This window comes from Ranitomeya variabilis, chromosome 7, assembly GCF_051348905.1.
Source record: "Ranitomeya variabilis isolate aRanVar5 chromosome 7, aRanVar5.hap1, whole genome shotgun sequence".
In the NCBI taxonomy this organism is placed as follows: Eukaryota; Metazoa; Chordata; class Amphibia; order Anura; family Dendrobatidae; genus Ranitomeya; species Ranitomeya variabilis.
This window is the reverse complement of record NC_135238.1, coordinates 73,982,770-74,126,948: the sequence shown is the minus strand read 5'-3', so window position 1 is coordinate 74,126,948 and position 144,179 is coordinate 73,982,770.

The window sequence follows — 144,179 nt, the reverse complement described above, 5'->3', positions numbered from 1 at the left end:
TAGGTGTTTTCCTGTCCTCCACTCACTGCTGACTTTGCTTCCCCATTGACTTGCATTGAGTTTCGTGTTTCAGTCTGATCCCCGACTTTTCGCAATAATCGGCCGATTTCACCCGACCCGACTTTTGACAAAGTCGAGTTTCGCGAAACCCGACTCGATCCTAAAAAAGTATAAGTCGCTCAACTCTACTGAAGATGTTGGAAGCTGTTGATACCAACCATCAAACTACAGACTATACACAAACCATTAGTCAGTAGCAATTTGAGACATTTAAAGAGTAACTTAATTGTTAGGATATATTTTATATGTTTTACGCCCTTTATTCGGAGTAGATTCCGGTCCTGAGACCCTCATCAAATTATCAAAAGTCGTTTTAAAAGTGCGCAGCTGTTGAGACGGGAGTACACAAAAAGCCTCTGATTTTCTGGTCCAGCTGTACTCCACATTGGGTGTGCGCTCCAGTCTCCTTAGCTGCACCCTTCTGAAAGGTCTTTTGAGCGATTGTTGGGGTTCTTAAGTGCTATTGACTGATCTAAATAGGCTGTTTGAGGGCTGCAATTTGCCAGCTACCTTTTAGATGATGTCTCCTCTGACTGGAGTTGTTCTCATCCCTTTCTTATTCATCTGGTCCAGATGCCAAGTTTTCACAGCCACATCTAGTATCTTCAACCTTCACTCTTTTCCAGTCTTCAGCAACACATCTTGCCACAGTGCCCTTAAAAATAACACTGTCATCATAGTGTTAACTGATTAAAAATATTCATACATATTGTGCCCCAAATAAGCCCTTTGCTGTGCCGCAGAATAATAAATTTTTCCTCACAGTGATCCCTGCACAAAAAATGATATCCCTTTTATAGCTTTCCTATTATACTCTCCTATAAAATAGTGCCTCCACACTTTCCCCAATTATGGAGTATTACTGCAACAGCATAAATTAATAACTGCCACAACAGCCCCATTATGTACTCTTCTCGACAATCCATATTTGCTTATGAATTATAATCTACACACCATTCACTTTATGATCTATGGCAGACACACTATCCCTCCATATGAATTATAACAACCATATTGCTACCTTTAGAAATTATGGCTGTCATGCTTTACTCCCTCATTAACAATAACCATCACATTGTCTCCACTTACGAACTATGATCCCTTGGCTGTGCACCCACTTTATGTCTGGATCATGCTGTAGTTTTTCTCTCCAGTGATGTTGCCTTTCCTCTGTCACTCATTTTAGAATTCTGTCAGTTGAATTAATAAAATTACGGAGAGGAAGAGAGCTAGTGCCACCTATTGGAAGTTAGCAATCCTACAAGTCAATGTTGACCCTTTAACAAGCCTTGTCACATGACTTAGGATAATAGCCAAACCAGAATCTCAATTTGAACACACTGTGTTTCGGGGTACTGCCCCTCATTAGTGTAAAGCTGATATCTAGTTTGGCTGTGTGAGAGGCGTCTGACCATTATCTAAGAAGTATCATTTCTCTTGCGGAGATTGACATGGTAAGCATGACAAAATGAGGATACATAAAGCCACAATGCTCCTCTGGGTAATATGTTAACTACTAGATGGTGGCCTGATTCTAACGCATTGGGTATCCTAGAATATGTATAGTAGTATATAACACAGCCCACACAGTATATAACACAGCCCAACGTAGTATATAGCACAGCCCACATAGTATATAGCACAGCCCACGCTGTATATAACACAGCCCACGCAGTATATAACACAGCCCACGTAGTATATAACACAGCCACGTAGTATATAGCCCAGCCATGTAGTATATTGCCCAGCCACATAGTATATAGCATAGAGACGTAGTATATAACACAGGCTGTGCAGTATATAACACAGCTTATGCAGTATATAACACAGCCCATGCAGTATATAACACAGCCCATGAAGTATATAACACAGCCCACGTAGTATATAGCAGCCATGTAGTATATTGCCCAGCCACATAGTATGTTGCACAGCCACGTGGTATATAGCACAGCCCACGTACTATATAGCACAGAGACGTAGTATATAACACAGGCCATGCAGTATATAACACAGCCCATGCAGTATATAACACAGTCCATGCAGTATATAACACAGCCCACGTAGTATATAACACAGCCCACATAGAATATAGCAATGTGGGCACCATATCCCTGTTAAAAAATGAATTTAAAAAAAAAATAGTTATATACTCACCATCCGGCGGCCCCCGGATCCAGCCCAGGTGTTTACCGATGCTCCTCGCGATGCTCCGGTCCCAAGAATGCATTGCGGCAATAACACGTGATGATTTAGCAGTCTCGCGAGACTGCTACGTCATCTCCAGTCATTGCCACAATGCATTCATGGGACTGGATCGGATTAGATTAGATCTTTTTACTTTTGATGCTGCATAGGCAGCATCAATAGTAAAAAGTTGGTCACACAGGGTTAATAGCAGTGTTAATGGACTGTGTTACACCGCGTTATGCCGCTGTGTAATTTAATGGACTGCTAAACCGCTATGGGGGCACTGACTGGAGAGCAGTAGGGAGAGGGCACTGACTGAAGGGGAGTAGGGAGGGGTGAATTCACGGCCGGACTGTGCCCGTCGCTGATTGGTCACGACCAAACAGCGATGCGGAATTTCCAAGATGGACAAACAGACAGAAGTAACCCTTAAACGATTATATAGATAGATGCAAATTGTCTCTTCAGAGAGGAAGAGAGCTAGAACTCTAGTGCCACCTATTGGAAGGTAGCAATCCTACAAATCAATGTTTACCCTTTAACGAGCCTTGTCACATGACTTAGGATAATAGCCAAACCAGAATCTCAAATTGAAGACACTGTGTTTCGGGGTACTGCCCCTCGTCAGTGCAAAGCAGAGATCTGATTTGGCTTTGTGAGAGACTGTTATCCAAGACGTATTGCTTCTCCTTGCGGAGATCGACATGCTAAGCATGCCGAGATGAGGAGACTTAAAGCCGCAATGCTCCTCTGGGTAATGCTCCGAGGGAAAAAAGACAGCAAAAGTTCTCACCTTTGGCTTATCATATAATGAAGTTAAAATTGTAATCAATCCTCTTCTATATGCTTACCCACTCCTTCCCCTAGTTAACTTAGGGGAAGATGAAGGAAAGAAATACAGGATTAGCCAAGGCAGAGTAGTTTGATGATTTAGTAAGAAAGTTGTACGTACAACAGAGAGGCATTGTATTTTTTTTTTAGCCTACATTCTCCAAACCATACCCTCTAAGAATGCCATTGGGAGAGAAAGCAAGATTGTCCACCCAAAGGGAAGCTGCCCTATAGTGATGCGAGTGAAGCAGGAGAAATAAACAACAGGAGTGTAACTCCGCTACATAGGATGCTGAGTAAAAGCCCTGTTTACAGTGCATGAAAATATAGTTACATAGTTTGAAAACAAAACATAGGTCCGTCAAGTTTAACTTTTCTTTACTCATTATACATTATCACTAGAATATTTATGACACCCAATGCTATTTGCTGTGATAAAAGCATCCAGATCTTTTTAAATGCAGTTGTATTGTCTTCCATTATAATCTCTTGTGGCAATGCATTCCACAGTCTGACAACTCTAACTGTATATAACATTTTCCTATGGATGTAATGGAATCACCTTTCTTCCACACATAATTAAATCCCTTCATCTTCTGTAAAATAAATCATGTGCCAGTCCTTTATATTGTTTACACATGAATTTTAACATGTACAGTCATAGCTGAAAGTTTTGGCACCCTTGAAATTGTTTCAGACAATTATTGCAATTACAAATGTTTTGTCATACACATGATTATTTCCTTTGTGTGTATTGAAACAAGACAAAAAAGACAGATAAAAAATCAAATTGGACATAATTACATACAAATCCCCAAAAATGGGCAGGAGAAAATTTTTCGCACCTTCAGCTTAATATTTGGTTGCACACACTTTTGGAATAACTAATTTCAATCAATCTCTTCCTTCTCTCATATTTGAAGAGCTCATTGCTGGCCACTTGAGAACTCTCCACCACTTTGTTTCCATCGATTTCTGGGTGCTTTTTGAAGTATGTTTGGGTCATTGTCTTGCTGTATGACCCATGACCTAGGACTCAAGTACAGCTTTTTGACACTGGGCCTTACATTGCAACCCAAAATCCTTTGGTTATCTACAGATTTCATGATGCTTTGCACACAGTGAAGGCACCCAGTGCTAGTGGCAGCAAAACAACCCCAAAACATCTTTGAGCCTCCACCATATTTGACGACAGATACTGTGTTCTTTTCTTTGTAGGACTCATTTTTTTTTCGGTAAACAGTAGAGCGATGTGATTTACCAAAACATTTTAACTGTCCACAAGATGCTTTCCCAGAAAGATTTTGGGTTACTCACGTACATTTTGGCAAACCAGTGTCTAGCTCTGTTATGTGTCTGTGTCAGCAGTGGGGTCTTCCTAGGTCTTCTGCAATAATGTTTATTTTCATTCAAATGTCGACAGAGAGTTCAAGCTGACACTGAGGCATTCTGAGCCTGCATAACAGCCTGAATTTCTTTGGAACGTTTTTGGGGCTGCTTATCCACCATCCGGACTATCCTGTGTTGCAAGCTTTCATCAGTTTTCTCTGCTATTAAAATTCCAGGGAGATTACCTACAGTGCCATGGGTTGTAAACTTCTAGATTATGTTGCGCACCATGGATAAAAGAACATTAACAACTTTGGAGATGGACTTCTAAACTTGAGATTGTTGACATTTTTCAACAATTTTTGTTCTCAAGTCCGTAGATAGTTCTCTTTTCATCTTTCTTTTCTTAACGCTTAATGTGGCACACACAGGCACACAATGCAAAGATTCTGTCAACTTCTCTTTTTCTCTGGTTTCAGGCGTGATTTTCATATTTCCCACCACTGTTACTTGTCAGAGGTGACTTTGAACAAGCATCACATGCTTAAAACAAAGTTATTTAAGTGCAATTTTGGCAAGGGATGAACGATTTTATCCAGCCCATTCTTGTAGGATTATCTGAAATGTGGTCCAATTTCCTTTTTTTCTCAGTTTTTTGTATTGTTCCAATACACATAAAGGAAATAAGCAAGTGTATATTGAAACGTGTAATTGCAATAATTTTCTGGGAGAAATATTTTAATTTCTGGAATAATTTCAAGGGTGCCAACATTTTCGACCATGATTGTAAGTAAATAAGATCACTTCTAAGTTAAACAGCCCTAATGTTTCTATTCTCTCATTATAGGTGAGACCTTCCACCTGTTTAAAAATCTAGATGTTTGTCTTTGATTTGACCATATTTACAGTATCCATTTTAAGATGTGGATTCCAAAATTGTATTACCATATTCAAGATGTGGCCTTACAAGAGATTCATGGTAGGATAATATTACATGGGTGTAATGGAAATTTATCTCTCTTTTTATATAACCTAAAATTTGATTTGCTTTTGAAACTGCTACTTGGCATTGCTTTTTGCTGCTTAGCTTACTTTTAATGAGAATGCACAATACCTTCTCATGATCTGTAATCCCTAGTTTATTTCAATTTAACATATTTACAGCAATATGATTCCTGTGGCCTACAGTCACATGTAAAAGTTTGGGCACCCCTGGTCAAAATTACTGTTATTGTGAAGAGTTAAGTAATTTGAAGATAAAATGATCTCTGAAAGGCCATTACTCTACATTTATCAACAATGTTCAATTTCTGAGTAGAGATTAGCAGATCAATTTGTAGAATTCCCTAAAATTCATGCTTCCTTGCAAATTCAAACACTTTGGGATTCTATTTTGATTTAGCTATTATTAAGAAAAAAGTCCCTGTGGAGGTAAAAGTTATTTCCAGTGGTCACTTCCCACAGTGCCTAACAGTTGTAACATTTTTAGGATTATCATATGTGGTATACTAGTTGTAGGTCAGCACTCAATGTTCCCAGTTTCAGTGCTCTTTTCCTCAGGCAGGCTCAGTTTGCATCTCCAGATTCCACAAGTACTGTAAATTGAATACATATCTATGACTAGGGTTGAGCGAAACGGATAGTTCATTTTCATAAATTGCAGACTTTTGGCAAAGTCGGGTTTCGTGAAACTCGACCCGATCCCAGTGTGGGGTCGGCCACGCGGTCGGCGATCTTCGCGCCAAAGTCGCGTTTCCTATGACGCTTTCAGCACCTTTTCTCAGCCAATGAAGGTGGACGCAGAGTGTGGGCAGCGTGATGACATAGGTCTCGGTCCCCACCATCTTAGAGAAGGGCATGGCAGTGATTAGCTTGCTCTCTGCGGCGTCACAGGGGCTATAAAGGGGCGTGCACACTGACCGCCATCTTACTGCTGCTGATCTGAGCGAAGGGAGAGGTTACTGCCGCTTTGTCAGAAGCAGGGATAGCGTTAGGCAGGGTACATTAACCCCCAAACCGCTTGTGCTGTAGCGATTTCCACTGTCCAACACCACCTTTTGTTTGCAGGGACAGTGGAGGCTAGATTTTTCTTCATCAGCTCTGTAGCTTATTGGGCTGCCCTAGAAGGCTCCCTGATAGCTGCATTGCTGTTTGTAAGCCGCTGTGCAAACCAACTGCTTTTTTAAAAGCACAAATCCTGTTGCTCCTTCCTTTCTGCACAGCTATCTTGTTTGTTTGTCCACACTTTTTTTGTGCAGCAGTCCTTTTTATTGCTGCCTGCCATACTTTTCAGAGATTTTGGTAGGGATATAGTAATTGTAGTACAGTCCCTTTTTTTTATATATCTTCCAGCCACGTTCTGCCCCTGAAACTGTGTAGTGTAAAACAGTGGGCCTGTATTTTTCTGCACTGTCCCACACCTGAAAAGGGAGATTTATATTGCCAATCACTGCATCTGTGCCAGTCGTGTCTGTGGTATCTCTGTCAGTCATTTTCTGCCACAGAAACTATAATGTCATACAGTGGGCCTGATTTATTCACTAGTCTCCCATATTTTTTAAAAAAGGGAGAATAACATTGCCAAATCTGTGCATCTGTGCCAGTCCTGTCTGTGGTATCTCTGTCAGTAATTTTCTGCCACAGAAATGATACTGTAAAACAGTTGGCCTGATTTATTCACTAGTCTCCCATATTAAAAAAAGGGAGAATAACATTGCCAAATCTGTGCATCTGTGCCAGTCCTGTCTGTGGTATCTCTGTCAGTCATTTTCTGCCACAGAAACTATACTGTAAAACAGTGGGCCTGATTTATTCACTATATTTGAAAAAACTGACCGTCACATCCATACATAGACTAAGTGTGAACAGGTGCTGAACCTAGAGTAACCAACTCCGCCTCTTAGCCACAGGTGTTTTAATTGCAGCAGGTCCAGTACCACCTCCACAGAGATAGAGAATATGAGTCTAGGAAGAGGTTTTTCACAGGTACCCATTCACATGAAGACGTTTATTCTCAGCGAGGAAGGCAAGCGTAGGACCTGATATAAGAGAGATGCCGTAAAGTGGCTATCAGGTACACATAAAATTTACCATTTTTATGCACTAAACGCTCTCATTTTTCATATTTCAAGTGCAGTAATGCAGTTCAGTTTTCATGTTTCATGTTTGCATGTCTTAGCGCTGCAGTCTGCTGCCTTTTTTACTTAATATTACAGTCATGAAGCACCAATATACTTTGTATAGATGAGTGGTAAATACCAACTCTCTCTAGGCACTCCTCCGGTGCCCTTCTGGGACTACTCCAAACCAATACATAAACAAAAACACGGAGAAAAAAAGTCCACTTCAACATATTTAGAAAACAATATACAAAAGGTTTATTAAGTAATCAATCATGTACAAATACAAATATGTAAAATACAAAACATGGGTGTATTGTCAATACCGCCATATAGCAGAAGACACATAAAGGAGAAAATGCGGCAATGACCAAGTCAGGGGGGGAGTTCACATATACACCTTTTGGATGGCAGCGTCAACTCAAAATATAAGAAAAAACGTATGACCAAATACAATCACTGTGTCCAACTCACATGATTAAATAGCCCGAAGTACAAGATCATATCTTCATAAGTACATATAGTTGCTGCTTACCCATTATGGATCAGGTGTGTTCTCCCCACCTCACTCGGTCCCCCCGGACGCGCGTTTCGCGTGGCTTTTTCAACAGGGTGTATCCATAGTGTGTCTCATTGTGTTTAAATATCATAGACCCGGAAATAGAGCCGGTGACGCCGGCGCATGCGCAGTAGCGTCCAGAGTGCATCGTTCAATAGGGCCATCACAGTGGGGAGTGTATGAGAGGCGGAGCTCCACCTTCCAAGCACTAAAAGTGTAGCACTCCCCACTTGTAAGTGATAGGTCCGCAAGAAGATGGCTACGATGGACGACACTGGGCATGCGCACCACCAGCTCCCAATTAAAAGCCCATGGCTATAGCCATTTTCTTAGTGATAAAAACAGAATCGCTCAAAAACAGAAACAGAACGCCGCAGCGTCCCAAAAAAAAAAATTACGTAAACCGGAACGCTAGATAGATTAGAAACGTCCTCAATAGAGTGAAAAAGCGGGACGTTAGAAAGATGCAGAAACTGATAACGCACCTTATGTTTAAAGTGTGTACAATTACATAAAAAAGATAAAAAGAAAAAGAAAAGGAGAGAAACACTATAATTGAAAGACAAATTACAAAGAGAAACAATAACATTCATATAAGTATGTGAACTAAGCATATATCATGCGTGTAAAGCATTTATGTGATTCCGTGTATGTGTTATAAGACAGACCCCACTTCCCAATAGGGAATAGATTATACTATGTGTTAGTAGTCGCTTACAGCCCCAAAATATATTTTTAATATCAAACAGGTCCTCTGAAGGACCTAAAATATAAACCAACAAGGTTAAAATTAATATGTCATCCTGCACATTTTTAAAGACGCAGGAATGTCAAGTGAAACCTGGTGAATAACTAATGACCCCCAACCCCAGAACTAGGCCTAATCATATGGGCATACTAGCAAAAACATTCACTAAGAAATAATGTATACATATAAAGACCACATAAAATTACAAACTCATAAAAAACACGTAGACCACATGTGAAAAAAGTATATGGACAACATATAGACAATATGTAAAGAACACTCCTTCTCTTCAGGTTCCGAAATGTTCAACGGGTTTTGCTGCGGCGTCATCACCAGTGCATAGCCATGGACGACTAATAAAAAAACTAAAGGAAAAACACACAAAAAGACAGTAAATACATAGAAATATTAAAAGCGAGTGGTGAAAGAGTCACCCAAGAGAGGACAGCCAGGTCAAAGGTCACGGACTATTGTCCATATTATATCCATACTATATCGCTGCATATCAGGACAAAGCCGGAAATATACGAAAATATACTTTTGGAACAAAGTAAAGGTGTCAGACACGACAGAGAACCTACAGGACTCTCACAGAAAAGGAGCGAAGCTGAGCTGTTCATTAAGTCCCTTAGGGGCAAGGGTATCAAGGGTGACAATCCACTTACACTCGCACTGTGCGAGTAGCTTGGTCATATTGCCACCCCTGACACCTCCATGTATTTTATCTATCCCTCTCACTTTTAAGCCCCTAGGATCTGATCCGTGAAACAGCCGAAAGTGCCTGGGTATTGTTTTTAAGACCGATGGATCTTCTTCTTCTTTACCAGCCAAAATGTCCCTTACGTGTTCGCGTGTCCGAACCTTGAGTTCCCTAGATGTGAGACCGACATAGATCAGGGAGCAGGGACAGGTCGCATAGTAGACCACAAAAGTAGTGTTACATGAGATGTACTCTCTTATCTTAAATTCCCTGCTCCCGTCAGAACTTTTGAAGGTCCCACATCTGAGGATGTTCGGACACGCGACACACGAGCCACAAGGAAAACATCCCTGTCTGGGACTCCTCCTTGTAAGTTTATTGACTTTTATTTAAAACCTTTGGTGGAGACGCTGCCCTCCTATGTCAGAGACACTACTGACATATTGAGAAGGGTGGACGGACTGTCTCTGGAGGCGGGCATGATTTTAGTTACCATTGATGTGGAGTCATTATACACCTCGATTAGACATGTAGATGGTCTGAGGGCCGCCCGCTTCTTCCTTGAGACTACCAACTGGGATGGCCATTTTTCGGAATTTATTTTGGAATTGCTTGAGTTCATTTTAACCCACAACTATTTTGTTTTCAAAGATAAGTTTTATTTACAGTTGCAGGGCACTGCAATGGGCGCGGCGTGTGCGCCTTCGTATGAAAATTTATTCTTGGGTTACTGGGAAAGGTGTATTTTCCAGGGCGATGGCGCACACGCCGCGGACCCAGTGGTGGGCTGGTTTCGCTACATTGATGACATTCTGATGGTGTGGAGTGGTAGCGAAGCCAGCCTATCCAAATTTATGCAGGCCCTGAATATTAACAATTTTAATTTGAAATTTACGCATACTTGGAATTCTAGGGAAATTAATTTTTTGGATATTACGCTGTGTGTTGCCGAGGATGGCTCTATTGAAACAGATTTGTATCGCAAGGAATCCTCTGTGAACTCCTTGCTTCACGCCTCCTCGGCACACAATTATTCGGTTATTAAAGCCATCCCAGTTGGACAATTCTTGAGGAACAGGCGGGTTTGCTCTACAGATGCCCGCTTTGAGAGACAGTCTGCCATCCTCACGGAACGGTTTAGGGCAAGAGGATATAGCCATCGTAGCATCAGGGCAGGGTATGGACGGGCCAGACATACACGGAGAGAGGACCTGCTTAGGGGGTCGAACAGATCAGGAGCGAATGATGAGATGGCGATTAGATTCATTTCTACCGCAAATTGCCAATGGCATCGCATCCGTGAGGTGTTCAACAAACACTGGTCCGTGCTGCAGACCGATAGTGCTTTGGCCCCATATCTCACAAAATCTCCTCTGATGACACAAAGGAGAGCCAGAAATTTGAAAGATACTCTGGTAAGAAGCCACTATATATCAACAAAAAGTAAAACATTTCTTGGTGCGAGGAGTCCCAGACAGGGATGTTTTCCTTGTGGCTCGTGTGTCGCGTGTCCGAACATCCTCAGATGTGGGACCTTCAAAAGTTCTGACGGGAGCAGGGAATTTAAGATAAGAGAGTACATCTCATGTAACACTACTTTTGTGGTCTACTATGCGACCTGTCCCTGCTCCCTGATCTATGTCGGTCTCACATCTAGGGAACTCAAGGTTCGGACGCGCGAACACGTAAGGGACATTTTGGCTGGTAAAGAAGAAGAAGATCCATCGGTCTTAAAAACAATACCCAGGCACTTTCGGCTGTTTCACGGATCAGATCCTAGGGGCTTAAAAGTGAGAGGGATAGATAAAATACATGGAGGTGTCAGGGGTGGCAATATGACCAAGCTACTCGCACAGTGCGAGTGTAAGTGGATTGTCACCCTTGATACCCTTGCCCCTAAGGGACTTAATGAACAGCTCAGCTTCGCTCCTTTTCTGTGAGAGTCCTGTAGGTTCTCTGTCGTGTCTGACACCTTTACTTTGTTCCAAAAGTATATTTTCGTATATTTCCGGCTTTGTCCTGATATGCAGCGATATAGTATGGATATAATATGGACAATAGTCCGTGACCTTTGACCTGGCTGTCCTCTCTTGGGTGACTCTTTCACCACTCGCTTTTAATATTTCTATGTATTTACTGTCTTTTTGTGTGTTTTTCCTTTAGTTTTTTTATTAGTCGTCCATGGCTATGCACTGGTGATGACGCCGCAGCAAAACCCGTTGAACATTTCGGAACCTGAAGAGAAGGAGTGTTCTTTACATATTGTCTATATGTTGTCCATATACTTTTTTCACATGTGGTCTACGTGTTTTTTATGAGTTTGTAATTTTATGTGGTCTTTATATGTATACATTATTTCTTAGTGAATGTTTTTGCTAGTATGCCCATATGATTAGGCCTAGTTCTGGGGTTGGGGGTCATTAGTTATTCACCAGGTTTCACTTGACATTCCTGCGTCTTTAAAAATGTGCAGGATGACATATTAATTTTAACCTTGTTGGTTTATATTTTAGGTCCTTCAGAGGACCTGTTTGATATTAAAAATATATTTTGGGGCTGTAAGCGACTACTAACACATAGTATAATCTATTCCCTATTGGGAAGTGGGGTCTGTCTTATAACACATACACGGAATCACATAAATGCTTTACACGCATGATATATGCTTAGTTCACATACTTATATGAATGTTATTGTTTCTCTTTGTAATTTGTCTTTCAATTATAGTGTTTCTCTCCTTTTCTTTTTCTTTTTATCTTTTTTATGTAATTGTACACACGTTAAACATAAGGTGCGTTATCAGTTTCTGCATCTTTCTAACGTCCCGCTTTTTCACTCTATTGAGGACGTTTCTAATCTATCTAGCGTTCCGGTTTACGTAATTTTTTTTGGGACGCTGCGGCGTTCTGTTTCTGTTTTTGAGCGATTCTGTTTTTATCACTAAGAAAATGGCTATAGCCATGGGCTTTTAATTGGGAGCTGGTGGTGCGCATGCCCAGTGTCGTCCATCGTAGCCATCTTCTTGCGGACCTATCACTTACAAGTGGGGAGTGCTACACTTTTAGTGCTTGGAAGGTGGAGCTCCGCCTCTCATACACTCCCCACTGTGATGGCCCTATTGAACGATGCACTCTGGACGCTACTGCGCATGCGCCGGCGTCACCGGCTCTATTTCCGGGTCTATGATATTTAAACACAATGAGACACACTATGGATACACCCTGTTGAAAAAGCCACGCGAAACGCGCGTCCGGGGGGACCGAGTGAGGTGGGGAGAACACACCTGATCCATAATGGGTAAGCAGCAACTATATGTACTTATGAAGATATGATCTTGTACTTCGGGCTATTTAATCATGTGAGTTGGACACAGTGATTGTATTTGGTCATACGTTTTTTCTTATATTTTGAGTTGACGCTGCCATCCAAAAGGTGTATATGTGAACTCCCCCCCTGACTTGGTCATTGCCGCATTTTCTCCTTTATGTGTCTTCTGCTATATGGCGGTATTGACAATACACCCATGTTTTGTATTTTACATATTTGTATTTGTACATGATTGATTACTTAATAAACCTTTTGTATATTGTTTTCTAAATATGTTGAAGTGGACTTTTTTTCTCCGTGTTTTTGTTTATGCCTTTTTTACTTGACTGATTTATTCACTAGTCTCCAAAAAAAATAAATATAAAGGGAGATTAATATTGCCAAATCTGTGAATCTGTGCCAGTCCTGTCTGTGGTATCTCTGTTAGTCATTTTCTGCAACAGAAACTATACTGTCATACAAATTTTCATATAAGAAAAAGACCGGCCTATGTATATGACACTTCCATAACTATAGAATAAACCAAAAAAGCAAAAAATAGGAAGCCAAAGTCATAAGTACAAATTTGCTCAAAAAAAACTTTATTAAATAATTTTTGTAAAAACACTCTTTTAAATATATTAAAAAATGGAGACAACACATGTCAGAAAAACTACACAAAGTAAGCCACGGATGACATAATACCGTTACACCATCAAATTGGTTGCTCCAAAGAGCTGCTGACCACCTCTATTGCTTTAAGTATGTGGACTCTAATTTTACCCACTGACTTTAGTCTTATAGTGGACATAACGCAATGTCTATGCTGTATATAAATATAAAGTGCATAGTGCTTCACTAGACATTAAGCAGTGATTAGTCCACAAGTTGTTACCATAAATATAGGTCAAATCCTATTGTGAGCCAAACCATATCACAGTACTACTGGTTAAAGTAAATGAGTACCATATTAAGCAAATACATTGGAGGTTTAAATGTCATACATGACCTGCACGTGTAGTCCTGAGCCCCAACGCACGTTTCGCGTTAGCTTCGTCCGGGGGAATGTGTGCCTAGATGCGGTATAAAGCTCTATTTATAGTGTTTCCTTTCATAGGTGGCAGCGGTATTGTAATGGCGCTCACATTGCTGGCCCCGACCATAGCGCATGCGCAGCTCGGCGTACCACGTCACCGCTCCACTTCCCCGCTCGACGCGTCAGAGCAGGGGGCGGAGACAGAGACGCGTAAGGACGCGTTGCCACGGCAGCGCGGCTGTCCAGGACAACGAGGGAGCGCACCAGCCGCATGGTGGAATGTGTAAGGGCACGAGTGATCTATACAGACAAAGTACAATGGGATATACCTAGGATGCATATATGTGGATAAATAATTGCATTTGGATTATGCGATGTGTATTTTACAGGGAATAAATCCATATACAAATTAGCTTACAAATAAGGGGTGTGAAGGGGCGGGGTCAGGAACGTGACAAGACATGTTGCTGCAGCAACGCAGAACAACAATAAAACATACCTGCTGCAGTGAAGAGGATGTTGCAGATACAGGTAATTAAGGGAGACAAAGTCCTACAGAATGTGTCTAAGATACATACATATAAATAGGTCATTGCAATTTACTATTGCAATATGTATTTTAAAAAGAATATATATATGAACCTAAATAAAAGTGAACCTCCATATAGGAGATAAAATCAAAAGAGCTACAGGCCATAATTAAGTGTGTGGAGGCCAAATTAAAATACATATATATAAATATGTGATAATAATTAAATTGTGCAGTGTGTATATTTTTTAGAGAAATAAAATAAGTCTCCATATACATATGTGAAACTAAATCCAGACGTGCAAGTCCTGTATGACATCCAATATAAATAAATATTGATAAGAGATATACAAATTAACTTATATCCGATATATAACCACTATAATGGTAAACACATACCGGTATCCTAAAAATTAATATACAGTTGTGTAAATTGTGAGTATATTAAATTACGAAAAATATATAAAATAAAAAAGTAAAAGAATACATATTAACAGTACTGCATTGACTATGTTGTTATATTGCATTAGAACTATATCCCAAAGTAAAAATTAAAAATTAGTGTGAAAATGCATGTGATACTACTATATTCACATGTATAAAGTTCCTATCTGTATTATAATCAGGGGTCCCATCTCTGTCCTCTTAAATTGTTCTTTCTCTTCTTCTTTCACAGATGAGGATCCTCCGCAATGCTATAGTACAAAGCCTCCAACCATCAAGACGCCATGCCTTCCTCCCATCAAATCCAAAACCATGCTTCCGCGCAAACCACCATTAGGTAAGTATAAGAGCTAAAACTAAAGAAAATAAGATTAAAATATATGTACAGCATTAAAAACACACAAAGAAAAAGGACAACACATATTTACTAAAGAAAAGGGGCAAAACTCAACTTTTCATTTAACCCTTTAGGTTGGACACAGTCAATCCTTTTTATCCACCTGGTCTCTAACTGCGCTAGAATTTTCTTCCAGTTCCCACCTCGCTGATCAATAAACACTTTGTCAATCCCTGATACCTTTAAAAGTTTGGCATTGCAATTATGCATTTGTTTAAAATGCCTCGGTATAGGCTTTAACGTTGACAAATCAGTTTCCTTCTGGGCATTTGTTATATCCCTATAATGTTCCCTAACCTATTTATATGTATGTATCTTAGACACATTCTGTAGGACTTTGTCTCCCTTAATTACCTGTATCTGCAACATCCTCTTCACTGCAGCAGGTATGTTTTATTGTTGTTCTGCGTTGCTGCAGCAACATGTCTTGTCACGTTCCTGACCCCGCCCCTTCACACCCCTTATTTGTAAGCTAATTTGTATATGGATTTATTCCCTGTAAAATACACATCGCATAATCCAAATGCAATTATTTATCCACATATATGCATCCTAGGTATATCCCATTGTACTTTGTCTGTATAGATCACTCGTGCCCTTACACATTCCACCATGCGGCTGGTGCGCTCCCTCGTTGTCCTGGACTGCCGCGCTGCCGTGGCAACGCGTCCTTACTAGTGTTGAGCATTCCGATACTGCAAGTATCGGGTATCGGCCGATACTTGCTGTATCGGAATTCCGATACCGAGATCCGATATTTTTGTGATATCGGGTATCGGTATCGAAACAACATTAATGTAAAAATGTGTAAAAGAGAGAATTAAAATAAAAAATATTGCTATACTCACCTCTCCGACGCAGCCTGCACCTTACCGAGGGAAGCGGCAGCGTTCTTTGTTTAAAATTCGCGCTTTTCTTTCCTTTACGTGAGTCCCGGCTTGTGATTGGTTGCGTGCCGCCCATGTGACCGGGACGCAACCAATCACAGCAAGCCGTGACGTAATTTCAGGTCCTTCAGGATTTTAAAATTACGTTCCGGCGTTGTGATTGGTTGCGTCGCAGTCACATGGGCGACGCAACCAATCACAGCAAGCCGTGACGTAATTTCAGGTCCTTAAGGATTTTAAAATTACGTCCCGGCTTTGTGATTGGTTGCGTCGCAGTCACATGGGAGACGCAACCAATCACAAGCCGTGACGTCACGGGAGGCTGGACACGCGCGCATTTTAAAATGGGCGCGTGTCCAGCCTCCCGGCTTGTGATTGGTTGATCGCGGCGCAACCAATCACAAGCCGGGACGTCACGGGAGGCTGGACACGCGCCCATTTTAAAATTTTAAAATGCGCGCGTGTCCAGCCTCCCGGCTTGTGATTGGTTGATCGCGGCGCAACCAATCACAAGCCGGGACGTCACGGGAGGCTGGACACGCGCCCATTTTAAAATTTTAAAATGCGCGCGTGTCCAGCCTCCCGGCTTGTGATTGGTTGACCGCGGCGCACAAAATGAGTGAGGATGAACTAAACCAAACAAGGGGAAACTGCCAATGTTGTCAAAACATCAATTATTGCATAATAAGTTTGGTCGAATTTGCAGGATGTGTCTCACATTCCCATGTATCACCTCTCAGCTGATGTATTATACAAGCCTCCCGGCTTGTGATTGGTTGACCGCGGCGCAACGAATCACAAGCCGGGACGTCACGGGAGGCTGGACACGTGCCCATTTTAAAAAGCGCGCGTGTCCAGCCTCCCGTGACGTCACGGCTTGTGATTGGTTAATGGCGGCCATGTTGCCGGGACGCGGACCAATCACAGCAAGCCGTGACGTAATTTCGTCACGGCTTGCTGTGATTGGTCCGCGTCCCGGCAACATGGCACCGTGACCAATCACAAGCCGGGACGTCACGGGAGGCTGGACACGCGCCCATTTTAAAAAGCGCGCGTGTCCAGCCTCCCGTGACGTCACGGCTTGTGATTGGTTAATGGCGGCCATGTTGCCGGGACGCGGACCAATCACAGCAAGCCGTGATGTAATTTCGTCACGGCTTGCTGTGATTGGTCCGCGTCCCGGCAACATGGCCGCCCTGACCAATCACAAGCCGGGACTTCACGTAACCAAGTAAAAGCGCGAATTTTAAACAAACAACGCTGCCGGTTCCCTCGCTGAGGTCCAGGCTGCGTTGGACAGGTGAGTATAGCGATATTTTTTATTTTAATTCTTTCTTTTACACATTTATATGGATCCCAGGGCCTGAAGGAGAGTTTCCTCTCCTTGAGACCCAGGGAACCATCAGGAATACCGTCCGATACTTGAGTCCCCATGACTTGTATTGGTATCGGGTATCGGTATCGGATTGGATCCGATACTTTGCCGGTATCGGCCGATACTTTCCGATACCGATACTTTCAAGTATCGGACGGTATCGCTCAACACTAGTCCTTACGCGTCTCTGTCTCCGCCCCCTGCTCTGACGCGTCGAGCGGGGAAGTGGAGCGGTGACGTGGTACGCCGAGCTGCGCATGCGCTATGGTCGGGGCCAGCAATGTGAGCGCCATTACAACACCGCTGCCACCTATGAAAGGAAACACTATAAATAGAGCTTTATACCGCATCTAGGCACACATTCCCCCGGACGAAGCTAACGCGAAACGTGCGTTGGGGCTCAGGACTACACGTGCAGGTCATGTATGACATTTAAACCTCCAATGTATTTGCTTAATATGGTACTCATTTACTTTAACCAGTAGTACTGTGATATGGTTTGGCTCACAATAGGATTTGACCTATATTTATGGTAACAACTTGTGGACTAATCACTGCTTAATGTCTAGTGAAGCACTATGCACTTTATATTTATATACAGCATAGACATTGCGTTATGTCCACTATAGGACTAAAGTCAGTGGGTAAAATTAGAGTCCACATACTTAAAGCAATAGAGGTGGTCAGCAGCTCTTTGGAGCAACCAATTTGATGGTGTAACGGTATTATGTCATCCGTGGCTTACTTTGTGTAGTTTTTCTGACATGTGTTGTCTCCATTTTTTAATATATTTAAAAGAGTGTTTTTACAAAAATTATTTAATAAAGTTTTTTTTGAGCAAATTTGTACTTATGACTTATACTGTCATACAGTGGGCCTGATTTATTCAGCACTCACCCACACATAAAAAGGGAGATTTATATTCACAAGTTAACATACACCTTCTACCTAGTTTTTCAGTACCATATAATGGCTGTTAGTTTGGTTACATTTTCTCAAGAATGAGGAAGGCTGGTGGAAGAGGTCGTGGCCGTGGGCGGTCATTGCCATCTGGTAATGCTGATGGTGGTGGTGGTGGTGCTGGTGGAGCATCGGGTGGTAGAGGTAAAATCAAAATAGCACCTAAGTCTCGAGTTGTTGAGCCAGCGTCATCGTCCGGCTACACAAGGCCTCAAACGCTACCTTTTCTGGGAGTAGGAAAACCGATGTTAAAGTCGGAGCAGAAGGAAAAAGTTTCGGCTTTCCTTGCCTCTAGCTCTTTCGCCTCCTCTTCGGATAGTTCAAAATTGAAAAGTAGCCAGTTGTCGGTGGATGCTCCCGGTCAGGAACAAGTTGATTCCTTGTGTCCTTCCCCCAAAACAACAGTGAAGGATGCGTCAGGCGACACAACAGGTTACTCCATGGAGCTCTTTACACATACCGTGCCTGGGTTAGAAAGGGAAATTGTTAACAGGCCATGCCCATTACAAGATGAATCGGAAATGGAGTGCACAGATGCACAGCCACAGCTAGATTATTATGCTGTTCCATTGACTCAGATCACAACATTGCTCTCGCAGTATACCAAGCCAGAATCTGACCCTGATGAGACTATGGTGCCCCGTCACGAACGCTATAGCACCAGCTTTCACGGTGACACAGAGCAAGGTGCACAGGACATAGAAGAGGAGGTGATAGATGATCAGATGTTGACCCCGATTGGCAGCCATTGGGGGAACAGGGTTCTGCTGGCAGTAGCTCTGAAGTGGAGGAGGAGTAGCCGCAGCAGGCATCAACATCGCAACAGCTTTCATCTGGCAGGCCCGTATCTGGCCAAAAACATGTGTCAAAACCAAAAACTGTTGTAGGACAGCATGGCCATCCGGTTAAAGTCGCACAGTGTGCAATGCCTGAAAAGGTATTCAATAGCAGGAAGAGTGCAGTTTGGTAATTTTTTAACCAAGATCCGAATGTTCAGTGCAAAGTTATCTGTAAGAAATGCTCAAGGACCTTTAGCAGAGGGCAGAATGTCAAAAGTTTGAATACAACTTGCATGCGTAGACATTTAACCACCATGCACTTGCAAGCCTGGACTAGCTACCAAACGTCCCGTAACGTTGTTGCACCCACTCAGAATTAAGCTAGTCAGCAACGCTACATTGCTTCCCTCACTGTAAGCCCACCGGTTAGGACACCACCAGCAGCAAATGTGGAGGTATCGTCGCAAGGCCAAAGCAGTCAGGGAATCAACAAGTTCTTGGTAGGAAACACTGTATGTAGGCCAACAGCAAGAATAACATCACCAACCCTCTCTCAGTCTGCCATGTCCACCACCACCCCTGCTAGTTCCACCATATGCAGCTTTCCAGTCCAGCTCACCCTACAAGAGACTCTCGTTAGGAAAAGGAAGTACTCATCCTCTCATCCGCATACACAGGGTTTGAACGCCCACATTGCTAGACTTATATCGTTAGAGATGATGCCCTACCGCTTGGTTGAAAGCGAAGCTTTCAAAGCCCTGATGGCCTATGCAGTGCCACGCTATGACCTACCCAGTTGCCACTTCTTTGCGAGAAAAGCCATCCCAGCCCTCCACCAGCATGTCAAAGACCGCATTATCCATGCACTGAGGCAATCAGTCAGTAGAAAGGTGCACCTCACAACAGATGCATGGACCAGTAGGTATGGCCAGGGACGTTACGTGTCCATCACGGCACACTGGGTTAATGTGCTGGATGCAGGGTCCACAGGGGACAGCCATATTGGGACAGTTCTGCCTAGCCCACGGTCTAGGAAACAGTTGGCTGTAGACGTTCGCCACCCCTCCTCCTCCTCCAGCAGAAGCGAGAGCTCGTCCACAGACCACAGTCACACGACCACTCAATCCGCAGCTGCCAGTGTTGCACACGAGGTGTCCCATTATGGAACATCTAGTGGTAAGCGTCAGCAGGCTGTGTTGGAAATGAAGTGTTTGGGTGACAACAGACACATCGTGGAAGTTCTGGCCGAGTTCTTGCAGCAAGAAACTCAGTCATGGCTGGGCAGTGTACATCTTGAGGCAGGCAAGGTAGTCAGTGATAACGGAAGGAATTTTATGGCTGCTATAGCCCTTTCACAACTGAAACACATTCCTTGCCTGGCTCACAACTTGAACCTGGTGGTGTAGTGCTTCCTGAAAAGATATCCGGGGTTACCCACCTTGCTCCTGAAGGTGCGAAGACTTTGCTCACACATCCGCCGTTCGCCAGTACACTCCAGCCATATGCAGAACCATCAGCGATCTTTGAAGCTTCCCCAGCACCGCCCAATAATCGACGTTGCAACAAGGTGGAACTCCACACTGCACATGCTTCAGAGGCTGTGTGAACAGAGGCGTGCTGTAATGTATTTGTGGGAGGATACACATACACGGGCAGGCAGTTGGATGGCAGACATGGAGTTCTCAGGTGTGCAGTGGTCGAAGCTACAAGACCTGTGTCAAGTCCTTCAGTGTTTTGAGGAATGCACACACCTGGTTAGTGCAAACGACGCCATCATAAGCATGAGCATCCCCCTAATGCGTCTGCTGATGCAAAGTTTGACGCACATAAAGGACCAGGCGTCTGCAGCCGAGGATGAGGGAAGCTTGAGCAAATATTGGCTACCAAACAAGCAACTCTTGTAGACCGCTTGGTTCAGGCATTCCCAGTACACAGCAGCGGTGATGGTTCTCACACGAGCTGCAGGGGGCAACATGGCAGAGGTGTTAGAGGTGCACAAATCAGAAGTGGCATTGGACAGAGGGGTTTTATGACCAGGTTGTGGAGTGATTTTGCAATGACCGCAGACACGACAGGTACTGCAGCATCAATTCAAAGTGACAGGAGACAACATTCCAGTATGGTTACTTACTATTTTTCCACCCTTATCGATGTTCTTCCTCACATGTCATTCCCATTTGAATACTGGGCATCCAAAATAGACACCTGGCCTGAATTGGCAGAATATGCTTTACAGGAGCTTGCTTGCCCAGCTGCTAGTGTGCTATCAAAAAGAGTATTCAGTGCTGCTGGTTCAATACTGACCGAAAAAAGGACTCGTCTGACTACCCAAAATGTTGATGATCTAACCTTCATTAAAATGAACCAATCATGGATTTCTAATTATTTTGCCCCACCTTTCCCTGCTGACACCTAGCTTTCCTGTAAAAAGGTCTTGCTTTTGGTCTCGTCTTACTGACTGCTCCAATTTCTCCATTTGCAGCTGCTGAATGTCCACCATATGCCATTTTTACACCTCCCTAAATGGGCTGATTTGCCCCACGGGGCTGTGGTCACCACTTGGCGCAAGCACCCGTGCGAGTGCCGTTTGGCTGAACAGGTGGGTGTGCCCACTTTTGGGCAACGGCACTGGCACAGGGTCCCTCATAGTACAATGAAGTGTCTCTGGCGGTGGTGGTGCCACCTTCGTAACATGAGGGGCCCTTGGCCAGTACCGCCGCCCACGAGAGAGTGTTCCCCCCCCAGCTCAAACAGTGCTCTACCACTTGCAAAATTACCTCTCACTGCTCCACCACTGTTTAGTCTGTACTGTTAAATCCTTCAATGGCACTGCCAATACCAATTTCTTGACATGATTGATGCTATTGAAAATGTTCAGGGGCCCTGTCCTACATTTACGCCAGTTAATACTTTGCGCCAACTACCACTGTCTGCAAGTCAGCAGAGGAGCCCACCCCTGTACCTAGGTATGCCACCTGTTTATTTGTGAATTTTTTTGTGGCAACACATTAACCTCACTTTATAAGTTTGGCCTACTAACTGTGTCAGACACTCCTTACAGTTGTCCTCCACTGAACAAAGCTAGGCCGTCTGCGTACTCCTGTAACCGATTTTAACTGCATTTTGCCTATTACTTTTTTGGCCCTACTAACTGTGTCTGCCCCTCGGTGCAATCGTCCTCCGCTGACCACACCAATGCTGCCTGTGTACCCCTGTAGCCTATTTAAACCTGCATAGAGCCTGCTTTTTTATTTTAGGCCTAGGAAGTCTGTCTGTGGTCCCTCCTTGCAATTGTCCTCCGCTGACCACACCAATGCTGCCTGTGTACCCCTGTAGCCTATTTAAAACTGCATAGAGCCTGCTTTTTTATTTTAGGCCTAGGAAGTCTGTCTGCGGTCCCTCATTGCAATCGTCCTCCGCTGACCACACCAATGCTGCCTGTGTACCCCTGCCACATAATAGAAGCTGCATAGAGCCTATTTTGTTATTTTAGGCCTATTAAGTCTGTCTGCGGTCCCTCCTTCAAATTGTCCTCCACTGAGCACACCAATGCTGCCTGTGTACCCCTGCCACATAATGGAAGCTGCATAGAGCCTATTTTGTTTTTTAGGCCTACTAAGTCTGTCTGCGGTCCCTCCTTCCATTTGTCCTCCACTGAGCACACCAATGCTGCCTGTGTACCCCTGCCACATAATGAAAGCTGCATAGAGCCTATTTTGTTATTTTAGGCCTACTAAGTCTGTCTGCGGTCCCTCCTTCAAATTGTCCTCCACTGAGCACACCAATGCTGCCTGTGTACCCCTTCCACATAATGGAAGCTGCACAGAGCCTATTTTGTTATTTTAGGCCTACTAAGTCTGTCTGCGGTCCCTCCTTCCAATTGTCTTCCACTCAGCACACCAATGCTGCCTGTGTACCCCAGCCACATAATGGAAGCTGCATAGAGCCTATTTTGTTTTTTTAGGCCTACTAAGTCTGTCTGCGGTCCCTCCTTCCAATTGTCCTCCACTGAGCACACCAATGCTGCCTGTGTACCCCTTCCACATAATGGAAGCTGCATAGAGCCTATTTTGTTATTTTATGCCTACTAAGTCTGACTGCGGTCCCTCCTTCCAATTGTCCTCCGCTGAGCACACCAATGCTGCCTGTGTACCCCTGTAGCCTACTTTAAACTGCATAGAGCCTACTTTCTATTGTAGGCCTTCTACCTGTGTCTGTCTCGGCCAGTCTACTCCTTGCAGTTGTCCTCCACTGAACAAAGCTATGCCGCCTGTGTACTCCTGTGACCAATTGTGAACTGCATGTATCCTACTTACTTTTTTGTGCCTAGTAACTGTGTAAGCTTGTCATAACAGTTGTCCTCCACCACAGAACCCAGCTATGCCACTTGTGTAATCCTTTTACCAATTTTGAACTTAATATAGCCTTCATTTTTATTTTAGGCCTACTTCCTGTGTCAGAGCCACTAATTACACCTTCCCTCCTCCGCTGAACCACGCTATGCTGCAAGTGTACTCCACTTACCAATTTTGAACTGCATTTTGCCTAATTACTTATTTAGGCCTACTTATTATGTCTGTCTCCCATTACAGTTGTCCTCCACTGTACAAAGCTGAGCTTCAATCTTCAGGCTCTCATTAAGTAGTTGTTGTTAAGATAACAGTGCAGTTGGCCTACTATTTTGGTTGGGGCCTACTAACGGTGTCTGCCGCTCCAAGGTGTTCTCCAGGTTTACTTGCCTGAGCTTCAATCTTCAGGCTCTCATTAAGTAGTTGTTGTTAATATGTGTGGTTGGGGCCTACTAACGGTGTCTGTCACTCCCTGGTGTTGTACTCCACTGTACAAAGTTGAGCTTCAATCTTCAGGCTCTCATTAAGTAGTTGTTGTTAATATGTGTGGTTGGGGCCTACTAACGGTGTCTGCCTCTCCAAGGTGTTCTCCAGGTTTACTTGCCTAAGCTTCAATCTTCAGTCTCTCATTAAGTAGTTGTTGTTAATATGTGTGGTTAGGGCCTACTAACGGTGTCTGCCGTTTAAAACTGCATAGAGCCAACTTTTTTATTTAACACATACTACCTTTGTCTGTCTGCGCCACTCAATACCGCTGTCCTCCACTGAAAATCTGAGCTTCAATCTTCAGGCTTTCGGCCTGTATTTAGAATTTTAAACTGCATTTGGGCTACTAGTTTGGGTGGGCCTAGTAACGGTGTCTGCCGCACCTTGGTATTGTCCTCCACAGAAAAAAGCTGAGCTTTAATCTTCAGGCTTTCGACCTGTATTTAGAATGTTAAACTGCATTTGGGCTACTAATTTGGGTGGGCCTAGTAACGGTGTCTGCCGCACCTAGGTGTTGTCCTGTGTTGGTTTTCCTGAGCTTCAATCTTCAGGCTTTCGCCCTACATTTTAAATATTAAACTGCATTTGGGCTACTAGTTTGGGTGGGCCTAGTAACGGTGTCTGCCGCACCTTGGTGTTGTCCTGTGTTGGTTTTCCTGAGCTTCAATCTTCAGGCTTTCGACCTACATTTTAAATATTAAACTGCATTTGCCCTACTCGTTTGGTTGGGCCCTAGTAACGGTGTCTGCTGCCCCTTGTTTGTCTCCTCCACTGAATAAAGCTGAGCTTCAATCTTCAGGCTTTCGGCCTAGATCAGATATTAAACTGCATTTGGCCTACTCGCTTGGTTGGGCCCTAGTAACGGTGTCTGCTGCCCCTTGCTTGTTTCCTCCACTGAATAAAGCTGAACTTCAATCTTCAGGCTTTCGGCCTAGATCAGATATTAAACTGCATTTGGCCTACTCGTTTATTTGGGCCCTAGTAACGGTGTCTGCTGCCCCTTGCTTGTCTCCTTCACTGAATAAAGCTGAGCTTCAATCTTCAGGCTTTCGGCCTGTATTTAGAATTTTAAACTGCAATTGGCCTACTAGTTTGGGTGGGCCTAGTAACGGTTTCTGCCGCTCCTGGGTTTTCTCCTGTTTGGTTTTCCTGAGCTTCAATCTTCAGGCTTTCGGCCTGCATTTTAAATATTAAACTGCATTTAGGCTACTAGTTTGGGTGGGCCTAGTAACGGTGTCTGCCGCTCCTGGGTTTTCTCCTGTGTGGTTTTCTTGAGCTTCAATCTTCAGGCTTTCGGCCTGTATTTAGGATTTTAAACTGCATTTGGCCTACTAGTTTGGGTGGGCTCAGTAACGGTGTCTGCCGCTCCTGGGTTTTCTCCTGTTTGGTTTTCCTGAGCTTCAATCTTCAGGCTTTCAGCCTACATTTTAAATATTAAACTACATTTGGGCTACTAGTTTGGGTGGGCCTAGTAACGGTGTCTGCCGCACCTTGGTGTTGTCCTGTGTTGGTTTTCCTGAGCTTCAATCTTCAGGCTTTCGCCCTACATTTTAAATATTAAACTGCATTTGGGCTACTAGTTTGGGTGGGCCTAGTAACGGTGTCTGCCGCTCCTGGGTTTTCTCCTGTTTGGTTTTCCTGAGCTTCAACCTTCAGGCTTTCGACCTACATTTTAAATATTAAACTGCATTTGGCCTACTCGTTTGGTTGGGCCCTAGTAACGGTGTCTGCTGCCCCTTGCTTGTCTCCTCCACTGAATAAAGCTGAGCTTCAATCTTCAGGCTTTCGCCCTAGATCAGATATTAAACTGCATTTGGGCTACTTGTTTGGTTGGGCCTACTAACGGTGTCTGCCACTGCTTGTTGTTCTCCTCCACTGAACAAAGCAGTGCCACCTGTTTACTCCTGTTACCAATTTTGAACTGCATTTGGCCCACTTTATTATTTGGGACTACTAAATGTGTCTGCCACTCATTACAGTTGTCCTACACTGAACAAAGCAATGCCCCCTGTTTAGTCCTGTTAACACATTTGAATTGCATTTAGCCTACTTTATTATTTGGGCCTACTAACTGTGTTTCCTTCTCATCCTGCCCATTGCCCATCCACTGCTAGATGAGTCTCCTGGTACACTGACCCAGACCACTACATTCTCCTTGCACTCTACACAGCCAGAATCTGACCCTGCTGAAAGTCAGGTTCCCCTTCCTGCATCCTATACCACCTTACACGGGGACAAAGAGGAAGGTGCAGATGAAAGTGCAGGTTCCTTCATCAGGTGGGGGGGCATACTCGTTGGCGACGTCACAGGCACAGGGCCCCTCAGAGTATGCAAAAGTGTTGCTGCCGGTGGGAGGCGCCCCCGCCGTGCAAACACACCGCCGTACTTTGAGGGGCCCTGTGCCAGTGCCAATGCGAACGAGTGGGCCCCCCCCTGCTTGATCAGGATCACAGCACTTGCAAAGTTGAAATACTTACCTCTCCCTGCTCCACCGCCGTGATGTAGTCCGCATTTCCTGGGCCCACGAAAAACGTGAGCCAGCCCTACCCCCCCACAACTTTAGCCAAATGACCCCCAATTTTCAATGACTAGCTATTATTATAAGGTAAATTAAGATTGACAAGCTTAAGTGACAAGAATTGATGTTTTTGACATTAAAATGGGGACTGTAGGTGTTTTCCTGTCCTCCACTCACTGCCGACTTTGATTCCCCATTACATTGGGTTTCGTGTTTCAGTCGATCCCCGACTTTGCGCGATAATCGGATGATTTCACTCGACTCGACTTTTGACAAAGTCGGGTTTCGCGAAACCCGACTCGATCCTAAAAAAGCAAAAGTCACTCAACCCTACATATGACTTTCCATGTTTTTTTTGCACCTCTCTTTCTTCACATGTTCTATACTTTTTCCCTGTGGCATTTCTCATTATTACATATAACTTACTTTATGGACATCTATGGTTTAATTTATTTGCCTGTGTGGATTGTGTGTTAATGTTGCTTGGACATTACTTCAGTTTTCAGTCAAGGATAATGAGCTGAAAGTTTTGCAATGCAGTCATAAGAGACCTTGGAGCCATATGTGTTCTCCAAGCAATTGGAGGATTTGCTGTATTACGATTCACAGCAAATCAAATCTAAAAAAAAAATTACGTAGCTGATGAATTCTAATATCAAAAGATTTGATCATCTCTAGTTGTCAGTTGCTCAAAGTAACAAGCACGGTCACTAGTGTTGAGCGATACCTTCCGATATTCGAAAGTATCGGTATTGGATTGGATCGGCCGATACCGGCAAAATATCGGATCTCGCCGATACCGATACCCGATACCAATACAAGTCAATGGGACACAAATATCGGAAGGTATCCTGGATGGTTCCCAGGGTCTGAAGGAGAGGAAACTCTCCTTCAGGCCCTGGGATCCATATTCATGTAAAAAATAAAGAATGGAAATAAAAAGTATGGATATACTCACCCCTCCGGCGGACCCTGGACCTTAGAGATGTAACCGGCAGCCTCCAATCCTAAGAATGCAGTGAGTTTAGGACCTGCGATGATGTCGCGGCTTGTGATTGGTTGCGTGAGCGGTCACATGAGTGGTCACGCGACCAATCACAAGCCGCGACGTCATCGAAGGTCCTTCACTCTGCATTCTTAGGAACGGAGGCTGCCGGTTACATCGCTAAGGTCCAGGGTCCGCCGGAGGGGTGAGTATATCCATATTTTTTATTTTTATTCTTTATTTTTTACATGAATATGGATCCCAGGGCCTGAAGGAGAGTCTCCTCTCCTCCAGACCCTGGGAACCATACACTGGGAACTTCCGATTCCGATTTCCGATATCACAAAAATATCGGAACTCGGTATCGATACAGCAAATATTGTCCGATACCCGATACTTGCGGTATCGGAATGCTCAATACTAACGGTCACCATGCCTAAAAAGTATTCCACTTCCCCAATACCCTTCCCCCAGTGTATCACACCACAATAGATAGACTGAGCATTATGAAATTATTTTTTTTTCAAGCTGGACATCATATGCCATACATCTCAGGATAAGATGTGCCTAAAAAAAGGAAAGGAAGGACATTTCTATTCATATTTCTTTATTCTTTAGTTATCCTTCGTGGTTGGACTAAAGGACATAGGAACCATTACAGCTCTTAATTTTATTAGGTTTATTTAGTGATTCTGAAGATTTTCATGTTTTCTTTAAATATCCTTTCTAATGCACATTAGTAATAATGGTTTAGTCATTAATCATTATGTTGTCTAGTGTCTTGCCTTTGCAGTTGCTTACTTGGTTATATATCTTAATATACATAAAAAGATACAGATAGATTTTCCTGACACACAGATTATTAAAACACTTAAAGCTTAAGGTACGGTAATTAAAGAAAATGTATTATTTTTTTGCTGTTAAAATTCTGCTATGTTCCTAAACTGGCACACATGGTCACGTGAACTCTCGCTTTTTATTTCCTGCTACAGTCCATTCAAAGCACAGCATACAGGGATTTCCTGTCTGTGCTTTGAACCTAGGCAGTCTGTCAGTCAAACACATCCTTGCATGCAAGAGTCAGAAGATGTCAGTGCACTGTGCCTTGAGCAATGATGTCAGGGTGGCCATGATAGTGACTGGGGATGTGTACAGCAGGAGTCATTGAAGCATGATGCACAGATCTATCAAGTATATAACTCACTGCTCTTCTAAACCCTGTGTGGAGTTAATATCAGCAACAGTAACATCATCCTTTTTTGCACAATAAAGGTATAATGCAGTAGACAATAAATATTAAATGAAGTCACAAATTATGATGACCCACTTTCAGTATGATTGTCCCCAATCGCCTGCAGTATCACTTACATTACTCTAAAAAAGTCTTATAGGAATCCTATAGACTAAGAATAAGGGTTAATGTCCTGCTCATTGGTGCCAGTTTCATCTAAAGGATGGTTGAAGATCTATGTTTCTTAGAAATTAGACATGAACTAAATATGTTTTATCCTACCATGGACAGGGGACAGGGTCTATCAGTTTATTGTCTTACAACAGCACAAAAGCACAAATTAAACTGAGAAGAAGAAGGGTGTCATGGCTGAGCCCATAAGACAATTTTTTTAAAGTTTTATCTGCAACATGCAACAAAAGTCAAAAGGGAGGAAATAAGCACAATAATATATATATATATATATATTGTGCAGCAGCGACCAGTGTCACAGGTAGGGGGTCGCTGTTTGTTCCCCCCATTATGCGCACGGAGGCATAGTGAGGCCATGAGGGGGTATTGCAGTCACAGGTGTAGCTGTGATTGCAATGGTGAAGCAATGACCAATATCACAGATAGGGGTCACTGTGTGTTCTCCCCACACGCATGGAGGCATATGAGGGCCACAGCTTGCTAGTTAAAAACCCTCTAGTATAGGATATGGGTGTGTCAGGGTCAGAGTCAGTGTCAGTCTGGTGTGTGCTATTGTGCAGAGCAGTCAGCTTTGCAGAGCTATACCTCTGTGAGGCAACACAGGCCAGTGGAGCCAGAAGCCAGGGCAGCTGAATAGCCTGACACCCACAGCATACACAGCGCTGCAGTCACCCCCAGAAACTAGTCTCGGATGTGGACGGCCTTGTGCCCAGAGGTGAACCGGAGGGAGACTGCCCTATGCCCGAAGGAGGACTAGCGTGTTTACCAGCTGCAAACTAAAGGATATCATGGACTATGTAAAGCTGTAAGTAAGAGACATTAACATGGACATTTAATGCCGTGAAGTAATGCATTAAAGAGTTTTTGTGTTTGTACTTTGTGGGTCACTGCCTCATCACTGCATAAGTGTGCTCCCGCTGTACTACAATTTACTGTATTCATACACCTTTAAATTTTTCAATCTTTGTTTCATTGCAGCCATTTGGTAAATTCAAAAAAGTTCATTTTTTCCCATTAATGTACACTCTGCACCCCATCTTGACTGAAAAAAAACAGAAATGTAGTAATTTTTACAAATTTATTAAATAGCAGAAATATCACATGGCCATAAGTATTTAGACCCTTTGCTTACTTAGTATTGAGTAGAAGCAGCCTTTTGAGCTAGTACAGCCATGAGTTTTCTTGAGAATGATGCAGCAAGTTTTTTCCATCTGGATTTGGGGATCCTCTGCCATTCTTCTTTGCAGATCCTTTCCAGTTCCATCAGGTTGGATGGTGAACATTGGTGGACAGCCATTTTCAAGTCTCTTCAGAGATGCTCAATTGTGTTTAGATCAGGGCTCTGGCTGGGCCAGTCAAGAATGGTCACATAATTGTTATGAAGCCACTCATTTGTTATTTAAGCTGTGTGCTTAGGGTCATTGTCTTGTTGGAAGGTGAACCTTCGGCCAAGTCTGATGTTCAGAGCACTCTGGAAGAGGTTTTCATCCAGGATATCTCTGTCCTTGCCGTATTCATGTTTCCGTCAATGACAACCATTCGTCCGGTTTTTGCAGCTGAAAAACACCCCCATAGCATGAGAGACATTAACATGGACATTTAATGCCATGAAGTAATGCATTAGAGAGTTTTTGTGTTTGTACTTTGTGGGTCACTGCCTCATCACTGCATAAGTGTGCTCCCACTGCACTACAATATCCTGTATTCATACACTTTTAAATTTTTCAATCTTTGTTTCAATGCAGCCATTTGGTAAATTCAAAAAAGTTCATTTTTTTCTCATTCATTACACTCTGCACCCCATCTTGACTGAAAAAACAGAAATGTAGTAATTTTTACAAATTTAGTAAAAAACAGAAATATCACGTGGTCATAAGTATTCAGACCCTTTGCTTAGTATTGAGTAGAAGCAGCCTTTTGAGCTAGTACAGCCATAAGTCTTCTTGGGAATGATGCAACAAGTTTGTTTTTCACATCTGGATTTGGGGATCCTCTGCCATTCTTCTTTGCAGATCCTTTCCAGTTCCATCAGGTTGGATGGTGAACATTGGTGGACAGCCATTTTCAAGTCTCTTCAGAGATGCTCAATTGGGTTTATGTCAGGGCTCTGGCTGGGCCAATCAAGAATGGTCACATAATTGTTATGAAGCCACTCATTTGTTATTTAAGCTGTGTGCTTAGGGTCATTGTCTTGTTGGAAGGTGAACCTTCGGTCAAGTCTGAGGTTCAGAGCACTCTGGAAGATGTTTTCATCCAGGATATCTCTGTCCTTGGCTGTATTCATGTTTTCTTCAATGACAACCAGTCGTCCTGTCCCTGCAGCTGAAAAACACCCCCACAGCATGATGTTGCCACCACCATGTTTCACTATTGGGATTGTATTGGGCAGGTGATGAGCAGTTCATGCTAGACAGCCAAGGAATTTACAGGAACTGGAGTTTTTTTGCCAAGATGAGTGGGCAGCTTTAGCATCTGAGAAAAAAAAGAACTTCATCCGCAACTACCACAAAAGACTTCAAGCTGTCATTGATGTTATAGTGGGCAATATAAGATATTAAGAAATGGAGTTTGTGAACTTTTGATCAGGGTCATTTGGATGTTTTTGGTTATCATTATGATTTAAAAAGTGAAAACACAGTAGACTGACAATAAATGGCTTCACCCAACCACTAACCATGAGTGGAAAAAAGTTTTGGTGTTATCATTCATTGAAAAAAGGCCAAGAAAGCAAAAATTCTGCCGGGGTATGTGTCATGATCTCCATGGCCAGAGAACTAGCATAAGCCTCAATAGGAACAAGCTCTTGGAAGATGTAACTGTACTGACCATGAACTAAACCTACCGCATCATCTAGAAGTAGCCAGGTAGCATGTCCTACTTTTTATCCCTATATGCCCAGCGCCGGCCGGAGAACTAAATAATGCTAGCAGAGGGAAATATAAGACCTGACTCACCTCTAGAGAAATGCCCAAAAAGGAGACAGAAGCCCCCCACATATATTGGCGGTGATATGAGATGAAACAACAAACGCAGCAGGAAAATAGTTTTAGCAAATTTGAGGTCCGCTTTCTAGATAGCAGAAGACAGAAAGCATACTTTCATGGTCAGTAGAAAACCCTAACAAAACCCATCCAGAAATTACTTTAGGACTCTGGCATTAACTCATAATACCAGAGTGGCAATTCCTGATCAACAAGAGCTTTCCAGACACAGTAACGAAACTGCAGCTGTGAACTGGAACCAAAATACAAAAACAAAACATGGACGAATGTCCAACTTATCTAGTAGATGTCTGGGAGCAGGAACAAGCACAGAGAGGCTTCTGATAACATTGTTGACCGGCAAGCATCTAACAGAGAAGCCAGGTTATATAGCGACACCCAGATCTAATCAGAACAGGTGAACAGGGAAGATGATGTCACAAGTTCAATTCCACCAGTAGCCACCGGGGGAGCCCAGAATCCAAATTCACAACAGTACCCCCCCCTCAAGGAGGGGGCACCGAACCCTCACCAGAACCACCAGGGCGATCAGGATGGGCCCTATGAAAGGCACGAACCAGATCAGAGGCATGAACATCAGATGCAGTGACCCAAGAATTATCCTCCTGGCCGTATCCCTTCCACTTGACCAGATACTGGAGTCTCCGTCTGGAAACACGGGAGTCTAGGATTTTTTCCACAACGTACTCCAACTCACCCTCAACCAACACCGGAGCAGGAGGCTCAACGGAAGGCACAACCGGTGCCTCATACCTGCGCAATAACGACCGATGAAAAACGTTATGAATAGAAAAGGATGCAGGGAGGTCCAAACGGAAGGAAACAGGGTTAAGAATCTCCAATATTTTATACGGACCGATGAACCGAGGCTTAAACTTAGGAGATGAGACCCTCATAGGGACAAAACGAGAAGACAACCACACCAAATCTCCAACACAAAGCCGAGGACCAACACGACGGTGATGGTTGGCAAAAAGCTGAGTCTTCTCCTGGGACAACTTTAAATTGTCCATCACCTGCCCCCAGATATGATGCAATCTCTCCACCACCGCATCCACTCCAGGACAATCCGAGGATTCCATCTGACCGGAGGAAAATCGAGGGTGGAACCCCGAATTACAGAAAAACGGGGACACCAAAGTGGCAGAGCTGGCCCGATTATTGAGGGCGAACTCCGCCAATGGCAAAAAAGCAACCCAATCATCCTGGTCAGCAGACACAAAACACCTCAGATATGTCTCCAGGGTCTGATTAGTCCGCTCGGTCTGGCCATTAGTCTGAGGGTGAAAAGCAGACGAAAAAGACAAATCTATGCCCATCCTAGCACAGAATGCCCGCCAAAATCTAGACACAAATTGGGTTCCTCTGTCAGAAACGATATTCTCAGGAATACCATGCAAACGAACAACATTTTGAAAAAACAGGGGCACCAACTCGGAAGAAGAAGGCAATTTGGGCAGGGGAACCAAATGGACCATCTTAGAAAAACGGTCACACACCACCCAGATGACAGACATCTTCTGAGAAACAGGCAGATCTGAAATAAAATCCATCGAGATGTGTGTCCAAGGCCTCTTAGGAATAGGCAAGGGCAACAATAATCCACTAGCCCGAGAACAACAAGGCTTGGCCCGAGCACAAACGTCACAAGACTGCACAAAGCCTCGCACATCTCGTGACAGGGAAGGCCACCAGAAGGATCTTGCCACCAAATCCCTGGTACCAAAAATTCCAGGATGACCTGCCAATGCAGAAGAATGTACCTCAGAGATGACTCTACTGGTCCAATCATCAGGAACAAACAACCTATCAGGCGGACAACGATCCGGTCTATCCGCCTGAAACTCCTGCAAGGCCCGCCGCAGGTCTGGAGAAACGGCTGACAAGATAACTCCCTCCTTAAGAATACCTGTGGGGTCAGAGTTGCCGGGTGAATCAGGCTCAAAACTCCTAGAAAGGGCATCCGCCTTAACATTCTTAGAACCCGGTAGGTACGATACCACAAAATTAAACCGAGAAAAAAATAATGACCAGCGCGCCTGTCTAGGATTCAGGCGCCTGGCGGTCTCAAGATAGATCAAATTTTTGTGGTCAGTCAATACCACCACCTGATGTCTGGCCCCCTCGAGCCAATGGCGCCACTCCTCAAACGCCCACTTCATGGCCAAAAGCTCCCGATTCCCAACATCATAATTCCGCTCAGCGGGCGAAAATTTACGGGAAAAGAAGGCACAAGGCCTCATCACGGCGCAGTCAGAACTTTTCTGCGACAACACTGCCCCAGCCCCGATCTCAGAAGCGTCGACCTCAACCTGAAAAGGAAGAGTCACATCAGGCTGACGCAACACAGGGGCAGAAGAAAAACGGCGCTTAAGCTCCTGAAAGGCCTCCACAGCATCAGGGGACCAATTAGCAACATCAGCACCCTGTCTAGTCAAATCGGTCAATGGCTTAACGACATCCGAAAAACCAGAAATAAATCGACGATAAAAGTTGGCAAAGCCCAAAAATTTCTGAAGACTTTTAAGAGAAGAGGGCTGCGTCCAATCACAAATAGCTTGAACCTTGACAGGATCCATCTCAATGGAAGAGGGAGAAAAAATATATCCCAAAAAGGAAATTCTCTGAACCCCAAAAACGCACTTAGAACCCTTGACACACAGAGAATTAGACCGCAAAACCTGAAAAACCCTCTTAACTTGCCGGACATGAGAGTCCCAATCATCCGAAAAAATCAGAATATCATCCAGATACACCATCACAAATCTATCCAAAAAATCGCGGAAAATATCATGCATAAAGGACTGGAAGACTGAAGGGGCATTAGAAAGACCAAAAGGCATCACCAAATACTCAAAGTGGCCCTCGGGCGTATTAAATGCGGTTTTCCACTCATCCCCCTGCCTGATCCGCACCAAATTATACGCCCCACGGAGATCAATCTTAGAGAACCACTTGGCCCCCTTTATGCGAGCAAACAAATCAGTCAGCAACGGCAATGGGTATTGATATTTAACCGTGATTTTATTCAAAAGCCGATAATCAATACATGGTCTCAAAGAGCCGTCTTTTTTTGACACAAAGAAAAAACCGGCTCCTAAGGGAGATGACGATGGACGAATATGTCCCTTTTCCAAGGACTCCTTTATATATTCTCGCATAGCAGTATGTTCAGGCACAGACAGATTAAATAAACGACCCTTTGGGTATTTACTACCCGGAATTAAATCTATAGCACAATCGCACTCACGGTGCGGAGGTAGTGAACCCAGCTTGGGTTCTTCAAAGACGTCACGATAATCAGACAAGAACTCAGGGATTTCAGAGGGAATAGATGATGAAATGGACACCAAAGGTACGTCCCCATGAGTCCCCTTACATCCCCAGCTCAACACAGACATAGCTCTCCAGTCAAGGACTGGGTTGTGAGACTGCAGCCATGGCAATCCCAGCACCAAATCATCATGTAGATTATACAGCACCAGAAAACGAATAGTCTCCTGGTGATCCGGATTAATACACATAGTCACTTGTGTCCAGAATTGTGGTTTATTATTAGCCAATGGGGTGGAGTCAATCCCCTTCAGAGGAATAAGAGTCTCCAAAGGCTCTAAATCATACCCACAACGATTGGCAAAGGACCAATCCATAAGACTCAAAGCGGCGCCAGAGTCGATATAGGCGTCCGTAGTAATAGATGACAAAGAGCAAATCAGGGTCACAGACAAAATAAATTTAGACTGTAAAGTGCCAATGGGAACGGATTTATCAAGCTTTTTAGTACGCTTAAAGCATGCTGATATAACATGAGTAGAATCCCCACAATAGAAACACAACCCATTTTTCCGTCTAAAATTCTGCCGCTCGCTTCTGGACAGAATTCTATCACACTGCATGTTTTCTGGCGTCTTCTCAGTGGACACCGCCAGATGGTGCACTGGTTTGCGCTCCCGCAGACGCCTATCGATCTGAATGGCCATTGTCATGGACTCATTCAGACTTGCAGGCACAGGGAACCCCACCATAACATCCTTAATGGCATCAGAAAGACCCTCTCTGAAAGTAGCCGCCAAGGCACACTCATTCCACTGAGTAAGCACAGACCATTTACGGAATTTTTGGCAGTAAATTTCAGCTTCATCTTGCCCCTGCGATAGGGACATCAAAGTTTTTTCTGCCTGAAGTTCCAAATGAGGTTCCTCATACAGCAAGCCCAAGGCCAGAAAAAACGCATCCACATTGCGCAACGCAGGATCCCCTGGTGCCAATGCAAAAGCCCAATCTTGAGGGTCGCCACGGAGCAAGGAAATCACAATCCCAACCTGCTGTGCAGGGTCTCCAGCAGAACGAGATTTCAGGGACAAAAATAACTTACAATTATTTCTAAAATTCTGAAAGCTAGATCTATTCCCTGAGAAGAATTCCGGCAAAGGAATTCTCGGCTCTGATACCGGAGCATGAACAACAAAATCTTGCAAACTTTGTACTTTCGTGGCGAGATTATTCAAACCTGCAGTTACACTCTGTAGATCCATTATAGACAGGTGAACATAGAGCCATTCAAAGATTAGAAGGAGAGAGAAAAAAAAGAAAGACTGCAGCATAGACAGACTGGCAAGTGATCCAATTAAGAGCACACTAACTACTAGAGGAAAAAAAAAAAAAAAAAAAAAAAAAATTTTCAGCAGACTTCTTATTTCTCTCCTTTCTCAGCCAAGGATTTTAACCCTTTAGTGGGCCGGTCAAACTGTCATGATCTCCATGGCCAGAGAACTAGCATAAGCCTCAATAGGAACAAGCTCTTGGAAGATGTAACTGTACTGACCATGAACTAAACCTACCGCATCATCTAGAAGTAGCCAGGTAGCATGTCCTACTTTTTATCCCTATATGCCCAGCGCCGGCCGGAGAACTAAATAATGCTAGCAGAGGGAAATATAAGACCTGACTCACCTCTAGAGAAATGCCCAAAAAGGAGACAGAAGCCCCCCACATATATTGGCGGTGATATGAGATGAAACAACAAACGCAGCAGGAAAATAGTTTTAGCAAATTTGAGGTCCGCTTTCTAGATAGCAGAAGACAGAAAGCATACTTTCATGGTCAGTAGAAAACCCTAACAAAACCCATCCAGAAATTACTTTAGGACTCTGGCATTAACTCATAATACCAGAGTGGCAATTCCTGATCAACAAGAGCTTTCCAGACACAGTAACGAAACTGCAGCTGTGAACTGGAACCAAAATACAAAAACAAAACATGGACGAATGTCCAACTTATCTAGTAGATGTCTGGGAGCAGGAACAAGCACAGAGAGGCTTCTGATAACATTGTTGACCGGCAAGCATCTAACAGAGAAGCCAGGTTATATAGCGACACCCAGATCTAATCAGAACAGGTGAACAGGGAAGATGATGTCACAAGTTCAATTCCACCAGTAGCCACCGGGGGAGCCCAGAATCCAAATTCACAACAGTTATGTAAACTTTTGAGCTCAACTGTATCTGAATAGGAGGTGGATGTGCAGTGCCTAGTCACGGTTACTCTCAGAAGAATGAGCATTTCCAGCAGGTGGTCATCAACTCAGACACACTGAGAGCAGCTGATTAGAGGGTGTGAAGGGTGTCAGACCCTGACTGAACAGACATTGATGACTGTGACTGATCATACTGGTTAGGGGTGTGTCGACTTCACTCACCTCTGGGGAGGGGAGAGAATTACCCAGCAGGGATTGACTCTCTGGCGCCACCACTTACCCCAGATCAGTCAGGGAACTGCACTGAGGTCAAACAGTTGCCGGAAAGGCTTCCATTATAGGTATGAGTTATTGAGGCGCTCCCAGTGAGGGGGAATATACACTCACTGGCCACTTTATTAGGTACACCTGTCCAACTTCTTGTTAACACTTAATTTCTAATCAGCCAATCACATGGCGGCAACTCAGTGCATTTAGGCATGTAGACATGGTCAAGACAATCTCCTGCAGTTCAAACCGAGCATCTGTATGGGGAAGAAAGGTGATTTGAGTGCCTTTGAACGTGGCATGGTTGTTGGTGCCAGAAGGGCTGGTCTGAGTATTTCAGAAACTGCTGATCTACTGGGATTTTCACGCACAACCATCCCTAGGGTTTACAGAGAATGGTCCGAAAAAGAAAAAAAATCCAGTGAGCGGCAGTTCTGTGGGCGGAAATGCCTTGTTGATGCCAGAGGTCAGAGGAGAATGGGCAGACTGGTTCGAGCTGATAGAAAGGCAACAGTGACTCAAATCGCCACCCGTTACAACCAAGGTAGGCCTAAGAGCATCTCTGAATGCACAGTGCGTCAAACTTTGAGGCAGATGGGCTACAGCAGCAGAAGACCACACCGGGTACCACTCCTTTCAGCTAAGAACAGGAAACTGAGGCTACAATTTGCACAAGCTCATCGAAATTGGACAGTAGAAGATTGGAAAAACGTTGCTTGGTCTGATGAGTCTCGATTTCTGCTGCGACATTCGGATGGTAGGGTCAGAATTTGGCGTAAACAACATGAAATCTTTGGGATGTGGTGGAACGGGAGATTCGCATCAGGGATGTGCAGCCGACAAATCTGCGGCAACTGTGTGATGCCATCATGTCAATATGGACCAAAATCTCTGAGGAATGCTTCCAGCACCTTGTTGAATCTATGCCACGAAGAATTGAGGCAGTTCTGAAGGCAAAAGGGGTCCAACCCGTTACTAGCATGGTGTACCTAATAAAGTGGCCAGTGAGTGTATATCCCCAGTCCAGTCTGGGGATATATATATATTTATATATATATATATATATATATATATATATATATATATATATATATATATATATATATATATATATACAGTACAGACCAAAAGTTTGGACACACCTTCTCATTTAAAGATTTTTCTGTATTTTCATAACTATGAAAATTGTACATTCACACTGATGGCATCAAGACTATGAATTAACACATGTGGAATAATATACTTAACAAAAAGAGTGTGAAACAACTGAAAACATGTCTTATATTCTAGGTTCTTAAAAGTAGCCACCTTTTGCATTGATGACTGCTTTGCACACTCTTGACATTCTCTTGATGAGATTCAAGAGCTAGTCCCCGGAAATGGTTTTCACCTCACAGGTGTGCCCTGTCAGGTTTAATAAGTGGGATTTCTTGCCTTATAAATGGGGCTGAGACCATCAGTTGTGTTTTGCAGAAGTCTGGTGGATACACAGCTGATAGTCCTAGTGAATAGACTGTTAGAATTTGTATTATGGCAAGAAAAAAACAGCTAAGTAAAGAAAAACGAGTGGCCATCATTACTTTAAGAAATGAAGGTCGGTCAGTCCAAAAAACTGGGAAAACTTGTCCAAATTTGAGATTTTTGGTTCCAACCACCGTGTCTTTGTGTGATGCAGAAAAGGTGAACAGATGGACTGTACATGACTGGTTCGCACCGTGAAGCATGGAGGAGGAGGTGTGATGGTGTGGGGGTGCTTTGCTGGTGACACTGTTGGGGATTTATTCAACATTTAAGGCATACAGAACCAGCATGGCTACCACAGCATCTATTCCATCCAGTTGTGTTTAGTTGGACCATCATTTACTTTTCAAGACGATAATGACCCCAAACACACCTCCAGGCTGTGTAAGGGCTATTTGACCAAGAATGAGAGTGATGAGGTGCTACGCCAGACAACCTGGCCTCCAGAGTCACCAGACCTAAACCCAATCGAGATGGTTTGGGGTGAGGTGGACCGCAGAGTGAAGGCAAAAGGACCAACAAGTGCTAAGCATCTCTGGGAACTCCTTTAAGATTGTTGGAAGACCATTCCCAGTGACTACCTCTTGAAGTTCATCAAGAGAATGCCAAGAGTGTGCAAAGCAGTCATCAAAGCAAAAGGTGGCTACTTTGAAGAACCTAGAATATAAGGCATATTATCAGTTGTTGCACATTTTTTTTGTTAAGTATATAATTCCACATGTGTTAATTCATAGTTTTGATGCCTTCAGTGTGAATGTACAATTTTCATAGTCATGAAAATACAGAAAAATCTTTAAACACAGTACAGTATGCTGCCACCAGTTCCTCGTTAGATATAAGCACCGTCCAACAACAGACTCATGTCGGGTCAGAAACCAAGCCCAGGTAGTGTATAATATCCAACCGAGTGTGTGGAAGAGGGGATTCTTGAATCGAGATAAAAGAGCAGCCCAAGGTTAATTTTATATTTTATTGCTGAAAGGTGCACTAGAAAGATACAGGTATATATATATACAAGAACCATATACAAGTATACAGTCAGGAGTGTAGTACAAGGGTAGGATACAGACAGATTACAATTACCATGGCCCCAGGCACTGACGAATCACAGGTCCAAATCTTTGTTACGTAATTCCATGGCCGCGTCAGCTAACGGTCCTCCTGCCAGTAGAAAAACTAAGTCCAAAATGAGAAGCTGCCTTTTATCCCCTAGGGGGCTCCCTCCCACATGCTGTGCCAAACCCTGGGCTGTGCAGCCTCTCTCCTCCCATATCTGAGAGCATGGTTTTCCATCCATTACTGTGGATGCTCATAATTTTCCATCTGATGCTCTAAATGGAACGGCGGTTCTGCTGGATTTTATCTGTGCAAAGAGACCAAATACGGCTACAGTATTTAATTCCTATTAGCTATGCTTTAAACTCAATAATGTAGAGTTCTAGAGGTAGCTGCATGGTATGGGCTTGTGGGGAAAGGTATGCAGATTCTGATTATGTGCTCGGCTAAGTTCAGAGATATTGCATTCTTTTATTATAGTTCATTTTCTAGATTCAATATCTCAGAGCCTTGTGCTGTTGAGCCTGGAATCTGTGGTGCCAATATGTCTGCGCGTCAGCCTGCGTCCATCAAAGGAAGCCACTTGGCTGGTAACTGCACAAGAGTTCACACCCCTGTGATAATTGTCGAATTTTGTGTTTTTGTGCACAGGGTCTATGCCTCTTGATCCCCCCCCCCCCCCCCCCCCGAGAGTGTTTCATAGGCCTGTTTGCTAGAGATAAAAAAACACATTGGTCTGCCCTGTCAAAGGAAGTGCCTTTGCTGGATAATGAAGCCCCATTGTTTGATGTTTTTTGACTTCCCTTTTGGCCTTGGAGGAATGCCAAAGGTGGGGGCTGAGTTTGGAGCAAGTATTCCATCAGATGTCAAAATGATATCAATTAGATATCATTTTCCCATATCTCACAATAACTTATTCTTAGTATAGGTCATAATCATAAATGATAAAGTAGTGGACGACCTCTTAAAGCCTTGCCCAGGTGATAGTTACATCACCTGTGCAATATAATAAGAAATCCTGAAAACATAATGTGTTAGTGACCTTTGAGGACTGCAATTGGTGGACTCAGTTGAAATCCATTGCATTACAAAGTCAGTGATTTTTGTGGTGTTATTCAGTTACTGTATGGGGCTATTATTTGTCAATATATATAACGTTTTGTACGACAGTACTCAGAGTTGTATTGAACGACATACACTACAATCAGTGGATTTCAATGTCTTTAAGAATACGTACCTCATTAAAATTAAAGAATAACACGTAACTAATGCACAAAAAATAATCTGTATGCCTTGCTCCTCTGATTATTACCAGTTAACTCAGATGTTACGTTACGTTGCATTTGTTACTTGACTGACAAAGACCTTGTTTAACGGCCAGAAGTTAAGATGAGTTCAACAGTACTAACTAATAATAGAACCATTGTGTAATGACCAGTGTTGAGCATTCTGATACTGCAAATATCGGGTATCGGCCGATATTCGCTGTATGGGAATTCCGATACCGAGTTCCGATATTTTGGTGATATCGGAAATCGGAATCGGAAGTTCCTATAAGTTCCCAGGCGTGTGCGGTGCGCATGGTTCCCAGGGTCTGGATGAGAGGAGACTCTCCTTCAGGCCCTGGGATCCATATTCATGTAAAAAATAAAGAATAAAAATAAAAAATATGGATATACTCACCCCTCTGACGGACCCTGGACCTCACCGGTGCAAGCGTCTGCCTCCGTTCCTAAGAGTGCAGTGAGTGTAGGACCTGCGATGACGTCGCGGTCTTGTGATTGGTCGCATGACCGCTCATGTGACCAATCACGTGACTGCGACATCATCGAAGGTCCTTCACTCTCTGCATTCTTAGGAACGGAGGCAGACGCTTGCAGCGGTGACAGCCAGGGTTCGTCGGAAGGGTGAGTATATCCATATTTTTTATTTTTATTCTTTATTTTTTACATGAATATGGATCCCAGGGCCTGAAGGAGAGTCTCCTTTCCTTCAGACCCTGGGAACCATCAAGAATAGCTTCCGATATCTGTGTCCCATTGACTTGTATTGATATCGGGTATCGGTATCGGCGATACCCGACATTTTTTGGATATCGGCCGATCCAATCCGATACCGATACTTTCAAATATCGGACGGTATCGCTCAACACTAGTAATGACTCTTATAGTTCCTGTAGAAACAAATTGATTTTAACATTTATCACCATTCTGCTGCTCCCCGGCATCTTTCTCTCTGTAGTCTGATGCTGCTTTCATGCTGACACTGTCCATGTTTTGCTCTTCTCCTAAAGGTACCTTCACACTAAACGAATTTGCAACAAGAACGACAACGAACCGTGACGTTGCAGCGTCCTGGATAGCGATATCATTGTGTTTGACACGCAGCAGCGATCTGGATCCTGCTGTGATATCGCTGGTCATTGCTGAAAGTTCAGAACTTTATTTGGTCGTCAGATCGGCGTGTATCGTCGTGTTTGACAGCAAAAGCAACGATGCGAGCAATGTTTTACAATGGTAACCAGGGTAAATATCGGTTTACTAAGCGAAGGGCCGCGCTTAGTAACCCGATATTTACCCTGGTTACCATTGTAAAAGTAAAAAAAAACACTACATACTCACCCTCTGATGTCTGTCACGTCCCCCGGCGTCCGCGCTGCTGCTCAGAGCTTCCTGCACTGAATGTGTCAGTGCCGGCCATAAAGCAAAGCACAGCGTTGACGTCACCGCTGTGCTTAGGGCCGGCGCTTACACAGTGCAGGGAAGCTGAAGGTGAGGGACGCGACAGACACGGCAATGTAAGTATGTAGTGTTTGTTTTTTTTTACATTTACACTGGTAACCAGGGTAAACATTGGGTTACTAAGCGCGGCCCTGCGCTTAGTAACCTGATGTTTACCCTGGTTACCCGGGGACTTCGGCATCGTTGGTCGCTGGAGAGCTGTCTGTGTGACAGCTCTCCAGCGACCACACAGCGACGCTGCAGCGATCGGCATCGTTGTCGATATCGCTGCAGCGTCACTTAATGTGACGGTACCTTTACTCTTCTAAGGTTCAATAACATGCCCTGGTCTGTCAGCATCTCACTATAAGCTGAACTGATGAGTTCCTAAATAAATATTTACAGATGAGTGATTATTAAGTCACTTTTTACCAACATTTAATATATTGAAAATACTGCTTTCTCTATGTTACTAAAATTATAGATTTGAATCATTTTGCCAAATCTTCCAATCTGATAAATATTTTACTATTTTGATGGCAGGACACTCACCTGAAAACGATACTGTACAACACTAAGACAATTGTCTCATATGCTTATTCTGATCAATGACATCATAAGAAAGTTTGCTTCAACCTACAAAGTAATCTGACAATTTGAATTGGATAGCATATGTCTCAGATCCAATAAATGATTTATGAAGCACGGAAAGATGAACCAGAAGTCATTGAAAATGGATGCAGTCAGCAGAATAGAAGATTTCTGTTCCAACAGATAAATGTTTAAAGAGGTATATCAAAAGATAACAAACTTAAAACTTTCTAAATATGTATATATTTATATGTCACCAAAAAAAAGTTTTTTGTTTTTTTTTAAACTTAGATCAATGTAGACATATACAGAAACGTGCAAAAGTTTTAGACAGTTATGAAAAAATGCTGCAAAGTAAGAATGTTTTGAAAAATAAGTGTTAATGTTTATTTTTATCAATTAACAATTTGAAAAGTAAATGAACAAAAAGAAATCTAAACTAAATCAATATTTATTGTGGTCTCTATTTGCCTTCAAAACAGCATTAATCCTTCTAGGAACACTTGCACAAAGTCAGAGATTTTAAAACACCATATGAAGTTTGATGAGTAACAAAATACACCAAATAAGTGATAAAGATGATGATTATCATCTATAACATGAAACTCAGTTATTAGCTTAACAGTAGTGTTGAGCGATACATTCCGATATCGGAAAGTATTGGTATCGGATTGGAACAGCCGATATTCAAAAAATATCAGATATCGCCGATACCGATACCCGATACCAATGCAAGTCAATGGGACCAAAATATCGGAATTAAAATAAACCCTTTCTTTCCTTGTAGGTTCATTCTACATGAAGGAAAACAACTAAGAATAATGTAGGATGTATTGGGGGAGGTGGCAGAGACATTAAAGGCATAGAGGTTTAGCCCAATCAAATAGAATAGCAGGAATTTTTTTTTTTTTAAGATGTTCGGAGTTACAAAGATATTGACTATGTTAAGAATTTTTTTATTTTGTCAGATATTGATGTTTCACTACTTCCACGCCCTTCACCTTTTTTTTTACTTCTCCCACACTTTCTTCTTCATCATCATCAGCATCTTTGACATCAACTTCTTCTTCACCTTATTCATCTTCTTCTTCATCTTCTACCTATTATTTTTTTTTTGTTACATTCTTCATATTCTTTTTATTCAACTATTATTCTTCTTCATATTCTACTTCTTCATCATATTCTTATTTGTGACAGGCATTCCTGTAGTTGTTATCTATAAAAGTTTGAAGATTACACCTTCCGTTCTGCCTGTCACAAAAGAGTTACATTTGTCCGCGTTCAGTTTGGCCTGCAGCATCAGGCTTATCCAGGGGCACCACGAGGAGGAACAGACTCACCCCCATACAATGCTTAGTCTTCTTCTGCTTATAATTTAGATAATATCTTTTGCTCTGATATTTAGTGTTATGCTTAATGTTCTTCTGCTCTTTGTTCTGCAGCCTCTTGTTCTTCTGCTTCTCGGTCTTCCATGTCGTCGTCTCCAGGGTCGTCGTCTCCGTGGTCGTCATCATCGGGGTGATCTTCAGGGTCATCGTCTCCAGGGTCGTCGTCATCTCAGTGGTTGTCGTCTCTGGTGTCGTCGTCATCTTAGGGGTGGTCTTCCGGGTCGTCGTCTTTAGGGTCTTGAACTTGGAAATGTAGCAGAAGGTACAAGAAGGCTGAGAAAATGCTGAGAACCAGCTGATGGAACTGGAACTCGGATGGCTACCCGAAGGTCCAAGAGCCAATGGAACTACCGAGGACCAGCTGACGTTACTGGAACCCTGTTACTAAGCAGGAGGTACCCGTGCCAGAAAGCACTACCAAGGACCACCTGATGTTGGTGGAACTAGGATACCCAGAAGGAGGCACCTAAGCCAAAGGCTCTGCCTGGAACCAGCTGACGGTACTGGAACCAGGATGGGGAGCAGAAGGTACAAGAGAAAAGACACTGCTGAGAACCAGCTGACAGCTGTCAAAAATCATCACCTTGGTGCTGGGCACGGGCTCCTGAGCGTCGCATTTTGCTGTATAGGAGTCTGCGCTGTCATGTTATCCCTTGGCCATGCACTGTTAGTGCTGCCCGTCTTCTGACATCATTTGATGTCGGCCGGTGCGGTTCGCGATGCCCATGAATCCCAGCCCCGCAGTGTCTTTTCATTTATTCACACTGCGGGGCTGGGGTTCATGGCCTTGCTCAGTCCATATGTTCGCCTCTCACTCGTGTCCTTACACCTGCTACAGACTGTGCGGCGTCAGCTGATCCCTTATCGCATGCCACGGCCATGAAGCCGCACAGTCTGAAGAAGGCAGAAGGAGCTGAGTGACAGCCTGGCGAAGATATGCACTGCTCATTCCCGTCAATCACACCCTCGCAGTCAAAATAAATAAGACACCGAGGGGCGTTGTGTCGGGCAGGGCGGCCGCAGAGGCGCAGCCAGCCAAACAATGATGTCAGAAGACGGGCAGCGCTACCAAGGGGGTTGCCGCGTGTCATTACAAAGGAAAGTCACACCTCAGGGATGGTTTAATGGTCTCAGGGGACACATTTTATATGTGTTGAGTTCGATGTGTGCAAGGAGAATAACTTAATGAGCCACCTTGTACAAATGCAGCATTACTGCTGTACAAGGTGGCTGTTATACATACAAACGCCTGGGGGGGATCGGTTCCCTTTAATTTCAGTTGTTGTGTCTGCGTGGCGTTTGCAGGACACGATGCCGGCTACACAGCAGAGGAACAGCCGGCGTTGCTGAGCCCCACTGACACATTGGCTGGTGTTTTTCTCTGTGCAGCTAGCACTTCCGGGCACCAACTGGCGGTGTTAGAGCCCAGGGTCAGCAGGAGGAGCAGAGGGAGCAGAGTGTAGGCCGAAGCCTGCAATGGAGGCTGTTTTAGGTCTGTTGTGTCTGCGTGGCATTTGCAGGACACGTTGCCGGCTACACAGCAGGGGAACAGCTGCCGTTGCTGAACCACACTGACACATTGGCAGGTGTTTTTCTCTGTGCAGCCAGCACTTCCGGGCACCAACTGGTGGTGTTAGAGCCCAGGGTCAGCAGGAGGAGCAGAGTGTAGGCCGAAGCCTAATTGCGTTTGTTGCTGAAAGAGCCATCTTGTACAGCACTAAGGATGCAAAAGAAAAAGGTGGCTCTTTTAATTTTGCTCCTTGCAAACACTGAACTAGACACTTATGAAATGTGTCCCCTCACACCGTAAAACTGTCCCGGAGGTGGGACTGTCCTTCGTAATGGGACGCAGCTCTGCCGTCATTCCTACCCCCTTGGTGGCGTGCGCCGCCTCCTCAGCGTTGTTTGAATCTGTCCCGGAGCCTGCGCTGTTATGTTATCCCTTGGCCAGGCACACTTAGCGCTGCCCGTCTTCTGACATCATTCAGGTGTCAGGCTGGCAGCGCCTGTGCGGCCACGCTGCCCGAGATCCCACCTCGCAGTGTTGTCTAATGTAATCCCACTGTGGGCCTGAGATCCATGGGCATGCACAGTGCATATCCTCGCCTCTCACTCCCCTCCCTCTGGCTTTTTCAGACTGTGCGGCGTCACGGCCATGGCATGCTATTAGGGATCAGCTGACGGTGCACAGTCTGAAGAAGGCTGAGGGAGATGAGTGAGAGCCTGAGGTAAAGATATGCACTGCGCATGCCCATGGATCCCAGGCCCGCAGTGTGATTAAATCAGAAGACACTGCGAGGCGGGATCTCGGCCAGCGCGGCCGCACAGGCGCAGTCAGCCTGACACCAAATGATGTCAGAAGACGGGCAGCGCTTAGTGTGCATGGCCAAGGGATAACATAACAGCGCAGGCTCCGTGACAGAATCAAACAACGCTGAGGAGGCGGCGCACGGCGCCAAGGAGGTAGGAATGATGGCTGTGCTGCGTCACATTACAAAGGAAAGTCCCACCTCCGGGACGGTTTAACGGTGTGAGGAGACACATTTCATAAGTGTTAGGTTCAGCGTGTGCAAGGAGCACAACGAAAATAGGCACCTTTTCCTTGTGCAGCATTACTGCTGCACAATGTGGCTCTTTCAGTAACAAACGCCTGGGGGGGGGCAGGTTCCCTTAAATTTTAGTTGTGCCAGCGTGGCGGTCGCATGACACATTGCCGGATACACAGCAGGGGAGCAGCAGGCGTCACTGAACCCCACTAACACATTGGCGAGGTGTTTGGCTCTGTGCAAACAGCACTTCCGGGCAGCAACCAGCAGTGTTGCAGCCCAGGGACAGCAGGAGGAGCAGAGTGTAGGCCGAAGCCTGCACTGGAGGCATGTAAATGTCTGTTAGTGTGCCAGTGTGGCGGTCACATGACACGTTGCCGGATACACAGCAGGGGAGCAGCTGATGTTACTGAACCCCAATAACATGGCAGCAAGTGTTAACTGTGCAGGCAGCACTTTCAGGCACCAACTGGCGGTGTTGGAGCCCAGGGACAGCAGGAGGAGCAGATTGGAGGTATTGCCGCACACATAGCTGGGGAACAGCTGACGTTACTGAACCCCAATAACAGAGGAGCGACTGTTGACTGTGCGGACAGCACTTCCAGGCACCAACTGGCGGTGTTGGAGCCCAGGGACAGCAGGAGGAGCAGATTGGAGGTATTGCCGCACACACAGCTGGGGAACAGCTGATGTTACTGAACCCCAATAACAGAGGAGCAACTGTTGACTGTGCGGACAGCACTTCCAGGCACCAACTGGCGGTGTTGGAGCCCAGGGACAGCAGGAGGAGCAGATTGGAGGTATTGCTGCACACACAGCAGGGGACCAGCTGACGTTACTGAACCCCAATAACACGGCAGCAAGTGTTAACTGTGCAGGCAACACTTCCAGGCACCAACTGGCGGTGTTGGAGCCCAGGAACAGCAGGAGGAGCAGATTGGAGGTATTGCCGCACACACAGCTGGGGAACAGCTGACGTTACTGAACCCCAATAACAGAGGAGAGACTGTTGACTGTGCGGACAGCACTTCCAGGCACCAACTGGTGGTGTTGGAGCCCAGGGACAGCAGGAGGAGCAGATTGGAGGTACTGCCGCACACACAGCAGGGGAGCAGCTGATGTTACTGAACCCCAATAACCCAATAACACGGCAGCAAGTGTTAACTGTGCAGGCAGCACTTCCAGGCACCAACCTGCGGTGTTGGAGCCCAGGGACAGCAGGAGGAGCAGATTGGAGGTATTGCCGCACACACAGCTGGGGAACAGCTGACATTACTGAACCCCAATAACAGAGGAGCGACTGTTGTCTGTGCGGACAGCACTTCCAGGCGCCAACTGGTGGTGTTGGAGCCCAGGGACAGCAGGAGGAGCAGAGGAACACAGTGTAGGCCGAAGCCTGATTGGAGCAAGTCGAAAGGGAACCTTTAACCCCCCCAAGGTGTTTGTAGCTGAAAGAGCCATCTTGTGCAGCACTAAGGATGCAAAAGGAAAAGGTGGCTCTTTTAATTATGCTCCTTGCAAACACAGAACTAAACACTTATAAAATGTGTGCCCTGATACCGTGGGACCGTCCTGGAGGTGGGACTTTCCTTTGTAATGGGACGCAGCACAGCCGTCATTCCTACCCCTTTGGTGCCGTGCGCCGCCTCCTCAGCATTGTTTGATTCTGTCCCAGAGCCTGCGCTGTTATGTTATCCCTTGGCCAGGCGCACTTAGCGCTGCCCGTCTTCTGACATCATTTGGTGTCAGGCTGGCTGCGCCTGTGCGGCTGCGCTGGCCGAGATCCCGCCTCGCAGTGCCATCTAATGTAATCCCACTGTGGGCCTGGGATCCATGGGCATGCGTAGTGCATATCCTCGCCTCTCACTCACCTCCCTCTGGCTTTTTCAGACTTTGCGGCGTCACGGCCGTGGTATGCTATTAGGGATCAGCTGACGGCGCACAGTCTGAAGAAGGCTGAGGGAGATGAGTGAGAGCCTGAGGTGAAGATATGCACTGCGCATGCCCATGGATCCCAGGCCCGCAGTGTGATTAAATCAGAAGACACTGCGAGGCGGGATCTCGGCCAGCGTGGCCGCACAGGCGCAGTCAGCCTGACACCAAATGATGTCAGAAGACGGGCAGCGCTAAGTGTGCCTGGCCAAGGGATAACATAACAGCGCAGGCTCCGGGACAGAATACATCAACGCTGAGGAGGCGGCGCATGGCACCAAGGGGGTAAGAATGACGGCTGTGCTGCGTCACATTACGAAGGAAAGTCCCACCTCCGCAATGGTTTTACGGTATCAGTGGACACATTTTATAAGTGTTAAGTTCTGCGTGTGCAAGGAGCTAAAATAAAATAGCTACCTTTTCCTTGTGCAGCATTACTGCTGCACAAGGTGGCTCTTTCAGTAACAAACGCCTGGGGGAGGGGACAGGTTCCCTTTAATGTCAGTTGTTGTGTCAGCATGGCGGTCGCAGGACACATTGCAGGCTACACAGCTGGGGATCAGCTGACGTTACTGAAACCCAATAACACTGGGTCGTATGTTTTGACTGTGCAGACGGCACTTCTGAGCCATAACTGGTGGTGATGGAGCCCAGGAATTACAGTTCAGGTGGTAGAAAGATGAACACAACAGGAGACCTGGATACTGTAGACAGTCACCCAATTATTTAATCAAGAAGAGGAGTGGCAAATTCCAGCGAGATCCAGGCATGGTTCATTTTCAGAAAAGTAAGCCGGTCAACGTTATTGGAGGATAGTCGCATGCGACGGTCTGTTAGTACACAACCTGCAGCACTAAAGACGCGTTCCGATAATACACTAGCCGCAGGACAAGCCAGCACCTCCAATGCATACTGGCTTAGCTCTGGCCATGTATCCAGCTTAGAGACCCAAAACTTGAAAGGGGAAGAGCCGTCTGGGAGTACAGTAAGAGGGCAAGACATGTAGTCTGTCACCATCTGATGGAACCATTGCCTCCTGCTGACTGGAGCCGTCTGTGATGGTGTAGACTTTTGTGGTGGGCACAAAAAACTGTGCCACAGTTGGGCCATACTGGTCTTGCCTTGGGCAAAGGCACTGCTTCTGCTCCCTCTTTGTTCAGAGCCTCCTCTACTGCCTGGACTCACTGAGCTGCTTTGTAAAGCACTAGCAGCACTTCTCTCAGTTGGACTGGAGAAGATGATGGAATTCACCAGTGTGTCTTGGTACTCCCGCATTTTACGCTCCCAGTTCAACGGTGTGATGAGGCTTTGTACGTTGTCCCATTAGCGAAGATCGAGGAGGGTGTACACCCAATAATCAGCCATGTTGAGAATATGGGCGATGCGGCGGTCGTTTCTCAGGCACTGCAGCATGTAATCCACCATGTGCTGCAGACTGCCAACTGGCCAAGAAACGCTGTCCCCTGCTTGAGGCGTGATCTCTGCCCGCTCTTCATCACCCCACCCTCGCTGTACACACTGACTACTGGACAGTTGTGTAACTCCCTCCTCTGGACGGATGTCTTCCTCCTCCATTGACTCCTCCTCATCATCCTCACAAAGTGTCCCCTGCCTACGCGTTTGTGAGGAACCACGAGGTGCTGACTGTCCAGAAGCTGATGGAAATGGTGAATCCTCATCCTCCACCTCTTCCACAACATCATCCCTTAGTAGTGTTGAGCATTCCGATGCTGCAAGTATCGGGTATCGGCCGATACTTGCTGTATCGGAATTTCCGATACCGAGATCCGATATTTTTGTGATATCGGGTATCGGTATCGAAACAACATTAATGTAAAAATGTGTAAAAGAAAGAATTAAAATAAAAAATATTGCTATACTCACCTGTCCGACGCAGCCTGGACCTCAGCGAAGGAACCGGCAGCGTTGTTTGTTTAAAATTCGCGCTTTTACTTGGTTACGTGAATTCCCGGCTTGTGATTGGTCAGGGCGGCCATGTTGCCGGGACGCGGACCAATCACAGCAAGCCGTGACGAAATTACGTCACGGCTTGCTGTGATTGGTCCGCGTCCCGGCAACATGGCCGCCATTAACCAATCACAAGCCGTGACGTCACGGGAGGCTGGACTTGCGCACTTTTTAAAAAACGCGCGTGTCCAGCCTCCAGTGACGTCCCGGCTTATGATTGGTCACGGCGCCATGTTGCCGGGACGCGGACCAATCACAGTAAGCCGTGACGAAATTACGTCACGGCTTGCTGTGATTGGTCCGCGTCCCGGCAACATGGACGCCATTAACCAATCACAAGCCGTGACGTCACGGGAGGCTGGACACGCGCGTTTTTTAAAAAGTGCGCAAGTCCAGCCTCCCGTGACGTCACGGCTTGTGATTGGTTAATGGCGGCCATGTTGCCGGGACGCGGACCAATCACAGCAAGCCGTGACGTAATTTCGTCACGGCTTGCTGTGATTGGTCCGCGTCCCAGCAACATGGCCGCCCTGACCAATCACAAGCCGGGAATTCACGTAACCAAGTAAAAGCGCGAATTTTAAACAAACAACGCTGCCGGTTCCCTCGCTGAGGTCCCGGCTGCGTCGGACAGGTGAGTATAGCGATATTTTTTATTTTAATTCTTTCTTTTACACATTTATATGGTTCCCAGGGCCTGAAGGAGAGTTTCCTCTCCTTCAGACCCTGGGAACCATCAGGAATACCGTCCGATACTTGAGTCCCATTGACTTGTATTGGTATCGGGTATCGGTATCGGATTGGATCCGATACTTTGCCGGTATCGGCCGATACTTTCCGATACCGATACTTTCAAGTATCGGACGGTATCGCTCAACACTATCCCTTAGCGCTTGCAGTGATTTTTCAAGCAGGCAGATAAGGGGGACAGTCATGCTGACTAGTGCATCATAGGCACTCGCCATCCACGTGGAATAAACGAAGGGACGCAAAACCTGGCAGACGTCCTTCATAGTGGCCCACTCTGTGGTTGTGAAGTCTGAACGGCGCGGAGTGCGACTTCTTTGTGCCTGATGCAGCTGGTACTCCATTACTGCTTGCTGCTGCTCACACAACCGTTCAACATATGTAACGTGGAATTCCACCTGGCAGGTAGGTAACATATGATGCGATGTTCCGGAAGGCAAAATCGGTGCTACAGAGCTGCAATGCGCGATCTTGCTGTGCTGGAACGCCGCAAGTGAGCACACTCTAGCCGGACTTTGTGCAGCAGTGCATCAAGATCTGGATAGTCCCTCAAAAAACTTTGCACGACCAAGTTGAGCACATGTGCCAGACATGGGATGTGAGTGAGGTTGCTGAGGCCCAGAGCTGCCACCAGATTTCGGCCATTGTCACACACTACCATGCCTGGCTGGAGATTCGCTGGCACAAACCACACATCGCTCTCCTGCTTGATGGCATTCCAGAGCTCCTGTGCTGTGTGGCTTCGATTCCCCAAAGAAATTAATTTCAAGATGGCCTGTTGACGTTTGGCCACGGCTGTGCTCATGTCGGTCGTAACAGGTAAACGTTCACGGGTCCATGTGGAGGTGGACTGTGATGGCTCCTGCAGCGATGATTCTGAGGAACTTGTGTATGAGGAGGAGTCAATGCGTACAGACTGGATTCCTGCAATCCTTGGAGTGGGCAGGACACGTCCTGCGCCACTCGCACGATCTGTACCCGGCTCAACAACATTAACCCAATGGGCAGTGAGGGAAAGGTATCGCCCCTGTCCATGTTGACTGGTCCACGCATCGGTGGTGAGGTGGACCTTGCTACTGACGGCGTTCAGTAGCACGTGTTTTATGTGTCCCTCCACATGCTTGTGCAGGGCAGGTACAGCTTGCATGCTGAAATAAAAGCGGCTGGGCACATTGTACTGTGGGACTGCAAATGCCATCAAGTCACGGAAGCTGTCAGTCTCCACCAGCCTGAATGACAGCATTTCCAGTGACAGAAGTTTGGCAATGCCTGCATTCAGAGCCTGTGCTCGTGAGTGGTTTGCCGAGAATGGCCGCCATTTCTCCCATGCCTGTATCACTGATGGCTGTAGACTGGGCTGGGAGTGTGAGGATGAATGGGAATGTGGTGCTGCGGGTGGAATTACAGTGGGTCTCTGGACAACAGTGCCAGAGGTTCTTCCATGGCGATCCTGGGAGGAAGCCGAACCAGCTGTGTGTGAGCTGGAGGAAGAGGCAACACGAGCTGAAGAAGTGGTAGCTGCCGCTGTTGGTTGGCCTAGGTCTTCAGTGTGTTTTTGTAACTCCACCGCATGCCTGGTCCGCACATGTTTCCACATATTTGAGGTATTGAGGTTGCCGACATTTCTCCCTCTTTTGATTTTCTGATGACACACCTTGCATTTGACAAAGCAAATGTCATCTGCAACTGTATCAAAAAAGGACCAGGCACTGCAAGTCTTGGGAGCGCCCTTTTTGGCTTTTGGAAGAGACATGCTCCTAACGGGTGCCGAAGTGGAGGCTACAGGCTCAGATGTCTTCCCCCTCCCTCTCCCTCTTTGGCCCGTTCCGGGAATCTCTTCCTCAGAGCTGCTCCCGCCACCTTCCTGTTCCTCACGCCACGATGGGTCAAGGACCTCATCATCTACACTACCATCTGCCACCAACTGCTCCTCCTGGGTAGTCTCGGCAGCAGAGCACGCACCAGAAAGTGGCACCTCAGTGTCATCATCAGATGCGTACTGTCGTGTGGTGACCGGAGGCACTGGCCCACCTGCCTCTTCAGAGTCAGAGAGACAAAGCTGTTGTGCATCACTGCACACTGCCTCTTCTTCCATTTCTCCAATGCTGCTTGGCTGGCCCCCTGTTTCCAAGCCAAGAGATTTAGAGAACAGAAGTAGAGACGGCTCCTGTCCTGGGCTCTCTGACTGCCTGGGCAATTTGGCAGGTGGTGAAGAGACAGATGGGTGCTCTCCAGTGCTCTGTGCCTGAGAGGATGTGGCACTAATTGAAGTCGATGCGTTAGCTGCCAACCATCCGACAACGGCTTCAATTTGGTCTTCATGCAGCAGCGGTGTACGGCGCTCTCCGACAAAGCTGCGCATGAAGGACTGTTCCCTGCTGAAACTAGATGATGATGAGTCACCGGTGCCCGCAGCAGGCACAGAATCCCCACGTCCTCTCCCTGCTCCGCGCCCACGCCCACGTGCCTTACTCCCTGCCTTCTTCATCTTGGTTGACTTATAAAGATAAGCAGAAAAGTACTAAGGGCTTAGTGTGCTTATTCCTGAACAGCTCCTAACAGGTATAAGAAACACTAATTTTCTAAAGTGTGGACTAGACTTTAATATGAGCTACTGTGGCCTACACAACTGTAAAGTAGTGTGTTTGGTGAACTTTATTATTTATTTATTTATTTTTTGGCAGAACTGACTACAGGGTGAACTGCACTCACACGGAGACCGTGCAGACAGCCATAAACGGCGCTGCAAGGCCCAAAAAACCTCCTCTAGGTTATCCTATGTAGTGTTTTTCCAAAATTTAGCTGGATATGGGTGGAAAGCCACTAATAGGAATTATTTGAAAAAATGTGCAGCAGCCTGCACTATTTGCAAAAAAGGACAATGGATAGAACAGTATGAGTCAGTGAACCACCCTCAGCTGAATACAACCGGCTATGGCTGCACACAGACTACAGAGTGGGTTGCACTCACACACACACACACAGACCTTGCAGATCGCTGTGAAAACAGCGCTGCAAGGCAAAAGCAAGGTGAACACACAGCGGTTGCTAAATTAGCCTGGAAAAAGCACAATGAAGCAAATCGCTATCTCAACTGGCCCTCAGTCAGAACACAGCGTCCTATGCCTAACTGAATTCACAGCAGAGTGAGCCAGAAATGGTGGCAGCGTTTTTTATAGTGCATCATGACATCATTTCAGCAGCCAATCACAGCCTTGCCAGTAGTTACATGCCCACCATGCAGAACAGGATGTGCCCACACTTTTAATCATTCGTGCAGTTTGGATTCTGGGAACTTCCGATTCCGGTATCCGATATGAGGTAAATATCGGAACTCGGTATCGGAATTCCGATACCGCAAATATCGGCCGATACCCGATACTTGCGGTATCGGAATGCTCAACACTACTTAACAGTTGTGTATTAGAAACAGTTGTGTAGTTATATTGCATTAGAAAGACCTCTCCTAGGGAAAGATTTCAAAGTAGACTTGGGTTTTAATATGTGCTGTTCAGGCTGTTTTGAAAAAGCACAAAGAAATTGGCAACACTGAGGACTATAGACAAAGTGGTCAGTCATGGAAACAGTGCTGCAGGTAGAAGACACATCATGCTTTTCTTCCTTTCCAATTCAGAAAATGTCCACTAATGCCATTAGCTCAGAACTGGTAGCAACCAATGGTCCCAGTTATACTCATCTATTGTTTGTAGTTGTCTTACCACAAATGGTTTTCTTTCAAGATTTGCAGAGAAAAAGCCATAGCCTTAACATGGACACTAGACCAAGCAACTTAACTATGTATGGAAAGCATATCAACTGAGAGGCAGAAAATTGGCAGAAGTTGCTCTGAACAGATGAGTGAAAATGTGAAATATTTGGCTGTCACAGAAGGCAGTTTGTTCATCTAAGGCTGGTTTCATATTTGCGGTTGTGTCCACAGCGTTTCTAACACATACATCCGCATGTGTCTTGATTTCCTATCTTTAACATTTGTAAGATTGTAGAAGCATCGTACGTAGTGAAGAGGCAGTGACCCACAAAGTTCCAACACAAAAGTCTCTTTAATGTGTTTCATCACAGCATTAAAGTCTAATTCACATAAATGCATATAATTTCAGTGTATATTATGAGTGCTCAGTTCACACCAGTTCATAGCAATACATATCATATGGCTTTAAATATGCAGTCCCTAAGCAGGCCAGACTTCCCTTGTCCAGTTTCCCTGGGCGACCGCACGCCATATTACAGTCTCCATACACACAGCCTCATATGTTGCAGACACTACACATGCCAGCCCCCTCCGACTAGTTCCCTGTTGTGAATTCCGCTCTTGGGCTCCCTCCGGTGGTTGTAAGTGGCACTTTTGTGAGTTCTGCTCTTTGGCTCCCTCCGGTGGTTTTAAGTGGAACTGCTGCTCTTTGGATTTAGCAGTCAGCAGCTGCTTCCACTGATCGTCTTTCTGGCTCGGCTATTTATCCTGGCTCTATCCTTCAGCTAGTGCCAGTTGTCAATGGTTCCTGGTTGGATTCACATCTCTCTTGGATTTCCCTGATATTCTGACCAGTTCAGCAAAGATAAGTCCTTGCTTTGTTCTTTTGCAGTCCACTTTTTGTGGACTTAATCGTTCAGCACATTATATGTTTTTTCTAGTCCAGCTTGTCAGTATGGATTTATTCAGTTAAGCTGGAAGCTCTGGGAAGCAGATTTACCCTCCACACCTTTAGTCAGGTGTGGAGATTTTTGTAAACTCTGTGGTGGATTTTTCTAGTTTTTAATACTGACCGCACAGTATTCTGTCCTGTTCTATCTATCTAGCTAGAGTGGCCTCCTTTTGCTACATCCTGGTTTCATTCTGTGTATGTCATTTCCCTCTCCACTCACAGTCAATATTTGTGGGGGGCTGTCTGTCCTTTGGGAATTTTCTCGGAGGCAAGATAGCTTTCCAGTTTCTATCTTTAGGGGTAGTTAGTCCTCCGGCTGTGACGAGGTGTCTAGGGAGTGACAGGAACATCCCACGGCTACTTCTAGTGCTGTGTTAAGCTCAGGAACTGTGGTCAGTACAGGTACCACCTCCTCCAGAGCACGTCCCATGTTACTCCTAAACCACCAGTTCATAACAGTTCCCGTGGGTGTCCTGCATCACTGTATCATAATCTCTTACAGTCTCTTTACTCACACAGCCTTACACAACCCAGGATATCCTCCGGACAGCAGCCGGGCACCATATCCACCTGTTTGCAATCATTATACATGCTAGTCCTTTTTGAACACAGGACATCCACGTCCAGGCACAGGACTGTCCACATCCGTCTCTTTCAGGCACAGGACATCCACCTCTAGGCACAGGACTGTCCACATCTGACTCCTTCAGGCACAGGACATCCACCTTCGGGCACAGGACTGTCCACATCCGAGACCAGTACCATGGACCACTTGCATCGCTGTATATGCTGTGTGTGCCAGGCTATTCAGCTGTCCTTTGTACTGGCTCTGCTGGCCTGTGCCTTCATGCACTCAGCCAGCGCTCTGCAGGCCTCTGCTCTGTACATCAGACTGACACTCACGTGCACCTCACACACCTGACACACCCATACCTCTTACTGTAGGGCTTTTAACACACACAAACCTGTGGCCTTCAGCCACATGGAAAACCCGGACCGGAGATCCGTGACTCCCATGCACACCTATGGACTTCATCCTTCTGCATGCACAACCTGGTGAGAACACACAGTGCCCCTACCTGTGACATGAGTCACTGCCTCACATATTGCAGATGCAGGTGCATGCATTTGCATGCGTTCACCCGCGTTTGCTTATGCATGCGTTTCTTTGCGGTGTGCGGCTGGGCGCGGCTGACGCGCTATGTTAGAATTTCTGAGGCTGCAAATTTCCGTCAAATATGCGCAGGCATGCATATGCGGATGAGAGCGTTAAAAAACACATTACTGTCTATAGGAAAAAACGAGAACGCATGCAAAAATGCATATAAACGTGTGCAAATGTAGCATTTTTTAACCGTCATGCATAACGATATGCGGATAAAAACGCAGCATTATCATGCATTTGCATGCGGTTGTGGCTGAGGACTCAACTGCAAATGTGAACCTAGCCTAAGGGCTGTAGTGTGGTAAAACAGGGATTGCTTGCAAGCAACAGTGAATCATGGTCTGGCAAAGAAGGGATCTCGTGCTTCTTTTATGGAACCCATTGGGAGTCCTCTGAGGGTGAGCTGAAAGTTTCTTCTACAGTCTATGAGAAGCATGCTGGAGATTCTTTGCAAGTTTTGGGCTGCATTTCAGCAAACGTATTTGAGGATTTGGGAAGGATATATGGTGTCACTGATGCTGAGAAATACATCAAATTGCTGTTAGGTGTCAAGTTCCCACCGCTGCAAAGGGGGAATCTCGAACCATGTCCGCTGCGGTCTCCCATTCTCCTCCAGCCGCAGTGGAGCCTGCTCAGCAGAGACGTCAATCCCAGCGTCTGGCTCAAGCAGATACTGTGCGTTTGGTTAAAGCTGCCTTTCCAGTCTCAGCCTTTGTAACCAGCATTGATCAGCAGTGAGCAGACGTTCCAGGGACTAAGTCCTGCTTTTCTGTATTAACGCATCCAGTATTCTACAATATGTATGTATGTATGTACACTCACCGGCCACTTTATTAGGTACACCATGCTAGTAACGGGTTGGACCCCTTTTGCCTTCAGAACTGCCTCAATTCTTCGTGGCATAGATTCAACAAGGTGCTGGAAGCATTCCTCAGAGATTTTGGTCCATATTGACATGATGGCATCACACAGTTGCCGCAGATTTGTCGGCTGCACATCCCAAAGATGCTCCATACAAGGCAGGATGGATCCATGCTTTCATGTTGTTTACGCCAAATTCTGACCCTACCATCCGAATGTCGCAGCAGAAATCAAGACTCATCAGACCAAGCAACGTTTTTCCAATCTTCTACTGTCCAATTTCGATGAGCTTGTACAAATTGTAGCCTCAGTTTCCTGTTCTTAGCTGAAAGGAGTGGTACCCGGTGTGGTCTTCTGCTGCTGTAGCCCATCTGCCTCAAAGTTCGACGCACTGTGCGTTCAGAGATGCTCTTAGGCCTACCTTGGTTGTAACGGGTGGCGATTTGAGTCACTGTTGCCTTTCTATCAGCTCGAACCAGTCTGCCCATTCTCCTCTGACCTCTGGCATCAACAAGGCATTTCCGCCCACAGAACTGCCGCTCACTGGATTTTTTTTCTTTTTCGGACCATTCTCTGTAAACCCTAGAGATGGTTGTGCGTGAAAATCCCAGTAGATCAGCAGTTTCTGAAATACTCAGACCAGCCCTTCTGGCACCAACAACCATGCCACGTTCAAAGGCACTCAAATCACCTTTCTTCCCCATACTGATGCTCGGTTTGAACTGCAGGAGATTGTCTTGACCATGTCTACATGCCTAAATGCACTGAGTTGCCGCCATGTGATTGGCTGATTAGAAATTAAGTGTTAACAAGAAGTTGGACAGGTGTACCTAATAAAGTGGCCAGTGAGTGTATATAGCAGCCACATAGTATATAGCACAGGCCACGTAGTATTTGTCTGCTGTATACTACATGGCTCCTATATACTATGTGGCCTGTGCTATATACTATGTGGCTGCTATATACATACATACATACATATTCTAGAATACCCGATGCGTTAGAATCGGGCCACCATCTAGTAATATGCATATGCACAAAGTTTAGAAATGGTGCAACAGAAAACAAAAAAATATGATCTCAATGCAACTTTTTTCTAGAAAAACCAGCAAAACAAATTGCAACTATGTGTTTTCATTTATATTTTTAAGCAGTATATATATTTTGAAGTACTTGAACTTTTCACAATAAGCTGTGAAAATCTTATAAACTGCTTTTTCACCAATTTTGCCTTCTGCAGACTCTACCTCTTAACTTTTTGTCTACTTTGAGCTTATGGGATGAGACTAGCTACTATTATGTCTCCAATATTCAACGTGGCACACAGAGATGGATTCCTGCTCCTCATTCCTTGTTAAGCACACAGAAATACTCTATAAGAGCATGGTGAACATTATACTGCATTACTTAACTGTCTGGATGTGAATCAAGCTTTGGGGTGAGGGAAAAGATTTGTTAGAAAGCTCAACATGATTTTTCTGTATCTCCCACTGCCTGTTTTCTCTGTCTGCTCCCCACTCCCCCATTCCCTCTACATTACAGGCTAGGCGCAGAACACCACAAGCAGGCATTAAAACATAGAGGGTGTGAACAGCGTGTTCTCTTTGTGTACATAATCAACTAATCTGAGACAGGAGGGTGGCCAGTAAATATGGCAATGAACTATACACTATTGTTATTTTTATATTCCAGCTCTGGCAAAAATTAAGAGACCACCACGTCAAAACCCTGTCATGGGCAGCCCAATCTCCAGACCTGATCCCCATCAAAAACCTCTGGAATGTAATCAGGAGGATAATAGATAGTCACAAGCCACCAAACAAAGAAGAACTGCTTAATTTTTTGTATCAGAAGCAGTGTGACAGACTAGTGGAAAGCATGCCAAGACGCATGTGATTAAAAATCATGGTTATTCCACAAAATATTAATTTCTGAACTCGTCCTGAGTTTAAAATTAGTATTGTTGTTTCTAAATGATTATGACTTTTCTTTAATATTCTGTCTACAGTTAAGAGTGACAGTGGCTCAGTGATCTTCTGCCAATGCATTGCATCATCTGGCATTAGAAACTTGCAGAGTTTGGAAGAGAAAATGGATTCAGTTAAGTATTTGAAACTCTTAGGGTAAAATGTCATGCCATTGGGTGGGAATCAGATGGTGGGCAAGGAGTGCTGGCCATTTCACTCTTGGAGGCATACAGAATGTTAGCCAAATCAGGCATCATGATGACGATGATGATGACAATGATAATAATTCTGTGGTGAAAAATATCTGGGGACCAGAATGGGTTGATGAGGAGGTGAGGTCATCAAAGAAAAAGATTGCTGGTATTGGCACTACAAAGCTGAGGCGACAAGCTGAAAAAAGGTCCTCCAGAGCCAAATCAGCTCTTTCTCCTGTCATCTGTGGAGCAGTTAATGTCACATATGCTGTTGATGGAGAAGGCTTTAAAGCACCTGAATGGTCAGTTTGCAGTGATAAGTCATATGTGCCACAGTCAATTCTTTCTATTCTTGTTTCTTCCTGATGAAAGAGTGTGTTCAACCCTGAAACACACAGATTAATAAAACTGCTCTTTGTTCAGCAGCATCATCTGCATTGGATATGTTGTTGACAGCAGCACAGCAGAATTCCTTATGTACATTTAATACTGGTTTTATTTCAGCATATGGAGCAGCTACAGCTGCCATCTATATCTGCATAGAAGGTATAACTGACACAACCCAGACAGGTGGGCAATACCATACCTTTAACAACTTTTATTGCCTGAGTGATGCCCTATTCTGCTCTTTTGATCATTTTTTTGTCTATACTACAAGTCAATTTCTTTGGCACTCTTTGCAAGAGGAAAATAACCCTTTGACATAAAAAGGTGTGGAAGACGTATAAAGGTGTAACACCCTCTTAACCCCTTACCGACATCGGGCATAATAGCTTGCCAATGTCTGTATCCCCCGCTTTGATGTGAGCTCCAGCAATGAGCCTACATCTTTTCCGGGACATGTCAGCTGTTTTGTACAGCTGACATTTGCCCACAATAGCCACGGGTGGAATCGCAATTCACCCGCGGCTATTTACGAGATAAATGCCGCTGACAAACTCTGACAGTGGCATTTAAATCGCTCTTCTGGCCATCGGGCCAGAAATACACACAGCGGTTACCCCCTCATGTCATCGGGGGTCATTAGTTTGTCTGCATGACAACCAGAGGTCTCCTTGAGACCTCTATGGTTGTCACTGCCGGATTGCTATGAGCGCCACCCTGAGGTCAGTGCTCATAGCAAGTCAGCAATTCAGCTACATTGAGGCGAACTGATCATCGCCTCTATGTAGCTGAGCCGATCGGGCTGTGGCAGCTTCTAGTCTCCTATGGAGACTATGGAAGCATGCCAAAAGTTAAAGGGCAGCACGATGACGCAGTGGTTAGCACCGCAGCCTTGCAGCGCTGGATTCCTAAGCTCAAATGCCACTAAGGACAACATCTGCAAAGAGTTTGTATCTTCTCCCCGTGTTTGCATTGGTTTCCTCCGGGTTCTCCAGTTTCCTCCCACATTCCAAAGACATACTGATAGGCAATTTAGATTGTGAGCCCCAACGGGGACAGCAATGATATTGTGCAAAAACTGTAAAGCGCTGCGGAATATGTTAGCGCTTATATAAAAATAAAGATGATTATTAAGATTATTAAAGAAAAATGTTTTTTTTAAATAAAAAATATAAAAGTTCAAATCACCCCTCCTTTGCCCCTGTCAAAATAGAACAATAAAAAAATCAAACCTACACATATTTGGTATCGCCACGTTCAGAATCGCCTGATCTATCAATGAAAAAAGATTAACCTTATCGCTAAGGCTACTTTCACACTAGCGTTTTTTGGCCTCCATTGCAACGCGTCGTTTTGGATTCATTATAACTTCTGGTGGTGTGCATACAGTATAGTGGCTCTCTTTTTCTTGTTTATTATCTGCTCGTTTTGGAGAAAAAACGCATCCCGCAAAAGTGCTTGCAGGATGCGTTTTTTCTCCATTGACTTGCATTAGCGACGCATTGCAACAGATTGCCACACGTCGCATCCGTCGTGCGACGGATGCGTCGTGTTGTGGCAGACCGTCGGCACAAAAAACACTACATGTAAGTTTTTTGGTGCAACGTGTCCGCCATTTCCGACCGCGCATGCGCGGCCGGAACTCCGCCCCCTCCTCCCCGCACCTCACAATGGGGCAGCGGATGCGTTGAAAAACTGCATCCGCTGCCCCCGTTGTGCAGCGCTTTCAACGCTAACGTCGTTGCGTCGGCACGTCGCATTGCGACGTGCAGTGCTCGACGCTAGTGTGAAAGTAGCCTAATCGGCATAGCGACAAGAAAAGTGAAAATGCCAGAATTACATTTTTTTTATTGCCGCAACACTGCATTAAAATGCAGTAATGGGTGATCAAAATAACATATCTGCAACAAAATCTATAATTAAAAACAACAGTTCAGCACACAAAAATTAAGCCCTCACTTAACTCGAGATCACAAAAAATTGCACAATTATTTTTTTTTTGCAAAGTTTGGAATTTTTTTTCACCACTTATATAAAAAAGAACCTAGACATGTTTGGTGTCTATGAACTCTTAATGGCCTGGAGAATCATATTGGCAGGTCATTTTTAGCTTTTAGTGAACCTAGCAAAAAAGCCAAACAAAAAACAAGTGTGGGATTGCAGTGTTTTTGCAATTTCACCGTACTTGGAATTTTTTTCCCGTTTTCTAGTACACGACATGGTAAAGTCAATGGTGTCATTCAAAAGCACAGCTATTTCTGCAAAAATTAAGCCCTCCCTTACATGGCCACATTGACAGAAAATAAAAAAGTTATGGCTCTGGGAAGGAGGGGAGCGAAAAATGAAAACGCAAAGCTAAAAATAGACCCGGGGTGAAGGGGTTAAAGAATGTTAGAATTTGTAATATTTTGACATTTTTATCTGATTTAGAAATATTTCCCTCTTTTGGGCTGTGAGATTAGGCAGCTTGAGAAAGAAGTGCTAGCACCTGGCCGACTCAGGATGTGAAAGGAGTTGGATGGGAAGTAAAATTTCTTGCTAGTGGGTTCAGAGTCTAGAAGTAGTATGAAGCAAAGGAATTGAAAGCCTTTTGCTGAGGTACATGAACACAAAAAGAATACGTAGCAAGTCCTTGTAGTAGTCAAGATTATAGCAGAAATTTTCAGTACTGCCGAAGCATAAATGTAAATTCAGAGGAGTCAAAAAAGAAGAAGTCCATCTGCGATGTCCACCAGGGCTGTGGGGTACTCGGAACCAGGCCGGACCGTTCTTTGGGGAAGTCACGGGGCCATGAACTGACTCTGTGGCCAAGTGAGTGCAATAAAAATACAAAGGGAAAAGTTATATGGGATTGATTCGTGACACCACCAGTGGTGTTCGGCAAGGGATGCTGAAGCCGTGGTTCAGGTCCACAGGGGCGATTGGTGACGCAACAAAGATGTTACAGCTCTCCACGGGTAGAGCGGGCCCCAGGGCAGTTATAGGGTTAATTTGTTGATGGGAATTGTTGTAGTGCAGGGTAGGTGACGCAGTAAATAATTCTGAGGACACAGCAGGGTGCAGTTTTCTCACTTTAGTCTCCAGGTTAACATAACCAGCTGGGTGCTGTGTATTCTGGGTCTGTAGTCCAGTCAGCTCTTGGGTAGTTTGGGGTGCACTTCTCCTGGATCCCCTTCATGTGTACCTTTCCAGGTCATTTCTCTCTGCGCTGGCTCTCACTCTCCTACCCTGCGCCTTATACACAGTGTCCCAAGCCAGCAATCTTAGATCCTGTCAGGCGACATCCTCTTGGTCCCCTTGACCCTATCTGGCTACCTTTTTAGTGATTTTGTGTAGATTTGGCTGTGGCACATACAGACACTACAGCCTCCTCTAGTTTGATAGCTGAGTCCTACAGTCTTTCCACTAGTTTGGGGCCGGTCCCCACTATAACCTGGTCCCTCCACCGACTACGGTCAGCGTGGATTCAGGCACCACAGGTGGATTCCTCACTTCCCCATCTCTCTGAAGCTCCTCTCAGACACTGTTAGGGCTGGCGGAATGCACCGAGTAAATAGAGAGATGTTATTTGGTGCGTTTGCAGCCCGGAGTCCACAGTGCAGGAGAGACCCTGCTGCAGGCAAATGGCGGCCCTATATGTCGGTAGAAGAGAACTCTGTTACTTCACAGAGTCGCCTAAAGAAAGCTGTGTGTCCTGTTACACTCACAGGAGAACACAGCAACTGCCAAGCAGATAGCAGTTTGTGGTTACGCAATCAAAGAGGCAATCATACAATCTCCTCACGGGAGGAGCCGGTATTCTAGGGGCTTATTTCAGCCGGGGCCCTGAATCCATAAACACAATCTCCTCACCGGAGGTGCCGTATTCTAGGGGCTTATTTCAGCCAGGTCCCTGAACACATATACACGTAACCACACTAACGAAAAGCACATAACTTAGATTTGATACTAGCGCATGGCCGTGCAGCCATGCGAACCTTTTATAGCTGCAGCAAGTACAGGACTGTCCTAGAAGGACCAATGAGAGGATTCCACAGAGCCTGAGCACCTTCAGGACCTTCCTGGAGAACCAATGGGTTTTTCTGCAGTATCTAAGCATGTGACCCTCGATCACCAATGAGAGATCTTGCCCTGGGCATGCTCAGAAGGGGAAAAGCAGGACTTAGTCCCAAAAGCGTCTGCTCTCCGCTGCCCAGCACTGGCTTCAATGGCAGAAGCTGGAAAAGCAGCAGTAACCCTTTGCACAGAGTCAGACTGAGCGAGACGCTGGGACCGACGTCTCCGCTGAGCAGGCTCCACTGCGGCAGGAGAAGAATGAGAGACCGCAGCAGAGATGGCCTGAGATTCCCCCTGTGCAGAGGTGGGAACTCGACCCCCAGACACTCCTCTCACAGACTACCTTCCTGCCAGACTACACTGACTCCTCCTCCCGTTTCCATGACAACACTTCACTCCCAACTGTAACTCTACCTCATCCACCCACACACTCTACATAGTTCCCCCTCTAGCCTGAGATTGGGCCCACCCTAAATAGGGTCTGCCCAAATCCCCTGGCCTGGAGTGGTGTGGTGTTGGATGCTAGTGTGCGGGTACTGGGTAGTGCCCCCTTAGTACCAGAGAGTGGGGTACCACACCTCTGTATGAAGTGCAGTACCTCTGTAGCGATTGAACCGTCAGGGGTGCTGCACATCTGCCTGTAGTGAGTGCAGCCTGGAGCCAGAAGTAGAGCTGTGGGTTTTTGGACCCAAGGCAATTAGAAGGGGAAGGGCTGAAGCTGCATAGCGTTAGCCGGTTCTGAAAGAAAAGTGTAAGGTTACAATAACCAGGATAGGACAAGGGTACTACTACATTGGTGCACTGTAGAAGGTGGAGACTGACAGAAATGTGCAGAAAATGGCTCCTGGTACATTTGTTAAGGTACCTTCACACTTAGCGATGCTGCAGCGATACAGACAATGATTCCGATCGCTGCAGCGTCGCTGTTTGGTCGCTGGAGAGCTGTCACACAGGCAGCTCTCCAGCGACCAACGATGCCGAGGTCCCCGGGTAACCAGGGTAAACATCAGGTTGCTAAGCGCAGGGCCGCGCTTAGTAACCCGATGTTTACCCTGGTTACCAGTGTAAAATGTAAAAAAACAAACAGTACATACTCACCTTCGCGTCCCCCGGCATCCACTTCCTGCACTGACTGAGTGCCGGCCCTAACAGCAGAGCGGTGACGTCACCGCTGTGCTGTGCTTTCACTTTACGGCTGGCGCTCAGTCAGTGCAGGAAGCGGACGCCGGGGGACGCGAAGGTCAACCGTCTCTGTGCTCTCACACTGGTTCCCCACCAAAAGCCCCGTCTTCCCACCACACCGCTATTTAAGTCGGACCCGCCCCCATCAGTCAGGTGTCCTGAACTGCTCCGGTCAGCAATCTCTTCCCCCCGAAATAATGGTGACAGCCTCAACAGTTCCGGCCCAGACACGCAAGAGGGACCGTTAGACTGGCTCTCCTTCCTACATGTACATTGACTGTCCTTTGTCAGGCAGATACAGTGAGACCTGATTCCATGTTCAGCAAATTAGACCAATAATAAGAACTGGTCCAGTTTGCTTTGGTTTTACTGTTGTATCCAGCCTCCTGTATTATGTCAGAGAGAGTATTCAATGCGGCCGGTGAATTTGTCAAACTGAATCAGGCATGGATCAGTGCAAACTTTCATGTATTGATGGCTCATAACAATTATTAAATCGGCCATATCATCTGTCTGTTTTCCTGAATGTCCATTGATTGTCTTCTACACGTTCAGCCAATCTTCAACTCATTGTCTATCATAAAAAAACTAGTATATACCCTGTAGTAAGGAAATAAAAGTAATTATTACATTTAAATAACATATAAAGAACTTAGGCTACTTTCACACTAGCGTTGTGCACTGCACGTCGCTATGCGTCGTTTTGGAGAAAAAATGCATCCTGCAAAAGTGCTTGCAGGATGCGTTTTTTTCTCCATTGACTTGCATTAGCGACGCAGTGCGACGCTTTGCCACACGTCGCAACCGTCGTGCGACGGTTGTGTCGTGTTGCGTCGGACCGTCGCCACCAAAAAACGTTGCTTGTAACGTTTTTTTGTGCGTCGTTCACGTCTTTTCCGACCGCGCATGCGCGGCCGGAACTCCGCCCCCTCCTCCCCGCACCTCACAATGGGGCAGCAGATGTGTTGAAAAACAGCATCCGCTGCCCCCGTTGTGCGGCGCTTGCACAGTATGCGTCGGTGCGCTGCACTTAGTTGACACTATTTTGATGAAAAAAGCATAAAAGTCATCTCACTGCAACAAGTTATATTCATTCAAAATAGTCCCTAATTCTAGTATTTCACTTTACTATGTCCCAGAAGGTCTCAAAATAGCAAGACCTAGACATGACCATTACATATCTGCCTGTGGAAAGCAATATCGACACTATGTGTTTTCTGATAACTCTATTTCCGAAGCCCTGCTATGTGTAGCACAGACGATCGGAGGATCGCAGCTTCAAGTACAATATATACCCTAGGGGAATAAGCATACTAGAAATAGGAGGAAACCAATATGGCTAAAGAGAGGTGCAAGGGGCACAATAAGTGACAAAAAGAAAGCATTTAGAGAATTAATCCCTTAATGACCGCCAATACGTCTTTTAACTGACCTGCGGTATATGAGAATATCATCCCCATACAGGTGACAATCCAGCAGCTGTCAGCTGTCCACTATAGCTGACAACTTGCTGCATCAGCCACGATCAGTAATTGCACTGTCCAAATCTGTTTAACCCCCTAGATGCTGCTGTCAATAGTGACCACATCATATAAATGGTTAACAGAGTGTGGGGGCTTCCTCTTTATCCCAATCGGTGCCCTCTGGTCATGATTGTGTTGTACTGATGTTTGCCATAGCAATTCATGACCAAATAGCGGCCTTATAGTCTGACGGCTGTTGTAACCTGTTCAGAAGTTAGCGGCATTTAGGTGGTAAAAATACACATATTCATTTCTGTCATGCCACTTTGCATTAATTCCTAAACATCACCTGAAGGGTGAATAAACTACCAGACTACAGTTTTCAACATTTCAGGGGGTGCTGTTTTTAAAATGGTATAACTTTTGGGTGTTTCCCAATATATGGGACCCCTAAAGTCACTTCAAACATGGATAGGTCCCTAAAAAAATTAATTTTGTAAATTTCCTTAACCCCTTTCTGACATCGGACGTACTATCCCGTCGAGGTGGGGTGGGCCCGTATGACCACCGACGGGATAGTACGTCCAGCGCGATCGGCCGCGCTCACGGGGGGAGCACGGAAGATCGCGGCCGGGTGTCAGCTGATTATCACAGCTGACATCCGGCACTATGTGCCAGGAGCAGTCACGGACCGCCCCCGGCACATTAACCCCTGGCACACTGCGATCAAACATGATCGCAGTGTTTCGGCGGTATAGGGAAGCATCGCGCAGGGAGGGGGCTCCCTGCGTTCTTCCCTGAGACCCTCGGAGCAACGCGATGTGATCGCATTTCTCAGAGCGTCTCTTACCTCCTATCCCTGCAGGCCCCGGATCCAAAACGGCCGCGGGGCTGCATCCAGGTCTTGCAGGGACTACTTCCGGGTCCAGAGCAGGCGCTGGTAAGCCTGCAGCGCTGTAAGTCAGATCGCTGATCTGACAGAGTGCTGTGCAAACTGTCAGATCAGTGATCTGTGATGTCCCCCCACCCCGGGACAAAGTAAAAAAGTAAAAAAAAAAATTCCACGTGTGTAAAAAAAAAAAAAAAAAAATCCTAAATAAAGAAAAAAAAAATATTATTTACACAAATACATTTCTTTATCTAAATAAAAAAAACAATAAAAGTACACATATTTAGTATCACCGTTTCCGTAACGACCCAACCTATAAAACTGTCCCACTAGTTAACCCCTTCAGTGAACACCGTAAGAAAAAAAAAACGAAGCAAAAAACAAGGCTTTATTATCATACCGCCGAACAAAAAGTGGAATAACACGCAATAAAAAAGACTGATATAAATAACCATGGTACCGCTGAAAACATCATCTTGTCCCGCAAAAAATGAGCCCCCATACAGCATCATAAGCAAAAAAATAAAAAGTTATAGTACTCAGAATTAAGCGATGCCAAAATAATTATTTTTTCTATAAAATAGCTTTTATCGTATAAAAGCGCCAAAACATAAAAAAATGATATAAATGAGATATCGCTGTAATCGTACTGACCCGAAGAATAAAACCGCTTTATCAATTTCACCAAATGTGGAACGGTATAAACGCCTCCCCTAAAAGAAATTCATGAATAGCTGGTTTTTGGTCATTCTGCCTCACAAAAATCGGAATAAAAAGTGATCAAAAACTGCCACATGTCCAAATATGTTACCAATAAAAACGTCAACTCGTCCCGCAAAAAACAAGACCTCACATGACTCTGTGGACCAAAATATGGAAAAATTATGGGTCTCAAAATGTGGAGACGCAAAATCTTTTTTGCTATAAATAGCGTCTTTTAGTGTGTGACAGCTGCCAATCATAAAAATCCACTATAAAAATGCTATAAAAGTAAATCAAACCCTCCTTCATCACCCCCTTAGTTAGGGAAAAATAATAAAATAAAAAAAATGTATTTATTTTCCATTTATTTTCCATTTTCCTATTAGTAACATAGTAACATAGTAACATAGTTAGTAAGGCCGAAAAAAGACATTTGTCCATCCAGTTCAGCCTATATTCCTATATTCCATCATAATAAATCCCCAGATCTACATCCTTCTACAGAACCTAATAATTGTATGATACAATATTGTTCTGCTCCAGGAAGACATCCAGGCCTCTCTTGAACCCCTCGACTGAGTTCGCCATCACCACCTCCTCAGGCAAGCAATTCCAGATTCTCACTGCCCTAACAGTAAAGAATCCTCTTCTATGTTGGTGGAAAAACCTTCTCTCCTCCAGACGCAAAGAATGCCCCCTTGTGCCCGTCACCTTCCTTGGTATAAACAGATCCTCAGCGAGATATTGGTATTGTCCCCTTATATACTTATACATTGTTATTAGATCGCCCCTCAGTCGTCTTTTTTCTAGACTAAATAATCCTAATTTCGCTAATCTATCTGGGTATTGTAGTTCTCCCATCCCCTTTATTAACTTTGTTGCCCTCCTTTGTACTCTCTCTAGTTCCATTATATCCTTCCTGAGCACCGGTGCCCAAAACTGGACACAGTACTCCATGTGCGGTCTAACTAGGGATTTGTACAGAGGCAGTATAATGCTCTCATCATGTGTATCCAGACCTCTTTTAATGCACCCCATGATCCTGTTTGCCTTGGCAGCTGCTGCCTGGCACTGGCTGCTCCAGGTAAGTTTATCATTAACTAGGATCCCCAAGTCCTTCTCCCTGTCAGATTTACCCAGTGGTTTCCCGTTCAGTGTGTAATGGTGATATTGATTCCTTCTTCCCATGTGTATAACCTTACATTTATCATTGTTAAACCTCATCTGCCACCTTTCAGCCCAAGTTTCCAACTTATCCAGATCCATCTGTAGCAGAATACTATCTTCTCTTGTATTAACTGCTTTACATAGTTTTGTATCATCTGCAAATATCAATATTTTACTGTGTAAACTTTCTACCAGATCGTTAATGAATATGTTGAAGAGAACAGGTCCCAATACCGACCCCTGCGGTACCCCACTGGTCACAGTGACCCAGTTAGAGACTATACCATTTATAACCACCCTCTGCTTTCTATCACTAAGCCAGTTACTAACCCATTTACACACATTTTCCCCCAGACCAAGCATTCTCATTTTGTGTACCAACCTCTTGTGCGGCACGGTATCAAACGCTTTGGAAAAATCGAGATATACCACGTCCAATGACTCACCGTGGTCCAACCTATAGCTTACCTCTTCATAAAAACTGATTAGATTGGTTTGACATGAGCGATTTCTCATAAACCCATGCTGATATGGAGTTAAACAGTTATTCTCATTGAGATAATCCAGAATAACATCCTTCAGAAACCCTTCAAATATTTTACCAACAGTAGAGGTTAGACTTACTGGCCTATAATTTCCAGGTTCACTTTTAGAGCCCTTTTTGAATATTGGCACCACATTTGCTATGCGCCAGTCCTGCGGAACAGACCCCGTCGCTATAGAGTCCCTAAAAATAAGAAATAATGGTTTATCTATTACATTACTTAGTTCTCTTAGTACTCGTGGGTGTATGCCATCCGGACCCGGAGATTTATCTATTTTAATCTTATTTAGCCGGTTTCGCACCTCTTCTTGGGTTAGATTGGTGACCCTTAATATGGGGTTTTCATTGTTTCTTGGGATTTCACCTAGCATTTCATTTTCCACCGTGAATACCGTGGAGAAGAAGGTGTTTAATATGTTAGCCTTTTCCTCGTCATCTACAACCATTCTTTCCTCACTATTTTTTAAGGGGCCTACATTTTCAGTTTTTATTCTTTTACTATTGATATAGTTGAAGAACAGTTTGGGATTAGTTTTACTCTCCTTAGCAATGTGCTTCTCTGTTTGCTTTTTGGCAGCTTTAATTAGTTTTTTAGATAAAGTATTTTTCTCCCTATAGTTTTTTAGAGCTAGTGTTAGGGCTAAAGTTAGGGTTAGGGTTAGGGCTAAAGTTAGGGTTAGGGTTGGGGCTAAAGTTAGAGTTAGGGTTTGGGCTAAAGTTAGGATTAGGGTTGGGGCTAAAGTTAGGGTTAGGGTTTGGATTACATTTACGGTTGGGATTAGGGTTGGGATTAGAGTTAGGGGTGTGTCAGGGTTAGGTGTGTGGTTAGGGTTACCGTTGGGATTAGGGTTAGGGGTGTGTTTGGATTGGGAAGTTTCCACTGTTCAGGCACATCAGGGGCTCTCCAAACGTGACATGGCGTCCGATCTCAATTCCAGCCAATTCTGCGTTGAAAAAGTAAAACAGTGCTCCTTCCCTTCCGAGCTCTCCCGTGCGCCCAAACAGGGGTTTAGCCCAACATATGGGGTATCAGCGTACTCGGGACAAATTGTACAACAATGTTTGGGGTCCAATTTCTTCTGTTATCCTTGGGAAAATACAAAACTGGTGGCTAAAATATCATTTTTGTGAGAAAAAAAATAATTTATATTTTCACGGCTCTGCGTTATAAACTGTAGTGAAACACTTGGGCGTTCAAAGTTCTCACAACACATCTAGATAAGTTCCTTGGAAGGTCTAGTTTCCAATATGGAAAATATGGGGGGTTTCTACTGTTTGGGTACATCAGGGGCTCTGCAAATGCAACGTGACGCCTGCAGACCAATCCATCTAAGTCTGCATTCCAAATGGCGCTCCTTCCCTTCTGAGCTCTGCCATGTGCCCAAACAGTGGTTCCCCCCCACATACGGGGTATCAGCGTACTCAGGACAAATTGGTCAACAACTATTAGGGTCCAATTTATCCTGTTACCCTTGTGAAAATACAAAACTGGGGCCTAAAAAATCATTTTTGTGAAAAAAAAAATATATGTTTTCACGGCTCTGCGTTATAAACTGTAGTGAAACACTTGGTGGTTCAAAGCTCTCAAAATACATCTACACAAGTTCCTTAGGGCAGTGTTCCCCAACTCCAGTCCTCAAGGCCCACCAACAGATCATGTTTTCAGGATTTCCTTTGTATTGCACAGGTGATGCAATTATCACCTGGGCAAGACTAAGGAAATCCTGAAAACATGACCTGTTGGTGGGCCTTGAGGACTGGAGTTGGGGACCCCTGCCTTAGGGGGTCTACTTTCCAAAATGGTGTCACTTGTGGGGGGTTCAATGTTTATAGGGGCTCTCCAAACGCAGCATGGCGTCCCATCTTAATTCCAGTCAATTTTGCATTGAAAAGTAAAATGGCGCTCCTTCCCTTCCGAGCTCTGCTATGCGCCCAAACAGTAGTTAAACCCCACATATGGGGTATCGTCGTACTCAGGACAAATTGCACAACAACCTTTGTGATCTAATTTCTTCTCTTACTCTTGGGAAAATAAAAAATTGGGGGTGAAAAATCATTTTTGTGAAAAAATATGATTTTTTATTTTTACGGCTCTGCATTATAAACTTCTGTGAAACACTTGTTGGGTCAAAGTGCTCACCACACATCTAGATAAGCTCCTTAAGGGGTCTACTTTCCAAAATGGTGTCAATTGTGTGGGGTTTCAATGTTTACGCACATTAGGAGCTCTCCAAACGCAACATGGATTCCCATCTCAATTCCAGTCAATTTTGCATTGAAAAGTCAAATGGTGCTCCTTCCCTTCCGAGCTCTGCCATGCGCCCAAACAGTGCTTTACACCCACATATGGGGTATTAGCGTACTCAGGACAAATTGCACAACAATTTTTGGGGTCCAATTTTTTCCCTTACTTTTGGGAAAATAAAAAATTTGGGGCGAAAAATCATTTTTGTGAAAAAATATGATTTTTTATTTTTACGGCTCTGCATTATAAACTTCTGTGAAGCACTTGGTGGTCAAAGTGCTAACCACACATCTAGATAAGTTTCTTAGGGGAGTCTACTTTCCAAAATGGTGTCACTTGTGTGGGGGTTCAATGTTTAGGCATACCAGGGGCTCTCCAAACGCAACATGGCGTCCCATCTCAATTCCAGTCAATTTTGCATTGAAAAGTAAAATGGCGCTCCTTTCCTTCCGAGCTCTGCCATGCACCCAAACAGTCGTTTACCCCCACATATGGGGTATCAGCATACTCAGGACAACTTTTGGGGTCCATTTTCTCCTGTTTTCCTTGGTAAAATAAAACAAATTGGAGCTGAAATAAATTTTGGGTGAAAAAAGTTAAATGTTCATTTTTATTTAAACATTCCAAAAATTCCTGTGAAACACCTGAAGGGTTAATGAACTTCTTGAATGTGGTTTTGATCAACCTGAGGGGTGCAGTTTTTAGAATGGTGTTACACTTGGGTATTTTCTATCATATAGACCCCTCAAAATGACTTCAAATGAGATGTGGTCCCTAAATAAAATGGTGTTGCAAAAATGAGAAATTTCTGGTCAATTTTTAACCTTTATAACTCCCTAACAAAAAAATTTTGGTTCCAAAGTTGTGCTGATGTAAAGTAGACATGTGGGAAATGTTACTTATTAAGTATTTTGCGTGACATATCTCTGTGATTTAAGGGCATAAAAATTCAAAGTTGGAAAATTGCGAAATTTTCAAAATTTTCGCCACATTTCCATTTTTTTCACAAATAAACGCAGGTAATATCAAAGAAATTTTACCACTATCATGAAATACAATATGTCATGAGAAAATAATGTCAGAATCCCCGGGATCCGTTGAAGAGTTCCAGCGTTATAACCTCATAAAGGGACAGTGGTTAGAATTGTAAAAATTGGCCCGATCATTAACGCGCAAACCACCCTTGGGAATAAAGGGGTTAAAAAAATGAAAAATTACTGCTACAATTTTAAACCTCCTAAAATGCTAACAAATTAAAATGACATTTTACAAATGGTGCTGATATAAAGCAGACATGTGGGAAATGTTATTTATTAATGTTTTGCTATGGTATGACTATCTGGATTAAAGGGATAATCATTTAAAGTCTCAAAATTGCTAATTTTTTAAACATTTTTCTCAAAATTCTGATATTTTTTTATAAAGAAACAAAAAACATATCGACCTAAACTTACCATTATCATAAAGTATAATGTGTCACAAAACAACAATCTCAAAATCACTGAAATTTGTAAAAGCATTCCAGAGTTATTACCACATAAAGTGACACTGGTCAGATTTAAACAAATTGGCTCTGTCACCAAGTAGGTAGTGATGAGGCATTAAATAAATATAGAAAATTAAATAAAATTTGTAAAAAGCAAATCAAGGCAGCAAAGATTGAGACAGAGAGACGCATTGCCAGAGGAAGTAAAAATAATCCCAAAATATTCTTTAACCACATAAATAGTAAGAAACTAAAAAATGATAGTGTTGGTCCCCTTAAAAATAGTCTGGGTGAAATGGTGGATGAGGATGAGGAAAAAGCCAATATGCGAAATGACTTTTTTTCAAGAGTATTTATGCAAGAAAATCCAATGACGGACAAAATGATCTGTGCTAACAAATTTTCCATTAAATGTCACCTGCTTAACCCAGGAGGAAGTACGGCGGCATCTAAAAATCACTAAAGTTGACAAATCCGTGGGCCCAGATGGGATACACCCTCGAGCACTACAGGAATTAAGTACAGTCATTGATAGACCATTATTTTTAATCTTTAAAGACTCCACAAAAACAGGGTCTGTGCCGCAGGACTGGCGTAAAGCAAATGCGGTGCCAATATTCAAAAAGGGGACAAAAACTGAACTCGGAAATTATAGGCCAGTAAGCTTAACCTCTACTGTAGGTAAAATCCTGGAGGGCATTCTAAGGGATGCTATACTGGAGTATCTGAAGAGGAATAACCTCATGACCCAGTATCAGCATGGGTTTACTAGGGACCGTTCATATCAGACTAATCTGATAAACTTCTATGAAGAGGTAAGTTCCAGACTGGATCAAGGACACACAGTGGACGTAGTGTATATGGACTTTTCAAAAGCTTTTGATACGGTGCCACACAAAAGGTTGATACATAAAATGAGAACAATGGGAATAGGGGAAAATATGTGTCAGTGGGTTAAGAACTGGCTCAGGGATAGGAAACAAAGGGTGGTTATTAATGGAGCACACTCGGACTGGGTCGCGGTTCGCAGTGGGGTACCACAGGGGTCAGTACTAGGCCCGCTTCTTTTAACATATTTATTAATGACCTTGTAGGGGGCATACAGAGTAGAATTTCAATTTTTGCAGATGACACTAAACTCTGCAGGGTAATCAATACAGGGGAGGACAATTTTATATTACAGGATGATTTATGTAAACTAGAAGCTTGGGCTGATAAATGGCAAATGAGCTTTAATGGGGATAAATGTAAGGTCATGCACCTGGGTAGAAGTAATAAGATGTATAACTATGTGCTTAATTGTAAAATACTGGGCAAAAACTGTCACTGAAAAATATCTGGGGGTATAGGTAGATGACAAACTCACATTTAGTGGCCAGTGTCAGGCAGCTGGTGCAAAGACATATAAAATAATGGGATGCATTAAAAGAGGCATAGATGCTCATGAGGAGAACATAATTTTACCTTTATGCAAGTCACTTGTGTGACCACACTTAGAATATTGTGTACAGTTCTGGTCTCTGGTGTATAAGAAAGACACAGCTGAACAAGAGGGGGTGCAGAGAAGAGCGACCAAGGTTATTAGAGGACTGGGGGGTCTGCAATACCAAGTCAAATTATTACACTTTGGGCTATTTAGTTTGGAAAAACAACAGCTAAAAGGTGATCTTATTACAATGTATAAATACATGAGGGGACAGTACAAAGACCTTTCTAATGATCTTTTTACTTGTAGACCTGAGACAGGGACAAGGGGGCATCATCTACGTCTGGAGGAAAGAAGGTTTAATTATAATAACAGGCGCGGGTTCTTTACTGTAAGAGCAGTGACACTATGGAACTCTCTGCCGTATGATGTTGTAATGAGTAATTCATTACTAAAATTTAAGAAGGGACTGGATACGTTTCTGGAAAAGTATAATGTTACAGGGTATATACACTAGATTCCTTGCTTACTGTTTGCAACATGGATTTTTTTGGCCTTTCTCTGGATCAACATGTTAGGGCATGTTAGGTTACGATATGGGTTGATCTAGATGGACACGTCTTCCTTCAACCTTAAAAACTATGTTACTATGCTGCTAAGTCTCCTATGAAGACTATTGAAGCAAGTAAAAAGTAGAAAAAAAGTTTTTAAAAATGTTTAAAAAAATAAAGGAAAAATAAAAGGTAAAATCACCCCCCTTTTGTCACATTCAAATTAAAACAGTAAAATAAAAAAATACACATATTTGGTAGAAATACCAAACAAAAAGGTTAATAAACAATATTTTCATATGTGTACTTTATATTAGCATCATTTATCTAGTCATCATTTGATAGGAGAGAATGTATCGTATTTTCCGGTGTAGAAGATGACTTTTTAACCCCTGAAAATCTTCTCAAAAGTCGTGGATCACCTTATACGTCGGGTGCGGAGCTCTGAGGTCGCCGCATATGGTGCATGGAGCGGTCCCGGACGGTTCCCAGTGTCTGGAGGAGAGGAGACTCTCCTTCAGGCCCTGGGATCCATATTCATGTAAAAAAAAGAATAAAAATAAAAAATATGGATATACTTACCTTCCGACGGCACCCGGAGTTCTCCCGGTTCTCAGCGGTGCACGCGGCGGCTTCAGTTCCCAGGGATGCATTGCAAGCCGCCAAGGTCCTTTGTGACTTTCTTTTTTTTTACACGAATATGGATCCCTGGGCCTGAAGGAGAGTCTCCTCTCCTCCAGACCCTGGGAACCATCCAGGACCACTCCTGCACACGCCATATAAGACGACACCAGGTGTATAAGATGACTCCCAAAAAGTTGGGGGTCATCTTAAAAGCCCAGTGTCGTATATGCTGAAAAATACGGTAGTTTAGCTACAATATACTCTTTTTTATAGAAAACTTAAGAATATTTTTTCTTCCTGAAACTATTCAAGTTTGAATTGAATTTTAGGGACCTTTTTATTGGAATCCCCACACCCCCACTCCAAAAAAGGTGATTACATTTTAATTACTTTATAGCTTTAATTACTTTAAAGCTGTTGTAAGTAAGTTTGTTAACCTTTCACAAGAATTAACGCAAAGTGGAACACACAAAATACAAAATCATATTTTTTCCTCTAACATATCGCTTTTGGTCTAAAGTTTTCATTTTCACAATTGGGAAGAGGAGAAAATAAAACCACATTTGATAAAAAGAAATTACTGCTTTTTCATGTGGACGGTTTCAAAATTGAAGATTCACCATTTGATTTTTGGAGAAAAGTTTGTCTAAAATAAATTGCAGATGCCATACCACATTTGAAAACTCCTAAGGTTCCAAAATAAAATAAATCCTCCATAAATGACCTTATTTTGGAATCTATCCTCCTTAAGAAATTCATGTAGGGGTTTGTTGATGATTTTGGACCTACAGATGCTTTACAAAAGTTCATAATTTTGGGATTCAAAAGTTAAAAATTACATTGTTTTTTTTTCCATAAAAAAGTTGCTTTAACCTAATTATATATGGACCCCATAATTTATTATGTAATCTGTCATGAATGTGGCAATATCCCATATTTTGTTGAATATTGCTGTTTGAACAGATGACATGGCTTGGAAATGATGGCATGCATGTTTGGCTGGAAAAAATTTTAGATGCCATGTAACATTTGCTCTGTCGTTACGTTGTCAAGACAGCAGAAACCTCCCACAAAGGACCTCATTTTGGAATCTAAATTCTGCAAGAAATTCATCTGTAGTGATCACAGAATTTTTTTTATGATTGAGCAGTGAGCATGACATTTTTTTCTAATAAAATGTTGCTTAAGCCTAAAATATATAGTCCACAAAAGCAGTACTAGCAGAAAGTGGACCCAACAATTTGCTATGCAGTTTATCCTAAACACAGCCAGTGATATCCTCATAAGTGGCTGAATCCTACATTTTAGTCTTGTATTGGGAGGTCCAGTCTTTGACTTTTGGCTGGAATAGATTGCTGAAGCCATGTCACATTAGTAGAACCCCCGAAGTGGCAGACCAGCAAAAAATAAACACCATAAATGACTATCAAAATCAGATAATCTAAGGGTTTAGTTATTGTTTTATACCTACAAATGCCTTACAGAATGTTGAAAAATTTTATAACGCAAAATTACATTTTTACCACTAAAATGTTATATTAGCTACACAGTTTTCATTTTTGCAATGGATAATCTTTGAAAAGGAATTACGCAAATTGTTACTCAATTTCTCTCAAACATGGTAATGTCCTATATGTGATACAAAAAACTGCTGTTAAATCATATGGCAGGGATTGGAAGGAAAGGAGTGCAAATAAGTGAAGAATAGATTGCAGATACCATGTCATATTTGCTGAGTTCCTGAGATGCCATAGCATCTACAAATGACACCATTTTGGAAACACAATCCTTCAAAAAATTAATCTAGGTATGCTAAGCATCTTTAGCCCACTGGTTCTTCAAAACATTGTAAAAGATTAGACTTTAATAATGAAAATTACATTTTTTCCATGAAAATGTTATTTTAGCTGCAATTGTTTCATTTTTACAAAAGGTAATACATAAAAATGGACCCCAATTTATTATGCAATTTATTCTGAATACAGCAATACCCCATATGTGTTCAGAAACTGCTGATTAGCCACACAGTAGAACTTGATAGGGAAGGACTGCATTCTGACCTATGCAGCATAAACTTAATGGAATAAATTGCAGATGTGATTTACAGAACTCCTGAGTTGCCAAAAAAAGCAGACAAAAATTGAAACATTATTTTTGAAAATTAAAACCCTCAATAAATTCATGTACGGATGCAGCAACTATTTTGCCTCAAGAATATTTTTCTGAAAAAAAATATGGATTGAATGACTGAAATTGAAATTTTCAAACAAAATGCCAACTTTGTGCCCATACATTGTTTCCAGCTTGTGCTTCTTGAGACACACACGCCATAAATATTTTAGTGGGTTCTTCTCACTGCAGTAATGCCATACATGTTGATACTAACTACGGTATAGGTACACTATGAGGCACAACATGCATATGCATATTTGGGCTTGGGAGAGCAGATTCTACTGGATTGATTTTTTGGGGAGGAGCAGAGTCATGTCGTTTTTCTAGAGCATTTGTGCTACCGGTAACATGGAAGCAGCTTATTTTTCTGCTGAGATATGATTTCTCTGAGTGGATGCTTATTTTCTCTGGGTTGATTTTAAATTCTCATTGATAAAAGTCAGCAAGTTTGATCGGGTCCCTGCTTATTCAGCAAGCTATAGCACTTGCCCAATAAGCTGCAGAGGGAACCCAGATAACTGGAGCACCCTGGCTGATCAGCTGTTCAGATCCACAGCTGCATGTGTCGCGGCTGTGTGACAGTCACAACACACATGCTCTCCATGCATGTGTTGTGACGGTGACAGATCCGCGACATATGCAGCTGTGGTGCTGGAAGGCTGATCAGCCGGTGCACTCCTGTATCTGGGTTCCTTCTGCAGCTAATTCTTTAAGCGATACAGCTTGCCGAATAAGCAGGGACAAATCAAATTTGCTCATCTTTACTCATTGGTAACATTTTGAGGTAAATAAAATGTTTGATCACTTTCAGTATAAGGCTAAGCACAAATACAGCCAGTGCCCTTACCTCTTGGCTTCACCAACTGTGCACTTAAGAATCTCATTTGCATATAAATGAAAAGTTATTTTCTCGAGCACTGTACCAGTAACATGTACAGTGATAGAATGATAATTTTGGGGGGTGACAGACCCACTTTAAATATGTTAATAATCAGTAATATGGTATGATGTTTATTTTAATTATACTTTTTTTTCCTATCTAATGCATATCATTCATGCTATGTACATTTACATGACCTTACAATTCAAGTTCACGTTTATATTCTGTTTTTTGCTTAGATGATGTAATAATCTTGTAAAGTAAAAATGTAACTAAAGCTTATGACCTTGGCCTAATATCCATCTGTTTAAAGGGCAGTATGCCCAGCGACAATTTGGTCAATCCATTGCAATGGGTGCTGATGCCAGGTGACAAGGGTTTTAGTTACTGGAAGTCTGCATACTTCTACAAAAGACATCTGTTCACCAGGAAGTTCTTAGCTAAAGCCAAATCTAAAACAACATGCCAGTAGTTTTTGATTTAGTATTGTTTAAGAATTCTATGAATCTCAAATATAAAAAGCATTATAAGATGACATACAATTTTTGAGAAAATTGTTCAACTAGTATGTTTTGTTACAGTCTTAGTGTGATATGTAATTTGCATCGATTGCTGCATCCTTCTTTAGATGGGACTAATATTGAACTCAAATGTTGTTTTTCTGCTAATGATGAAATAGCTTTTAACTTATTATTGCATAAATGTATATATATATATATATATATATATATATATATATATATATATATATATATTAAGTCTTTGGAGTACTATGTACATTTTATTAGTAACCTTAATGTATATATTCAAAATAGTAACAACTAAGTCATAATAGAGTAGAAGGGTTTAATAAACTTATGAACCAAAAATACGATAGACCCCTAAAAATGTAATTTTATTAACCCCTTCATTACCCAGCCTATTTTGACCTCAATGACCTGGCCGTTTTTTGTAATTCTGACCAGTGTCCCTTTATGAGGCAATAACTCAGGAACGCTTCAATGGATCCTAGTGGTTCTGAGATTTTTTTAATGACATATTAGGCTTCATGATAGTGGTAAATTTAGGTTGATAATTTTTGCATTTATTTGTGAAAAAAAATGGAAATTTGGCAAAAATTTTAAATTTTTGCAGTTTTCAAATTTTTATTTTTTATTCTGTTAAACAAGAGAGTTATGTGACACAAAATAGTTAATAAATAACATTACCCACATGTCTACTTTACATCAGCACAATTTTGGAAACAAAATTTTTTTTGCTAGGAAGTTATAAGGGTTAAAATTTGACCAGCGATTTCTCATTTTTACAACAAAATTTACAAAACCATTTTTTTTAGGGACCACCTCACATTTGAAGTCAGTTTGAGGGGTCTATATGGCTGAAAATACCCCAAAGTGACACCATTCTAAAAACTGCACCCCTCAAGGTGATCAAAACCACATTCAAAAAGATGTTTAACCCTTCAGGTGCTTCACAGCAGCAGAAGCAACATGGAAGGAAAAAAATATCATTTAACTTTTTAGTCACTAAAAAGATCTTTTAGCAACAATTTTTTTATTTTCCCAAGGGTAAAAAGAGAAACTGGACCCCAAAAGTTATTGTACAATTTGTCCTGAGTACACTGATACCCAATATGGGGGGGAAACCACTGTTTGGGCGCACGACAGGGCTCGGAAGGGAAGGATCACCATTTGACTTTTTCAATGAAAAATTGGCTCCAATCTTTAGCGGACACCATGTCGCGTTTGGAGAGCCCCTGTGTGACTAAACATTAGAGCTCCCCCACATGTGACCCCATTTTGGAAACTAGATCTCCCATGGAACTAATCTAGATGATCGGTGACCACTTTAAACCCCCAAGTGCTTCACAGAAGTTTATAACGCAGAGCTGAGAAAATAAAAAATAATTTTTCTTTCCTCAAAAATTATTTTTTAGCCCTCAATTTTTTATTTTCACAAGAGTAACAGGAGAAATTGGACACCTAAAGTTGTTGTCCAGTTTGTCCTGAGTATGCTGATACCCTATATGTGGGGTGAACCACTGTTTGGGCACACGTCGGGGCTCGGAAGGGAAGTAGTGATGTTTTGGAATGCAGACTTTGATGGAATGGTCTGCGGGCATCATGTTACGTTTGCAGAGCCCCTGACGTGCCTAAACAGTAGAAACCCCCTACAAGTGACCCCATTTTGGAAATTAGACCCCCCAAGGAACTTATCTAGACATGTGGTGAGCACTTTGAACCCCCAAGTGCTTCACAGAAGTTTACAACGCAGAGCCATGGAAATAAAAAATCATTTTTCTTTCCTCAATAATTAAGTTTTAGCAAGCTATTTTTTATTTTGACAAGTGTAACAGGAGAAGTGGACCCCAATATTGGTTGCCCAGTTTGTCATGAGTATGCTCATGCCCCATATGTGGGGGTAAACCACTGATTGGGCACACGTTGGGGCTCGGAAGGGAAGTAGTGATGTTTTGAAATGCAGACTTTGATGGAATGGTCTGCAGGCGTCACGTTGCGTTTGCAGAGCCACTGATGTGCCTAAACAGTTGAAACCCCCCACAAATGACCCCATTTTGGAAACTAGGCCCCCCACGGAACTTATCTAGATGTTTGGTGAGCACTTTGAACCCCCAAGTGCTTCACAGAAGTTTATAACGCAGAGCCGTGAAAATAAAAAATATTTTTTCTTTCCTCAAAAATTATGTTTTAGCAAGCAATTTTTTATTTTCGCAAGGGTAACAGGAGAAAATGGACCACAATAGTTATTGCCAAGTTTGTCCTGAGTATGCTGGTACACGATATGTGGGTGTAAACCACTGTTTGGGCGCACGTCAGGGATCGAAAGGGAGGGAGCACCATTTGACTTTTTGAACGCAAGATTGGCTTGAATCAATAGTGGTGCCATGTTGCGTTTGGAGGCCCCTGATGTGCCTAAACAGTGGAAACCCCTCAATTCTATCTCCAACATTAACCCCAACACACCCCTAACCCTAATCCCAACTCTAGCCATAACCCTAATCACAACCCTAACCCCAACACACTCCTAACCACAAGCCTAACCCCGACACACCCCTAACCATAATCCCAACCCAAACCTTAATACTAGCCCTAATTCCAACCCTAACTCTAATTCCAACCCTAACCTTAAGTCTATGTGCCCACGTTGCGGATTCGTGTGGGATTTTTCCGCACCATTTTTGAAAAATCTGAGGATTTCCAGTGTTTTTTGTGTGGATTTCACCTGCGGATTCCTATTGAGAAATAGGTGTAAAACGCTGCAGAATCCCACAAAGAATTGACATGCTGTGTAAAATACAAAGCAGCGTTTCCACGCTGTATTTTCCACACCATGGGCACAGCGGATTTGGTTTTCCATAGGTTTACATGGTACTGTAAACCTGATGGAAAACTGCTACGAATCCGCAGCAGCCAATCCGCCGCGGATCCGCAGTCAAATCCGCACCGTGTGCACATAGCCTAATTCTAACCCTAACCCTAATTCTAACCCTAACCCTAACCCTAACTCTAACCCTAGTGGAAAAATAAAAGTAAATATATTTTCTTTATTTTATTATTGTCCCTACCTATGGGGGTGATAAAGGGGGGGTTCAATTACTATTTTTTTATTTTGATCACTGTGATAGGTTTTATCACAGTGATCAAAATGTACCTGGAACGAATCTGCCGGCCAGCAGATTCGGCGGGCGCACTGCGCATGCGCCCGCCATTTTGGAAGATAGCGGCACCCATGGAGCAGACGGACGGACAGTGGGAGGCTCGGTAAGTATGAGGGGGGATCGGAGCACGGGGGCGTGGGATCGGAGCACAGGGAGCGGACAGGAGGATGGGAGAGTGGACAGGAGGGGAGCAGCGCACAGGACAGAGGACTGTGGAGGCGATCGGTGGCGGTGGGGGGGCAGATCAGGGTTTCCAGCCATGGCCGATGCTATTGCAGCATCGGCCATGGCTGGATTGTAATATTTCACCAGTTTTCATAGGTGAAATATTACAAATTGCTCTGATTGGCTGTTTCACTTTCAACAGCCAATCAGAGCGATCGTAGCCACGAGGGGGTGAAGCCACCCCCCCTGGGCTGAAGTACCACTCCACCTGTCCCTGCAGATCAGGTGAAATTGGAGTTAACCCTTTCACCTGATCTGCAGGGACGCAATCCCTCCATGACACCACATAGGCATCACAGGTCAGATTGGCACCGACTTTCATGACGCCTACGTGGCGTCACAGGTCAGGAAGGGGTTAATATATTAATACAATGCAAGACTCATAATTGAATATACATGTACATCTCACAAAATTAGAATCTCATCAAAAGTTAATTTATTTTAGTTCTTAAATGCAAAAAGTCAAACTCGTATGTTAGATAGAGTCAATACAAACAGAGTGATCTATTTCAAGTGTTTATTTCTGCTAATGTTGATGATTATGGCTTACAGCCAATGAAAACCCAAAAGTCATTATCTCAGAAAATGTGAATATTTTATAACAACAGCTTGAAAAAATGATTTTAAAATCTGAAATGTTGGCCTACTGCAATTTATATTCAGTAAATGCACTCAATACTTGGTCGGGGCTCCTTTTGCATCAATTACTGCATCAATGCGGCGTGACATGGAGGTGATCAGTCTGTGGCACTGCTGAGGTGTTATGGAAGCCCAGGTTGCTTTGATAGCAGCCTTCAGCTCATCTGCATTGTTGGGTCTGGTATCTCCCATCTTCCTCTTGACAATACCCTACAGATTTACCCTATAGATTAGTGCTCTAAAATTTCCTGGTAGATGGCTATGCTGACTTTGATCTTGATAAAACACAGTGGACCTACACCAGCAGATGACATGGCTCCCAAAACCATCATTGATTGTAGATACTTCACACTAGACCTTGGAAATCAAGGTCCCAGAGTCTGGAGGAAGAATGGAGAGACACACAATCCAAGGTGCTTGAGGTCTAGTGTGAAGTTTCCACAATCAATGATGGTTTGGGGAGCTATGTCATCTGCTGGTACAGTCAGCTATATAACTGGCCCATTTGCATCAGATCAAAGTGCTGGCTCACAAACTGCAACGTCTAATCAGCTTGTCCAGGACCTTGTAAAATAGCAACAACATGAAGAAGCCATTCAAGCATAAGACACCATTGCAACCCCCACATGTTGCTCTAAAAACCAAAATCAATTTCTTAAATAAGCACTCAAAACAGGAAGGATATTATTCCATCATGATCAGCTGCAAACAATTCTTCAGATTCTGTTCATATACTTCCAGTACTGAGATATAACATGAGGGTAACAAAACGTTTCCTCTGGCTTGGGACTTTACCGCCTGACTCCACAGAAATTCCTCAATTGAATCCTTTTTCTTAGCACTGAGATTTTTACATGATGATTTAGATCTTGTGTCTAGACAAGAATGATATTGCCAAGTGCATAAAATTGGCAAGAATAGAATTGGAAGAAAATTGCAAAATATTTTGTTATCTTCAAGGAAAGATAGAATATATGAGTCTGGCATTAGCCAGAGTGAAATTTGCAATATTGTTTTTTAAAAAATAAACAAATAGATATTTAATTAAAAAAATCTGACTTTTCTATATGTAAATCACAAAAAATCTGATTTAAAAATTCCTTTTAAGGCATTTTTTGATTTAGTTTCAGCTGCCAGCTTTTGTTATTGTAAGTGGCATTGGCTTGCCTTTATTGAAATTGTCAGTGTATAGTACAATACAATATGCCTCACCCTCAGGGTGTGATGAATTGCAATGTACAACATCAGAATTTTCTCTACTTGTGGGTTCTCTTCATTTTAAATAACTTTTTTAATTTGTATTTGAAAATTAGATCATTGTCATTCCAACCGCCTTGAAAAATATATTTCTGGATCAGTAAATGCCATTTATTTGTCTCAAAATGTGCTACTTGAATGTGTAAGTGCTTGCACTGGTTGTATTTTCTGAATCTGAGTCCTGAACAATAACATTGCATAGGAAATATAATTTGGTGCCTAATATCTGTCTCCTTAAGGTTAAAATATATAATTTGCCAGGTCCAGAATTTAAGGTTGTAAAAGATTATGTGGCAGACAGTGTGGGAAAAAATTTCATTAGGCCTTAGGCTATGTGCACACGTTGTGGATTTGGTGTGCGGATTTTTCCGCACCGTTTTTGCAAAATCCGCAGGAAAAACCGCACTGCGGATTACCCGTGGATTTGCCGCAGATTTACCTAGGTTATTGTGTGCTTTTTGTGCAGATTCCATCTGCGGTTTTACACCTGCGGATTCCTATTGAGGAGCAGGTGTAAACTGCTGCGGAATCTGCACAAAGAATTGACATGCTGCAGAAAAAACACCACAGCGTTTCAGCGCGTTTTTTCCGCAGCATGTGCACTGCGGATTTTGTTTTCTATAGGTTTACATGGTACTGTACAACGCATGGAAAACAGCTGCAGATCCGCAGCGTCAAATTCGCTGCGCATCCGCAGTAAAATCCGCAACATGTGCACATAGCCTTAGACCTTGCATAGATTACTGTGAACTTAAAGAAATTCTCTCATCAAAAATGTTATCCTTACAATATATTGTAGTCATCATATTCTATAGCACTGTGTACTTACAACGGGTTATTTTGCCCATTTAACCATTAAATTCTTAACTTTTCCATTAGGTCTATGACATCACATTGACCAGCTGAATCCTAAGATTTATGTAGAAACAGGAATTTATTTTTACCTGTATGAGTCATGAGTAGTGTTGAGCGATACCGTCTGATATTTGAAAGTATCGGTATCGGATTGGATAGGCCGATATCCAAAAAATATCGGATATCGCCGATACCGATACCCGATACCAATACAAGTCAATGGGACACAAATATCGGAAGGTATCCTGGATGGTTCCCAGGGTCTGAAGGAGAGGAAACTCTCCTTCAGGCCCTGGGATCCATATTCATGTAAAAATAAAGAATAAAAATTAAAAATATGGATATACTCACCCTCGGACGAGCCCTGGCTGTCACTGCTGCAAGCGTCTGCCTCCGTTCCTAAGAATGCAGAGTGAAGGACCTTCGATGATGTCGCGGCTTGTGATTGGTCGTGTGACCGCTCATGTGACTGCTCACGCGACCAATCACAAGCCGCGACATCATCGCAGGTCCTACACTCACTGCATTCTTAGGAACGGAGGCTGCCGGTTACACCGCTAAGGTCCAGGGTCCGCCGGAGGGGTGAGTATATCCATATTTTTTATTTTTAATCTTTATTTTTTACATAAATATGGATCCCAGGGCCTGAAGGAGAGTATCCTCTCCTCCAGACCCTGGGAACCACACACTGGGAACTTCCGATTCCGATTTCCGATATCACAAAAATATCGGAACTCGGTATCGGAATTCCGATACAGCGAATATCGGCCGATACCCTATATTTGCAGTATCGGAATGCTCAACACTAGTCATGAGTTCCTGGCAGGGGGAGGACTGGTGCAGCTGTGTCAGAAGTTGGAGAGAGGACTAATTTTTGCTGGAAAACAGACTTCCTGTTTCTACATAAAGCAAATAAAAGAGAAGAATTTACTGTGTAGAAATAGAAAATTAGCAATTCTAAGTGCACAAGTGCCATATAATATGATGATTCCAATATATAAAAACTTTGATGGAAGGAGTGCTTCTTTAATAAAATTGCAGTGAAAAATCAGTACTATTTGCTTTCTCCCTTTGATCTCCACAATTAGTTATCGGGTGCCTGATAGTAGGGTTGAGCGACTTTTATTTTTATAGGACCGGGTCGGGTTTCACGAAACTCGACTTTCTCAAAAGTCGGGTCGAGTGAAATCGGCCGATCCTATAAAAAAGTCGGGGTCGGGGTCGGCCGAAACACGAAACCCAATGCAGTGCAATGGGATACTATGGTTCCCAGGGTCTGAAGGAGAGGAAACTCTCCTTCAGGCCCTGGGATCCATATTAATGTGTAAAATAAAGAATCAAAATAAAAAATATTGATATACTCACCCTCGGATGCGCCCTGGTACTAAACGGCAGCCTTCCTTCCTAAGGATGAGCGCGTGAATGACCTGCGGTGACGTCTCGGCTTGTGATTGGTCGTGAGCGGTCCATTAGGTATAGGTATTAGGTATATACTCACCGTCGGACGCGCCCTGCTTCTTTCCGGCAGCCTTCCTTCCTAAGAATGAGCGCATGAAGGACCTTAGATGACGTCGCGGCTTGTGATTGGTCGCGTGACCGCCCATGTGACCGCTCGCGACCAATCACAAGCCGCGACGTCACAGCAGGTTATTCACGCGCTCATCCTTAGGAAGGAAGGCTGCCGTTTAGTACCAGGCCGCATCCGAGGGTGAGTATATCAATATTTTTTATTTTGATTCTTTATTTAACACTTAAATATGGATTCCGATACTGATTCCCGATATCGCAAACATATCGGAACTCGGTATCGGAATTCCGATACCAGATTCAGAAGATCGCCGACCTCATGGCCGACCCCACACAGGGGTCGGGTCGGGTTTCATGAAACCCGACTTTGCCAAAAGTCAGCGACTTCTGAACATGGCCGACCCGTTTCGCTCAACCCTACCTGATAGTTCACCAAACTTGAAATTAGGGGTGAATAGAACCTTCTAAGAATTAAAGACAGGGATGAGTAAAACCTTGTGTTCAACATTTTTTTGAGCCATTATGAGTATCTAGCTATGTCTTTTAGTTTGTTACATTCTCATTGTCTTTCAAAATGCTGTAAATTATATTAATTAAGACTTTGTTGGTCAATTTGTCATTGTTGATATAGATAATATTCTTATTTATTTATTTGACAATGCTTCACACATTAATTATGTATGTATTGCTCTTCATTTGCTTTCTGATAATAATCTCTTTCCTAAAATTTAAAATGTGTTACGAGAATAAGACGTACATTTTTTTAGACATACAGTACAGACCAAAAGTTGGACACACCTTCTCATTTAAAGATTTTTCTGTATTTTCATGAGTATGAAAATTGTAAATCCGCACTGAAGGCATCAAAACTATGAATTAACACATGTGGAATTATATACTTAACAAAAAAGTGTAACACAACTGAAAATATGTCTTACATTCTAGGTTTTTCAAAGTAGCCACCTTTTGCTTTGATGACTGCTTTGCACACTCTTGGCATTCTCTTGATGAGCTTCAAGAAGTAGTCACTGGGAATGGTTTTCACTTCACAGGTGTGCCCTGTCAGGTTTAATAAGTGGGATTTTTTGCCTTATAAATCGGGTTGGGACCATCAATTGTGTTGAGCAGAAGTCTGGTGGATACACAGCTGATAGTCCTACTGAATAGACTGTTAGAATTTGTATTATGGCAATAAAAAAGCAGCTAAGTAAAGAAAAACGAGTGGCCATCATTACTTTAAGAAATGAAGGTCAGTCAGTCCAAAAAATTTGGAAAACTTTGAAAGTGTCCCCAAGTGCAGTTGCAAAAACCATCAAGCGCTACAAAGAAACTGGCTCACATGAGGACCGCCCCAGGAAAGGAAGACCAAGAGTCACCTCTGCTTCTGATGATAGGTTTATCCTAGTCACCAGCCTCAGAAATCGCAGGTTAACAGCTGCTCAGATTAGAGACCAGGTAAATGCCACACAGAGTTCTAGCAGCAGACACATCTCTACAACAACTGTTAAGAGGAGACTTTGTGCAGCAGGTCCTCATGGTAAAATAGCTGCTAGGAAACCACTGATAAGGACAGGCAACAAGCAGAAGAGACTTGTTTGGGCTGAAGAACACAAGGAATGGACATTAGACCAGTGGAAATCTGTACTTTGGTCTGATGAGTCCAAATTTGAGATCTTTGGTTTCAACCACCGTGTCTTTGTGTGACGCAAAAAGGTGAACGGATGGACTCTACATGCCTTGTTCCCACAGTGAAGCATGGAGGAGGAGGTGTAATGGTGTGGGGGTGCTTTGCTGGTGACACTGTTGGGGATTTATTCAAAATGGAAGGAATACAGAACCAGCATGGCTACCACAGCATCTTGCAGCAGCATGCTATTCCATCCGGTTTGGGTTTAGTTGGACCATCATTTATTTTTCAACAGGACAATGACCCCAAACACACCTACAGGCTGTGTAAGGGCTATTTGACTAAGAAAGAGAGTGATGGGGTGCTACGCCAGATGACCTGGCCTCCACAGTCACCAGACCTGAACCCAATCAAGATAGTTTGGGGTGAGCTGGGCCGCAGAGTGAAGGGAAAAAGGCCAACAAGTGCTAAGCATCTCTGGGAACTCCTTCAAGATTGTTGGAAGACCATTTCTGGTGACTACCTCTTGAAGCTCATCAAGAGAATGCCAAGAGTGTGCAAAGCAGTCATCAAAGCAAAAGGTGGCTACTTTGAAGAACCTAGAATATAAGACATATTTTCAGTTGTTTCACACTTTTTTTTTAAGTATATAATTCTACATGTGTTAGTTCATAGTTTTGATGCCTTCAGTGTGAATTTACAATTTTCATAGTCATGAAAATACAGACAAATCTTTAAATGAGAAGGTGTGTCCAAACTTTTGGTCTGTAGTGTATATTTACTGCCAATGGTTTGCAAATTGATGCTAAGGTGCAAAGCCTTTTCTTGCTTTAGTCAATTTACTATTGAATAATGTTACATTTTTTAACCCTTGACTGATTTTACAAAAAAAGATAATGATTGGAATTCACAGGCAGAGCAAAGTCTTGCAGCTCTTAGTAGGAATGTATCATTAGAAAATCATGTATTTTAAAATCAAGTTGTTTTGCTAAACATATTTTTTGAAAAATGTTGGAATGTTTTTTTTGCACATCTTATGACCTGTATTAAACAAATTATTAGAAATCTTGCAGTATTCACACTGTCCTTTCAAGAAGAATTTACAGTAGTTTCCTTATCATCATAGGCAGGATTCACAGCTATGCACAACCGTAACACATCCATTCCCAAGAGGGAATATCACCCTGCTCTACATTTCATCACAATGACTTTTGCAAGGGCTCAAGGGATGCTTTAATTCAAACATGAGAAATCATAAATTATTGATGTTAATTTGGGTGTTTGAGGAATGGCATAAGTTTTTATACATTGAAAATATTTCATCCAGTACGATAAAAAATCTAAATTATTTAGAATGAACAAAATGTCTCATCCATAAAAAAGATTGATAAACAATATTTTTCTCTAGATTTGATTTTCTGGTGATGGTTAGAACTGGTAGAAAGAATCTGAGTATTGATGCTCTATTGTGTACGTCAAATACACCTATGCAATCTGCAATTGCAATATGGCTCTGTCAGTGGTCACTCTAAAATGGATGCCATGGACAGGCTTAGTGCAAGCCACTCCACTTACCAATCCCAGGGTTAGCCTGGCCTCACCCTTTAACCCATGTCCAGGGATCTGGAAACGGGCTTCTGAGCTGGGACCACGGAATAAGATGCTATATAGCGGTGCAGATTGTCAGAAGTGGTCAGGTATCCAGGTAAGACCCAAGATAGCAAAAATATTACAAAATTGGAAGATACAAGAATAAACAAATAATAAAATATAAAGGCTTACTCAGGGTCTAAAATTAATCATCTAAATGCACATATCTGTCCTAATTATTGTTAATCTCGGGAACTTTGGAACAGTTATCTTTGAGTGGATGCTAAACAGTGTGGCAAATATTGAAGCTATACTTACTGAGCATGTGCTTTTTCTAGTACTAAAATTTCCTTATTTGAAGTCATTCAATTGTTAATATATATGTTTTCTATTTCTATTGGGCTCATTTTAATAATAACCTAATCAAGTTTTACAATTTTAATATATAAGGTTTTTTTCTGGCACCAAAAAAGCCACAAGAATAGTCAATAAAAAAGCCGAGGTCAAAAACTGGAAACAAACACACTATATTGGAGCTGATCTAACAGGTCAGAACAAGAGGAGAAAAAGGCTATACCTGAGAGCCAGCAATAAGTGGAAAGCTTAAGTAGGGTGTAATGCTCTCCATTTGACTGGAGCAGACATCTACTAGACTGATTGGCACTGCAGTTCCCAGCCACCCCAATTTTAGTAGCTGGTCAGAGCCTCCACCACCTAGAGATTCTGGTTCCAACATCTCTATCACCAGCACCGCCCAGAGAATGAAAACGTTGGCACCTGGCAATAGAAGCAGACGATGCATGAGCAGGTCCTGGTGGAGATATTACAACATTATTTCAATCATATACTTTTACCTTTTGTAATGTATTTGCGGTATTTGCGTAATATGAACATCCTCTTAGGTGTTTCCCACTTAACAAGTCCACTGTCTAGTTTAAGTGTTGGTTTCCAGCTCAGGCCTTCATCTGATGACAGACCTGTTGAATGGAACTTTTCTAAAAGTACTGAGCTGCCTGATCTATTCATTTCATTTACATTTGTGCTATTTTTATATCTACTATTTACTATTTGGAAAAGTATTGGCCTATTAATGTGTTTTGAAATATAAATTGAATTGAATCTAGATGTTCGGAAACAGATTTCCTGTCAGTATAAATATGTAAGAAGCACAGATGTCAACCAATCACTTGGCCCTTGCCATTGCCTACTGTGCACCATGTCATTTTGCTTTAGTTCATAGCATAGCAATGATGCTATTTAAAAAGCACTCTCCTGCGAAAGGTTCATAGATCACATAACAGTGTTTCTCATTTGAAACCTATCTTTGCTTATCAGCAAATCTGATATTTAATCATTTTGAAAAGCAAGATACAGCCCTTAGACCCAGGAAAACATTGTGAATTTACTTTTCTTGAAATGCATTTGACAAGCAACTCTACTTATTGTTAACTATAGGAAAGGAAATGTCTATTTTAGTAGTTTACTTTTTATATATCCTGTAAGTCAAAAACAAAAATAATAAAGAATCCCCCCTGGTGGAGACACACCTCTTTAAAGCACCACTTTAGCATTTCTTTTTATTTCATCACTGGAGTGGTGCCACTAACCTAAGTTCCCTTCTTCTAGTATTATATTCACCAGTTGCTGTCTTCAGCTGTTCCCAGCGACGCTCTGGACCCAATTCACCATCCTGTGACCGAAATTTCTCACTGATAGGAAGACTCAGGTAACGGTCTCAAGTTCTCAATGTAAAGCTATGAGAACCTTCTTCTGGCCTCCTTCTGTCATACATAGACCTATATTGAGTTGACACTTCCAGATCACCCAGCAAACGTTGAGTGATCCAACAGGTCACAACCTGCAGAAGACTGACTGGAGTGCCACAAAAAACAGATGAAGATGGCGGCTCATGAGTATAGTACTAGAGGCAGGGTATTAGGCGTCAAGATTCCGACGCTGCACATGGGGATTCTCAAGCCATGTCTTCTGCAGTCTCCCCTTCTTTCTCAGCCGCAGAGGATCCTGCTCAGCAGAGATGTTTGTCCCAGGGTCTGGTTGCTGCTGCCTCCCCAGGTCCAGCTATAGCAACCAGCATTAGTCAGTGGCGAGCAGACGCTCCTGGGACTAAGTCCTGCTTTTGGCCTTTTGAGCATGCCCATGAGACAACCATTCATTGGTGGTTGGAGGTCACGTGCCCAGGTTCTCAAGCAGCTTGGATTGGTTCATTAGCAAGGTCCCGGAAGACTGCAGCTATAAAAGGATCATGCGGCCGCACTGCCATGCACTAGTAGGCCCGAAAATCGTGGTGTGTGCAAGCATAAATGTCTCTGGTGATAGCTCCAAATGATCCCCTACCCTCTGGTAATGTACACTATGTTCCAAATTATTATGCAAATTACATTTTTATCGGATTTTCCTAAATGGTCGGTGCAAATGACAGTCAGTCTAATAAAAGTAATCACCCGTTAGAGTATACATCGAATTTTATTGAAGAAACCTCCCAATGATAACAGTATAATCTCCAAAATGAATAAAAACTTAAAATGCACTGTTCCAAATTATTAGGCACAGTAGAATTTCTAAACTATTGATATGTTTTAAAGAACTAAAAATGCTCATTTGTGGAATTTGCAGCATTAGGAGGTCACATTCACTGAACAAAAAAAGCTATGTAACTCCAAAACATCCTAACAGGCCAAGTTACATGTTAACATAGGACCCCTTCTTTGATATCACCTTTACAATTCTTGCATCCATTGAACTTGTGAGTTTTTGGAGAGTTTCTGCTTGTATTTCTTTGCATGAAGTCAGAGCAGCCTCCCAGAGCTGCTGTTTTGATGTGAACTGCCTCCCACTCTCATAGATCTTTTGCTTGATGATACTCCAAAGGTTCTCTATAGGGTTGAGGTCAGGGGAAGATGGTGGCCCGACCATGAGTTTATCTCCTTTTATGCCCATAGCAGCCAATGACTCAGAGGTATTCTTTGCAGCATAAGATGGTGCATTGTTATGCATGAAGATGATTTTGCTCCTGAAGGCACATTTCTGCTTTTTATACCATGGAGGAAAGTTGTCAGTCAGAAACTCTATATACTTTGCAGAGGTCATTTTCACACCTTCAGGAACCTTAAAGGGCCCTACCAGCTGTTTCTCCATGATTCTGGCCCAAAACATGACTCCTCCACCTATTTGCTGACGTTGCAGCCTTGTTGGGACATGGTGGCCATCCACCAACCATCCACTACTCCATCCATTTGGACCATCCAGGGTTGCTCAACACTTATCAATAAACAAGACTGTTTGGAAATTAGTCTTCATGTATGTGTGGGCCCAATGCAACCATTTCTGCTTGTGAACACTGTTTAAGGGTGGCCGAATAGTAGGTTTATGCACCACAGCAAGCCTTTGAAGGAGCTTACACCTTGAGGTTTGAGGGACTCCAGAGGCACCAGCAGCTTCAAATATCTGTTTGCTGCTTTGTAATGGCTTTTTAGCAACTGCTCTCTTAATTTGATGAACTTGCCTGGCAGAAATCTTCCTCATTATGCCTTTATCAGCACAAACACATCTGTGCTCAGATACAGCCACAAATCTCTTAACAGTACGATGATCACCCTTAAGTTTTCGGGAAATTTCTAATGTTTTCATCCTTTCACCAAGGCATTGCACTATTTGATGCTTTTCAGCAGGAGAGAGATCCTTTTTCTTTCCCATTTTTCTTGAAAACTGTGACCTGCTTAATAATGTGGAACATCATTTTTAAGTAGTTTTCCTTTAATTAGAATCACCTGGAAAGCCAATTATCACATGTGTTTAAGATTGATTTCAGTGATCCATTGAGCCCTGAGACACAATACCATCCACGAGTTTATTTGAAAAACAAAACAATTAAATCTTTATGACACTTAAATCCAATTTGCATAATAATTTGGAACACAGTGTATGTGAATAGGGTGCTTGGAGTTTGAGACAGCGCCGAGTAGCGGTATTGTCAGTGCACCACCATGCCCTCAGTACGCACTATACATGATAGGTAATGTCTGTTAGTGGCGTTCGCCAATGCAACACCTTGCGCACTCTGTGCGCTGAAGTGGCTAAGTTAGCACTGGTTAGTGGCATTCACCAGTGCGATGCCGCGTGCACTCTGTGCGCTAAATATATTCATCCTGCTGCTGTTTAAGCATTGCTAGTGTGATGCCGTGGGCATAGTGGGTCTAGATAGACTCTTTCCCCCCCTTTCTAGAGGCTGAGACTTGTGACCTCACTTGTGCTTAATGTGCTGTGCCCTGTGACAGCTAACAGGGTACAGAGTCTGCTTACTACGGTACAGTGGTTCTGTGAATTAACAGAGCTCACAACAGTACAGACTAGGTGACGGTTAATCCGCATGTGTTTGGTGCGATACCTCCTTTAGTGTCCGCCTTTGCTGAGCAGCAGTTACCATCTCTGCACGGTGGACCCTGGGTTGCGAATGCACCTTATTGCTATTATTATATTTATTTGGTGCATTCTGCCAACCCTAACACAGGGAACTTACATTAAAGGCACCACTCCAGTAATAAAGTTAAAAAAGATATACTTGAGTGGTGCTTTAAAGCAAAAGTCTCCTTTTGTGCAGAGTTGTTTATTGGTTATGCTCCTAAGGATACACAATATTTTCATTCACAATTTCGGATTTTCCTCCACTACTTCCAAAAGTCATACATAAAGGTACCAATTAGGGCTCATTACTATATAGTTATATAAATTTTATCTATGAGCTCATCCACAGTTTGACAAACTGTTTGCTGTTGTGTCACAGCCCTTATCTGCTTTGTATCACTGTGGATTGCTATCAGCAAATCCAAACAATATCACTTATGTTGATTCCAAGTAGGTTGACTCAAAGTTACAGACACCAAACCATGCTGAAAAGACATATTGTCAGGACTCTGAACATTTTTTACCTTTTGTGCATTACTGCCCTTTTCCAAGATGGCGTCTTTGGTCTCATGTGCACTGTGTCTTCCTGCTATAAAACTTCACCCCAGCCTTCAGTCTGTGCTAGAGTATTCTGCCTTGCATCCAGCTCCTGATCTCTGATTACTCCCTGGCTATATACCTGCTCCTGTGAACCTGTGTGGTGATCCTGCTACTCTGCTCTGAGTTCCTGCTGCAAACACCAGTTTCCAGTAATCCTCCTTCATCTGCTGCTCATGTTTACTTCCATCTGCATTTGCTGGACATGTAAGCTGTTTCTGCTCTGCAAAGACCTGAGACTATTAACCTGGCTTCCCTGGTTGAGCTAAGATATGATTTGAACTGCCTTATAAGCTTATCTATCTGTGTTTGGACTAAGACAAGGATTTATTCGTGTCAAGTATCCTCAAGAATAACTTTGCTTCATAGACTTTCTGCTTGCTTGCATCTTCCTCTGAAGTTTCCTATAGACTGCTAATCTGCATTTAATATTTACTCCAAGTGTTGTGGACTTGAGTTTCTCTCTGCACCTGTTTGAATCACCGTGTGATAATATAGACTTTACCACTTATAAAACTGTGTCCTGTAGTTGTCTTGTTCCACGCAAAGAGTCTCCTGAGTTATCCCCTATAATTATTACACATATATACTGTAGTATCTGCAATTATGTTTTTGAGTCAAGATAAAATGGCCATTTCTAAATTCGTATTGTAAGTTCATAACTTCTTTATGAAATCCCCAAACCACATTTTCATTCAAAACATGTTATACATATTTAAAATAATTCTAATCTTAAAAACATATGTTTATAATAAATTCCCAATATAGAAATAAATATAATAAAACTATATTTTGTCCTTTACAATTATGTGAACATAAATGAACTGTCCCATTATTTGTTGTTTTTTTTTTAAATACATTTAAATTCAAACTCTCTATTCAGTCTCAATGTTTTTAACTTTTATTCTCCAATTTTTTTTTACTTAAATTAAATTGAAATCTGCTAAATTTGTATAACTCTTTAGAGAACTAATACCTGTGTTACAAATGAGAACGTTTATTTGAAAAGCACAGACATTCACACCTTTTTAACCATTTTTTATAGTTTTGATTAAAAATTACTTACTGTTTACAGCTCCAATGCAAACCTATATGTCCCCATGGTTACATCCTACAAGCAATATAATCTTTACAGGTGTCTCCAACTTATTGCTTACAGAATGAATGCAGGAAATAGAGTAGGAGGCAAATGAAAGTATTTGCCTTTGTAACAGAAAGGTCTTCTGTAGACAAAATATAGTACATTTTTACTATCAAATCTATTTGCAAAGTTTCCTTTTTTATACATTGGATTAAAAAAGTTTTCAAATGTGTACACACACTTTAATTTCAGCTTTCATTAAGGACAACTATTTATTGGCATCCAGAAATATAGTTTTAAAAACTTGCTAGTGATTCATATGTATTATATTATTACTGACACACATTATTTTTTCAAGTTGTGTGATATCACAGGAATAAAGAATTACTATTACATTTACCATATATTGGAAAATGTTTTATTCGACTAGATTAGCAAGATTGCCTTCAGTTTTCCTTGTACTGAACCTAAATGCTGTCTGTTCAGAATAAATGTGCTTTATAGAGTGTAGCTAACTGCATGACTGCTGATGTTGAATAAATATGTAGCTTTTATTATTAACACAGAAATATACAAAATGATTTAATAATGTTGAGCTATGCAATGAATTTCAACTACCTTCAAGGACACTTTATTCAATATCTCTGAATAATAAATTGATACTTCTTATAAGGAGATCATTTTGGGGTTGATGCAACTACAAAAATACACCTTACTATAAGTGTGTTATCATTTGCTATAAATCTTGATTTATTTGTTGATCTGGTGTATAGTACTTGTTGTGACAAATAAAGAAATTGTAAATGTATATACAATGGAAATTAAGGATTTACCCCACTACATGTTCAAGTATCCTGTTATTAATATATAGGAACATATATACATTTTCTATATACAGGTGCTTCTCACAAAATTAGAATATCATCAAAATGTCAATTTATTTCAGTTTTTCAATACAAAAGTGAAACTCCTATATTATATAGAGTCATTACAAATAGAGTGATCTGTTCCACGTGTTTATTTCTGTTAATGTTAATGACTATGGCTTACAGCCATTGAAAATCCAAAAGTCATTATCTCAGTAAATTAGAATGCTTTATAACACCAGCTTAAAAAATGATTAGAAAATCCAAAACGTTGGCTTACTGAAATGTATGTTCAGTAAATGCACTCAATACTTGGTCGGGGCTCCTTTTGCATCAGTTATTGCATCAATATGATGGCATGGAGGTGATCAGTCTGTGGCACTGGTGAGGTGTTATGGAAGCCCAGGTTGCTTTGATAGCAGCCTTCAGCTCATCTTCATTGTTGGGTCTGGGGTCTCTCATCTTCCTCTTGACAATTCTCTATGGAGTTAAGTTCAAGCAAGTTTACTGGCCAATCAAGCACAGTGATACTGTTGTTTTCATACCAGGTATTGGTACTTTTGGCTGTGTGGACAGGTGCTAAGTCGTGCTGGAGAATTCAATTTCCATCTCCAAAAAGCTTGTCGGCGGAGGGAAGCATGAAGTGCTCTAAAATTTCCTAGTAGACAGCTGCACTGTCTTTCATCTTAATAAAAGCACAGTGGACCTACACCAGCAGATTACATGGCTCCCCAAACCATCACTGATTGTGAAAAATTCACTCTACACCAAAAGCAGTGTGGATTGTGTGCCTCTTCACTCTTCCTCCAGACTCTGGGACCTTTATTTCCAAATGAAATGCAAAATTTACTTTAATCTGAAAACAACACCTTGGACCACTGAGTAACAGTCCAGTTCTTTTTCTCCTTGGCCCAGGTAAGACACTTCTGGTGTTGTCTATTGGTCATGAGTGGCTTGAAATAAGGAATTCGACATTTGTAGCCCATGTCCTGGATACGACTTTGTGTGGTAGCTCTTGAACACTCTGCACTCAGCACTCTGTGAATAGCCAACTTCTTTAGAAATAACCATTTGTGGCTTACCCTCCTTGTGGAGTGTGCCAATGACTGTCTTCTGGACATCTGACAAGTCAGCAGACTTCTACCATGCAGCCAAGTGCATCAGCCCAGGCTTTCACTTCTACCATGCAGCAGAGTGCAGCAGCCCAGACTTCAACTCCCACCATGCATCAACAGGAAGGAAAAGGCTGAGGAAGCAGCAAAACAAAGGCCAGGAAGTGCAAAGGAAAGATACATTAACCACCCACTCCACCTTCACCTCCGAATGTGTCTTTGTTTTCTAGTCTCTCCACACCTTCCCTTGGTTCCTTCCCATCCAATGTGTCAATCACTTCCAACTTGTTTTCTACTCCTAATGTGTCCTTTTCCCCCAATATGTCCTCTTTCAATGTTTTTGACCCAATCCCACAATTGTCTGCCACTTCTACTTCCCCAACCACCCCAAGCCTACCATCACAGCCCGACTCCCCAGGTCCACCATGTCACTCCCTCCCACAGAATCTGAAAATAATCAAATTTTCATTAAAAAAAAAATAAATTTGTTTTTAATTTTGTTAATAAAAATTATTTTGATTCACAGTAACTGGCTCACTGTGTTTTCTTTATCTCTTTATTTAAACGTGTGTATCTTTGAGTGTATTGTTGAGTGAAGTATTTTTCACTTTATTTAAACATGTGTATTATTGAGTGTATTGTTGAGTGAAGTATTAAAGGGTGTTACAGCTAAGGTGTTTAGTATTAAACTTACATTAAAAGTGAAAATATAACAGTCAGAAAAAAGTACAGGTACATAACATTACAGGTACATTTGACTTATTTACAGCTTAAGCCATTTCACCTTGCCATACACATGTCCAATATCAGAGACAAAGTAGGCATCAAATTTAACCCTAATTTGGGCAATTTCCACTGTAGTCCTCAGAGGGTGAGCATGACAATCCGGCAATGTGGTATTAACAGGTTCATCAAGTTCGAAGTGTGGTTGCTCTTTTGCCAGGATGTAATTATGCAAAACAACACATGCTTTCACAACCTCATCAATTGTCTCTTTTTTAAGATTTATTGGTGATCCCAAAATGTGTCATTTAGTTGCCAGCAAACCAAAGGCACATTCCATATTTCTTCGTGCCCTTGTCAGTCTGTAGTTGAAAATTCTTTTGCTGTGATTCAAGTCCCAACTTGAGTATGGTTTTATGAGGTTGGTACACATTTGAAACACCTTCAGTGTTTGGTAGAGGTTGTGGCAGTGGAAAATTGAAATTATTAGCGTACAAAAGTTGTCCCACATCAGAGTTTTTGAAAGTCTGTGAGTTATTTCCTCTTCCAAATGAGTCAACATCATCAGCAACAAATCTACATTCAGCATCCTCTATCGCCATGAGAACAATGGAAAATATTTTTTATAATTGAAGTACTCGGATCCACTTCCAGCAGGTTTCAGAATCCGAATGTGTTTGCCATCCACAGCCCCCACACAGTTTTGAAAATTAAAAAATTTCCTTGAATTTTTCTTCATTTTTCAGGCAGAGTTCAGTTGTGGGTTGGGGGAAGAATTCTGCACGCAGAACATCACACAATGCATGGCAGGTGTCTCCAACAATCCCAGAAAGGGTGGACAGTCCTATCCGAAACTGAAAATGTAAAGATGTTAAGGTCTCTCCGGTAGCCAGGAATCTGTGGAAAAAAAAGAAAATGGGAAAAAAAATCAGTACATGGCTTTTATATCAAGAATATTATTTACAGGTGTTTCTTTTTCAAAATGACAAACCTTAGGGTCATCAACAGACGTTCCTCAGCAGGAATTGCTCCACGTAGTTGCGTGTCCTGCCTGGTGATGGATCCTGATTGGGATAATTGTGGTAAATCTCTGCACTGCTGAATCACTAGAATTCAAGAATTATTAGTACATGTTGCATTATTATTCTACATGTTTCATAGTTCAAGACTCCTTCATCACTGTGGTGTATCCTGATGAAGGAAACTTGAACTCTGAAATGCATAGAATAATAAAGCCACATGTGCTAATAATTCTGGAATTCAAGTGATTCAGCAGCGCAGAGATTTACCACAATTATCCCAATCTGTATATAACATCTAACGGCTGGTCCTTCCTAGACTCCGGGATCTGCAGCAGTGAATTATTTCAATGCTTCAACTCAGCTACATCTGTTGAGTGCAATCCTATGGATTAACCTTTTAACCTCCTCAGATAAGACACTATTTGCACTCTTTCCTTCAACAGTTTTCATATGGTGAGGAATCCTCTCACACGATGCAGCAATACATCAAAGCTGTGTTCAGACATCCTCATGTATTCAAAAAACGTTTGTGGGTTTTCACGAAGATCTGTGTACAATGAGTGGTAGGCTCCACGGCTCTCTTGGACTTCAACAATGGGGTGTTGTCAATAGCGACAATGACGTCTTCACCGTCTTTCTCTTCTCCTTTCTTCCTCACAAGCCACAGCAAAAGCAATTGCCAGTTTCAATGATAATTCCAGAATCAGATTGAAGCTCTCCATGCAGGCAATGTTCGATACGAACCCTGAACTTTCCAGATTGGGTTTTGCTCATCGCTAGATACAGTATAATATATAATGGATGACAAAAAAAAAGCAATTAAGTCACTAGTACATGAGAGTAAAATGATGGTCACTTGTCTTAGATCAGGGCTGTCAAACTCATATTCACCAAGGGCCACTCCAATTTAATGGTTGTCCCCAAAGGGCCATTTGTCCTGTCCAGGACATGCTTTTCCCTGCACAGAGCAGTGCATGCCCCTGTATAAGGCATGTCACGGTGGATCAGCTCTTTACCAGTCGCTGTCACATCTTCCCTGGATCTCACTGAAATCATGGACAGCTATGGCTGCAGCTTCCAGTCACTTGTCATTGTTGTTGGTGCTGAAAGTTGCTGATAAACTGCTGGTTCAATGCAGAATACAACTGGACCCTATTCTTGGCCTAATCTGAGGAATGTGCATCAATAGAAAAAGGGATCCTCAAGTGAGAATACCACTTTTATCTGCTGCTCCATTCTTTGGTATACTGGCAGAGTGTTCTGTGAGGGCTAATCCCAAACTCCCAACCCCCCCCTTCTGAAGACCTGATAAAGAGGTTCTGTAGAAGCAGGTTAACCACCACTTTAGCTCAGCAAAGCCAATATCTCAGTTCTGCAGAGATGGTTGGTGGGATTAACCCTGTAGTCAGTCAACAATCCCCCTGCTTCCGAACAGTAGTCAGTCAACAATGCCCCTGCTTCTGAACAGCAAAATAAGGCAGCATGCTTTCAGCAATTATGTTGCGGTAAGCATGCTGCTGATCTTCCCCTTCTGGAAGTTACCTAGAGGTCTTCTGCTCATCTTTGCCTGATCTTCTCCTGGCTGTGTGGGCTGGCGATCGCCATGCTGGATCTGGAGGCGACCATGAGTCCTCTCCTTCTTCCCAGCTTCCTCTTCTTCTGCCTGATCTCGTTGTGGCACTGCGCATGTGCAGCAGTGTCTTGGTAACAGGAGAGGCATTCTGCCCCCTGGATTGACTGATGAATGGGGCACGAGTGACATCATGTCAGTGAGCGGCCTGGATACATTCGGCCTCACTGCTGCGGCATTCATCATGTTTCATGGATCAGTGATCCAGGTAAGATGAAAAGACAGCCAGAAGCAGGAGAAGACATCACGGGGAACCGATAGACTGCACTCCATGACCCAAGGAGCTTCAGCTGCGACAGTTAAGTATGTCAGTTTTTTTGCTCTAGCATGATAATACTCCTTTAAGGCCAGCCAGAAGAGACACTGGGTAAGCTGCTGAAAAGGCAGCCACAGGAATTCCCAGCAATTGGGGTCCTGTATATTTTACCCCAGGTATGTTCAGCCCTAGATGTTTTGTTCCCTGCATGTTGACCCCAAAAGTTGAGGGTGAAACATCTGGGGTAAAAATGTTAGGTGCAAAACATCAGATGGCGACACATCCAGAGACAAAATGCTGTAGGAGAAACACCAGTGGTGAACTGCTGGGGGCGAACTGCTGGGGTGAAACATTGATGATGGATGGGAATTCATGAACCACAAGGGTACAAACATCCAGGGTTGAACTGCCGGGGGCAAACTTCTGGGTGTGAAATATCTGGGGGCAAACTGCCGGGTGCGAAGCATCCGGGGCGAAATGGGCGAACTGCTGAGGGCAAAATGTGTGGGGGTGAAATATGTGGGAGTGAAACATCCTGGGGGCCAAATGCTGGGGATGAAATGTATGGGGGTGAAATGTACCCGGGGTGAAATGTACCCAGGGGTGAACTGCTGGGGGCGAACTGCTTCGGGTGAAATGAGCAGGGGTGAAATGTGCAGGGGTGAAACATCCTGGGGGCCAAATGCTGGAGATGAAATGTGCGGGGGCGAAATGTACCCATGGGCGAAATGCTGTTGGCGAACTGCTTGGGGTGAAATGTGCAGGGGTGAAATGTGCAGTTGCGAAACCTCCTGGGGGCCAAATTCTGGGGATGAAATGTGCGTGGGCAAAATGTACCCAGGGGCGAACTGCTGGGTGCAAACTTCTGGGTGTGAAATGTGTGGGGGTGAAAAGTGCACGGGCAAAACATCCTGGGGGTAAAATGCTGGGGACGAAATGTGCGGGGGTGAAATGTACCCAGGGGCGAACTGCTGGGGGCGAACTGATGGGACGAAACATTGATGACGGATGGGAATTCATGAACCATAAGGGTACAAACATCCAGGGTGTAACTGCCAGGGGCGAACTGCTGGGTGTGAAACATCTGGGGGCAAACTGCTGGCGAGAAGCATCCAGTGCAAAATGGGCAAACTGCTGGTGGCAAAATGTGCGAGGGTGAAATATGCGGGAGCAAAGCATCCTGGGGGCCAAATGCTGGAGATGAAATGTGCGGGGGCGATATGTACCCTTGGGCGAACTCTTGGGGGCGAAATGTGCGGGGGTGAAATGTGCAGGAGCAAACCATCCTGGGGGCTAAATGCTGGGGACGAAATGTGCGGGGGCGAAATGTACCCTGGTGCGAACTGCTGGGGACGAAACATCCTATAGCTATATACATATATATTTATATATATACAGTGAGGGAAATAAGTATTTGGTCCCTTGCTGATTTCTTAAGTTTGCCTACTGACAAAGACATGAACAGTCTACATTGTTTAAGGGTAGGTTAATTTTAACATTGAGAAATAGGATATCAAAAATAAATCCAGAAAATCACTTTGTATAAATTACATAAACTTATTTGCATTTTGCAGTGAGAAATAAGTATTTGATCACTCTGACAAACAAGACTTTTCCCTTTAGTGACCGGGCCAATTTTTAAAAATCTGACCAGCGTTACTTATTACATACTAATAACTCTGGAATGCTTCACCATATCCCATTGATTTTGAGATAGTTTTTTTCGGGACACATCATACTTTATGGTAATGGCACATTTATGTTGATATTAGACGGTGGCCCGATTCTAATGCATCGGGTATTCTAGAATATGTATGCAATTTGTAAATGTACAGCAATTTGGTTCATCAGTTCAGCATCACACTTTTCGTTTTCTTTTAGGTTCATCCTTGTATTCTAGAATATGTATGCATAGTATATTGTACAGCCCACGCAGTATATTGCACAGCCACGCAGTACATTGTGCAGCCCACGTAGTACATTGCGCAGCCACGCAGTACATTGTGCAGCCCACGCAGTACATTGTGCAGCCACGCAGTACATTGCGCAGCCCACGTAGTATATTGCACAGCCCACGCAGTACACTGCGCAGCCCACGCAGTACATTGCGCAGCCCACGCAGTACACTGCATGTCCACGTAGTATATTACCCAGTCACGTAGTATAATGCTTCATGCAGTTATGGCCCCATAGATGCCCCATATAATGCTCCATGCAGTTCTTTATGGCCCCATAGATGCCCCATATAATGCTCCATGCAGTTATGGCCCCATAGATGCCCCATATAATGCTCCATGCAGTTCTTTATGACCCCATAGATGCCCCATATAATGCCCCATATATTGCTCCATGCAGTTATGGCCCCATAGATGCTCTATATAATGCTCCATGCAGTTATGGCCCCATAGATGGCCCATATAATGCTCCATGCAGTTATGGCCCCATAGATGCCCCATGTAATGCTCCATGCAGTTCTTTATGGCCCCATAGACGCTCCATACAGCATTGTGCCACATGTAATTCTGCTGCTGAGGCAATAAAAACAAAATATCACATACTCACCTCTCGTCGCTACTCCTCAGCGTCCCATCTCTCCGCACTGACTGTTCAGGCAGAGGGCGGCACAGTTATATACTGCGTGGGCTGTGCTATATACTATGTGCCCTGTGTTATATACTGCGTGGCCTGTGTTATATACTGCGTGGCTGCTATATACTGCGTGGGCTGTGTTATATAGTAAGTGGGCTGTGTTATATATAGTGCGTGGCCTGTATTAACGCATCTGGTATTCTAGAATATGTATGTATGTATATAGCAGCCACATAGTATATAGCACAGGCCACGTACTATTTGTCTGCTATATACTACATGCCTCCTATATACTAAGTATATAACACTGCCCATGTAGTATATAGCACAGCCCCTGCAGTATATCACACAGCACACGTAGTATATAACACTGCCCATGTAGTATATAGCACAGCCCTGCAGTATATCACACACCTCACTTAGTATATAACACTGCCCATGTAGTATAGCACAGCCCCTGCAGTATATCACACAGCCCACGTAGTATATAACACTGCCATGTAGTATATAGCACAGCCCCCGCAGTATATCACACAGCCCACGCAGTATATAACACTGGCCACGTAGTATATAGCAGCCCCTGCAGTATATCACACAGCCCACGCAGTATTTAGCAGTGTGGGCACCATATCCCTGTCGCTGATTGTTCGCAGCCGGCCACTTAGTATATATAGCGTAGTATTCTAGAATATGTATGTAGTTTATTTATGAAGATTGAAGAATAATGCAATAATGGGTAAAATATATTTATTATCATTAAATTTTATTAGTCATAGAACTTAATACAATTGAATGAAATTATGAAACAGATCATAAAAATATATAAACCACATTAGATGAACTGTAACTGTATTTAAATAAATCATTGGACAAAAGAAGGACATTGACACTATAATATATTTATTAACAATATCAAGCCAAAATATTTTTGTACACCACATTTCTTGTGAATACATTTTGACTACCTATAAGCAACTTTCCTTGTAAAGGGGTAGGAAGAACTTGCACCTTGACGTTGGATCTCATTTTAACTCTTGAAAATGCAACGTAGAGTTGTCCATGACCAAAAACGGGCTGCGGTAGATATATGCCAACACGGTGTAGAGTTTGACCTTGTGACTTGTTTATTGTCATGGCAAAGGCTGGTGTTGTGAATTTGGTTTCTGGGCTCCCCCGGTGGTCACTGGTGGTACTGAACTTGTGTGCTTCATCGCCTCTGTTCACCTGTTTCCATCAGGATGTGGGAGTTGTCTATTTAGCCTTGCTCCTCAGTCATTTCTATGCCGGCCAACAATGTTACCAGAAGCCTTTCTGTTGCATGTTCCTGCTCCTAGACTACTATCAGCTAAGTTGGACTTGTAGTCCTAAGTTTGTTTTGCATTTTTGTTCCAGTTCTCTGTGTTTGAATATTTCTGAGGCTGGAAGCTCTTGTGAGCTGAAATTGCCACTCTGGTGTCATGAGTTGATATTAGAGTCTTAAAGTAATTTAAGGATGGTGTTTTGAAAGGGTTTTCAGCTGACTGTGTAGTTCCCTTTTCTGTCTTCCTACTATCTAGTAAGCGGACCTCAATTTGCTAAACCTATCTTCATACTTCGTATGTCAATTTCCTCTAAAATCACCGACATTATATGTGGGGGCTACTGTCTGCCTTTTGGGGAAAATTTCTCTAGAGGTAAGCCAGGTCTGTATTTTCCTCTGCTAGGGTCAGTCAGTTCTCCGGCTGGCGCTGGGCGTCTAGGGATAAAACGTAGGCACGCTACCCGGCCACTGTTAGTTGTGCGGTAGGTTTAGCTCACAGTCAGCTCGAGTTCCCATCTTCCAAGAGCTAGTCCTTTTGTATGCTTTACTACGGTCTCTTGCCATTGAGAACGATGACAGTTTGGCCGGCCAAGGGTTAAAATAATTGGCAGAAGAAAGGAGAGAAAAGAAGTCTGCAGAGAATTTTTTTTTTTTTTTTTCCTGAGTTTGCTCATTAGTTGATTCACTAGCATCTCTGCTTACTGCAGCCTTCGTCTCTCTCTCCTTCTAATCCTTGAATGGTTCTGATTTCACCTGATGAAAATGGATCCTCAGAGTTTAGCTACAGGTCTGAACAATCTCGCTATGAAGGTTCAAAGTTTACAGGATTTTGTAATTCATGCTCCTATATCTGAACCTAGAGTACCTTTGCCTGAATTTTTCTCCGGGGATAGATCTCGCTTCCAGAATTTCAAACATAATTGTAAATTATTTTTGTCTCTGAGATCTCGCTCCGCTGGAGATCCTGCACAGCAGGTCAGGATTGTAATTTCCTTGCTCCGGGGCGACCCTCAGGATTGGGCATTTGCTTTGGCACCAGGGGATCCTGCGTTGCTCAATGTGGATGCGTTTTTCCTGGCTTTGGGGTTGCTTTATGAGGAACCTCATTTAGAGATTCAGGCTGAAAAAGCCTTGATGGCCCTGTCTCAAGGGCAAGATGAGGCTGAAATATACTGCCAAAAATTTCGTAAGTGGTCTGTGCTTACTCAGTGGAATGAGTGCGCCCTGGCGGCGAATTTCAGAGAGGGTCTCTCTGATGCCATTAAAGATGTTATGGTGGGGTTCCCTGTGCCAGCAGGTCTGAATGAGTCCATGACAATGGCTATTCAGATTGATCGGCGTTTGCGGGAGCGCAAACCTGTGCACCATTTGGCGGTGTCTACTGAGAAGGCGCCAGAGATTATGCAATGTGATAGAATTCTGTCCAGAAGCGAACAACAGAATTTTAGGCGAAAAAATGGGTTATGCTTCTATTGTGGCGATTCAACTCATGTTATATCAGCATGCTCTAAACGTACTAAGAAGGTTGATAAGTCTGTTTCAATTGGTACTTTACAGTCCAAGTTTATTCTATCTGTGACCCTGATTTGCTCTTTATCGTCTATTACCGCGGACGCCTATGTCGACTCTGGCGCCGCTTTGAGTCTTATGGATTGGTCCTTTGCCAAACGCTGTGGGTTTAATTTAGAGCCTCTGGAAGTTCCTATACCTCTGAAGGGTATTGACTCCACGCCATTGGCTAGTAATAAACCACAATACTGGACACAAGTAACTATGCGTATTAATCCGGATCACCAGGAGATTATTCGCTTCCTTGTGTTGTATAATCTACATGATGTGTTGGTGCTTGGATTGCCATGGCTGCAATCTCATAACCCAGTCCTCGACTGGAAAGCAATGTCTGTGTTAAGCTGGGGATGTCAGGGGACTCATGGGGACGTACCTTTGGTTTCCATTTCGTCATCTATTCCCTCTGAGATTCCGGAATTTTTATCTGATTATCGTGACGTTTTTGAGGAGCCTAAACTTGGTTCACTACCTCCGCACAGAGATTGCGATTGTACAATAGATCTGATTCCGGGCAGTAAGTTTCCAAAGGGTCGTTTATTTAATCTATCTGTGCCTGAACATGCTGCTATGTGGGAATATATTAAGGAGTCCTTGGAAAAGGGACATATTCGTCCTTCGTCATCTCCCTTAGGAGCCGGTTTTTTCTTTGTATCTAAAAAAGATGGCTCTTTGAGGCCGTGTATTGATTATCGGCTTTTGAATAAAATCACGGTTAAATATCAGTATCCTTTGCCACTGCTTACTGATTTGTTTGCTCGAATAAAGGGGGCCAAGTGGTTCTCTAAGATTGATCTTCGTGGGGCGTATAATTTAGTGCGAATTAAGCAGGGGGATGAGTGGAAAACCGCATTTAATACGCCTGAGGGCCATTTTGAGTATTTAGTAATGCCTTTTGGTCTTTCAAATGCCCCTTCAGTCTTTCAGTCTTTTATGCATGACATTTTCCGTGAATATTTGGATAAATTTATGATTGTGTATCTGGATGATATTTTGATTTTTTTCGGACGACTGGGACTCTCATGTCCAACAGGTCAGGAGGGTTTTTCAGGTTTTGCGCTCTAATTCCTTGTGTGTAAAGGGTTCTAAGTGCGTTTTTGGGGTTCAAAAGATTTCGTTTTTGGGGTACATTTTTTCCCCCTCTTCCATTGAGATGGACCCTGTCAAGGTTCAGGCTATTTGTGATTGGACGCAACCCTCTTCTCTTAAGAGCCTTCAGAAGTTTTTCGGCTTTGCTAATTTTTATCGTCGATTTATAACTGGTTTTTCTGATGTTGCTAAACCGTTGACTGATTTGACTAAGAAGGGTGCTGATGTTGCTGATTGGTCCCCTGCTGCTGTGGAGGCCTTTCGGGAGCTTAAGCGCCGCTTTTCTTCCGCCCCTGTATTGCGTCAGCCTGATGTTACTTTTCCTTTTCAGGTTGAGGTCGATGCTTCAGAAATCGGAGCTGGGGCGGTTTTGTCGCAGAAAAGTTCCGACTGCTCCGTGATGAGACCTTGCGCGTTCTTTTCTCGTAAATTTTCGCCCGCTGAGCGAAATTATGATATTGGTAATCGGGAGCTCTTGGCTATGAAGTGGGCTTTTGAGGAGTGGCGTCATTGGCTTGAGGGGGCTAGACATCAGGTGGTGGTATTGACCGACCACAAGAATTTGATTTATCTTGAGTCTGCCAGGCGCCTGAATCCTAGACAGGCGCGCTGGTCGTTATTTTTCTCTCGGTTTAATTTTGTGGTTTCTTACCTACCGGGTTCTAAAAATGTGAAGGAGGATGCCCTTTCTAGGAGTTTTGAGCCTGATTCCCCTGGTAATTCTGAACCTACAGGTATCCTTAAGGATGGAGTGATATTATCTGCTGTTTCCCCAGACTTGCGACGGGTCTTGCAGGAGTTTCAGGCGGATAGACCTGATCGTTGCCCGCCTGGTAGAATGTTTGTTCCTGATGATTGGACCAGTAGAGTCATCTCGGAGGTCCATTCTTCTGCGTTAGCTGGTCATCCTGGAATTTTTGGTACCAGGTATTTGGTGGCTAGGTCCTTCTGGTGGCCTTCCCTGTCGCGAGATGTGCGAGGTTTTGTGCAGTCTTGTGATGTTTGTGCTCGGGCCAAGCCTTGTTGTTCTCGGGCTAGTGGATTGTTGTTATCTTTGCCTATTCCGAAGAGGCCTTGGACTCACATCTCCATGGATTTTATTTCTGATCTCCCTGTTTCCCAGAAGATGTCTGTCATCTGGGTGGTGTGTGACCGTTTCTCTAAGATGGTCCATTTGGTTCCCTTGCCTAAATTGCCTTCCTCATCCGAGCTGGTTCCTCTGTTTTTTCAAAATGTGGTTCGCTTGCATGGTATTCCGGAGAATATCGTGTCTGACAGGGGAACCCAATTCGTGTCTAGATTTTGGCGAGCGTTCTTTGCTAGGATGGGCATTGATTTGTCTTTTTCGTCTGCTTTCCATCCTCAGACTAATGGCCAGACCGAGCGAACTAATCAGACCTTGGAGACTTATTTGAGGTGTTTTGTGTCTGCGGATCAGGATGATTGGATTGCCTTTTTGCCCTTGGCGGAGTTTGCCCTCAATAATCGGGCTAGTTCTGCCACCTTGGTTTCTCCTTTCTTCTGTAATTCGGGGTTTCATCCTCGTTTCTCTTCCGGTCAGGTGGAGTCTCCGGATTGTCCTGGAGTGGATGCTGTGGTGGAGAGGTTGCATCAGATTTGGGGGCATGTGGTGGACAATTTGAAGTTGTCCCAGGAGAAGACTCAGCATTTTGCCAACCGCCGTCGTCGTGTTGGTCCTCGTCTTTGTGTTGGGGACTTGGTGTGGTTGTCTTCTCGTTTTGTCCCTATGAAGGTTTCTTCTCCTAAGTTTAAGCCTCTGTTCATCGGCCCGTACAAGATATTGGAGATTCTTAACCCTGTGTCCTTTCGTTTGGACCTCCCTGCATCTTTTTCTATTCATAATGTCTTCCATCGGTCATTGTTGCGCAGGTATGAGGTACCGGTTGTGCCTTCCGTTGAGCCTCCTGCTCCGGTGTTGGTTGAGGGTGAGTTGGAGTACGTTGTCGAGAAGATCTTGGACTCCCGTGTTTCCAGACGGAGACTTCAGTATCTGGTCAAGTGGAAGGGCTACGGTCAGGAGGATAATTATTGGGTGACAGCCTCTGATGTTCATGCCTCCGATTTGGTCCGTGCCTTTCATAGGGCTCATCCTGATCGCCCTGGTGGTTCTGGTGAGGGTTCGGTGCCCCCTCCTTGAGGGGGGGGTACTGTTGTGAATTTGGTTTCTGGGCTCCCCCGGTGGTCACTGGTGGTACTGAACTTGTGTGCTTCATCGCCTCTGTTCACCTGTTTCCATCAGGATGTGGGAGTTGTCTATTTAGCCTTGCTCCTCAGTCATTTCTATGCCGGCCAACAATGTTACCAGAAGCCTTTCTGTTGCATGTTCCTGCTCCTAGACTACTATCAGCTAAGTTGGACTTGTAGTCCTAAGTTTGTTTTGCATTTTTGTTCCAGTTCTCTGTGTTTGAATATTTCTGAGGCTGGAAGCTCTTGTGAGCTGAAATTGCCACTCTGGTGTCATGAGTTGATATTAGAGTCTTAAAGTAATTTAAGGATGGTGTTTTGAAAGGGTTTTCAGCTGACTGTGTAGTTCCCTTTTCTGTCTTCCTACTATCTAGTAAGCGGACCTCAATTTGCTAAACCTATCTTCATACTTCGTATGTCAATTTCCTCTAAAATCACCGACATTATATGTGGGGGCTACTGTCTGCCTTTTGGGGAAAATTTCTCTAGAGGTAAGCCAGGTCTGTATTTTCCTCTGCTAGGGTCAGTCAGTTCTCCGGCTGGCGCTGGGCGTCTAGGGATAAAACGTAGGCACGCTACCCGGCCACTGTTAGTTGTGCGGTAGGTTTAGCTCACAGTCAGCTCGAGTTCCCATCTTCCAAGAGCTAGTCCTTTTGTATGCTTTACTACGGTCTCTTGCCATTGAGAACGATGACAGGCTGGTTTTATTGGAAACTGTCGACACCGAAGCATAAATGGAAGACCCGTGTCTGAAGGACATAAATCAATGCGTGGAATGAACACTTCATCTCCTTTTTCTGATCCAGTGATCAGCTTGAATGATGTGAGAATGGAGTCCAGTAACAATAAGGCGAGTTCCATTACATAGACCATTTTTCGTATTTAGATTCCGCAGCAACATTATGATTGCTCCAACTTTCAGTTGAAGTCTGTTGGATGGCATTCCTGATGGCGTAAGACTATTTAAAAATTCAACTGGATAATGCTCTCATTCATCTTCATTGTCTACATCCACTGAATCATCACTTTTATACAACTTATACTCACCAGGCATTCTATCCATCACCTGGGAATTTAGCAGAGCCACGTCATCATTCTTGGGACAGAGAATTGCATGAGAAGAGGCCCTCTCAACACTGCTTTGGTCGTTCACATCAATTTCAATGCATTGTCCAAAAACATCAGTTACGATGCAGTCAGTGCACAACATGTCTTCTGGTATTTCAATAATATCTTCTCCAAGGTTGTATTCATTGCTAAGTTCACCGTTGCCAAGTTTAAGAAGCCAGTTGCTATACTCTGGGTCCGAAGATCGCATATTGTTAATTAGTTGGAGTTTATTGAACTGTTTCCAAAGGTCAGCCATTTTTAAGCTGGACTCCATAACATCTGTTCTTGTTCCATTTGGTATGACTGGAAGGCATTGCCTAAAATCTCCGCCAATGACAAAAACTTTACCTCCAAATGGAATTTTATTTTTTTCAGCAACATTTGTAGTCATTACTTCACGCAGAAGTCTGTCAATTAAGCTCAAAGCATATTTGGATGCCATGGTGCACTCGTCAAGTATGAAAACATGTGCATTTTTTAACAGTCTTCCTGCAAATGTGTCTTGTTTCATTCTGGAAATCGAGATTTCATTGACTGGAACTGGTATCCCAAAGATTGAATGGATAGTGCGACCTCCTCGTAAAAGGTTTGCTGCAATCCCTGTTGTAGCCAACGGCAATACGACTTTTCCCAACCCTCTAACGTGATGCATTATAACTTCACAGAGGTATGTTTTACCGCTCTCTCCTGGACCATCAATAAAGAAACATTTTGGCCTTGCATCTGCTTGGTTTTTTATAGCGCTCACAATAGTGTCATATGTAGTGTTGAGCGATACTTTCCGATATCGGAAAGTATCGGTATCGGAAAGTATCGGCCGATACCGTCAAAATATCGGATCCAATCCGATACCGATACCCGATCCCAATGCAAGTCAATGGGACGAAAATATCGGAATTAAAATAAACCCTTTATACACTTGTAGGTTCATTCTACATGAAGGAAAACAACTAAGAATAATGTAGGATGTATTGGGGGACGTGGCGGAGACATTAAAGGCACAGAGGTTTAGCCCAATGTAATAGAATAGCAGGATTTTTTTTTTTTTTTATGACGTTCGGCGTTAGAAAGAATTTGACTATGTTATTATTTTTTTTTTTTATGTCACATATTGATGTTTCACTATCACTACTTCAACGCCCTTCACCTTCTTTTTTACTTCTCCCACGCTTTCTTCTTCATTATCCTCATCATCAGCTTCTTTGACATCAACTTCTTCACCTTATTCATCTTCTTCTTCATCTTCTACCTATTATTTTTTGGGTTACATTGTTCATATTCTTTTTATTTTACTATTATCTTCATCATATTCTACTTCTTCATCATATTCTTATTTGTGACAGGCATTCCCGTAGTTGTTATCTATAAAAGTTTGAAGATTACACCTTCCGTTCTGCCTGTCACAAAACAGTTACATTTGTCCGCGTTCAGTTTGGCCTGCAGCATCAGGTTTATCCAGGGGCACCACGAGGAGGAACGGACTCACCCCCATACACTGCTTAGTCTTCTTCTGCTTATAATTTAGATAATATTTTTTGCTCTGATATTTAGTGTTATGCTTAATGTTCTTCTGCTCTTTGTTCTGCAGCCTCTTGTTCTTCTGCTTCTCGGTCTTCCAGGTCGTCGTCGTCTCCAGGGTTGTCGTCTCCGGGGTCGTCGTCATCGGGGTGGTCTTCAGGGTCGTCGTCTCCGCGGTCGTCGTCATCACGGTGGTCTTCAGGGTCATCGTCTCCAGGGTCGTCGTCATCACGGTGGTTGTCGTCTCTGGTGTCGTCGTCATCTTAGGGGTGTTCTTCCGGGTCATCGTGTTTAGTCTCTTGAACTTGGAAATGTAGCAGAAGGTACAAGAAGGCTGAGAAAATGCCGAGAACCAGCTGATGGAACTGGAACTCGGATGGCTACCCGAAGGTCCAAGAGCCAATGGAACTACCGAGGACCAGCTGACGTTACTGGAACCCGGTTACTAAGCAGGAGGTACCCGTGCCTGAAAGCACTACCAAGGACCACCTGACGTTGGTGGAACTTGGATACCCAGAGGGAGGCACCTAAGCCAAAGGCTCTGCCCGGAACCAGCTGACGGTACTGGAACCAGGATGGGGAGCAGAAGGTACAAGAGCAAAAGACACTGCCGAGAACCAGCTGACGGTGCTGGAACCCGGATGGGTAGCCGAAGGTCCAAGAGCCAATGGAACTACCGAGGACCAGCTGACGTTACTGGAACCCGGTTACTAAGCAGGAGGTACCCGTGCCTGAAAGCACTACCAAGGACCACCTGACGTTGGTGGAACTCGGATACCCAGAGGGAGGCACCTAAGCCAAAGGCTCTGCCCGGAACCAGCTGACGGTACTGGAACCAGGATGGGGAGCAGAAGTTACAAGAGCAAGTGTCTGCGTGGCTTTTGCAGGACACAATGCCGGCTGCACAGCAGGGGAACAGCTGGCGGTGCTGAACCCCACTGACACATTGGCTGGTGTTTTTCTCTGTGCAGCTAGCAGTACCGGGCCCCAACTGGCGGTGTTGGAGCCCAGGGCTCTGCAGGGGGAGCAGAGTGTAGGCCGAAGCCTAATTGAACCAATTTCAAAGGTAACCTTTAACCCCCCCTCAGGGGTTACAAAGTAGAAGAGCCACAGCTTATGCAGCAGTAGTGCTGCACAAGTCAAAGGTTGCTCTTTTAATTTCGCTCCTTGCACACGCTGAGTGAAACACGTATAACATTTAGCCCTTTATACAGTCAAACTGTGTTGGAGGCGCGAGTTCCCTTTGTAATGAGACGCAGCACAGATGTCAAGAATCCCACCTTGGTGCTGGGTGCAGCCTCCTGAGCGTTGTTATTTGCTGTACAGGAGTCTGCGCTGTCGTGTTATCCCCTGGCCTAGCGCTGTTAGCGCTGCCCATGTTCTGGCATCATTTAATGTCGGCCGGTGCGTTTCGCGATGACCATGAATCCCAGCCCCGCAGTGTCTTAACATTGTTAAAACACTGCGGGGCTGGGATTCAGGGCCTGGCGCAGCACATATGTTCGCCTCTCACACTCGGGTCCTTACACCCGCTTCAGACTGTGCGGCGTCATCTGATCCCTTATCGCATGCCACGGCCATGAAGCCGCACAGTCCGCAGAAGGCGGAAGGAGATGAGGGACAGGCGAACTGATGCACTGATCATGCCCATCAATCACACCCTCGCAGTCCCAATAACTAAGACAACGAGGGGCGTTGTGTGGGTCAGGGCGGCCGCAGAGGCGCAGGCAGCCAAACCATGATGCCAGAAGACGGGCAGCGCTACCAAGGGGGTTGCAGCGTGTCATTACAAAGGAAAGTCACACCACCGGGACGGTTAAATGGTCACACAGAGGACACATTTTAGACGTGTTTTCAGTTCCACATGTGCGAGGAGAATACGTTTATGAGCCACCTTGCACACATGCAGCATTACCGCTGTACAAGGTGGCCTTTAAAACGTACAAACGCCTGGGGGAGGGGGGACAGGTTCCCTTCAATTTCAGTTCTTGTGTCTGCGTGGCTTTTGCAGGACACGATGCCGGCTGCACAGCAGGGGAACAGCTGGCGGTGCTGAACCCCACTGACACATTGGCTGGTGTTTTTCTCTGTGCAGCTAGCAGTACCGGGCCCCAACTGGCGGTGTTGGAGCCCGGGGTCAGCAGGAGGAGGAGATGGAGCAGAGTGTAGGCCGAAGCCTGCACTGGCGGCAGCTTTTGGGTCTGTTGTGCCTGCGTGGCAGTTGCAGGACACGTTGCCGGCTGCACAGCAGGGGAACAGCTGGCGGTGCTGAACCCCACTGACACATTGGCTGGTGTTTTTCTCTGTGCAGCTAGCAGTACCGGGCCCCAACTGGCGGTGTTGGAGCCCAGGGCTCTGCAGGGGGAGCAGAGTGTAGGCCGAAGCCTAATTGAACCAATTTCAAAGGTAACCTTTAACCCCCCCTCAGGGGTTACAAAGTAGAAGAGCCACAGCTTATGCAGCAGTAGTGCTGCACAAGTCAAAGGTTGCTCTTTTAATTTCGCTCCTTGCACACGCTGAGTGAAACACGTATAACATTTAGCCCTTTATACAGTCAAACTGTGTTGGAGGCGCGAGTTCCCTTTGTAATGAGACGCAGCACAGATGTCAAGAATCCTACCTTGGTGCTGGGTGCAGCCTCCTGAGCGTTGTTATTTGCTGTACAGGAGTCTGCGCTGTCGTGTTATCCCCTGGCCTAGCGCTGTTAGCGCTGCCCATGTTCTGGCATCATTTAATGTCGGCCGGTGCGTTTCGCGATGACCATGAATCCCAGCCCCGCAGTGTCTTAACATTGTTAAAACACTGCGGGGCTGGGATTCAGGGCCTGGCGCAGCACATATGTTCGCCTCTCACACTCGGGTCCTTACACCCGCTTCAGACTGTGCGGCGTCATCTGATCCCTTATCGCATGCCACGGCCATGAAGCCGCACAGTCCGCAGAAGGCGGAAGGAGATGAGGGACAGGCGAACTGATGCACTGATCATGCCCATCAATCACACCCTCGCAGTCCCAATAACTAAGACAACGAGGGGCGTTGTGTGGGTCAGGGCGGCCGCAGAGGCGCAGGCAGCCAAACCATGATGCCAGAAGACGGGCAGCGCTACCAAGGGGGTTGCAGCGTGTCATTACAAAGGAAAGTCACACCACCGGGACGGTTAAATGGTCACACAGAGGACACATTTTAGACGTGTTTTCAGTTCCACATGTGCGAGGAGAATACGTTTATGAGCCACCTTGCACACATGCAGCATTACCGCTGTACAAGGTGGCCTTTAAAACGTACAAACGCCTGGGGGAGGGGGGACAGGTTCCCTTCAATTTCAGTTCTTGTGTCTGCGTGGCTTTTGCAGGACACGATGCCGGCTGCACAGCAGGGGAACAGCTGGCGGTGCTGAACCCCACTGACACATTGGCTGGTGTTTTTCTCTGTGCAGCTAGCAGTACCGGGCCCCAACTGGCGGTGTTGGAGCCCGGGGTCAGCAGGAGGAGGAGATGGAGCAGAGTGTAGGCCGAAGCCTGCACTGGCGGCAGCTTTTGGGTCTGTTGTGCCTGCGTGGCAGTTGCAGGACACGTTGCCGGCTGCACAGCAGGGGAACAGCTGGCGGTGCTGAACCCCACTGACACATTGGCTGGTGTTTTTCTCTGTGCAGCTAGCAGTACCGGGCCCCAACTGGCGGTGTTGGAGCCCAGGGCTCTGCAGGGGGAGCAGAGTGTAGGCCGAAGCCTAATTGAACCAATTTCAAAGGTAACCTTTAACCCCCCCTCAGGGGTTACAAAGTAGAAGAGCCACAGCTTATGCAGCAGTAGTGCTGCACAAGTCAAAGGTTGCTCTTTTAATTTCGCTCCTTGCACACGCTGAGTGAAACACGTATAACATTTAGCCCTTTATACAGTCAAACTGTGTTGGAGGCGCGAGTTCCCTTTGTAATGAGACGCAGCACAGATGTCAAGAATCCTACCTTGGTGCTGGGTGCAGCCTCCTGAGCGTTGTTATTTGCTGTACAGGAGTCTGCGCTGTCGTGTTATCCCCTGGCCTAGCGCTGTTAGCGCTGCCCATGTTCTGGCATCATTTAATGTCGGCCGGTGCGTTTCGCGATGACCATGAATCCCAGCCCCGCAGTGTCTTAACATTGTTAAAACACTGCGGGGCTGGGATTCAGGGCCTGGCGCAGCACATATGTTCGCCTCTCACACTCGGGTCCTTACACCCGCTTCAGACTGTGCGGCGTCATCTGATCCCTTATCGCATGCCACGGCCATGAAGCCGCACAGTCCGCAGAAGGCGGAAGGAGATGAGGGACAGGCGAACTGATGCACTGATCATGCCCATCAATCACACCCTCGCAGTCCCAATAACTAAGACAACGAGGGGCGTTGTGTGGGTCAGGGCGGCCGCAGAGGCGCAGGCAGCCAAACCATGATGCCAGAAGACGGGCAGCGCTACCAAGGGGGTTGCAGCGTGTCATTACAAAGGAAAGTCACACCACCGGGACGGTTAAATGGTCACACAGAGGACACATTTTAGACGTGTTTTCAGTTCCACATGTGCGAGGAGAATACGTTTATGAGCCACCTTGCACACATGCAGCATTACCGCTGTACAAGGTGGCCTTTAAAACGTACAAACGCCTGGGGGAGGGGGGACAGGTTCCCTTCAATTTCAGTTCTTGTGTCTGCGTGGCTTTTGCAGGACACGATGCCGGCTGCACAGCAGGGGAACAGCTGGCGGTGCTGAACCCCACTGACACATTGGCTGGTGTTTTTCTCTGTGCAGCTAGCAGTACCGGGCCCCAACTGGCGGTGTTGGAGCCCGGGGTCAGCAGGAGGAGGAGATGGAGCAGAGTGTAGGCCGAAGCCTGCACTGGCGGCAGCTTTTGGGTCTGTTGTGCCTGCGTGGCAGTTGCAGGACACGTTGCCGGCTGCACAGCAGGGGAACAGCTGGCGGTGCTGAACCCCACTGACACATTGGCTGGTGTTTTTCTCTGTGCAGCTAGCAGTACCGGGCCCCAACTGGCGGTGTTGGAGCCCAGGGCTCTGCAGGGGGAGCAGAGTGTAGGCCGAAGCCTAATTGAACCAATTTCAAAGGTAACCTTTAACCCCCCCTCAGGGGTTACAAAGTAGAAGAGCCACAGCTTATGCAGCAGTAGTGCTGCACAAGTCAAAGGTTGCTCTTTTAATTTCGCTCCTTGCACACGCTGAGTGAAACACGTATAACATTTAGCCCTTTATACAGTCAAACTGTGTTGGAGGCGCGAGTTCCCTTTGTAATGAGACGCAGCACAGATGTCAAGAATCCCACCTTGGTGCTGGGTGCAGCCTCCTGAGTGTTGTTATTTGCTGTACAGGAGTCTGCGCTGTCGTGTTATCCCCTGGCCTAGCGCTGTTAGCGCTGCCCATGTTCTGGCATCATTTAATGTCGGCCGGTGCGTTTCGCGATGACCATGAATCCCAGCCCCGCAGTGTCTTAACATTGTTAAAACACTGCGGGGCTGGGATTCAGGGCCTGGCGCAGCACATATGTTCGCCTCTCACACTCGGGTCCTTACACCCGCTTCAGACTGTGCGGCGTCATCTGATCCCTTATCGCATGCCACGGCCATGAAGCCGCACAGTCCGCAGAAGGCGGAAGGAGATGAGGGACAGGCGAACTGATGCACTGATCATGCCCATCAATCACACCCTCGCAGTCCCAATAACTAAGACAACGAGGGGCGTTGTGTGGGTCAGGGCGGCCGCAGAGGCGCAGGCAGCCAAACCATGATGCCAGAAGACGGGCAGCGCTACCAAGGGGGTTGCAGCGTGTCATTACAAAGGAAAGTCACACCACCGGGACGGTTAAATGGTCACACAGAGGACACATTTTAGACGTGTTTTCAGTTCCACATGTGCGAGGAGAATACGTTTATGAGCCACCTTGCACACATGCAGCATTACCGCTGTACAAGGTGGCCTTTAAAACGTACAAACGCCTGGGGGAGGGGGGACAGGTTCCCTTCAATTTCAGTTCTTGTGTCTGCGTGGCTTTTGCAGGACACGATGCCGGCTGCACAGCAGGGGAACAGCTGGCGGTGCTGAACCCCACTGACACATTGGCTGGTGTTTTTCTCTGTGCAGCTAGCAGTACCGGGCCCCAACTGGCGGTGTTGGAGCCCGGGGTCAGCAGGAGGAGGAGATGGAGCAGAGTGTAGGCCGAAGCCTGCACTGGCGGCAGCTTTTGGGTATGTTGTGCCTGCGTGGCAGTTGCAGGACACGTTGCCGGCTGCACAGCAGGGGAACAGCTGGCGGTGCTGAACCCCACTGACACATTGGCTGGTGTTTTTCTCTGTGCAGCTAGCAGTACCGGGCCCCAACTGGCGGTGTTGGAGCCCAGGGCTCTGCAGGGGGAGCAGAGTGTAGGCCGAAGCCTAATTGAACCAATTTCAAAGGTAACCTTTAACCCCCCCTCAGGGGTTACAAAGTAGAAGAGCCACAGCTTATGCAGCAGTAGTGCTGCACAAGTCAAAGGTTGCTCTTTTAATTTCGCTCCTTGCACACGCTGAGTGAAACACGTATAACATTTAGCCCTTTATACAGTCAAACTGTGTTGGAGGCGCGAGTTCCCTTTGTAATGAGACGCAGCACAGATGTCAAGAATCCCACCTTGGTGCTGGGTGCAGCCTCCTGAGCGTTGTTATTTGCTGTACAGGAGTCTGCGCTGTCGTGTTATCCCCTGGCCTAGCGCTGTTAGCGCTGCCCATGTTCTGGCATCATTTAATGTCGGCCGGTGCGTTTCGCGATGACCATGAATCCCAGCCCCGCAGTGTCTTAACATTGTTAAAACACTGCGGGGCTGGGATTCAGGGCCTGGCGCAGCACATATGTTCGCCTCTCACACTCGGGTCCTTACACCCGCTTCAGACTGTGCGGCGTCATCTGATCCCTTATCGCATGCCACGGCCATGAAGCCGCACAGTCCGCAGAAGGCGGAAGGAGATGAGGGACAGGCGAACTGATGCACTGATCATGCCCATCAATCACACCCTCGCAGTCCCAATAACTAAGACAACGAGGGGCGTTGTGTGGGTCAGGGCGGCCGCAGAGGCGCAGGCAGCCAAACCATGATGCCAGAAGACGGGCAGCGCTACCAAGGGGGTTGCAGCGTGTCATTACAAAGGAAAGTCACACCACCGGGACGGTTAAATGGTCACACAGAGGACACATTTTAGACGTGTTTTCAGTTCCACATGTGCGAGGAGAATACGTTTATGAGCCACCTTGCACACATGCAGCATTACCGCTGTACAAGGTGGCCTTTAAAACATACAAACGCCTGGGGGAGGGGGGACAGGTTCCCTTCAATTTCAGTTCTTGTGTCTGCGTGGCTTTTGCAGGACACGATGCCGGCTGCACAGCAGGGGAACAGCTGGCGGTGCTGAACCCCACTGACACATTGGCTGGTGTTTTTCTCTGTGCAGCTAGCAGTACCGGGCCCCAACTGGCGGTGTTGGAGCCCGGGGTCAGCAGGAGGAGGAGATGGAGCAGAGTGTAGGCCGAAGCCTGCACTGGCGGCAGCTTTTGGGTCTGTTGTGCCTGCGTGGCAGTTGCAGGACACGTTGCCGGCTGCACAGCAGGGGAACAGCTGGCGGTGCTGAACCCCACTGACACATTGGCTGGTGTTTTTCTCTGTGCAGCTAGCAGTACCGGGCCCCAACTGGCGGTGTTGGAGCCCAGGGCTCTGCAGGGGGAGCATAGTGTAGGCCGAAGCCTAATTGAACCAATTTCAAAGGTAACCTTTAACCCCCCCTCAGGGGTTACAAAGTAGAAGAGCCACAGCTTATGCAGCAGTAGTGCTGCACAAGTCAAAGGTTGCTCTTTTAATTTCGCTCCTTGCACACGCTGAGTGAAACACGTATAACATTTAGCCCTTTATACAGTCAAACTGTGTTGGAGGCGCGAGTTCCCTTTGTAATGAGACGCAGCACAGATGTCAAGAATCCCACCTTGGTGCTGGGTGCAGCCTCCTGAGCGTTGTTATTTGCTGTACAGGAGTCTGCGCTGTCGTGTTATCCCCTGGCCTAGCGCTGTTAGCGCTGCCCATGTTCTGGCATCATTTAATGTCGGCCGGTGCGTTTCGCGATGACCATGAATCCCAGCCCCGCAGTGTCTTAACATTGTTAAAACACTGCGGGGCTGGGATTCAGGGCCTGGCGCAGCACATATGTTCGCCTCTCACACTCGGGTCCTTACACCCGCTTCAGACTGTGCGGCGTCATCTGATCCCTTATCGCATGCCACGGCCATGAAGCCGCACAGTCCGCAGAAGGCGGAAGGAGATGAGGGACAGGCGAACTGATGCACTGATCATGCCCATCAATCACACCCTCGCAGTCCCAATAACTAAGACAACGAGGGGCGTTGTGTGGGTCAGGGCGGCCGCAGAGGCGCAGGCAGCCAAACCATGATGCCAGAAGACGGGCAGCGCTACCAAGGGGGTTGCAGCGTGTCATTACAAAGGAAAGTCACACCACCGGGACGGTTAAATGGTCACACAGAGGACACATTTTAGACGTGTTTTCAGTTCCACATGTGCGAGGAGAATACGTTTATGAGCCACCTTGCACACATGCAGCATTACCGCTGTACAAGGTGGCCTTTAAAACATACAAACGCCTGGGGGAGGGGGGACAGGTTCCCTTCAATTTCAGTTCTTGTGTCTGCGTGGCTTTTGCAGGACACGATGCCGGCTGCACAGCAGGGGAACAGCTGGCGGTGCTGAACCCCACTGACACATTGGCTGGTGTTTTTCTCTGTGCAGCTAGCAGTACCGGGCCCCAACTGGCGGTGTTGGAGCCCGGGGTCAGCAGGAGGAGGAGATGGAGCAGAGTGTAGGCCGAAGCCTGCACTGGCGGCAGCTTTTGGGTCTGTTGTGCCTGCGTGGCAGTTGCAGGACACGTTGCCGGCTGCACAGCAGGGGAACAGCTGGCGGTGCTGAACCCCACTGACACATTGGCTGGTGTTTTTCTCTGTGCAGCTAGCAGTACCGGGCCCCAACTGGCGGTGTTGGAGCCCAGGGCTCTGCAGGGGGAGCAGAGTGTAGGCCGAAGCCTAATTGAACCAATTTCAAAGGTAACCTTTAACCCCCCCTCAGGGGTTACAAAGTAGAAGAGCCACAGCTTATGCAGCAGTAGTGCTGCACAAGTCAAAGGTTGCTCTTTTAATTTCGCTCCTTGCACACGCTGAGTGAAACACGTATAACATTTAGCCCTTTATACAGTCAAACTGTGTTGGAGGCGCAAGTTCCCTTTGTAATGAGACGCAGCACAGATGTCAAGAATCCCACCTTGGTGCTGGGTGCAGCCTCCTGAGCGTTGTTATTTGCTGTACAGGAGTCTGCGCTGTCGTGTTATCCCCTGGCCTAGCGCTGTTAGCGCTGCCCATGTTCTGGCATCATTTAATGTCGGCCGGTGCGTTTCGCGATGACCATGAATCCCAGCCCTGCAGTGTCTTAACATTGTTAAAACACTGCGGGGCTGGGATTCAGGGCCTGGCGCAGCACATATGTTCGCCTCTCACACTCGGGTCCTTACACCCGCTTCAGACTGTGCGGCGTCATCTGATCCCTTATCGCATGCCACGGCCATGAAGCCGCACAGTCCGCAGAAGGCGGAAGGAGATGAGGGACAGGCGAACTGATGCACTGATCATGCCCATCAATCACACCCTCGCAGTCCCAATAACTAAGACAACGAGGGGCGTTGTGTGGGTCAGGGCGGCCGCAGAGGCGCAGGCAGCCAAACCATGATGCCAGAAGACGGGCAGCGCTACCAAGGGGGTTGCAGCGTGTCATTACAAAGGAAAGTCACACCACCGGGACGGTTAAATGGTCACACAGAGGACACATTTTAGACGTGTTTTCAGTTCCACATGTGCGAGGAGAATACGTTTATGAGCCACCTTGCACACATGCAGCATTACCGCTGTACAAGGTGGCCTTTAAAACGTACAAACGCCTGGGGGAGGGGGGACAGGTTCCCTTCAATTTCAGTTCTTGTGTCTGCGTGGCTTTTGCAGGACACGATGCCGGCTGCACAGCAGGGGAACAGCTGGCGGTGCTGAACCCCACTGACACATTGGCTGGTGTTTTTCTCTGTGCAGCTAGCAGTACCGGGCCCCAACTGGTGGTGTTGGAGCCCGGGGTCAGCAGGAGGAGGAGATGGAGCAGAGTGTAGGCCGAAGCCTGCACTGACGGCAGCTTTTGGGTCTGTTGTGCCTGCGTGGCAGTTGCAGGACACGTTGCCGGCTGCACAGCAGGGGAACAGCTGGCGGTGCTGAACCCCACTGACACATTGGCTGGTGTTTTTCTCTGTGCAGCTAGCAGTACCGGGCCCCAACTGGCGGTGTTGGAGCCCAGGGCTCTGCAGGGGGAGCAGAGTGTAGGCCGAAGCCTAATTGAACCAATTTCAAAGGTAACCTTTAACCCCCCCTCAGGGGTTACAAAGTAGAAGAGCCACAGCTTATGCAGCAGTAGTGCTGCACAAGTCAAAGGTTGCTCTTTTAATTTCGCTCCTTGCACACGCTGAGTGAAACACGTATAACATTTAGCCCTTTATACAGTCAAACTGTGTTGGAGGCGCGAGTTCCCTTTGTAATGAGACGCAGCACAGATGTCAAGAATCCCACCTTGGTGCTGGGTGCAGCCTCCTGAGCGTTGTTATTTGCTGTACAGGAGTCTGCGCTGTCGTGTTATCCCCTGGCCTAGCGCTGTTAGCGCTGCCCATGTTCTGGCATCATTTAATGTCGGCCGGTGCGTTTCGCGATGACCATGAATCCCAGCCCCGCAGTGTCTTAACATTGTTAAAACACTGCGGGGCTGGGATTCAGGGCCTGGCGCAGCACATATGTTCGCCTCTCACACTCGGGTCCTTACACCCGCTTCAGACTGTGCGGCGTCATCTGATCCCTTATCGCATGCCACGGCCATGAAGCCGCACAGTCCGCAGAAGGCGGAAGGAGATGAGGGACAGGCGAACTGATGCACTGATCATGCCCATCAATCACACCCTCGCAGTCCCAATAACTAAGACAACGAGGGGCGTTGTGTGGGTCAGGGCGGCCGCAGAGGCGCAGGCAGCCAAACCATGATGCCAGAAGACGGGCAGCGCTACCAAGGGGGTTGCAGCGTGTCATTACAAAGGAAAGTCACACCACCGGGACGGTTAAATGGTCACACAGAGGACACATTTTAGACGTGTTTTCAGTTCCACATGTGCGAGGAGAATACGTTTATGAGCCACCTTGCACACATGCAGCATTACCGCTGTACAAGGTGGCCTTTAAAACGTACAAACGCCTGGGGGAGGGGGGACAGGTTCCCTTCAATTTCAGTTCTTGTGTCTGCGTGGCTTTTGCAGGACACGATGCCGGCTGCACAGCAGGGGAACAGCTGGCGGTGCTGAACCCCACTGACACATTGGCTGGTGTTTTTCTCTGTGCAGCTAGCAGTACCGGGCCCCAACTGGCGGTGTTGGAGCCCGGGGTCAGCAGGAGGAGGAGATGGAGCAGAGTGTAGGCCGAAGCCTGCACTGGCGGCAGCTTTTGGGTCTGTTGTGCCTGCGTGGCAGTTGCAGGACACGTTGCCGGCTGCACAGCAGGGGAACAGCTGGCGGTGCTGAACCCCACTGACACATTGGCTGGTGTTTTTCTCTGTGCAGCTAGCAGTACCGGGCCCCAACTGGCGGTGTTGGAGCCCAGGGCTCTGCAGGGGGAGCAGAGTGTAGGCCGAAGCCTAATTGAACCAATTTCAAAGGTAACCTTTAACCCCCCCTCAGGGGTTACAAAGTAGAAGAGCCACAGCTTATGCAGCAGTAGTGCTGCACAAGTCAAAGGTTGCTCTTTTAATTTCGCTCCTTGCACACGCTGAGTGAAACACGTATAACATTTAGCCCTTTATACAGTCAAACTGTGTTGGAGGCGCGAGTTCCCTTTGTAATGAGACGCAGCACAGATGTCAAGAATCCCACCTTGGTGCTGGGTGCAGCCTCCTGAGCGTTGTTATTTGCTGTACAGGAGTCTGCGCTGTCGTGTTATCCCCTGGCCTAGCGCTGTTAGCGCTGCCCATGTTCTGGCATCATTTAATGTCGGCCGGTGCGTTTCGCGATGACCATGAATCCCAGCCCCGCAGTGTCTTAACATTGTTAAAACACTGCGGGGCTGGGATTCAGGGCCTGGCGCAGCACATATGTTCGCCTCTCACACTCGGGTCCTTACACCCGCTTCAGACTGTGCGGCGTCATCTGATCCCTTATCGCATGCCACGGCCATGAAGCCGCACAGTCCGCAGAAGGCGGAAGGAGATGAGGGACAGGCGAACTGATGCACTGATCATGCCCATCAATCACACCCTCGCAGTCCCAATAACTAAGACAACGAGGGGCGTTGTGTGGGTCAGGGCGGCCGCAGAGGCGCAGGCAGCCAAACCATGATGCCAGAAGACGGGCAGCGCTACCAAGGGGGTTGCAGCGTGTCATTACAAAGGAAAGTCACACCACCGGGACGGTTAAATGGTCACACAGAGGACACATTTTAGACGTGTTTTCAGTTCCACATGTGCGAGGAGAATACGTTTATGAGCCACCTTGCACACATGCAGCATTACCGCTGTACAAGGTGGCCTTTAAAACGTACAAACGCCTGGGGGAGGGGGGACAGGTTCCCTTCAATTTCAGTTCTTGTGTCTGCGTGGCTTTTGCAGGACACGATGCCGGCTGCACAGCAGGGGAACAGCTGGCGGTGCTGAACCCCACTGACACATTGGCTGGTGTTTTTCTCTGTGCAGCTAGCACATCTGGGCCCCAACTGACGGTGTTAGAGCCCAGGGTCAGCAGGAGGAGCAGGGGGAGCGGAGTGTAGGCCGAAGCCTGCACTGGAGCAAGTTAAAAGGAAACCTTTAACCCCCCCCCCAGGCGTTTGTAGCTGGAAGAGCCATCGTGTACAGCACTAATGCTGGAAAAGGTAAACTTAGCTCTTTTAATTATGGTCCTTGCAGATGCTGAACCTAACACTTATGAAATGTGTCCCCTCACAGCGTTCAACCGTCCGGTAGGTGGAACTTTCCTTTGTGATGTGACGCAGCACAGCCGTCATTTTTACCCCCTTGGCGCCGTACGCGGCCTCCACAGCGTTGTTTGAATCTGTCCCGGAGCCTGCGCTGTTAGGTTACCCCTTGGCCATGCACACATTTTGCGCTGCCCGTCTTCTGACATCATTTGCTGTCAGGCTGGCTGCGCCTGTGTGGGTGCGCTGTCCGAGATTCAGCCTCGCGGTGTCGTGTAATGTAATCCCACCGCGGGCCTGTGATCCGTGGACATGCGCAGTGCATATCCTCGCCTCTCACTACCCTCCCTACGGCTTCTTAAGACTGTGCGGTGTCACAGCCGTGGCATGCTATTAGGGACCAGCTGACAACGAACAGTCTGAAGAAGCCGTAGGGAGGGGAGTGAGAGGCGAGGATATGCACTGCGCATGTCCACGGATCACAGGCCCGCGGTGGGATTACATTACACGACACCGCGAGGCTGAATCTCGGACAGCGCACCCACACAGGCGCAGCCAGCCTGACAGCAAATGATGTCAGAAGACGGGCAGCGCAAAATGTGTGCATGGCCAAGGGGTAACCTAACAGCGCAGGCTCCGGGACAGATTCAAACAACGCTGAGGAGGCCGCGTACGGCGCCAAGGGGGTAAAAATGACGGCTGTGCTGCGTCACATCACAAAGGAAAGTTCCACCTACCGGACGGTTGAACGCTGTGAGGGGACACATTTCATAAGTGTTAGGTTTAGCATCTGCAAGGAGCACCACGAAAAGAGGCGCTTTTTCCCTTTGCATCATTACTGCTGCACAAGGTGGCTCCTTCAGTAACAAACGCCTGGGGGGGGGGACAGGTTCCCTTAAATTTAACTTGTTGTGCCTGCGTGGCGGTCGCAGTACATGTTGCCGTATACACAGCAGGGGAACAGCTGGCGGTGCTGAACCCCACTAACACATTGGCGAGGTGTTTGGCTCTGTGCGTACAGCACTTCTGGACGGCAACTGGCGGTGTTGGAGCCCAGGGACAGGTGGAGGAGGAGGAGGTCGGAGGAGGTAGGAGGGATTGCCACACACACAGCAGGGGAACAGCTGACGTTACTGAACCCCAATAACAGAGGAGGGACTGTTGACTGTGCGTACAGCACTTCTGGACGGCAACTGGCGGTGTTGGAGCCCAGGGACAGGTGGAGGAGGAGGAGGTCGGAGGAGGTAGGAGGGATTGCCACACACACAGCAGGGGAACAGCTGACGTTACTGAACCCCAATAACAGAGGAGGGACTGTTGACTGTGCGTACAGCACTTCTGGACGGCAACTGGCGGTGTTGGAGCCCAGGGACAGGTGGAGGAGGAGGAGGTCGGAGGAGGTAGGAGGGATTGCCACACACACAGCAGGGGAACAGCTGACGTTACTGAACCCCAATAACAGAGGAGGGACTGTTGACTGTGCGTACAGCACTTCTGGACGGCAACTGGCGGTGTTGGAGCCCAGGGACAGGTGGAGGAGGAGGAGGTCGGAGGAGGTAGGAGGGATTGCCACACACACAGCAGGGGAACAGCTGACGTTACTGAACCCCAATAACAGAGGAGGGACTGTTGACTGTGCGTACAGCACTTCTGGACGGCAACTGGCGGTGTTGGAGCCCAGGGACAGGTGGAGGAGGAGGAGGTCGGAGGAGGTAGGAGGGATTGCCACACACACAGCAGGGGAACAGCTGACGTTACTGAACCCCAATAACAGAGGAGGGACTGTTGACTGTGCGTACAGCACTTCTGGACGGCAACTGGCGGTGTTGGAGCCCAGGGACAGGTGGAGGAGGAGGAGGTCGGAGGAGGTAGGAGGGATTGCCACACACACAGCAGGGGAACAGCTGACGTTACTGAACCCCAATAACAGAGGAGGGACTGTTGACTGTGCGTACAGCACTTCTGGACGGCAACTGGCGGTGTTGGAGCCCAGGGACAGGTGGAGGAGGAGGAGGTCGGAGGAGGTAGGAGGGATTGCCACACACACAGCAGGGGAACAGCTGACGTTACTGAACCCCAATAACAGAGGAGGGACTGTTGACTGTGCGTACAGCACTTCTGGACGGCAACTGGCGGTGTTGGAGCCCAGGGACAGGTGGAGGAGGAGGAGGTCGGAGGAGGTAGGAGGGATTGCCACACACACAGCAGGGGAACAGCTGACGTTACTGAACCCCAATAACAGAGGAGCGACTGTTGACTGTGCGTACAGCACTTCTGGACGGCAACTGGCGGTGTTGGAGCCCAGGGACAGGTGGAGGAGGAGGAGGTCGGAGGAGGTAGGAGGGATTGCCACACACACAGCAGGGGAACAGCTGACGTTACTGAACCCCAATAACAGAGGAGGGACTGTTGACTGTGCGTACAGCACTTCTGGATGGCAACTGGCGGTGTTGGAGCCCAGGGACAGGTGGAGGAGGAGGAGGTCGGAGGAGGTAGGAGGGATTGCCACACACACAGCAGGGGAACAGCTGACGTTACTGAACCCCAATAACAGAGGAGCGACTGTTGACTGTGCGTACAGCACTTCTGGACGGCAACTGGCGGTGTTGGAGCCCAGGGACAGGTGGAGGAGGAGGAGGTCGGAGGAGGTAGGAGGGATTGCCACACACACAGCAGGGGAACAGCTGACGTTACTGAACCCCAATAACAGAGGAGGGACTGTTGACTGTGCGTACAGCACTTCTGGACGGCAACTGGCGGTGTTGGAGCCCAGGGACAGGTGGAGGAGGAGGAGGTCGGAGGAGGTAGGAGGGATTGCCACACACACAGCAGGGGAACAGCTGACGTTACTGAACCCCAATAACAGAGGAGCGACTGTTGACTGTGCGTACAGCACTTCTGGACGGCAACTGGCGGTGTTGGAGCCCAGGGACAGGTGGAGGAGGAGGAGGTCGGAGGAGGTAGGAGGGATTGCCACACACACAGCAGGGGAACAGCTGACGTTACTGAACCCCAATAACAGAGGAGGGACTGTTGACTGTGCGTACAGCACTTCTGGACGGCAACTGGTGGTGTTGGAGCCCAGGGACAGGTGGAGGAGGAGGAGGTCGGAGGAGGTAGGAGGGATTGCCACACACACAGCAGGGGAACAGCTGACGTTACTGAACCCCAATAACAGAGGAGGGACTGTTGACTGTGCGTACAGCACTTCTGGACGGCAACTGGCGGTGTTGGAGCCCAGGGACAGGTGGAGGAGGAGGAGGTCGGAGGAGGTAGGAGGGATTGCCACACACACAGCAGGGGAACAGCTGACGTTACTGAACCCCAATAACAGAGGAGCGACTGTTGACTGTGCGTACAGCACTTCTGGACGGCAACTGGCGGTGTTGGAGCCCAGGGACAGGTGGAGGAGGAGGAGGTCGGAGGAGGTAGGAGGGATTGCCACACACACAGCAGGGGAACAGCTGACGTTACTGAACCCCAATAACAGAGGAGGGACTGTTGACTGTGCGTACAGCACTTCTGGACGGCAACTGGCGGTGTTGGAGCCCAGGGACAGGTGGAGGAGGAGGAGGTCGGAGGAGGTAGGAGGGATTGCCACACACACAGCAGGGGAACAGCTGACGTTACTGAACCCCAATAACAGAGGAGGGACTGTTGACTGTGCGTACAGCACTTCTGGACGGCAACTGGCGGTGTTGGAGCCCAGGGACAGGTGGAGGAGGAGGAGGTCGGAGGAGGTAGGAGGGATTGCCACACACACAGCAGGGGAACAGCTGACGTTACTGAACCCCAATAACAGAGGAGCGACTGTTGACTGTGCGTACAGCACTTCTGGACGGCAACTGGCGGTGTTGGAGCCCAGGGACAGGTGGAGGAGGAGGAGGTCGGAGGAGGTAGGAGGGATTGCCACACACACAGCAGGGGAACAGCTGACGTTACTGAACCCCAATAACAGAGGAGGGACTGTTGACTGTGCGTACAGCACTTCTGGACGGCAACTGGCGGTGTTGGAGCCCAGGGACAGGTGGAGGAGGAGGAGGTCGGAGGAGGTAGGAGGGATTGCCACACACACAGCAGGGGAACAGCTGACGTTACTGAACCCCAATAACAGAGGAGGGACTGTTGACTGTGCGTACAGCACTTCTGGACGGCAACTGGCGGTGTTGGAGCCCAGGGACAGGTGGAGGAGGAGGAGGTCGGAGGAGGTAGGAGGGATTGCCACACACACAGCAGGGGAACAGCTGACGTTACTGAACCCCAATAACAGAGGAGCGACTGTTGACTGTGCGTACAGCACTTCTGGACGGCAACTGGCAGTGTTAGAGCCCAGGGACAGGTGGAGGAGGAGGAGGTCGGAGGAGGTAGGAGGGATTGCCACACACACAGCAGGGGAACAGCTGACGTTACTGAACCCCAATAACAGAGGAGGGACTGTTGACTGTGCGTACAGCACTTCTGGACGGCAACTGGCGGTGTTGGAGCCCAGGGACAGGTGGAGGAGGAGGAGGTCGGAGGAGGTAGGAGGGATTGCCACACACACAGCAGGGGAACAGCTGACGTTACTGAACCCCAATAACAGAGGAGGGACTGTTGACTGTGCGTACAGCACTTCTGGACGGCAACTGGCGGTGTTGGAGCCCAGGGACAGGTGGAGGAGGAGGAGGTCGGAGGAGGTAGGAGGGATTGCCACACACACAGCAGGGGAACAGCTGACGTTACTGAACCCCAATAACAGAGGAGCGACTGTTGACTGTGCGTACAGCACTTCTGGACGGCAACTGGCGGTGTTGGAGCCCAGGGACAGGTGGAAAAGCAGAGGAACACAATGTAGGCCGAAGCCTGAGAAAGTCGAAAGGGAACCTTTAACCCCCCCCCAAGGCGTTTGTAGCTGAAAGAGCCAGCTTGTGCAGCACAAAAGATGCAAAAGGAAAAGGTAGCTATTTTTGTTTAGCTCCTTGCACACGCAGAACTTAACACATAAAATGTGTCCCCTGCAACCGTAAAACCGTCCCGGAGGTGGGACTTTCCTTCGTAATGTGACGCAGCACAGCCGTCATTCCTACCCCCCCGGCGCCGCGCACCGGCTCCTCAGCGTTGTTTTATTCCGTCCCGGAGCCTGCGCTGTTATGTTATCCCGTGGCCAGGCACACTTAGCGCTGCCCGTCTTCTGGCATCATTTGGTGTCAGGATGGCTGCGCCTGTGCGGCCGCGCTGGCCGAGAGCCCGCCTCGCAGTGTCTTCTGATTTAATCCCACTGGGGGCCTGGGATCCATGGACATGCGCAGTGCATATCCTCGCCTCTCACTCCCCTCCCTACGGCTTCTTAAGACTGTGCGGTGTCACGGCCGTGGCATGCTATTAGGGACCAGCTGACACCGAACAGTCTGAAGAAGCCATAGGGAGATGAGTGAGAGGTGGAGGTTCAGATATGCACTGCGCATGTCCATGGATCCCAGGCCCCCAGTGGGATTAAATCAGAAGACACTGCGAGGCGGGCTCTCGGCCAGCGCGGCCGCACAGGCGCAGCCATCCTGACACCAAATGATGCCAGAAGACGGGCAGCGCTAAGTGTGCCTGGCCACGGGATAACATAACAGCGCAGGCTCCGGGACGGAATAAAACAACGCTGAGGAGCCGGTGCGCGGCGCCGGGGGGGTAGGAATGACGGCTGTGCTGCGTCACATTACGAAGGAAAGTCCTTCCTCCGGGACGGTTTTACGGTATCAGTGGACACATTTTATAAGTGTTAAGTTCTGCGTGTGCAAGGAGCTAAACAAAAATAGCTACCTTTTCCTTGTGCAGCATTACTGCTGCACAAGGTGGCTCTTTCAGTAACAAATGCCTTGGGGGGGGGGGACAGATTCCCTTACATTTCAGTTGTTGTGTCAGCGTGGCGGTCGCATGACACATTGCCGGCTACACAGCTGGGGATCAGCTGACGTTACTGAAACCCAATAACACTGGGTCGTATGTTTTGACTGTGCAGACGGCACTTCTGAGCCTCAACTGGTGGTGTTGGAGCCCAGGAATTTAAGTTCAGGTGGTAGAAAGATGAACACAACAGGAGACCTGGATAACGTATACAGTGACCTAATTATTTAATCAGGAGGAGGAGTGGCAAATTCCTGCGAGATCCAGGCCTTGTTCATTTTCAGGAAAGTAAGCCGGTCAACGTTATCGGAGGATAGTCGCATGCGACGGTCAGTTAGTACACCACCTGCAGCACTAAAGACACGTTCCGATAATACACTGGCCGCAGGGCAAGACAGCACCTCCAATGCATACTGGCTTAGCTCTGGCCATGTATCCAGCTTTGAGACCCAAAACTTGAAAGGGGAAGAGCCGTCTGGGAGTACAGCAAGAGGGCAAGACATGTAGTCTGTCACCATCTGACGGAACCGTTGCCTCCTGCTGACTGGAGCCGTCTGTGATGGTGTAGACTTTTGTGGGGGGCACAGAAAACTGTGCCACAGTTGGGCCATACTGGTCTTGCCTTGGGCAGAGGCACTGCTTCTGCTCCCTCTTTGTGCAGAGCCTCCACCACTGCCTGGACGCACTGAGCTGCTTTGGAATGCACTAGCAGCACTTCTCTCAGTTGGAATGGAGAAGATGATGGAATTGACCAGTGTGTCTTGGTACTCCCGCATTTTTCGCTCCCGGTTCAACGGTGTGATGAGGCTTTCTACGTTGTCCCGGTAGCGAGGATCGAGGAGGGTGAACACCCAATAATCAGACATTTTGAGAATGTGGGCGATGCGGCGGTCGTTTCTCAGGCACTGCAGCATGTAATCCACCATGTGCTGCAGACTGCCAACTGCCCAAGAAACGCTGTCCCCTGCTGGAGGCGTGATCTCTGCCTGCTCGTCATCACCCCACCCTCGCTGTACACACTGAGTACTGGACAATTCGGTAACTCCCTCCTCTGGACGGACGTCTTCCTCCTCCATTGACTCCTCCTCATCCTCCTCACAAACTGTCCCCTGCTTACGCATTTGTGAGGAACCACGTGGCGCTGACTGTCCAGAAGATGATGGAAATGGTGAATCCTCATCCTCCACCTCTTCCACAACATCATCCCTTAGCGCTTGCAGTGATTTTTCAAGCAGGCAGATAAGGGGGACAGTCATGCTGACTAGTGCATCATCTGCACTCGCCATCCGCGTGGAATAATCAAAGGGACGCAAAACCTGGCAGACGTCATTCATAGTGGCCCACTCTGTGGTTGTGAAGTCTGTACGGCGCTGACTGCGACTTTTTTGCGCCTGAAGCAGCTGGTACTCCATTACAGCTTGCTGCTGCTCACACAACCGCTCCAACATATGTAACATGGAATTCCACCTGGTAGGTAGGTCACATATGATGCGATGTTCCGGCAGGCGGTGTCGGCGCTGCAGAGCCGCAATGCGCGCTTTTGCCGTGCTGGAACGCCGCAAGTGAGCACACTCTAGGCGGACCTTGTGCAGCAGTGCATCAAGATCCGGATAGTCCCTCAAAAAGCTCTGCACGACCAAATTGAGCACATGTGCCAGACATGGGATGTGAGTGAGGTTGCCGAGGCCCAGAGCTGCCACCAGATTTCGGCCATTATCACACACTACCATGCCTGGCTGGAGATTCGCTGGCACAAACCACACATCGCTCTCCTGCTTGATGGCATTCCAGAGCTCCTGCGCTGTGTGGCTACGATTCCCCCAAAAAATTAATTTCAACACGGCCTGTTGACGTTTGGCCACAGCTGTGCTCATGTCGGTCGTAACAGGTACACGTTCATCACGGGTCCATGTGGAGGTGGACTGTGACGGCTCCTGCAGCGATGATTCTGAGGAACTGGTGTAAGAGGAGGAGTCAATGCGTACAGAATGGATTCCTGCAATCCTTGGAGTGGGCAGGACACGTCCTGCGCCACTCGCACGGTCTGTACCCGGCTCAACGACATTAACCCAATGGGCAGTGAGGGAAAGGTATCGCCCCTGTCCATGTTGACTGGTCCACGCATCGGTGGTGAGGTGGACCTTGCTACTGACGGCGTTCAGTAGCGCATGTTTTATGTGTCCCTCCACATGCTTGTGCAGGGCAGGGACGGCTTGCCTGCTGAAGTAAAAGCGGCTGGGCACATTGTACTGTGGGACTGCCAATGACATCAAGTCACGGAAGCTGTCAGTCTCCACCAGCCTGAATGACAGCATTTCCAGTGACAGCAGTTTGGCAATGCCTGCAGTCAGAGCCTGTGCTCGTGGGTGGTTTGACGAGAAAGGCCGCCTTTTCTCCCATGCCTGTACTACCGATGGCTGTAGACTGGGCTGGGAGTGTGTGGATGACTGGGAAAGTGGTGCTGCGGGTGGAATTACAGCGGGTCTCTGGACAACAGGGCCAGAGGTTCTTCCACGGCGATCCTGGGAGGAAGCCGAACCAGCTGCGTGTGAGCTAGAGGAAGAGGCAACACGAGCTGAAGAAGTGGTAGCTGCCGCTGTTGGTTGGCCTACCTCTTCAGTGTGTTTTTCTAACTCCGCCGGGTGCCTGTTGCGCACATGTTTCCACATGTTGGAGGTATTGAGGTTGCTGACATTTTTCCCTCTTTTGACTTTTTGATGACACACCTTGCATCTGACATAGCAAATGTCATCTGCAACTGTGTCAAAAAAGGACCAGGCACTGCAAGTCTTGGGAGCGCCCTTTTTGGCTTTTGGAAGAGACATGCTCCTAACGGGTGCCAAAGCGGAGGCTGCAGGATCCGCAGTCTTCCCCCTCCCTCTCCCTCTTTGGGCCGTACGGGGAATCTCTTCCTCAGAGCTGCTCCCACCACCTTCCTGTCCCTCACGCCAAGATGGGTCGAGGACCTCATCATCTACACTACCCTCTGCCCCCAACTGCTCCTCCTGGGTAGTCTCAGCAGCAGAGCACGCACCAGTAAGTGGCACCTGAGTGTCATCATCAGCTGATGCGGCCTGCGATGTGGTGACCGGAGCCACTGGCCCACCCGCCTCTTCAGAGGAAGACAGAAAAAGCTGTTGGGCATCACTGCACCCTGCCTCTTCTTCCATTTCTCCAATGCTGCTTGGCTGGCCCCCTGTTTCCAAGCCAAGAGATTCAGAGAACAGAAGTAGAGACGGCTCCTGTCCTGGGCTCTCTGTCTTCCTGGGCAATTTGGCAGGTGGTGAAGAGACAGATGGCTGCTCTCCAGTGCTCTGTGTCTGAGAGGATGTGGCACTAATGGAAGTTGATGCATTAGCTGCCATCCATCCGACAACAGCTTCAATTTGTTCTTGACGCAGCAGCGGTGTACGGCGCTCTGACACAAAGCTGCGCATGAACGACTGTTGCCTGGTGAAAGTGGGTGCTGATGAGTCACCGGTGCCCGCAGCAGGCACAGAATCCCCACGTCCCCTCCCTGCTCCGCGCCCACGCCCACGCCCACGTGCCTTACTCACTGCCTTCTTCATCTTGGTTGACTGATAAAGATAAGCAGAAAAGTACTAACGGCTTTGTGTGCTTATTCCTGAACAACTCCTCCTAACAGGTATAAGAAACACTAATTTTCTAAAGTGTGGACTAGACATTAATATGAGCTAATGTGGCCTACACAAATGTAAAGTGGTGTAACTGGTGTGTTTGGTGAACTTTATTATTTATTTCTTTTTTGGGGGCTGAACTGACAACAGATAGAGCTGCAGTCACACAGAGACCGTGCAGACAGACGTAAACGGCGCTGCAAGGCCCAAAAACCCTCCTCTACTTTATCCTATGTAGTGTTTTTCCACAAATTAGCTGGAGACGGGTGGAAAGACACTAATAGGATTTTTTTAAATTAATTACCAGCAGACTACACTACTTGAAAAAAAATTAAAATTGATTTGGCGGTATGACGCAGTGAACAACCCTGAGCTGGAGACAACCAGGCTACGGCTGCTCACAGACTACAGGGCGAGCTGCAGTCACACGGAGACCGTGCAGACAGCCGTAAACGGCGCTGCAAGGCCCAAAAACCCTCCTCTACTTTATCCTATGTAGTGTTTTTCCACAAATTAGCTGGAGACGGGTGGAAAGACACTAATAGGATTTTTTAAAATTAATTAGCAGCAGACTACACTACTTGAAAAAAAATGAAAATTGATTTTGCGGTATGACGCAGTGAACAACCCTGAGCTGGAGACAACCAGGCTATGGCTGCTCACAGACTACAGGGCGAGCTGCAGTCACACGGAGACCGTGCAGACAGCCGTAAACGGCGCTGCAAGGCCCAAAAACCCTCCTCTACTTTATCCTATGTAGTGTTTTTCCACAAATTAGCTGGAGACGGGTGGAAAGACACTAATAGGATTTTTTTAAATTAATTAGCAGCAGACTACACTACTTGAAAAAAAATGAAAATTGATTTGGCGGTATGACGCAGTGAACAACCCTGAGCTGGAGACAACCAGGCTATGGCTGCTCACAGACTACAGGGCGAGCTGCAGTCACACGGAGACCGTGCAGACAGCCGTAAACGGCGCTGCAAGGCCCAAAAACCCTCCTCTACTTTATCCTATGTAGTGTTTTTCCACAAATTAGCTGGAGACGGGTGGAAAGACACTAATAGGATTTTTTTGAATAAATTAGCAGCAGACTACACTACTTGGAAAAAAAAAAAAAAAAAAAACAGTATGAGGCAATGAACCACCCTCCCTGAACTGAATACAACCAGCTATGGATGGCCTATGTGGCTGCACTCAGACTAGAGAGTGGGCTGCACTCACACACACACACACACAGACCTTGCAGATCGCTGTGAAAACAGCGCTACAAGGCAAAAGCAAGGTGAATAGTAGGTGAACACAGCGGTTGCTAAATTAGCCTTTGGAAAGCACAAAGAAGCAAATCGCTATCTCTAAACTGTCCCTCAGTCAGCAAACAGCGTCCTGTCACTAACTGAATTCACAGCAGAGTGATCGCAAAATGGCGCCAGCGAATTTTAAACTGCAGCATGACATCATTTCAGCAGCCAATCACAGCCTTGCCAGTAGTTTCATGCCCTCCATGCTAAACAGGATGTGCCCACACTTGGAATCATTCTCATTGGCTGAATTTCGGAATTTTGAATCTGGGAACTTCCGATTCCGGTATCCGATACGCGGCAAGTATCGGAATCCCGGTATCGGAATTCCGATACCGCAAGTATCGGCCGATACCCGATACTTGCGGTATCGGAATGCTCAACACTAGTCATATGCAATCCGTTGTTGTTCATTTAAGGAGTTTGTCTTCTCTGTTGCCAACAATAATTCGTAAGCTTCGTCATATTCTGGAACTTGTGGAACTTGAATGGCAGGCTGGGGCAAATTAAAGTCTGAAAACGTTTTTCCATGTAGTAGTAAGTAGGGTTGAGCGAAACGGGTCGGCCATTTTCAGAAGTCGCCGACTTTTGGCAAAGTCGGGTTTCATGAAACTGTGTGGGGTCGGCCATGAGGTCGGCGATCTTCTGAATCTGAATTCCGATACCGAGTTCTGATATGTTTGCGATATCGGGAATCGGTATCGGAATCCATATTAATGTGTAAAATAAAGAATCAAAATAAAAAATATTGATATACACTTCAGTATATACCACTCGCGACCAATCACAAGAAGCGACGTCGCCGCAGGTCATAAACGCGCTCATTCTTAGGAAGGAAGGCTGCCGGTTAGTACCAGGGCGCGTCCGAGGGTGAGTATATCAATATTTTTTATTTTGATTCTTTATTTTACACATTAATATGGATCCCAGGGCCTGAAGGAGAGTTTCCTCTCCTTCAGACCCTGGGAACCATAGTATCCCATTGCACTGCATTGGGTTTCGTGTTTCGGCCGACCCCGACTTTTTTTTAGGATCGGCCGATTTCACTCGACCCGACTTTTGAGAAAGTCGGGTTTCGTGAATCCCGACCCGATCCTATAAAAATAAAAGTCGCTCAACCCTAGTAGTAAGATATTTTGGACATCTTGCATGGCATAAGATTCGCAATTTTGACAACTTCCACTTCTGTTGTGAAGATGTAAGCAGTAGTCCTCTATTAGATGTTGTTTAAAATTTGTCCAAAGTTGAGCTGGATTTGTAGGTGGTCCAAATACACAGATGTAGGCAAACAATTCACCAAGTTGCTTAGGCATATGTAGGGTAACTGCGTCTTCTAAAGTAAGTTTCCACACAGTATCATCCAATAGAAGTCCTAAAGCCAAAGCTGCAGCTTTAAATGTATCGTGCAATACTCCGTTAACTGTTTTCAAATCGTCATAAGTTTTAGCTCCTTTGATATGTAGTAGTAACAGCCGAAGGCAATATCTTTCTTGATCCTTGACACTAACAGTATACATGTGTCCAATTATTCTGCTAACTACTCATTGTCTTGGATTCCAAGTTTTATTCCAAATGTAATGCTCTGGAATCTCTCGGTACAAATAATGCCTTGCGTTTTCATCACGTTGGTTCAGCAAAAACCATTCCATTAATGTTGATGTCGTGCTTAAAGTTTTTGAGACATCTTTGACTTCAGCATCTTCAAAGAAATAAAGCTGCTGTTGATTTGGTAAATGAATAGCTAAACGTATAATGGCATGGGACTGTGAATGCATTGGAAACGCAAATATCCTCCAAGCAGCTTCTGGAGCACTGACATATCTTGAGTCAACAAAAGTTGATGATTAATCGTGATTGACTGTTTTCTGTTGTATTTCGATGTTAGCTTTGTCATGCCCCTTGTAGATGTACTTGAAGAGATATTTTCCACTTTTTATTGAAGCACAGATTTTTACATTGATGTGACAGTTGTAGCATTTTGATAAGTACGGGTTGTATGGGACTATCCATGAGTTATTTATAATTTTTTTGTTGCAAGCAATGTTATCAATGCGTTGTCGCCGGTAAAATGGGTAGCCATCCAAGTCTTTAACAGTGTGCTGTTTCAACTCCTTTGGAAACCCTTTTGTACACTTTCCGTTTTCCATGCATGGACTTTTTGGATTTGCTACACCGCATGGGCCATGAACCATGTGAGAGACTACAATATTATACAGTTCAGGATACTTTTCTTGGTTAGGAATTTCAGCCCACACTATATTGTCGATTTCTTCCTCCGTACGAATCTTGGAATCCGTGTCTAAGATAATTAGTGCATGCGCATGTGGGAGACCTCGTTTCTGAAACTCTATGATGTGTACCATTGCTACGACTGTTCCAAAAAGCCCATTTTTGATGTCTTTCAAAGGGCTGATGAGTTTCAGTCGAAATACGCGTGCGACTAAGTCCGGCCTGTGTTCAACTTTTTGCCAGGTTTCTAGATTTTCGGTAATTTCCGGCCATTTAGGATTACAGGTCATTGTCACAAAAATGTCAGGTCTTCCAAACTTTGTTACTAGGGTTGAGCGACTTTTATTTTTATAGGATCGGGTCGGGTTTCACGAAACCCGACTTTCTCAAAAGTCGGGTCGAGTGAAATCGGCCGATCCTATAAAAAAGTCGGGGTCGGGGTCGGCCGAAACACAAAACTCAATGCAGTGCAATGGGATACTATGGTTCCCAGGGTCTGAAGGAGAGGAAACTCTCCTTCAGGCCCTGGGATCCATATTTAAGTGTAAAATAAAGAATCAAAATAAAAAATATTGATATACTCACCCTCGGACGCGCCCTGGTACTAACTGGCATCCTTCCTTCCTAAGAATGAGTGTGTGAATGACCTGCGGTGACATCACGGCTTGTGATTGGTCGCGTGAGCGGTCACATGGGCGGCCGCGACCAATCACAAGCTGTGACGTCATCTAAGGCCCTTCACGCGCTCATTCTTAGGAAGGAAGGCTCCCGGAAAGAAGCCGAGAGTGAGTATATTCCTATTAGGTATATACTCACCCTCGGACACACCCTGCTTCTTTCCGGCAGCCTTCCTTCTTAAGAATGAGCACGTGAAGGGCCTTAGATGACGTCACGGCTTGTGATTGGTTGCGTGAGCGGTCACATGGGCGGCCGTGACCAATCACAAGCCGTGACGTCATCTAAGGCCCTTCACGCGCTCATTCTTAAAAAGGAAGGCTGCCGGAAAGAAGCAGGGCGCATCCGAGGGTGAGTATAAACCTAATAGGAATATACTCACCCTCGGCTTCTTTCCGGCAGCCTTCCTTCCTAAGATTGAGCGCGTGAAGGGCCTTAGATGACGTCACGGCTTGTGATTGGTCGCGGCCGCCCATGTGACTGCTCAGTCGACCAATCACAAGCCGTGATGTCACCGCAGGTCATTCACGCGCTCATTCTTAGGAAGGAAGGCTGCCAGTTAGTACCAGGGCGCGTCCGAGGGTGAGTATATCAATATTTTTTATTTTGATTCTATATTTTACACTTAAATATGGATTCCGATACCGATTTCCGATATCGCAAACATATCGGAACTCGGTATCGGAATTTCGATACCAGATTCAGAAGATTGCCGACCTTATGGCCGACCCCGCACAGGGGTCGGGTCGGGTTTCGTGAAACCCGACTTTGCCAAAAGTCGGCGACTTCTGAAAATGGCCGACCCGTTTCGCTCAACCCTATTTGTTACTATTGCCATTGCATCTTGATAACGCTGTTGCATGTTGCTGGGGCTACCTTCAAACATCGACGGGAGGATTACTGTTTTTCCAATTGGAATTCCCTTTTCAATTGATTGTTTTTGCAAATGTTCTTGAAGAACGCAGTAGTCTTCAACTTTAAGTTGTTTTTGGTTCATTCTTATGAAATTTAGACGATTAGCTTCAATTTTAACATATGCGTCAACTAAGTACTGTTGTGTCAGTTTCCCACCGTTTAAAATAGGATTGAAGTAATTTCGGACAGACAGACGAAAATTGTAGCATTGCAGCTGTGTAATTCTTCTTGAAGTTCCTTGTTGGTTTAGGTTTTCATGCCACCCTTGTTCACCTCTTGGAAAGAATAGCGGATACAGAAGAGCATCAAGGTTGCTGTGCAAAATGCTAATTTGTTGTGTCTTAGGAACCAAAGGGTTGCTTTGGTCTTGCTTAAGATGGACTAATATATCCCTTTGAAAAGGCAACGTTGTCTGTGAGATTCCACATCCTGGGCTTGTCTGGCGGCAGTTTGTTGTGGTGTCTCCTGTTCCCGATGTTGTCGTTTTCTTGCTGCTGCTGCTGCTTTTCTGTCATCCTCATTGGTGTATTTTTGTTTACGACCCATTCTAAGATAGAAACACAGGGAGATGCCGCCCATACAGGGAGATGCAGGCACACACCCTACACAATGGCGGCACTTGACAGCAGTGGAGGACAATGATGATTCCAGAATTCGCGGCAGAGTGTGCCCGTCGCTGATTAGTTGAGGCCGGCTGGCCTCGACCAATCAGCAAGGCGGGATTTCCGAGACAGACAGACAATTAGACCCTTAGACAACACAATGGCGGCACTTGAAAGCAGTAGAGGACAATGCCCGTCACTGATTGGTCGAGGCCGGCTGGCCTCGACCAATCAGAGACTGTGCCCGTCGCTGATTGGTCGAGGCCTGGTGGCCTCGACCAATCAGAGATGCGGGATTTCCAGGACAGACAGACAATTAAACCCTTAGACAATTATATATATATATAGATGTTTACATTTTAAAAAAAAAATATCAGAAATTTGACATAAATTTCCAAAAAATTGCAATTTTCAAACTTTGAATGATAATCCCTTTAATTCAGATGGTCATACCACACAAAAAGATTAATAAAGAACATTTCCCACGTGTCTGCTTTACATCAGCACATTTGCAAAATGTTGTTTTATTTTGTTAGCATTTTAGAAGGTTTAAAAATGTAGCAGTAATTTTTCATTTTTTTCAATGA